This window comes from Lemur catta, chromosome 4 (genome assembly GCF_020740605.2).
Source record: "Lemur catta isolate mLemCat1 chromosome 4, mLemCat1.pri, whole genome shotgun sequence".
In the NCBI taxonomy this organism is placed as follows: Eukaryota; Metazoa; Chordata; class Mammalia; order Primates; family Lemuridae; genus Lemur; species Lemur catta.
In genome coordinates this window covers 106,819,135-106,940,568 of record NC_059131.1, presented here as the reverse complement: position 1 = coordinate 106,940,568, position 121,434 = coordinate 106,819,135, and the positions used below count along the sequence as shown (strand labels likewise).

The 121,434-nt window shown below is 40.2% G+C and overlaps 2 protein-coding genes across 3 annotated transcripts; both read left to right on the top strand.

Moving 5' to 3' along the window:
* Positions 1-15,069: 15,069 nt before the first annotated feature.
* Positions 15,070-29,944, top strand: LOC123637377 (acyl-protein thioesterase 2-like). 2 transcript variants are annotated; one of them, XM_045550549.1, is made up of 3 exons: positions 15,070-15,128; positions 19,404-19,533; positions 28,624-29,944. In XM_045550549.1, exons 2-3 carry the CDS (start codon positions 19,523-19,525, stop codon positions 29,123-29,125), a joined length of 513 nt encoding a protein of 170 aa, XP_045406505.1. In that variant the 5' UTR covers positions 15,070-15,128; positions 19,404-19,522; the 3' UTR covers positions 29,126-29,944. The 2 variants fall into 2 exon arrangements, with proteins under 2 accessions (XP_045406505.1, XP_045406507.1); XM_045550551.1 differs by lacking the exon at positions 15,070-15,128 and adding an exon at positions 18,674-18,700.
* A 3,667-nt stretch (positions 29,945-33,611) lies between these two features.
* SMIM14 (small integral membrane protein 14) lies at positions 33,612-100,573 on the top strand. Its single transcript, XM_045550548.1, has 5 exons — positions 33,612-33,885; positions 62,214-62,323; positions 78,978-79,026; positions 94,337-94,479; positions 97,439-100,573. Exons 2-5 carry the CDS (start codon positions 62,249-62,251, stop codon positions 97,469-97,471), a joined length of 300 nt encoding a protein of 99 aa, XP_045406504.1. The 5' UTR covers positions 33,612-33,885; positions 62,214-62,248; the 3' UTR covers positions 97,472-100,573.
* Positions 100,574-121,434: the final 20,861 nt, after the last annotated feature.

Here is a 121,434-nt window from a genome sequence, read left to right as displayed (position 1 = left end):
CTACAAAGGTGGAATTTTTGTTGCTGTTGTTGTTTTGTAATAAGACCATGTGTGAAACTGGTCTCAAGGACGGCCCTGGGTGAGGATAGTGGCAGCCCAAAGAAGCTCCATTACATTTGTGTTACATGAGGGGCTCAAAAATTGGTGCCCAAGTCTTGCTTTTGGTAAATGATGGGACTGGAATTGGAATTCATCTTCATCTGACTTCGAGGCCCAGGCTCTACCCTGCAGGAGTCCGATAGAGAGAGTAGGAACCCTATCAGTAAGGAAGAACACTTCATTTAGATCCACTTATTTTTTAGTGAATTCATGCTGTGCCTTGTTTTCACCACTTTTCTAAAGATTCACAAACCATTTGTCTAATTATCCATTCCAGAATTTTGCCAAGGAAAAATGTGCTTACAGGCTTATAGTTTCTTCTTTTAGAAAATGAGGACATTTGTCCATCTAGTTTTCTGGCACTTCTCCTGTTCCCAACAAAGTTACCACCACATTTCAGCAAACCAGAGAGTGGAAGTTGTGTGAAGGAGCTGGATGCTCTATTACTTGCTTACCTGCCTTTGCACTTAAATTCCCTCTTTACCATGTAGGTCCTACCCCTTCTAATTGAAGGATAATTTTCTGTGATGGAAAATGGAAGCAAAGTAGGAATTGATTAATTCTGCTTTTTCTTCTGTCATCTATTATCATTATACCTTCTGTTTCTTGTTATTATTGCTCGGAACATCAATTTGCCTGACATTGCCATTACATATTAGTGCTAGTAGACACTTCTATTACAAGTTAGTATTTTGGGACTAACCTATTAAAATATATCACAGAGAATTTCATACAAAATCTTGCTTTTAAAAACATTTTCACCTATTCCAAAGCATTTTTATAGCTGTTTTGTTAAGTAACAGATAATACCTACAATTCACAAAGTATCCTATGTACAATGTGTCACCTAAAATGTAGAGTTCCAGGCAGTAATTCATCCACTTTATTGTTAAAATAGAGGTTTTTTTTTGTTTTTTTTTTTTTTTTTTTTGAGACAGAAGCTCACTCTGTTGCCCAGGCTAGAGTGCTGTGGCATCAGCCTAGCTCACAGCAACCTCGAACTCCTGGGCTCAAGCAATCCTCCTGCCTCAGCCTCCCGAGTAGCTGGGACTACAAGCATGCGCCACCAGGCCCGGCTAATTTTTATATATATATATTTTTAGCTGTCCAGCTAATTTGTTTCTATTTTTTTTTTAGTAGAGACGGGGTCTCGCTCTTGCTCAGGCTGGTCTCAAACTCCTGACCTCAAGCTATCCTCCCGCCTTGGCCTCCCAGAGTGCTGGGACTACAGGCATGAGCCATGGCACCTGGCCAGTTTCATACATCTTTATTGTATTATTTATTGACATGGCTATTTTCCCAACTTGTCTATGAGTGCCTTAAAGGCAGGGACTGACTCACAGTAATAATCCAATGCAAAGGACAGAGCTGTTCTGGAACAGTTAATTGAACTGAACCAAAAATCCTGCCACATAAAGAAAACTTAGAAAGGGCAGAGAAGAGATGAAATGCTAAAAATGTCAAGCATAAACTTTGTAGTGGCTGAATTCTAAGATGCCCACCCAAAGAGTCAGCTCTGAGTCACCTCCTTTAAGGTTCAAAATCACATAAATGAAGCAACTGAACATAGAATTTAACTGCTTACTTTGAAGAGGGTTTCTTTCTAGCCATTCAGAAAAATACAAAATGATATAAATATCTTTTTTTAAAATAGAAGATATATGGAAATTCAAATCCAGCATTAAAATACAAGGCTACTTTACCTCCTGAGAGACAATGACTAACTTGGAAGTGGAAAAAATGGTCTAAACAAAATTATTATCAACATAATATTTCTTCTTTTTCCTGCATTATCATTTTATACTTTCTAAAAGATGGAACTCACTTTCTGTTCCTACCATTTAAAAAGGCATCCAGGCTGGGTGTGGTGGCTCACGCCTGTAATCCTAGCACTCTGGGAGGCTGAGGCAGGTGGATCGCTTGAGGTCAGGAGTTTGAGACCAGCCTGAGCAAGAGTGAGACCCCATCTCTACTAAAAATAGAAAGAAATTATCTGGACAACTAAAATGTATATAGAAAAAATTAGCCAGGCATGGTGGCACTTGCCTGTAGTCCCAGCTACTCGGGAGGCTGAAGCAGGAGGATCACTTAAGCACAGGAGTTTGAGGTTGCTGTGAGCTAGGCTGACGCCACGGCACTCACTCTAGCCTGGGCAACAAAGCGAGACTCTGTCTCAAAAAAATAAATAAATAAAAGATAAAAAAAAAAATAAAAAGACCTCTATTTTGGCAGGGCGCAGTGGCTCACGCCTATAATCCTAGCATTCTGGGAGGCCAAGGCGGATGGATCGTTGAGCTCAGGAGTTTGAGACCAGCCTGAGCAAGAGCGAGACCCTGTCTCTACTAAAAATAGAAAGAAATTAGCTGGACAACTAAAAATATATAGAAAAAAAAAATTAGCTGGGCATGGTGGCACATGCCTGTAGTCCCAGCTACTCAGGAGGCTGAGGCAGTAGGATCGCTTAAGCCCAGGAGTCTGAGGTTGCTGTGAGCTAGGCTGACTCCATGTCACTCTAGCCCGGGCAACAGAGTGAGACTCTGTCTCAAAAAAAAAAAAAAAAAAAAAAAGATGTATGAAACTGAAATATATGCAAGTGGTATGAAATAGTGCAGAGGAGGATATGGTCACTATGAGGTTCAGGAGAGTGTCACAGAGTGCCAGCAAGTGTTGCAGTCACCAGATTTTAAAGGATGAATAGGTACACAGCAAGAAGTCAAGGTGGAAAGGACCTTCTAGGCAGCAGAAACACCACGTGTAAAGAGCATAATGTGTGTAGGAAACAAAGAGGTGGCCAATGTTCTAGTGCAATGCGTAAAGTGGAGAGTGGGGTCCAAATGTAAAGGAATTTGAATTTTGTCCTGTACTGCAGAGGGTTTTGAATAGGAAAATGACATGGTCAGAGACAGATCTTAGAAACCTGGCAGCAACACAGAGGATATCGAGGGCTTGACTCTAGGCAGAGTGACCGGTTAAGAGATTATTGTATTAGTCTAGGCCTAATCTAAGCATTGGGACTGAAAAAAAGAGAATGCCAAAATTTAAGCTGACTAGGAGGTTACATTAACAGGACTTGGCAATAGTTTGGATATGGGAAAGGGAGCTGGTAAGATGGTGTGTGATACTTAATTTTATATCTCAACTTGACTGGGCTAAGGGATACCCAGTTAGCTGGTAAAACCATTATTTCTGGATGTGTCTGTGAGGGTGTTTCTGGAAAAGAAATATATATATTCCTTTTGGCATACCTATAATTGTCCTGCTGATATCCTGGAGTGGACACACTCTACTTCGAAGGTCAACATTAGATCCTGAGGACAAGCTGAAAAGATCATTAAGTAGGAGAACAGTAGAAGATAAATGTACCAAGGATTTAGGACAAGATGCTCCTCGTCTAGTATCGTGTCTGCATTCCAGGTAGGAATAAGGGTAAGGGTGAAAAGCAAATGGTAGGCCAGGCACGGTGGCTCACGCCTGTAATCCTAGCACTCTGGGAGGCTGAGGTGGGAGGATCGCTCGAGGTCAGGAGTTCGAGACTAGCCTGAGCAAGAGCAAGACCCCATCTCTACTAAAAAAATAGAAAGAAATTAACCGGACAACTAAAAATATATATAGAAAAAATTAGCTGGGCATGGTGGCACATGCCTCTAGTCCCAGCTACTCGGGAGGCTGAGGCAGGAGGATTGCTTGAGCCCAAGAGTTTGAGGTTGCTGCGAGCTAGGCTGACTCCATGGAGCTCTAGCCAGGGCAACAGAGATTCTGTCTCAAAAAAAAAAAAAAAAAAAGCAAATGGTAATATGCTAAATGGGTTTGTCTCCATCCTATTGATAAAGAAGAATAGGTTAATGAATATTGGGTAGACAACTTGGAATCTCTACCACCAGCCCTAACAATTGGGATTTAAGAAGTCATCTAGTTCATAGTCATTTTGAAAATGGGAATACTGAGACCTGGAGAGGTTAACTAGTTTGCCTCCAGTTATATAGCTTGTTAGTGATAGCAAAATGGAGTAGAAAGAGTATGACCTTTTAAGTCAAATCTTTCTAGAGTCATATCCTGTCTCCACTACTTCCTAATTATGCAACTTTGGGGCAAGTTATTTAACTTCTGTAAGTCTCAGTTTTTTTCATCTCTAAAATGATAGTAATCTTACTTCAATTGATTGTTGTGAGAATTAAATGTATAAACACATATCTGGTCCCTAAGAGATTGTTGATGCTCAATAAATATTATCTCTATATTTCAGTTATTTATTTTTTTTAAATTTCTTAGAGACAGGGTTTTGCTCTGTCACCCAGGCTGGAGTACAGTGGCAAGATCATAGCCTACACTACTCTTGAACTCCTGGGCTCGAGTAATCCTCCTACCTCTGCCTCCCACCATGCCCAGCTAATTTTTGTTTTTGGTTTTTGTAGAGATGGGGTCTCACTGTGTTGCCCAGGCTGGTCTTGAACTCCTAAGCTCAAGTGACCCTCCCACCATGGCCTCCCAAAGTGCCAGGATTACAGCCATGAGCCACCACATCCGGCTTGCTCACATTTTCATAATAGTGATAAGTCAGAATCCATTTCAAGGAATGCTTATACAAACCCACAGGAAGCTGGGAAATACGGAGCTACAGCTAAATTCTCACATCTGGTGAGTCTCTTAAGGAATATATATGTTTGTCTGAGAGAACTGTTCTCCAGAAAAACATGACATGTTCTAGAAGAAATAAAGGTGACTCAGGAGTAGCAAAACCAGAGAAGATATATCTCCAAATCACCTCTCAAAGGGTTACCTTGAGGGATGGAGAGTTTGAGCAACCTTCCATAATACCTCTTGTCCATGCTGTTGCCCTCCAACAACCAGCTTTTGCAGTTGTCTATCTGTGACACCATCTTGGTGGACTTGGCAATATTATGAATCATATTTTTGTGATCTGTCCTCTCACCAGTTGGTGACTGATGGCAGCTGAGTTGAATACATTTTTCTGACCCTTACATAAGTTTGCTCTAAGTGTTATCATCAACTCACCATTAAATATGTGTTTTATAATTCTGCCTTTTTATCTCTAAAATGGAGATAATAGTGGTATACATACATGCAATAAATGTGGCAGAAGAACTACAAAAAGTATAAAACGTGTTGATTTTTTTCTAAAAAATATTATTTTACTTTTCAGATGAATGAAAATGGTACAAATACAAAATGTTATTGCAAACACTAGAAGGCACTATTTCTCTGCAGAGTCAGAAAATAGATGTAACACAAATTTCTCATATGTTAAACTTCTCTTGCCCAATTTCTATTCAAGAAACAGAACAAAAACTGCAGTATGATAAATTTTAAAATATACATTTCTACAGTGTACTAAGCAGTGTAAAGAAAAAGGAAAAGGAGGATAGTGAGATAAAGGACATTAAAAAAAGGAAATCCAAAAAAAGAAGACAGAGACAAAAAAACTGCAAATAGTGAGAAAGGAGAAAAGGGATAATGAGAAGAAAATGAGGTCAAAGCCGATTTCTTCTATACAACATGATATGTGGGAACTGTTTTCCGTGTCATACCCCTTTGTCATGTTATATTGAAAATGCTAAGTTATAATTCATCAGTGGTTTTCTAGGTCTGCACTGCTGTCCCTTCCCAATCTTCTCACTCATCTTATTTCTCTCTACTGTACCTTATGGGGGGATACTGGAAATGCATCAGGATTCATAATGAACTAAGACAAGGATGAAAGATTTGGAGTTACCATGGAAATGCAAAACCTGTTTCGATAGTACTGGCTAGTAGGAAGGAAAGTAGACAAACGTCTTGCATATTCTCCCCTAAATGGTTGTGTCTGAACACTTACTTGGGTAAGACTTATGGGTGAGACTTGTAAAGGAATTGAAGAGATTCTGAATAATGGGGAACTAGGCTGCCCTGGGCTATCTGGTTAGAGACTTTTTTTTTTTAACTTTATGGAACTTTAGGTTTCACAATAGCTTGTAGTTTATTTCCTCTCTATTTCTCTCTCTCCTTCTCTCTCTGAAGGAATGCCTTCTGCACCTTTTTTTGAGACAGAGTCTCACTCTATTGTCCAGCCTGGAGTGCAGTGGCACTATCACAACTCACTGCAGTCTCAGACTCCTGGATTCAAGCTGTCCTCCCAACTCAGCCTCCCCAGTAGCTGGGACTACAGGTGTGCACCACCACGCCCGGCTAACTTTTTTTTATTTTTTGTAGTGATGAGGTCTTACTATGTTGCCCAGGGTGGTCTCGAACTCCTGGGCTCAAGCGATCCTCCTGCCTTGGCCTCCCAAAGTGCTGGGATTACAGGCATGAGCCACCTCGCCCTGCCCTTCTGCACCTTTTAATTCTTGAGAATTAAAGGAAACCAGAGGCAGGCAGCAGAAAACTGGCTGCTCAGGATTTGATGTAGGTTTAAAGAGGGATCCTGAGGTTAACTTCTATTAGTTGATCTGTGTTGGTCAACTTAGGAAAGAAAACAGGAGTTGAAAATCACAGACCTGTCCAAATCAACTATTATACATTTGGCTTGTAACTGTATTTCAGAATACTGAGAATTCTAAGAGCCCAGGCAATTACGGTTTGAGACTCTGAGGAAATTTTGCTAACTGTGCTTTGAAGGCAAGGAAGTCAAAGTGGCTGATGTCATGAATTGAGCATTAGATTGAAGGTTAAAGACCTGGCCAAAACAGTGTCTCAATAATTCATCTTCTGGCTCACGCCTGTAATCCTAGCACTCTGGGAGGCCAAGGCAGGAGGATCATTTGAGCTCAGGAGTTTGAGACCAGCCTGAACAAGAGTGAGATCCTGTATCTACTAAAAAAAATAGAAAGAAATTAGCTGGACAACTAAAAATATATATGAAAAATTAGCTGGGCATGGTGGAGCATGCCTGTAGTCCCAGCGACTCGGGAGGCTGAGGCAGGAGGATCGCTTGAGCCGAGGAGTTTGAGGTTGCTGTGAGCTAGGATGATGCCATGACACTCTAGCCCGGGCAACAAAGTGATACTCTGTCTCAAAAAATAAATTAAAAAAAAATAATCGATCTTCTATTTATCATACTATGAGCCCTAAATCATGTCTTACATTTCTTATATCTTATTCATCTTTGTACCCACAATGTATGGCATATAGCAGGCATTTAATAAATGGGAGTTGAATGAATGAACGTGAAAACATTCTCCTAGAATTATACATTCAGGCTATCAACATTTTTTTGTGATTTTTTTTTAGCCCTTGCTTTCATTGGACTGTATCTTATAATGGAAAGTATTCACAATCACTGTCTCACCTCTTATGAGGAATGTCTGAGTCTACAAAATAAAACTGAGGCTCCTGCCAATCTCTGAGTTAGAAGGGAAACTTTAATAGCCAGTTAGTAATTTTGTGATGCCCTTGAATAGTAGGAAGAAACCACTGGGAATTTGTGAACTCAGTGGGGACTCTTGATGACAGAGAACACATTCTTTCTTCAGTGTAAGTTTAGACTTTAATGTCATCAAGAAAAAACATTAATTAAAGACCTTGGCAAAGACTTACCTTATATATAACCAAGGAACTGGCAGCGTTGCTGCTCACCTGGTTGAAGTTCAGAATGTTACTTGAGACTAGAGCCATTGAGGGTGGGTATCCCATTGCTGAAAAATTTTTGACAGAGCCCCCCCACAGCAGCAGATTAGTATTGTTATGCATCATAGTCAGCTGTCTTATTCTTCTTCCTCCTTCTTTTTCTTCTTCTTCCTCCTTCTTCTCCTTCTTCTTCAAGATAGGGTCTTGGTATGTTGCTCAGGCTGGAGTGCAGTGGCTATTCACAGATGGGATCCCACCACTGATCAGCATGGAAGTTTTGACCTGCTCTGTTTCTGACGTGGGCCAGTTCACCCCTGCTTAGGCAACCTGGTGGTCCCCCGCTCCTGGGAGGTGATCATATTGATGCCGAGCTTAGTGCAGACACCCAATCAGCATAATGCACTACAGCCCAGAACTCCTGGCTCAAACGATCCTCCTGCCTCAGCTATCCCAGTAGCTGGGACTACAGCCACACACCATGATACCTGGCTTGTAGTGATTTCTAATTCTCTTGTAGTCCCTGTTTGAAACTACAGGGCCTAGACTGGGGCAGATCAGGGGAGAAGGACCCAGGGGAAGAAATCTCGTCTTATGGATGGAGCAAGAGTGGTTCCCCTGCCCCACCAAGAATAGGGTGAAGTTGTAGAACTGAGTATCTTGAAGAGGAAGTGCTTAGGGCAGGACAGGGGCTGGACAGAAGCCTAGAGTTTCCAGTTAGGAATGGAGAGGAGGTTCCAGAGAGGACTCCCTCCTAATGAAGTCTTCAGGTGCTTTCCCTTCTGGAATAGAAGGAAAAGTTCAATTTAGCTGGTATGTTAACTCTTTCCTCTTCTATTATAAAATTATAATATTTTCTTTTGTAATTATTTGGACATCTAAAAATATATGTAGAAAAATTAGCCTTTATAACCCAATATTAGTCATAAACCATCACTTCTGGCATATTATTTTTTTGTAAAAAGGTAATGATAATGTTATCTATAGCATTATTAAGATAATTACATACTATACCTAATATACAGCACAAGACCTGGCACATCAAAAATGCTCAACTATTGCTGGCCACTAATGACTATTAAGTTTCACTTTAGCCTGTCCTTGATGATCTATCTACTCTGCTTGCAAGTAATTGGCAGACAGAATCATCTGTAATTTAGTGGCAGTTGTTGCTTATGTGATTTCCAGTATTTGGGTGGAGAAATATTTATCAAAGCCAAGTACTGTGTGTTCTGTTTCTATGTCATGTTTATTCAATCACTAAATAACCACAGTGTCTGTCTTTGACCTTATATTACTCAATAGTTCTATGATTTAATCATTGAAAATGATATCTGGTCTTAAATTATGTTTCTAAGTAAGGTCAGTCTTCCAGCAGGAAAAGCAGGCCTACACCCATATATTAATAGATCATTCCATCCAGAAACATTTGTCCTAGATTTTATCCCCTGTTCTAATACAAATACCTTATTTTCTATAATTTTTTTTATTTATCTCCTATTTTCTATAATTTTAAGGTAAGACTGCTTTTACACAGTACTTTCAAAATATGTCCGAATATTGTTCCTTTTTCATTCTTATCTGCTGGATCCAACTGATCTTATGCTTTCTGAAAACTTTTGCCATAACCCTAATTTATACTCAAAAACTGAAAATTCTTCCATGGGAGTTTTCTGTTTTCAACTTCTTCCCATTTCAATTCATGTTAGATGCCATAAAATTCTTCACAAGACCTACCAGTTTATCCATGAACACCTCTCCTTAGATTTTCTCTGAGAGTCATTTTAGATGTGAACCATGATGATCTTAGCTTGGAGTCAGGGTGGACTCAAGATTATATATTTAAATATCATAACATTATTTGTTGGAATCTAACCATACTCTTGGCCAACCACACCCAGGTATCACAGCAACTAAAAGGTTAGCCAAGTATTTTGATTTCAAATAAACTGCTATGTGTTGAGGATGGTTGTAATTGGGATTGGAGCAGTCAGTTTTGACTCCTCTCTTAAATAGTGGGGTTCTGAAGTCAAAATATTCTGCTTATAATTACATCCTTTTGTCATCCTTTATTCCTTTTTTTAATTTACTTTCTTATCTTTTATTTTTTATTTATGTATTTATTTTTTGAGACAGAGTCTTGATCTGTTACCCTGGTCAGAGTACAGTGGTGTCATCATAGCTCATTGCAACCTCAAACTCCTGGGCTCAAATGATCCTACTGCCTCAGCATCCTGAGTGGCTGGCTGGGACTATAGGCACATGCCACCACACCTGGCTAATTTTTTTATATTTTTATAAAGACGAGGTCTTGATCTTGCTCAGGCTGGTCTTGAACCTCTGACCTCAAGCAGTCCTCCTGCCTGGCCTCCCAGAGTGCTAGGATTACAGGTGTGAGCCACTATACCTGGCCTCTTATCTTTTAAACAGAGCCCTTGATGATAGCTTAACTTACATGCCCTTCTTGTCTTAGAATATTTTTAGTTAACGTTAACATCTACACATGCACTAACAGTAGTAGTTAGACAGAGTTCCATTGCTAAAGAAGATTCACAGGACTCAAAACAAAAATGCTTACAAATCTACAGTTCATCACAGGGAAAGAATATATTAATGACATTAAGGTAAGGACGTGCATCACAGAAAAGGCTGCCTCACAGCAAGGGGTCCAGAGAGGCCAGGGAAGGCCCCTTTGTCTACTCTCTGTAAGGGCTGAGGCCAGATGCAGATACAGTTTCTTTCTTTCTTTCTTTTTATTTTTTTTTGAAACAGGGTCTTGCTCTGTTATCCGGGCTAGAGTGCAGTGGCATCATCATACCTCACTGCAACCGCAAGCTGCTGGGCTCAAGTGATCCTCCTGCCTCAGCCTTCCAGGTAGCTGGGACTACAGGTGCACGCCACCAAACTCAGTTAATTTTTCTATTTTTTGTAGAGATGAGATCTCACTCTTGCACAGGCTGGTCTCTGACTCGTGGCTTCAAGCAATACTTCCAGCCTTGCCCTCTCAAAGTGCTAGGATAACAGGTGTGAGCTACCACATCCAGCCCAGATGCAGTTTCTCTCTCAGATCAGGAACTACTGATGTATACACTTGGAAGCAGAGAGCCCAAAATCGAGTCTTGGCTGGAGTTTTTTATTTTGCTGGTCATGTAGGCATATTCCAACTAAATAACCAATTTCAACAGCAGAACTGAAATCAGGTAGAAAACATGAATTTCATGGATACTAATAATCAATGTTAACAAGGCAGAACAGGCCAGGCATGGTAGCTCATGCCTGTAAATCTCAGGACTTTGAGAGGCCAAGATGGGATGATTCCTTGAGGCCAGGAGTTCAAAACCAGACTGGGCAACATAGAAAGACCCTGTCTTTACAAAAAATACAAGATGTTTGCCAGGTGTGGTTATGCATGCCTGTAATCCCAGGTACTTGGGAAGCTGAGGTGGGAGGACTGCTTGAGCCCAGGAGTTTGAGGTTACAGTGAGCTATGATCATACCACTGCATTCCAGCCTGGGCAACAGAGTGAGACCCTGTCTCCAAAAAGAAAAAAGCCAAAGTGGAACAAACTATAACCACCCTGAAACTTCCTGGACCCATGGTTACAAAGCAACACTAGTAATCAATATGTTTCATGCTTTGACCAGGGGTCAGTGCCATGCAGGAACTTCAGCAAAACAGTTCCGGCTAATTCCCAACCTACTGGGACTGCCACAGTATATTCCACTGTCCAAGTTTGAGGTCAAGGCCTTTTTATGACAAACCAATTATCCTTAGTTTGACAGAAATTACTTGACTTACAATAGAAATGCACACACAGATGCTAAACATTTGCAATAACCAGTGAGGAGCTGGCATGGATTTAAGCAGAAACTGAATCATTGATTGATGCTAACAAAATTTTTCTTGTATTTTTACACTAATTTTATAATTATTTTTTCTATCTGATCTATAGATATCTGAACTCTGAGGTATACATCTGCTGAATGATTAAGAATCATAATCAACCTATCATTAACCAAGCATACATATTCCATATCCATAGGGATGATGTCCCATGATACAAAAACCAAAGGATGTATCCACATTAGCATTCTTCTATATAGTCATAATTAGAGCTTCCCTTTTGACATTCATCTTGAAAATGTAGACCACTCTTAGAAATTTTTTTGTTATTGCAATTGTTGTTTTCACTTTTTGGTTCTTCAAAAGAGGAAGTGAAGGACCTTGTGGTGCAACAGTCGCACATCTGACTCCAAAAGAGGAAGTGATTTTGCTAGAGTCCTTCTCCCTAGTAGACATCTGAGTTCAAGCTAAGACAGAATTTTACTCTCTTGTTCTAAGCCTCTCTCTAAGCTTCACCAAAATTGTTAGATTTTCCCTTTTATAAAATCTATTTTTTGACTCCTTTCAGTTTTTTCCTATCATTTTACCTTAGAATAAAAATTTACTTTCCTTTCCCCCTTATAACTTTGACCACATGTAAAAGAAAAATTACTCTCTCTTTTCAACTTTCTTTACATCTTACTTTCATTACATGCTCTGAATATAGAGGTGTTTCTCTTATAACTAGTAGTTTTAATTATAAATATTAATTATAATTTTAACTTTTAGTAACTCTAATTTCCAATGAAAAACCAAGGAAGTAAGTAATTTTGAACTATTTTTTTTTTCTTTTTGAGACAAGTTCTTGCTCTTTTTCCCCGGATACAGTGCAGTGATGTGATCATAGCTCACTGCAGCCTCCAACTCCTAGACTCAAGTGATCCTCCTGCCTCAGCCTCCTGAGTAGCTAGGACCACAGGCATGTGCTACCACACCCAGCTAATTTCTTTTTTTTTTTCTTTTGGTAGGGACAGGGTCTCTCTATGTTGCTCCAGCTTGTCGTGAACTCCTTACCTCAAGAGATCCTCCCACCTCGGCCTTTCAAAGTGCTGAGATGACAGGTGTGAGCCACTGTGCCTGGTTTTGAATTGTTTTATACTAATATTTGTAGATGAAAAACATTCCATAATTTTTTTAGAAAGATGTTTTTTCAATTTTTTGTTTATTAACAGATCTAAATATATTTAGCTTTTCTATACCATATAAAAATATGTTAAAGTAGAAAAAGTTAAGTTTATGTTTAACAATTAACATTTCAGTATTTTGAATTACTTAGAAACAACTCAGACATTTTATGATTATCTGTTACTTAATTTAACATAACATGACCTTAAGATTTTTAAATTACTGAAAAGAATTTTGAAACTATAACACAGATACCCTCCCTGATGTCTTCCCAGCTGCCCTGGGTCCTGAGTATCCATATGGCACACAAGGATGGCTATGAAGGTTAGAACCTGTCTGGTCCTGAATTTATATACCACATGTATAGCTCAGGACAGAGGACAGAACTGTGAAGAGGATTCCTGGAGGATCTGACTCCTCCCGGCATGGCTAGGAGGCAAACCTGGGCCAGGGGGTAAGAAGACATAATAAATAGGCTTGACTTTGCTTTTTAGCTGGTGGTCTAGGTGCTGAGGACCAGGCCTCACCATAGATACTTGTCCAGATCCCAGAATCTATAGGCTCAAATCCAAAGATATAAGCTCACAGACAAATTAAGTATTAAGTAAAAAAATATCATAAAGCAACAGTTTTATGACCCTAAAACATCTGTCATAGATAGGATAAATTTGTGTAATCAATAGACCCAGGCAAAAATGTCTAAATTAAATACTGAAGACATTTCTATTTTATTTTACCAACAATTTAAAAACTATAATATCTTTATTTACCAAAGATTACTAAAGTCATGTGAACCTGAAAAGCATTTGGGCTAATAATTTAATTTATGAGTATTCCTTTATTTATAAGCCAATTTGGTACCATAGACAGTATACAAACAGACATGTGTATACATGTCTAAACAAAAATACAGACAGACATAAATAAAAATTTTATAGCTTTAGTTTTTTTTTTTTGAGACAGAGTCTCACTTCGTTACCCTGGCTAGAGTGAGTGCCGTGGCGTCAGCCTAGCTCACAGCAACCCCAAACTCCTGGGCTTAAGCGATCCTACTGCCTCAGCCTCCCGAGTAGCTGGGACTACAGGCATGCACCACCATGCCCGGCTAATTTTTTCTATATATATTTTTAGTTGTCCAGATAATTTCTTTCTATTTTTAGTAGAGACAGGGTCTCGCTCAGGCTGGTCTTGAACTCCTGACCTCGAGCAATCCACCCACCTCGGCCTCCCAGAGGGCTAGGATTACAGGCGTGAGCTTCGCGCCTGGCCTAGCTTTAGTTTTAAAACTTTAGCCATGAGTCAGGTAGAACTCACTATTTTAAAAGGACAGTTGGATTCAAACTGTGTTTTTATAAATGGAAAACGTTAAAGTTTATCTTTTTCACTTGTCTGAAGCCCTTACTGTGTCTTAGAGAAACAGGGCAGCAAATTTATTTCTCAAAGCAAAGAGCAAGAGAGAGAACTTAAGCTTTTTCAAGGAGGAGTTTAGGGCCAGACAGGATGGCTCATGTCTGTAATCCTAGCACTTTGGAAGGCTTAAGCAGGAGGATTGCTTGAGCCCAGGAGTTCAAGACCAGCCTGAGCAACATACTAAGACCCTGTCTCTACAAAAAAAATGGAAAATTAGCTGGGTGTGGTGGCTTGCGCCTGTAGTCCCAGCTACACAAGAGGCTGAGGCAGGAGGATCACTTTAGCCCAGGAGTTCGAGGTTTCAGTGAGCTACACTGACGATGACGCCACTGCACTCTAGTCCAGGAAACAGAGTAAAATCCTGTCTCACAAAAAAAAAACGTGGTGGTGGGGGAGGAGGATTTGGGTGTGACAAAGGAACATTAAAAGTGACGTCAAAGTAACATAGGAATTTACCACAGGATTTTATTAGGAGACCAATTTCATTTAGATAGGTAGTATTTAATTTAGTCTGTTTTCCAACTGGACCATTAAGCCCATTAAGCAACAGGTTCAAAAACACATTTGCAGTTTTTAGGGCCTAATAGTTTAAATATATGAAAAGTAGGTACAACTGGAAGGCAGAACATTTATGTTTTTAAAAATCAAGGACTCTACTTTTACACTGACTCCCAGGCCCCGCCAAAGAGGGAAATGTCATGAGACCAGGCCCATGCAACACTTCCACAGTTCACTTTACTACAAAAGCAAGCATTTCTTTAAGTGTTTAAGATATGTCTTTCATATCTAAACACACAAAGAAATAGTACTAACCATTTACTTTAAACAACTGCCCTCAGCCACCTCCAAAACTGCAGCTCTTGTCAGTGACTCGCTAGTCATCACACACACCAAGGTCACGTTCTCTCTCACAGTACAAACTAATCTCTGGTACCCCTAAAAGCCAAAGAGATCAGGTGACACAGTACAGAAGAGAGCAAAGTTTTTTTATACCTGAGAGGAGTATGTCCATGCGTCTTTGGACTCGACAGGAAGACAAAAGACCCAAAAATGTGTGAGTGGCACCTTTTTCTGTGTTCCTACGGGGGCTGAGTCATTATACTTCTCCTCTAGATTCTTTCATGTGGGACGGAAGACAGCAAAGAGGAAGAAAGAGTAGGGAGGAGTAGAAGTAAATGGGAGAACAATTTTTAAGAAAGGAGGGGAGCAGAGAGACCAAGCACACAATTAAAAAAGGATGTCAGCTCACTGGGAAAAAAAAATTCCCAAAAACAGGATCCAAAGGAAAAAAACAGAAAGAACCTTTGAAAAAATATATGTATATATCAGCTTTTAATTAAGCTTACTTCTGACCATAGAGCTGTTTTTAAAAAATCCTTTCAAATCTCTTAATATCAGAGTTTAGCTGGGACAAACAGCTGATATTTCTGGCTTTTGAATTTTTTTTTTTAACCAAAAGTACCCTCCCAAGTGGCAAAGCCGTATCCCAAAAAGTCCAAAGTCACACAAATATCAAACCAAAAGGAACTGGTTTCCTGGCTGGGCGTGGTGGCTCACGCCTGTAATCCTAGCACTCTGGGAGGCCAAGGCGGGAGGATTGCTCGAGGTCAGGAGTTCAAGACCAGCCTGAGCAAGAGCGAGACCTCGTCTCTTCTAAAAAGTGAAAAGAAATTAAAAGTTAGCTGGGCATGGTGACGCATGCCTGTAGTCCCAGCTACTTGGGAGGCTGAGGCAAGAGGATCGCTTGAGCCCAGGAGTTTGAGGTTGGTGTGAGCTAGGCTGACGCCACTGGCAACAGAGTGTGACTCTGTCTCCAAAAAAAAGAAAAAAAAAAAAAAAAGGACCTGCTTTCCTGACCAGGAATTGAACCCAGGCCCTAGGCAGTGAAAGTACCAAATCCTAGGCACTAGACCACAGGGTGGAATGCCTTCTTGTTTCTTTTTCTTTTTGTAAAGCTTGCAAGGGATCCAAAGCAGGAAGTTTCAGTTTAAGCATTTAAAGGATTTTAGCTTGTTTCAGATCTGATCGCAACTGGAATGCACTGAGATCAGTGTGAATCCCCTGGATGTTAGCATTTCAACATTGGTGTCAGTCATTAGTCCTGGTTTAGAAAAATCTGTTGGATCTGCATTTTTTATAATGTCAGTAGTTTTACTTTCATTCATTTCTCCCTTTTAGACTATTAATCTTTAAATTGTCTGTTTTATTTGCCCTAAAACAGTTGTCAGTTGGCAACAAAGATGTATTTTGGATAACCATCTTATGCTTTGTGTGGTCTTTTTAATTGTGCAGAGAAAGGTTTAAGAATTGGGCAGCTCCCAGAACCAGAGGGGTACATAGCAACTCCAGGACTGCCGCAGTAGGAGTTTTGTGCGGGAGGGGAGTCAAAGACCTGGGGAATTTCCTCAGGTTGTGGTGATGAGTATCTTTAAAAAAAATTTTGTTTCCTTTGTAGTGACAGGGTCTCACTCTGTTGCCCAGGTTGGTCTCAAATTCCTGGCCTCAAGCAATCCTACCTCCTGGGCCTCTGAAAGTGCTGGCATTACAGACATGAGCCCTCACACCTGACAATGGATATTTTTTGTTTACCTACTGAATGGAAGCAATTTGCTCAGAATTTCTTTTAGAAGCTTTTTACGTGCCATTGGAAGTAAGGCTCCTATTTAATTTGATTCTGAAACCAGCTTTCTCCAATTGTGCCCGCCAATAAATTATTTTAGGTATTTCAAAAGTCCCCCCCCTTTTTTTGTTATTGTTATTTATGACCTCCTGGGTTAGTTGGATCCATTTTCCCAGATATCTATACCAGGGCACCCAGTAAGCATAATACATACAACTAGCTGGTGTTTGACTAATAAGGGTTAATGAAGAGTCAAGCTCAAATTTCAGAATAGCAAAGCAGCTGCAATTTTTAAAAGCTTGCTATATGAAACAAGACCACTGGCGTCCAGTTGCCAATCATTTGACCCAAACCACCACTTTGAGACAAGGCAGAAAAACCTTGACCTGAACCCCCATCCTGAGACAGAGCCAGAAAAAAGCCAGTTCTCTACAGAACTCTTTATCTGAATCTCTTTTTTATATTTTGTTTTTGAAAGGGGGGAAGTGAAGAGGGGAGTTCAATTTCTTTTTCTTTCTTTCTTTTTTTTTTTTTGAGACAAAGTCTCACTCTGTTGCCCTGGGTAGAGTGCAGTGGCATCAGCCTAGCTCACTGTAGCCTCAAACTCCTGGGTTCAAGCGATCCTCCTGCCTCAGCCTCCCAAGAAGCTGGGACTACAGGCATGTGCCACCACACCTGGCTACTTTTTCTATTTTTAGTAGAGACGAGGGTCTCACTCTTGCTTAGGCTGGTCTCAAACTCCTGACCTCAAGCAACCCATTGGCCTCCCAGAGTGCTAGGATTACAGGTGTGAGCCACCGCACCCGGCCTACCTGAATCTCTTGTTCAAAGACAGAGACTGAAGCCTTAAAGGAAAGAGAGGATTTGAAAACAGCCCAAATAAAGTCTAAACCTTCAACCAAAGAATGGAAGGTCTGAATTCAGGAGAACTCACTATAAACACCCAATGGGACTTCTGAAGATAGAATGTTTGTGCTGGTACCAAGCGCTACTTTCAAAGAGAACACCGAGTGGTTGGTGGGAAGTCTCTGAATCCTGCCAACTTACGCCAGACATGTCAACCTAAAAGGAAGAAGCTGAGGCAGAACTCATATAAGTAGAGAGTTTATTTGGGCTGAGCTTGAGGATTGCAACCTGGGAGCATAGATTCACGTTGCCCCAAATATACACTCCAATTAGCAGCAGTTACAAGTGGATTTTTAAGGCAAAAAAGGGGAACAGGGAGTGGGCTGATAGAAAGTTGTTTGCAATGTTGAATTCTCATTGATTTACAGAATAATATTGATTAGTGATTGGCTATGCATTGATAACCTACAGGGTGTGGGTTATAATGTCCAGTGTGGCATTATTAGGTTAATTTTTACCTGCTGTGGCAATAGCAAGCAGTTTCAATAGATGAATACATAGCTCAAAGTGGGGAGTAGGACATGATTGTGGTCTCATTTTAAGAGTGTCATGATCTACCGACTGAGCTAGCCGGGCGCCTTGTGGTCTCATTTTAATGTATCTCTGGGCCTGATAATTGAAAGGAATTGAATTCTTCAGACACAAGTTCTTTCCTTTTCTCAAACTGTTATCAGTGAACCAGGCCAATTGCTGACATCCTTGAACAGCTGGTTGAAATGAGGGGCCCAATTCAGCAGCAGCAGCAGGCAAGGCCTGACTTGGGTAACTCTAAAGCCTCTGTTTTTGCATTTGAACCTAGTAATGGTCAAAGAATGGATGAATATGTTATTCCTTTTTAAATTTACCTGGTAAAGGAATAAATTTCCATTTTAAAATTATGTCTATATCAATTATACATTCAGGTAAGGGAGATTCCTCCACAATATACATTTTTAAAATCATACATCCTTAATTTTTGTTGTTGTTTGTTTGCTTGTTTGTTTAGAGACAGGGTTTCACTGTGTTGCCCAGGCTGCAGTACAGTGGCTATTCACAGGTGTGATCATAGCCCACTGCAACCTTGAACTCCTGGCCTCAAGCAATCCTCCTGCCTCAACCTTGTGAGTAGCTGAAAGTACAGTTCCTGGCCTAAATTTTAACAATATTTTAATTTTTATTCTCTTTATGGTAGCATCTCATATTCCTTAAGTTAATTCTGTTATCCTAGGGCAGTCATTAGCAAGCCTAGCTATTATACATTGTGTTCCTGTATTCAATAGACCTAAAAGTTTCTTCTTTACCCTCAGGTCATTTTATCCAATCTTGATGTTCATCTGATATACCAAAGCTGAACATGGGGGAAGATATAAGTGATAATCTTAAGCAGAAACAAGAGCTCACAAAGAGATGATTGTATGAAATATCAAATATCCTCCAGACAGACATTTTTGAGTTGGGAGTAAATGTTGCATTGACTCTCCATTAATAATATCCTTGGATATGTTATTGATAGGAAGGGTTCTAAAGGATTATAAAGTGTGTAATGATGGATAGTCAGGGTTTGACCAAAGAAATAGTACCAGTGTTTAGAATACATATGATCTATTGTAGGCATTTGAACTTATACAGTTATTAGAGCTGGTTTATGTACAGTTACGTAGCTTTTGTGGCTGGTGCGAGGCCTGATGTCAGTGTGGCAGGCAGTTGGGAAGGAAAGATGGACGTGAAGTGGGGGAGAGCAAGGACAAACTAGAGTCCAGGAGGACAAGCTGGGTCCTGCCTCAGTCCCTCACCACCACCAATCCTCTAACTTCATTGATTCAGGTAACCTGCGTCCTTCATTATGATGAAGCTAACCATACACCTGGTCCAGGAGTCAGAGTTAAAGGAGTTCCAGCAGAGTTGTATGTGGACAGAGTTGCTATGGACCCAGCTGTTGCCTCATGCCTCTAAAGTGAGCCAGCAAATCAGGGACAACTCCTGTGAGCTGTAACAGTGCTTGGTGCCCTGTACTGTCCTTTCTAGTATTAAAACAAGATGACAGTGGGTGAGTGTTATGATATGTGAATTATATCTCAATAAAGCTGGGTTTTTTGAGAGTGGGTCTTACTGTGTTGCCCAGGCTGGTCTAGAACTTCTGTGCCCAAGCAATCCTCTTGCCTCAGCCTCCAGAGCAGCTGACAGTACAAGTGTGTGCCACCACACCAGGCTAAAGCTGGTTGTTTGTTTGTTTGAGACACGGTCTCACTCTGTTGCCTGGGCTAGAGTGCAGTGGCTTCATAGCTTATTGCAACCTCAAACTCCTGGGCTGAAGTGATCCTCCTGCCTTGGCCTCCCAAAGTGCTGGGATTATAGGCATAAGCCCCTGCATCTGGCCAAAAATAAATTTTAAAATACCATACATTTATATGAAAAATATCCAACAATAAACATGTTTTTGAAGAAATATGTTATGGATCAAATTTTATTATGGAAAATTATATGGAAATTTACAAATATACACAAAAAACATAGCAAATAATAATGACCCCAGTTTCAAAAATTTTCAATACATGGTCAGTCTGTATTGATAATGGTCAATCTTTTTTCATCTGTACACCACTTGTTTTCTTCACCCTGATTATTTTGAAGCAGACATCATATTTTATCTGTAATATTTTATTAATATCATAAAACTCTAAAAGAAAATGACTCTATTTTTAACATATCCACAATATCATTACCATACAGAAAAAATTAACAGAAATTCCTAATTTCATCAAATATCCGGTTAGTACTCACATTTTCCTGATTGTCTTATAGGAATTTTTGACAGTTTTTTCTAATAGGAATCCAATTGTGATTGGTTCAACTGATATTTTTTTTACAAAATATTTTTGTGCCCAAAGATTTTTTTTAACTTTTTTAGTATGAATATTTCAAATAATATACAAAAATAAATAGTGTAACAAAACAGTTTCAACAATGTAACACATAACCACATAGCCGGCTAATTTTTGTTGCTATTTTTAGTTGCCCAGCTAATTTTTTCTATTTTTAATAGAGACGGGGTCTCACTCTTGCTCAGGCTGGTATTGATCTCAAGTGATCCTCTTGCCTCGGCCTCCCAGAGTGCTAGGATTACAGGGGTGAGCCATCACACCCGGCCTCTCATTACATCTTACATGTTTCTTTTTGTGATGTTAAGATTAATCAGTGGGCTCAGCTTAATTAATCATGTTGTCAGCTTGATCTCTCCATTATAAAGTTCCCCACCAGCTTTTCACCTAAGGGTGCTAGCAGTCATTGATAACCATTGCATAGATCCATTATTTCATTAGGTGTTGCAAAATAGTGATATTCTAACTCTGTCATTTCTTCTTTATCTTTTAGCTGGAATTTTCCTATAAAGAGAAAATTTCCTTCACCGATTATTTATTCTGAGGTGTAGTTCATGCAGAAAATCAGGATAAATGCTTGATTCTTTAGATTTATTTAATAATTTCAGAATGGGTTGGTTCCATAGCATCTTCTAAAGGCAAATAAAAAAGTTTTTAAATTTTGTTTTTAGTATTATTAGGAGCATACATGTTTTAACATATAAGATATGTTGCAATCCAAATTTTATTTTCCTTTTTGATTCTCAAGTTGACAAATCTTTGGTCAGTGGGAGCCCCTTTAAGTTGGATCTTAAGTTCTTTTGACATGATTTGATAGCTTTGATAACTTCGTGGTATAATAAATTGTTTCAGGCCCATCTTGCACATTTCCTGCTCCAAACTTACAAGGAGTCCTGGTTTCTTTCAGTGGAAAATGGTTTTCAGAGACCATAATCTGGGTGTTTGGAGTGCTCATTGCCACTGAGTTCGTTATGGTCCATAAACCTTTCCAGTGATCCACAGATTTTTAATGTGGAGTAAAAGTCTGAATAGTAAGATTTAGTCTGAGATGGGCATCCCAGCTACTAGGGAGGCTGAGGTGGTGGGTGGACCCCTTAAGGCCAAGAGTTTGAGACTAGCCTGGGTGATATAGCAAGACCCTGGCCCTGAAAAAAAAAGAAAAGACTTAGTCTGAATAAAAGAAGTAGAAATTAGAGATCTGGCTATACGTCCCCCAAATTAAAGACTGTATTATCTTTCCACCATGTATAATCATTTTTTCCCTTTACAGATGAATTAAATCTTAAGAAAATAATAATTAACTTTAACTTCTCAGGTCTGAGGTTTTTATTTTATTTTATTTAAAAAAGTTACGGGGAAGGTGGCTCGGGGGTCCCCGTCCTCTGCACCGCCCTCCCTCGCCCTGAGAGGAGGGGCGGTGTGGGGGGGCGGGCCGAGCCCCTGAGTGAAAAAAAATTAAAAAATTAAAAAATTAAATAAAAAATAAAAAAATTTTTTTGTGGAATGCTTCACAAATTTTCAAGCTCTTGGCCTCAGGCAATCCTCCCACCTCAACCTCCCACAGTGTTAGGATTATAGGTATGAGCCACCGAGTCTGGTCAGCTGACCCTTTTTAAAATTAAAAAATTTTTTAATTTAATTAATTGTATGTTTAATTTCCTTTTAGAGTTGGGGTTTCACTATGTTGCCCAGGCTAGAATGCAGTAACTATTCACAGGTGGGATCACAGTGCACTGCAACCTTTAACTCCTGGCCTTGCAATCCTCTCTCACCTTAGCCTCCCATTTGTTTTTTTAGAGATGAAATACCACCATTTTTCCCAGAGTGTATTCAAACTCCTGGGCTCAAGCGATCCATCTGCCTTAGCCTGCTGAGTAGCTGGGACTACAAGTGTGTGCCACCATGCCCAGCTTAACTGATCCTTTCAATATTTTAAACCACTTATAATAAACTTCACAGTAGCAATTTTTCTATTAAAACATTCATTTTGATGTTGTTATGCAAATAAGTGGTCCTACTGTTAAGCCTCAAGCCACTTCTTAATCTCACTGATTATCTATATTCTGGTTTTCTTCCTTTTTACATTCCCCAGAGATTCATTCAGCTATAGTTTCTTTTTTAAAGGCATTCCTGCAGGTATTGAATAGAAAGGGGAATGAAAGAGTCTTCTGGAAATGTTTTATATCTTTATCTGGGTGATAGTTCCATGGGTGTAGACCATGTAAAAATTCAAATTGCATACTCACGATTTTTAATATGGATTCTCAGTTGTCCCAGCACCAGCACTCCACACAATGACTTTCTCATAGGAGGTACTCAGTTTAATTGAACTGAACCAGGATTACAGTAGCAGAAGGATTTGACCTTCTATAAGTGCTCTATAGGTGTTTTTGTTGCTGATGATTACTATTTGTATGCTATGAATCTTCTTCATGATCCAAAAAACATTTTGCCTGAAAGTTAGATATATAATGATTGAGTAAAACTATAGTAATTACAAGTGAGCACTTACTCTTCTTGTCTTTGAGGTTTTTACTATTTGAAGTAGAGGTTTCTAGGCTATTGAATCCTAGGCTTTATAACAAGCCTCAAATTGGAAGATTAGGGTAGGAAATAGAGCATTTCTTCTTTCTACAGTGGGTCTGGTTCACAATTTTGATCTTATCATCAAAATATTGGTTGGAGATAACTATGCTATGATGTATCTCGTTTCCTTTCATTCTACTGCTTTACGTGAGCTTCCATGTTCCTCCTTCTCTAAGGGTTTGCTCACACATGGTATTCCCCTTGAGCTCCCAGCCAGTTGGGCCAGGAGTGGACTAACCTGGGCCAATTGACTTCTCTCTCTCCATAGTTTGGAATTAGGGTTTAGAAACTCCAGAAATCTCTGTTGACTGTTTGAACTGGAGATCATATATAGCTGGTGTGGGTATACATTGCATGTACATGGGTATGTGCACATTTGTGTGTGTGTGTGTACATGTGCATGTGTGGTGATGGGGTGGTTGTCTAGGGCCCTGCGGTATCATGTAGTATATTCTTGATTCTTGGGAAACTTCCTATCATTCCAAACTGTGGAAATGTAGACTACTTATATATCACCCTTCTCTCAGCCTTACCCACCCTCTCATGCTCCTTTTTTGTTCCTTAGCAACATCATATCAATGGCTTGGCAAATTTAGACCAGAGACAACTGTCAATTTCCAACTTATTGGAGGGGGTAATAATTGAGAGGGCTCAAGCACCACTAGTTTATGAGTGATTCTTTTGGTGAATGCCTTCCCTGGTCTTGGGGAAGGAGAAAATTCCCTACCCTCCTTCAAAAAGGAAGGAGAGAGAATAGCCTCTCTTCAGAACACTGCACTTCCCCCCAAAGGCAACTTCCATCTGTTCCTATCCTCCCCTTAATGAAAGGGGATGATGATGGTGGTAGTGATGATTTTCTTAACTGGCACCTCTCACTAGGCTCAGTGGGAAAGGGACAGACTCCAAAAATGAATGTTTTTTAAACATAAAATGGGTGTGGTTTGGGGAGGCCCTTAGCACCCCCCGCCCCACAGTATTCTTAGCTGTGGGCTCAAAAACAGGATTCTATTTCACTTAAAATGAAACATCCCTAACGTAGACAATGATGGACTCCTTTCACATTGTTTCATATAATTAGAAGCATAAGTACCTGATTTGTGGTAGAGATTTGCAAATATGTTTATAAAACAAACCTTACAAATGGTTCAGAATTGATTGTGTTTTTAATAATCTAGTTCATTTTTCTATATATTGTGCCATTTAATTGAATGCCTGGGCTGTTGATGATCCACAATCCTATCCAGAGAGTACATTGAAACCTTCTAGAGCATCCCTTGTATTTTATCTTACTTTCCCATTAACTTTTCTCTTCAAGATGCAAAGCTTCCTTTTCAGAGCCTAAGGATCTCTATTTAGAGCTGATCCTAGGTTATAGCCCATCTCAGGAAAGGAATATCTCTTCATCTACTTTAATCTCCCATTAATTTGGTATTTAGATTCTTTTTAACAATTGCATTTGGGATCCATTTTGGGACTTTCATACTGTCTGTGTATCTACCTTTATTTATCATTGTTAAATGATTTTTTAAACGGTTGCATCTTAGAATTTTAAAAACTATACAGCTGGTTTCCACTATTAAGGGAAAAACAAATAGGCAGTCCAAAGAAGGCGCTCAGTGGAACTTCTGCATTTCTCAATCCCTCCCTATTTCCCTTTTTTAAGTTTAAGACAGAGTCTCACTTTGTTGCTGTGGCGTCAGCCTAGCTCACAGCAACCCCAAACTCCTGGCCTCAAGCAATCCTCCTGCCTCAGCCTCCTGAGTAGCTGGGACTACAGGCATGCGCCACCATGCCCAGCTAATTTTTTCTATATATTTTTAGTTGTTCAGCTAATTTCTTTCTATTTTTAGTAGAGACAGGCTCTCGCTCTTGCTCAGGCTGGTCTCGAACTCCTGAGCTCAAATGTTCCACCCACCTCGGCCTCCCAGAGTGCTAGGTAGGATTACAGGCGTGAGCCACCGCGCCCGTCCCCCCTCCCTTTTTTTTTAACTTTAAAACCTGTGCTAGTATGGCATTTTGGATTGTGGCTGAAGCTAAAGGTCTGTGGACTTACTCTGATAAAGACATAATATAATGGCTAGGAATAGGAAAAAGAAGCACTTAAAATCCTCTTGCAATGCTTAGAATCTCTTCAAGATGTACAACCTTAAATATAACAGGAGGAAGAATATCCCAATAACAGAAGTGATGTCTTTTAAACTCTAGAGAAAGAGACTGAAATATGTTCATGGGGTGTTAGGTGGAGATTGGGGAAAGAGATTTACCTTAATGAATGCCAGAACTCAATAATCTCAAATTGTGTGTGTGTGTGTGTGTGTGTGTGTGTGTGTGTGCGCGCGCGCGCACATACATGCATGTATGACATGCTCCAGAGGATAAAGTAAGTAATATCTCCTGAAAGGAGAAATGCTGAAGAGCAGATGGCAACTATACTAAAGCTATCATACCTGCTTCTCCACACTTACTTATTAAACATGATCTCCAAGGTCAAAGGACAAATAGTTTGCCTTTCATTTTCCTCATCGTAAATGTTTTCCTTTTTCAAATTTTTTTCCATAAAACTTCTGATGTCTTCCCTATTTCCCCTTACCAGGTCCTCTCTTCTTCAATTTCCATTACACAAAAGCTTTAAAAATTATTGTTACTATTTTAGCTTAATTCTAAAAAAAATTGGCAAACAGGATATTGTCTATTATTATATAACAAAAAAATGCATATATATAATCCTGTTTGGTTCCCTTTAAAGTTTTAAATTATGAAGATACAACTCATGTTCCCTATATTTCAGGAAATAGTAAGATTGTAATGAAACAGCAAACTCCTCAAAATGTAAGAATAACTTGATTTGTTCCTGATAACTATAAAAGTGAACGCACTTTCTCAAGGTCCATTTCTCTTGAATTAAGGTGTACAACTACTTTCAGCTGGATAACACTGAAACTTTTACAGCAAATAATAAAACAGCTATACTATGAATTTTAAGTGCTTCATTAAGTTTCATAAAACCATAAAAGCATTGTTGGCCAAAATTCATTTCAAATAAATTAAGAGTTTAAATATAAAAATAAATAATTGAGACATTAAAAGGAATTAGAACTAAGTATTTATGTATGTTTGAATCTATGTCCTTTGTAAGCTATATGATTTTCATATTCATAAATATGTTCCTTGTGCCCAAGACACAGCAAGTATTTAACAATTACCTGCTAAACTAAAGAAAACTTTCTAGGTTTAGAAGTTAAAAAAAGAGGCCGGGCGCGGTGGCTCACGCCTATAATCCTAGCCCTCTGGGAGGCCGAGGAGGGTGGATTGCTCGAGGTCAGGAGTTCGAGACCAGCCTGAGTGAGACCCCGTCTCTACTAAAAATAGAAAGAAATTATCTGGCCTACTAAAAATATATATAGAAAAAAATTAGCTGGGCATGGTGGCGCATGCCTGTAGTCCCAGCTACTCGGGAGGCTGGCGCATGCCTGTAGTCCCAGCTACTCGGGAGGCTGAGGCAGTAGGATCGTTTAAGCCTAGGAGTTTGAGGTTGCTGTGAGCTAGGCTGACGCCACGGCACTCACTCTAGCCCGGGCAACAAAGTGAGACTCTGTCTCAAAAAAAAAAAAAGAAGTTAAAAAAAGAGATCCTAAAAGGAAAACAGAATTTTGACTAAATTTTTAAAATTTAATTTTGGTACATTAAAAATTATAATAAAATAAAAAGGAAAACAACTGGAAAAGTATTTGAAGCAAATATGAGAGATGAAGAACAGAGATCTTCATTAAATATTTCATACAAATTGCTAAAACATGAACATCTTTGAACGTCAAAGTATCTCAGCCATTTTTTAATGTTAGAAATTTTTTTTATTATTACTTTTTCTTATTAAGCACCAGCTTAACACTGCAGAAAATTTCAATCACCATTGACAACCCACTCTCCCCTCCCCCACCCAAATTCTTGATCAAGAGCTTTTTAAGTACAGAAATGCTCTAGTCTGTTCCATATAAAACTTTATGAAATAAAGGCAAAGGATTGTATACATCTTGTTGGAAAATGCTGCCCAGGGCTCCCTTCACTGTCCAGGTCCTGAAAGATTCTTGTTCACAAACTGTCTATTCACAAAGCAAGTCCACCACTTGCTGGGTTTATCATTTTTAAGGTCAAAAGCTTTCTCACAAAGTCTCAGTCCAGTCTCTTGCCTTAGCTGTTGTAAGTAGGCTCTCATCACTTCATGTTCCTCTTTGTTTGCAGGTTTGGCATAAATCATATTAAGTGGAAAACCAGGCTCTCCAAGAGTGGGAAAATTAATGATTCCCAGTGTATACATTTCTTTCTCACCTTGGCTTTTGGAATTGCACTTTTAGAGTTTCTTTCGACACTCAGAAATGTAGAGAGTTCTATATATCAAGGTCCTATCAGCTTCATTCTTTTTTTTTTTTTTTTTGAAACAGAGTCTCACTCTGTTGCCTGGGCTAGAGTGCCATGGTGTCAGCCTAGCTCACAGCAACCTCAAACTCCTGGGCTCAAGCGATCCTCCTGCCTCGGCCTCCCAAGTAGCTGGGACTATAGGCATGCGCCACCATGCCTGGCTTATATATATATATATATATATATATATATATATATATATATATATATATATATATATATATATTTATTTATTTATTTATTTATTTATTTGAACATATAATTTCTTTCTATTTTTAGTAGAGACGGGGTCTCGCTCTTGCTCAGGCTGGTCTCGAACTCCTGAGCTCAAACGATCCACCCGTCTCGGCCTCCCAGAGTGCTAGGATTACAGGCGTGAGCCACCATACCCGGCCTGACTGGTGTCCTATGAGAGGAGGTGAAGAGGGAAAGACACCAAGAGTATGTGTGCATAGAGAAAAATCCATGTGAGGACACAGAAAAGGCAGGCCAGAGGCTGGGTATGGTGGCTCACGCCTGTAATCCTAGCACTCTGGGAGGCTAAGGTGAGAGGACTGCTTGAGCCCAGGAGTTCAAGACCAGCCTGAATAAGAGCAAGACCCCGTCTCTACCAAAAATAGGAAAAAAATTAGCCATGGTGACGTGTGTCTGTAGTCTCAGCTACTTGGGAGGCTGAGGCAGGAGGATCGTGTGAGCCCAAGAGTTTGAGGTTGCTGTGAGCTAGGCTGACACTATAGCACTCTAGCCCAGGCAACAGAGCAAGCCTCTGTCAAAAAAAAAAAAAAAAAGACAAAAAACTACCAACCCTGCAGGCATGTTTATCTTGGATTTCCAGTCTCCAGAAGTGTAAGAAAATAAATATATGGGTGGGGGCAGCCGAGGGGGAAGAGTGTGTGTCTGTGTGGGAGAAAGAGGAGAATCGCCCCAGCAGTCCCTAGCACCCCAGGGAGTGGAGGCCCCCCCACCGTGGAGCCCTGTCGGGGGGACACCATGCCTGTGCCCCTGCTCACTGGTGCTGCCACTGTGTCTGGAGCTGAGTGGGAATCGGCTATGGTTTTATTTTTATTAATACATGGGCTTGGAAACACAGGGCACAGCTGGGCTGATGCCCTTTCCACCATCCAGCTCCCTCACGTCAAGTACATCTGTCCCCATGCGCCTAGGATCCTTATGACACTCAACATGAAGATAGTGATGCCCTCCCGGTTTGAACTGATGGGGCTGAGTCCAGAGGATGAGGCTGGCATCAAGAAGGCAGCAGAGAACATGAAGGCCTTGATTGAGCACGAGATGAAGAATGGGATCCCTGCCAATCAGATTGTCCTGGGAGGCTTTTCACAGGATGGAGCGTTGTCTCTCTACACAGCCCTTACCTGCCCCCACCCTCTGGCTGGCATTGTGGCATTGAGCTGTTGGCTGCCTCTGCACTGGGCCTTCCTCCAGGCAGCCAATGGCAGTGCCAAGGACCTGGCCATCCATCAGTGCCGTGGGAACTGGGCCCATGATGCCTGTACGGTTTGGGGCCCTGACAGCCAAGAAGCTCTGGTCTGTTGTCACACCTGCCAGGGTCCAGTTCAAGACACATCCGGGTGTCATGCACAGCTCCTGTCCTCAGGTGATGCCAGGTGTGAAGGATTTCTTAAGAAGCTGCTGTGTCCTGTCTAACCAGAGTTGCTGGCCCCCAGTGCAGTCCCCCAGCTCATGGGGAACCCAACAAGCAAGTGTGGTACCATCTTGAACCGGTTGAACCCGTCTCCACCCTTCCTGACCTCGTCTTCTTCCCACAGGCCTCTGGGGCAGACGGCAAGACCTGGCCAGGCCTTCTTTCCTGGCCTCAGCCACCTGGCCCTGTCTGCAGCAGGGGTGGGCTGCTTTCTTATCCCATTTTCCTGGTGGCAGGGGCCCCTGGCAGCAGTATTGGAGGAGCTATAGGCAGCTGGAGAAAGGGGCCCAGCCACTGACCCACTCACTCGGGATCTCACTCATGAGTTCTGCTTAGGCCCCCTCCTGTGACCCCAGGGTTTGGCCCATGGGGCCCTCCCAGGCCTCCACCCCAATTGATTCTGCCCAGATAATCGTGTGTCTATCCTGCCTCCACTCCAACTGCTTCTTAATCATGAATTTGGCTATGGCCCTGGGGCCCCCTTGCTGCTGTGGGCTCCCTGCCCTGGGCAGGAGTGCTGATGAGGAAGTAGAGTCTGGAGGGAGACTTCCCTCAGCTGTTCTGTTCCCCCACTTGGGGGCTGGGCCCTGCCTCCCTGTTACCCTCCTCCCTGCAGGCCTGAAGCCTGAAGGGCTAGACTGAGGCTCAACGTCTCCCCCAGCTGTCTCACTCCCACTTTGTCCCCACTCTAGGGCAGGGAGGTGGTGGGGGAGGAGTTGTGTCTGGTCTTCTATCTCCAGTGGTTTTGGGTGTTTTTCTTGGTGTATCCTGGATTCTGATAAAAAAAATTGCTTCCTCAAAAAAAAAAAAGAAACATATGTTATTAAGCCACCTGGTCTGTGGTATTCATTTATGGCAGCCTGGGCAGACAAACACAACCACAATTTTTTTAAAGTGAAAAAAAAAATTAAATAATGATTTTTTGTTTGTTTGTTTTTTTGAAACAGAGTCTCACTCTGTTGCCTGGGCTAGAGTGCCGTGGTGTCAGCCTCGCTCACAGCAACCTCAAACTCCTGGGCTTAAGTGATCCTCCTGCCTCAGCCTCTCAAGTAGCTGGGACTACAGGCATGCACCACCATGCCTGGCTAATTTTTTCTATATATATTTTTAGTTGGCCAGATAATTTCTTTCTATTTTTTTTTTAGTAGAGACGGGGTCTTGCTCTTGCTCAGGCTGGTCTCGAACTCCTGACCTCGAGCGATCCACCTGCCTCGGCCTCCCAGAGTGCTAGGATTACAGGCGTGAGCCACCGTGCCCGGCCATGATTTTTTAATTATAAAAATAATGTATGGATATGAAAAAATTCAAATCATACAAATGGGCAAAAATTCTTAAGGTAGTCTTTCACTCTCCCCAGGAATAACCAACATCAATTCTTGCTTTAGAAGAAGAAAGTGTTTGTAAATATATATGCTTTATATATTCCTAAAAGCATTCTGGAAGATATTCCCAAAACTATGAGTATTTATCATCAAGTTTTTTATTAATTTATTTTTTTGGAGACAGGGTCTTGCTATGTTGCCTGGGCTAAAGTGCAGTGGCATTATCATAGCTCACTATAACCTCAAACTCCTGGACTCAGATAATCCTCTTGCCTCAGCTTCCCTAGTAGCTGGGACTACAGGCATGTGCCACCATGCCCAGCTAATTTTTATTTTTTGTAGAGATGGGGTCTTGCTATTGCCCAGAATGGTCTCGAACTCCTAGCCTCAAGCCATCCTCTTGTGTCAGCCTCCCAAAGTGCTAGGATTATAGGTGTGTACCACCATGCCTGGTCTCATCAAGTTTTTTAGATCCTAAGATAAAATGTAACATATTTATCCTTCCCCACCATTGTATAGGTAGGTTATTTCCATATTTTCTCTAATCATATAAATGTAATTAATATATTTATAATATTACTCTCTATTTTAAATTATTTCATCAGGATAAGTTCCTAATAGTGAAATTGGGTCAATGGACATACATATTTTTATGGAACTTGAAATATTGCCAAATTGATTTCCAAAAGGTACTTGCCAATTTATTAATACATTTCTACCAGCAGTGCTAATGGTACCAATATGAAATAATCCTATTTGAATATATTTCCTTAATGTAGTAGTCAAAAAAGGAAATCTTGCTTTAATTTGTATTTTTTGATTACTAATGAAATTGAAGATTTTCAAATATCAGACATTTTATTTTTTTTGTATGTGAACCATCAGTTCAAACCGTACACCTATACATGTATTGCAGGCATTAACATCTTCCTTATTGAGATGTATGAGTCCTTCATATATTATGTTACTCCTTTATCAGTATTTTTTCCAAATGTTTTCCAATTGTTGTTTCTCTTTTGACTCTGTATCCATTCAACAAATATTTATTCAATGTCTACTATGTTCCAGGTTATCTGGTAGGAATTCTATGTTCTTTAAATTACTTTATACATAAAATTAGACACACATACACATACTTTTTAGTTCTTGTTTAAAGTTCAGAAAGGTTATACTTAAATATCAGGACAAAAAAACCATTTAATATCCCATATCACAGTGTCTATGGGTTAGAGCTAGCCCTCTCTTGTCTCATGAGATTGCAATCAGATGTTGGGCAGGGATGTAGTCACCAGAATACTTGATTAGGGTAGTAGGATCCGTCAAATGTAGTTCTCTCACATGGCTGGCAAAGTTGGTACTGGCTGCTGGTAGAGGCTTTTGTTTCTCTCCACATAGGCCTCTTCAAAGGGTTGTTTGAGTGGAGTGGTGTGGAGACTGGCTTCCCCCAGAGCAATCCAAGCCAAGAGAATGAGGTGGAAAGCTGCAATCAGTGCCTTTATGACGTAGCCTCAGAAGTCACACACATTCAGCTGCATTCTACTGGTCAAACACAGTAGTCCTGATTCAAAGGGCTGGTGAAGACTAAGCCTCCAGAGGTGAGAATCACTGGGGGTCATCTTAAAGGTCAGCTACCAAGGATCCTAACATTTTTTGTTTTGTGAGACAGGATCTTGCTATGTTCCCTAGGCTGGAGTGCAGTGGCTATTCACAGGCAAGATCATAACTGCAGTATGGCCTCAAACTCCTGTGCTCAAGTGATTCTCAGGTCTCAGCTTTCCAAGTAGCTAAGACTATAGGCATACATCACTGTACCCAGCTAATCCTAACACTTTGATTTTCCTGTGATTTGTAAAGCACACACTGAGAATTTTGCAACAACCAATACAATTCTAGTTTTGTACCATACTGCTCTCAAACACAGCTGTGTTCTCAAACACTCATATGCACATGGGTGCAACCAAGCACAAAAGATTTTCTGTTGAGAGTTTCACAAATTAAAGACCCTCTGCTACAGGTTCATTCCATGAACTTCATTAGGGCACTAGATTTCACCTCCAACTCTCTGAATTTGAGTAAGGAGAGTTCAGGATTACAGATTAAGGGCCAAGAAGCTTGACTTCTTTGGACCTACTTGTAATCTTTTAATTAACTAGTAAACACTTCGAGTTTTACCGGAAACCTTTAATTTTCTAGAGACCTTTGCCTGTGTTCAACATCCACTTTAATTAAAAAGCTCTTGCAGATTATACTAATTTGCTGAAGGCGACTCAGCTTGTTGAGAGGTAATTAACCAAATAGCCTAGGTATAAGTCTGGGTAGGTAAAAAGGTCAAATCAGAATAAGGAAGACAGCTTCTTCCAGCTAACTTTCACTTCGCCTGCAGGACTGGTAGGGGTATTTTTGTGAAATCTTTGTTTGGGACTCACACTTTCATTTCTACCACTGGTCTCATTTTAATTAAAGGTTGTCCATTCACCTAAGAAAACAATATAGTTCTAAATTTTGCCAACTTAGGAAATTTCCTGGGCCCGAAAGGTTCAGCGGGGAGACTGAGAGGATAGAATGGGAGAGTAGTAAGCATCAACTTGATCTAAAAAGGAGTGAGGTTGTTCACCCACAACCGGCATCCTTATTCCACCGCCTAAGGCCAAAGCAACAAAGGCTTAGGCTGGCTGTCGACCAACAGTGCTTCCCTTCCCCTGACCAGCAAATCATCTTTGGTCACGTATTCCCTCCAGTACTCCTGCTGAACTTAATTTTAGACAGATTTCCGGTGCAAAAATGTTAGGGACGGCAAAGGGGATCAACAATGTCCGCACCTGACGTCCTTCTGCAATCCCCGATCTCCAATTTTCACCTGGGCCTGAGTGATCAGAAAACAACCTCTACGAGGGGAGCCTGTCTCGGCAGATACCAGTTTGCACCCACCCCCGTCTCTACCCGGGCATTCTAAAGCCTACGGCAAAGGGACACACGTTAGAGGACACTGCCCACCACCGACGAAACGGAGACTACGCGAGAGAGTCAGCCTCGCAGCCGCGAGCGCCCGGCCTGCCTCCCTCACAGTCCTCGGCCCCGCCCCCCCCAGCCGGAACTACGTCCCTGCGCCCCGCGCCCCCGCGCACAGCGTGACGTGGCGCTCGCGGACACAGGGCGGTGCGGGGCGCGCGCATGCTCGGCAGGCGGGGCGGCTGGGGTCTCGAGACGCTGCAATCTGTTGCGCCGCCGCCCTCAGGAGCCGGCAGATCCGGGTCTTGTGGCTCAGAGTGACGTGGGCAATCGCACCAAAACAGAGGAGGGGGAGGAAGCCGGCGGCCAGGAGCGGCAGCGGCGGCGGCGTCCGGAGCAGCCGCAGCGTTCCGGAAGCTCCAGGCGGTCTTTCTGCCGAGCCTCGGTCCCGGCCCCGAGCCTCCCCGCCCCCTCGGTTACTGTCTGGGCGGGTGAGTGTCTCCCCTCCCCGCCGATCTGCTAGCCCAGCTCCGCTCGCCCTGGTTCTGCCGGGGGCTCCCCAGACTCCCGGCACTGCGGCGGCCGCGGCGGCACGGGGCTGCTCCTCGGCATGGTCGGTGGTCCCCGGCCGGGCTGGCGATGCTGCCCCGGGAGGAGCCGCGTGCCCCGGCGAAGAGCGCGGCAGACAGCCTGCAATTTGGCTTTCTCTGCAGGAACTCAGTCGGGGCTCGGCAGGAAAGTGGACGGTAGCCACGGGTGGTTTTATTTTTAGGGCTAGATAGTCAACACGGGTGGAGGCGTGTAATGGAGTAAAAAGAAGAGAGTCGCAGCTGGAAGGAGGAACTCACAAACCCTGAACCACACTCTGTCGTTTACCCGTCTCCCTCAACCGTTTCTGGGTATGGTGAAGTCACTAGGATGCGTCCTTTGTTGTGACAGATGAGGCAGGAAAGCTGCCACTCTAAAGCGAGAGCTTTTAAGCTCCTGTGGTGTCGCGAATTTAAAGGATTCCCGTTTTCTATTTCTATTCCCGTTCAGTAAGTGGAACCAGGGCTGACAGTAGAGGTAGCACGCTTTATGGGAACAAATAGTGTGCGACAAGCGTGTGACCGGCAGTACCTGAGGTCCCCGTTGCTGTTTAAAGCCAAAGTTGTCCAGAGTGGCTGTTTTTATGCGTTATGATTTTAGCCAAGATGATGTTTGTTAGTTGTAGAGAGTCGGTAGGATGTTTTCAGTCGCCCTAGTTGGCAAAATCGAGGATGTGGCCTTAATAATAGAATGTCTTAGTTTTGCATGAAGAGAGTCGGATGAGCTTCACGCACATAGTACCTACATTTGTAGAAAAGACCTTCCAGTTTTTGTGTTTTATGGTCAGAAACGGTTGGCCGCTATACATTCAATAACTTGGAAAACGTAAGACCTTCCAGGTGTTTTCGTCTTGAGACTCTTCTTCGGAGACATTTTCGCTGCCCAGTGCTGTGGAGGTTGCAGAAAGCGTGTGTCCCTGCCACCTAAGGCGACTGGCGGCGTAGGTTCCTTTAGCCTGTTTCGAAGCTGCCGCCCTCCGCGCCCCTCCAGCGTCGAGGTCGGAAAACCAAACCTTTTTTGTCCTAACTTGGTTTTTGGAAAGAACATTTTCCCCCCAAGAGAACTCATTTATTTATTTATTTATTTTATTTATTTATTTATTTATTTTTTTTTTGAGGCAGAGTCTCGCTCTGTTGCCCGGGCTAGAATGAGTGCCGTGGCGTCAGCCTAGCTCACAGCAACCTCAAACTCCTGGCTTAAGTGATCCTACTGCCTCAGCCTCCCGAGTAGCTGGGACTACAGGCATGCGCCACCATGCCCGGCTAATTTTTTGTATATATATTTTTAGTTGTCCAGATAATTTTTATTTCTATTTTTAGTAGAGACGGGGTCTCGCTCAGGCTGGTCTCGAACTCTTGACCTCGAGCGATCCACCGGCCTCGGCCTCCCAGAGTGCTAGGATTACAGGCATGAGCCACCGCGCCCGGCCTAGAACTCATTTATTGAAGTGTTTCTGTGGTTAACAGAAACATGAAAGAGCAACAAAAGTATGTGATAATTAATTACTCATCAAATCCAGGAAGAGTTCTTAGATATTTAGATTATTTATTTGAAGGGAAATTGTCCTTGTTGTGGTATAACATGGACCTCTTAATGAATCTTTTTCTCCTGTTTGTGCCGTTGAGATCTTTTTTCTTACCACCACAGTTGGAATCCTGCTGATTTAGATGAAGGAAAGTTTTCTTGAAGTTCTTCTTTTTCAGCTTTTGACCTTTTTAGCTAACCTGTAACTAATAATTTTGCTGGCGTGAACTAATTTGTGAGAATTGGAGAAAATATTGATAAAAGCAGATAAGCAATAAAGAAAATAATTATCAGTAATCCTGCCACCCAAAGATTACCAAAATGTTAATGATAGTTTATTTCCTTCCAGACTTTTTTGCATTTATGTATTTTATATAACTATGTTGTCATATGCTTTTCTGTAACCTGCTTTTTCACATACTAGGTTTCAGCTTCTTGTGGTCAGCCTTAGTCCAAAAATACAATAAGATATTTGGAGAGAGAGAGAGAGAGACCCCACATTCACGTAACTTTCATAACAATATATTGTTATTATAATTGTTTTATTGTTAGTCTCTTACTGTGTTTAATTTATAAATTAAACTTTATCATAGGTATGCAAAGGAAAAAATATAGCACATATATAGGGTTCGACACTGTCCATGGTTTCATGTATCCACTAGGGGGTCTTGGAACATATCCCCCATGAGTAAGGGGGGACTATTGTATGTTTGGCAAATGGTAGTTATTAATGGTTTTAAACAGTTTCCTCACAAATCTCTATGATAATGTAAGGCTTAAATAAATATGCATTGTGTGGCAAAGTAAGGCTTGGGAAAGTAGTGCACAGCCTGAGTTGACAATATGGAAACTGAAATAGTTTTTGCCAATTTAGTGATTTGGTTCAGGTAAAGATTTAGTTCTAATCCATAGTTATTCTATGTTCCAAACGCTGAAGCTGTTCAGGCCCCCTGTGGCAAGGTCCTGGAAGACTTTTCGCATCACACTTAATATGCTTTATTGAGTCATGGGTGTGTGCCCGTTTAGTCCAGTGCTTTACAGTGGCACCAAAAAAGCCTGCTAGGGAAGAAAATGTCCTCTTCACCTCAGTTTCAAAGGAGAAATACATATCATGAAGTACCCTAAATCTGCTAATACCCATTTGGGTCCAGTTCTCATAACCTTACCTAAAACCTTTAAATCTCTATTTTCATTCTGTGCCTATTGGGTAATTAGTCCCAGAGCTTACTACTCATTATGTGACTTAGGTCTTTTTCTTTGATTTGGCTTAAATTATTGTATTTAATATGTGCTCTAGATTTGTCTGCTTCTTCCCATCCCTGCTGCCACCACCTTTGTCAGACTGTCGTCTCTCACCTGATCCACTGCAGTGACTTCCTGGTCTTCTTGCTTCCACTTTGACTTTTTATGGTGCATTCCTCTTAGCAGCCTCAGAGATCCTTTAAAATGTAAATCTTATTGGCACCCCCTTGTTGAAAGTCTCCCATCCACATTCAAAATAAAATCCAAACTCTTTACCAAGGCTTGCCAGGTGGTATACATGTTTTGGCACTGCCTTCTTAATCTTATCTGTATCCCTCTACCTAGTTCAGTGGCCTGGAGCCTGGCCACATGAGTTTCTTCCTGTATTCCAGCCCCACTAGCAGGTTCAAAAGATCCTGGAACTTGCCAAGCTAGCTCTTGCCACAGGCCCCTTGCACTTGCTATGCCCTATGGCTTCAGTACTCTTCTTCCAGTGGTTGATTATATCATGTCATTCAGGTCTCAGTTCAGATGTTGCTTCTTCAAGAAGATTGTCCCATCTCTCCATTCTATTTTCTTTACAGTATTTATCACTCTCTGGAATTCCTTTATTTTTTACTTTCTGTCTTCTACACTGGAAATAAAGCTCTATAAAAATGGGGACCTTGTCCATCCTTTTCACTGCATAGTAGGTACTCAGCATTGAAGGCATGAACTTAGTGAACATGTCTGTATTCCTTTGAACATACTATCTATTTTAGGCAAATTCTTTCTGGAAAAGCCCAAATTTTCAGCCTTTTTTTAAAATAGTTCAGTACCTTTATTCTCTTTGACTTTTGGGCCAGAAAACACCGACATTTTACTTTAGACCTATTGAATTAATCCCCTGGGAGAAATCATCCTTAGAAACTGCATTTTCAATAAACCCATCAGGTGATAGCGGTAATGATAGCTACCATTTTTTGGAACACTCTTTATATGTCAGATACTATGCTCAAAATTACTCTTCCATATTTTTCATTTAACTGCAGAACAACTCAGACGTAGATATTCCCACAAATGAAGACAACGAGACATAGTGGCAGAACTTGGATTTGAACCTAAATCTATCTTTTTAATCACTTTACTGCCCCTGAGCTACAGAGTTTAGAAATGTAATGATATTTCGATTAAGATAGGCCATGTTTTTATGAAGGACAAGGTAGTGTTTTCTGTCCCATTTCCAATCTTGTCCTCAATGAAGACCATTGTTTACTTGGCCTTTTTGTCTGAAGTTGCACGGCTTGGAGATTGCTTTGAGAAACATACTGCAAAGGAAGGCTCCTAGGTCTTTTTGTTTTCTTGTATTGAGTACTGAGAGCGTACCAGGTTTAAAGTAAAATTGGAGTATTTTCTCCTTCTTTGTGTGTTGCTTCTCATCCCCCAAACCAAAACCCCATCTAGCACTTTCTGTTGATAGTCATTTGAGTTCTTCCTACATTTTCTCCACTGATTTGGGTGTTTTATTATTTGAATTACCTTGGATCATCATAAACTGCAGAGATTTATGCAAGACCCCTTTCCAAAAGAGTAAAAAAAATGTTAAATTTGATTGTTGCATTGATTTTGGTGTGTGAAGGTATTTCTCTTCAATCCAGAGAAATACTGAGGTTTTTTTTTTTTTTTACCTTCCTAGTCTTTCAGTGGCTGTCTGGCCTATTTGATTGGGAGGCATATGAGGTCAGGGAGGACCAATTAGGCAATCAGCAGGCAATATAATTATTCTCCTCTCCCCATCAGAAAGGCAAAAGTAGGATTGTTTATGAAATAAATAAAGAAAAATGTCCACTTTAATTGATATCCTTAAAGAACAGTGTATTGCTAAAATAAATTATTTGTAATATTTTTCCATATAATTTAATAAGGTTAAGAACAAAAACCTAAATACCAGAAACGAAATTAAACTGTCTAAATTTAAATTGTCTAAATTTAAATTGTCTAAGAAACAGTAATGTGTTACTGTACGGGTTGTAAAGATTTTGCAGAAATCCCAACTGTTCTTTGTAACATTGTGACTTAAATTAGGATTTTTTTTAAGGTTATGAAACTTCTTAAGTACTAGTGTAGGCTTATAAATAAAGGGTTTTGTTTTGGGCAGGGGGTGCGTATGTGCATGTTCATGTTTTGGTCCACACAACAAGTACTAACCATATGAATAGTTGTTTCTGACTTTAGCTGGGCCAGAATCAGTGCTTTCTTTTTTTTTTTAAAGAGCCGGGGTATTTCTCTGTTGCCCTGGCTGGAGTGCAGTGCATATTTACAGGCATGGTCTTAGCATGCTACAGTCCTAGACTCCTGGACTCAAGCAATCCTTCTGCCTCAGCCTCCTGAGTAGCTGGGACTACAGGCGCAGCCAGTGCGCACTTAAAGCCATTTTGAAAGAGGGCTGAAAATTATTTGAGTCTGAAATTAGAAAACAATTACTGGCCAGGTGCAGTGGCTCACACCTACAATCCTAGCGCTCTAGGAGGGAGGACAAGGTGGGAAGGGAGGATCACTTGAGCCCAGGAGTTCGAGACCATGCCTGTAGTACCAGCTACTGGGGAGGCTGAGGCAGGAGGATTGCTTGAGCCCAGAAGTTGGAGGTTGCTATGAGCTAGGCTGATGCCAGGGCACTCTACTCTGGGCAACAGAGTGAGACTCTGTCTAAAAAAAAAAAAATTACCTGTGCTTTTTTCAGCAGCACATATTCTAAAATTGGAATGATACAGAGAAGATTAACATAAGATTAAAAAATTCCTTTCTGAATATTAATAATAGTAGTATTTACTATTTACAGAGTATATATGCCAGTCCCTTGACTTTCTTTGCATATGTTATGGTTTTTTATTTCTTATTTTTAGAGACAAGGTCTCACTTTGTCATCCAGGCTGGAGAGCTGTGGTGTAATCGTAGCTCACTGCAGACTTGAACTTCTGGGCCCAAGCAATCCTCCTGCCTCGGCCTCCCAAAACACTGGGATTACAGGCATGAACTGCCATCCAGACCCCCTTTTTATTTTTTTGAGACAGACTCTCACTCTGTTGCCCAGGCTAGAGTACAGTGGCGTCATCATAGCTCACTGCAACCTCAGACTCCTGGGATCAAGTGATTCTCCTGCCTCAGCCTCCCCAGTAGCTGGGACTACAGGTTTACACCACCATGCCTGGCTAATTTTTCTATTTTTTTAGAGATGGAGGTCTTATTGTGTTGCTCAGGATGGTCTTTAACTGCTGGCCTCAAGACATCCTTCCACCTTGGCTTCCCAAAGGGCTGGAATTACAGGCATGAGCCAACAGGCCCAGCTTTGGGTTAACTATTTAAAACTTTGGTTCACCATAATATGATTTTTATTGGTGAAAAACTGGAAACTACGTCCATGCCCAGCATTAAATGAAAACTCCAAGTCAGTTTATTTAAAATATCATATACTACATAGCCAGTTAAAAATCCTGTTCATAAGGTTTCTAAAGCCATGGTAAAAAAGATCATTATGCTAAACCTCTAAAAAAACCCAAGAAACAAAAAAAAAGGATATAAGAACACATAGGTACTACATGTCATTTACACCAAATATTAGTTTAAAAAAAAGACTAGAAGGAAATACATACAGAGATGACTTCTGAGAGGATTATAAATTTCATTGTTGGCTTTATGTATTATCCTTTGCAGCGTTTTAATAACAAGCATGTCTTATTTTTTAAAAAGAAAAAGAAGGGCTGTTAGCAAGACCCTGTCTCTACAAAAAATAAAAAAATTAGCCAGACATCCATTCCTGTAGCCCTAGCCACTCAGGAGGCTGAGGAAGGAGGATCAAGGTTATAGTGAACTATGGTCATGCCACTGCACTCCAGCTTGGGTGACAAAGATCTTGTCTCAATCAATCAATAACAGATAGCTTACCCAAACTCTGAATAATTACAGCAACCAGTCAATTATTAATATAAAAAGAAGCCATATTAAAGACTTTTTAATGGTTTGAAATGATTTTATCGTAATTCAACAAGTATATGCAGCATATATTACTTGCATGTGCTTAGAAAATTTACATGGAAGTTTTTAATAGAAGCTGCTTCTGAAGAGAATACCTTTTATTTTTCTGTTTTTTTTTTAAGTTTTGGTATTTGAAATTTTAAACTATAAATGTATTTTTTTAAAAAGAACTTTGGAAAAGTGTATATTTTTCTAAACTAAACTAATTTTTAGGTGTATAGTAGGGTTTATATATTTTTAATAACATTTTAAACTTTATTGGCTTGTTTTGGAGAAAGTTTCCTTCTTTTTGCTTATTTTCATATTGAATTTTCATTTCCTTTTTTTTTAAATTTAGGTCAAAGCACAGATGTGAGTTTCAGCTTTGTAAAAATACAGAATGAAGCTGGTTTATGCTTGACTGCTCTCATTCACAAGTATTACAAATGCAGAGCTTTCAAAATTTAACAGCTAATAAAAGTGTTTCAAATCCAGTTCGGGGTATAGTAAGCATCTTCATGGTGTATGCACCAGACTTAGAGGTCAGAGTTCTGGCTGCTATCATATTTTATCTTGCAACATAGTTTTTTAAAAACAAGTTCATTCGTTACATAATATGTATTTTGTTGTTTTGTTAGTTACTCTTAGCAAAAGTAATGTAGAAGAAACTGATTTGCTTGAAATTTTGAACAGACTTTTAAAATCTGTTTATTCATTTTATTTAGCAGTAGTTGCTTTGTCACAGTGGTTCTAAGCATTTTTCGTGACATGATCAATGACATTTTTGTGCACATGTGTTATCTGTCTGTCACATGGATGACAGAGGCTGTGAGTTACATGGGTTTGGAGAGCAGTATCCATAACTTTGCTACTTTCTGCTCAGAAAAATCATATAGGCCAGCAAGTAAATGAAGTGATACCAAGAAAAATGTCTTGATTCCACTCCAATTTATTTGGATGATGCAGATCATTCACAAAAACATTACTTGTTGGTATACCTCGCAATTTCAGAACTCACAAGTATTTTGGAATGCAGCTGTTGAAACCTGCTTTCTTAACATTTATAAGTAACTTATGTCTGCTATGATTTGAGATCACCTAGTGTGGCATTTTTATATCTTTTGTTGAGTTTTTCTGTTGCTGATCAGTGAGAAAGTTAACTTTTTCCCTGAGTTTAAAATGTGGAAAAAATGGAATATGACTAATAAATACTGTTGAGTAAAAATTTTAGAAAACATTTTCAAAATATACTTTTGGTTGTGATATTGAATATAAACAAAGATGATTTAATTGAAAAGTTTTCCTTTGGCCATTTATGATACATTTAACCAGGTATAGAGAGAATCTTTGCGATTGTATAAGAGTAAAGTATAGCCAGCAAAAGACAAGAAATCAGTGGGTAAGGAACCAAGATTTAGAATAGAAGACTTCTTTCTTCCGTTTCCCTTTTATGCAGATAAGTGATAGCTGTGGCCCCCAGAGGACACAAACACTCCAAAGCAGTACACAGAGAACTTGAGCTTAGGATTAAAGATAACTTAGACTTCAATTGACCCCAGCGTATTTTCCGTTTATAAAGCAGTCTTACCAATTCTCTCTTGATCTTTGCACAGCCCTTTAAAATGAATAGTTTCAGTTATCACTGCTATTTTATAGATAAACTGAAGTCACAGAAAGGCTAAGTAATTTATCCATTTCTCAGTAGTGCCTTAACCTGAATCATTTATCTTCGATATTCTTTCTGCTATCACATGATGTCTTAACAAGTGCTGTCTAAAGTGAGTCCTAGAATATGAATCAAATATAAAGAATAAAGGGTCACTGAGGAAAGAGAAGGTAATGTCTAAGACATAGTACGATGTTCTTTTTTTTTTTATTTCAGCATATGCCAGGGCTACAAATGTTTAGATTACATATATTGCCCTTGCCCCACCCAAGTCAGAGCTTCAAGCTGGCCATCCCCCAGATGGTGTGTACCACACCCATTAGGTGTGTGTATGCCCATCCTCTCCTCCCCCCTCCCATCTGCCCGACACCCGATGGATGTTATTACTATATGTGTATTTAAGTGTTGATCAGTTAATACCAATTTGATGGTGAGTACATGTGGTGCTTGTTTTTCCATTCTTAGGATACTTCATTTAGTAGAATGGGTTCCAGCTCTATCCAGGATAATATAAGAGGTGCTATATCACCATTGTTTTTTGTTTCTGAGTAGAACTCCATAGTATACATACATATCACATTTTATTAATCCACTCATGTATTGATGGGCATTTGGGTTGTTTCCACATCTTTGCAATTGTGAATTGTGCTGCTATAAACATTCAAGTGCAGATGTCTTTTTTATAGAATGTCTTTTGTTCTTTTGGGTGGATGCCCAGTAATGGGATTGCTGGATCAAATGGTAGGTCTACTTGTAGCTCTTTGAGGTATCTCCGCTTTGCTTTCCACAGAGGTTGCACTAGTTTGCAGTCCCACCAGCAGTGTATGAGTGTTCCTGTCTCTCCACATCCACACCAACATTTATTGTTTTGGGACTTTTTGATAAAGGCCATTCTCACTGAAGATAAGTGATATCTCATTGTGGTTTTGATTTGCATTTCCCTGATGATTAGAGATATTGAGCATTTTTTCATATGTTTGTTGGCCATTAGTCTGTCTTCTTTTGAAAAGTTTCTGTTCATGTCCTTTGCCCACTTTTTGATAGGGTTGTTTGATTTTTTTCTTTCTGATTTTCCTAAGTTCTAAATAGATTCTAGTTATTAGCCCCTTATTGGATGTGTAACATGCGAATATTTTCTCCGGTTCTGTAGGTTGTCTGTTTGTTCTCATGAGGTTTCCTTGGCTGTGCAGAAGCTTTTTAATTTGATTGGGTTCCATTTATTTATTTTTGTTGTTGCTGTGATGAGTGCTATGTTCTGAATGTGTTTCTCCAAATTCACATTTGAAATCCTAACTCCCAATGTGATGGTATTAGGAGGTGGGGGCCTTTGGGGGTGATTAGATCATGAGGGTGGAGCCCTCTGGGATTAGTGCCCTTATAAAAGAGGCCCCAGGGAATTGCTTGGCCCCTTCCTCACAAGTAGGACACAGTGAGAAGGCACTGTCTATGAACCAGAGAGCAAGTCTCCCCAGACACTGAATCTGCCAGCACCTTGATCTTGGACTTCCTAGCCTCCAGAAGTGTGAGAAGTAAATTTCTGTTGTTTATAAGCTATACAGTTTAATTTTGTTTTAGCAGCCCAATAAGATAGATACCTGTGAAGATAGAGTCACATTGAATGAGAATTTCTGGAAAAGTGGTGGCAGCCTGGGGGTAGATCTTTAACAGAATCTTGTGTTGCAGAGAAATGGAAGAATTTAGGAGACAAGGAAATTCTTGATGACCTTGAAGAGTTAAGCCTAGTAGCAATGGGATAGAAGGTTAAGGAAAGTAGTTCTCCTTTTCTTGAATTTTGAGCTTTCTGCAGAGTGGTGATCACAAGTAATTTGTGATATTTATTTTGGCTGTTAATTATATACTGGTATGTAATTATATTGTTATATTAAATAATTTAAATTAATAATTAACTTGATTGTAAGCTTTTGGAGGTAGAGGCTGCCTTTTGTTTCTTTTATATTCCCCTCTGAACTCTTCTGCTGGTTACTTAGTCCCCTGAGGATTTGTTAGATACATCCTTTTCAAGAAAGTGGAAGTGAGAGAAGACAAGCGAGAGAAGTCGAGAGTTTGAATCCCACCTCTGTGTGCTGTGTGGCTTTGGGCAAGTTACTGAAGCTCTCAGGGTCTCAGTTCTTTCCTCTTTAAATGAGTGGGTGAGTACTGCTGCATCTCTCCAAAGTTGTAATAGTACCACTTGTGAACTTGTGGTTTGTTGAATATGAATAAATGAGGAGTTGGTATCCTCTAATCTGTATCTGACCTATACAGTGATATTTTGTACAGGCCTCCTGGTCATGCTGACCCTGTTGCTTCTATAAATTCCCATTCCTCTCTGTTGAAAATAAACTTCTATTCTCCTTTCTAGCCTGCTCTAGTCTCTTCCATTTGAATAGTATGCCCTCTGGAAAGGTGTTTTTAAGCTTTTGTTCTCTTATAAGAATTTCAGAGGTAGATTTTTTTTGCAGGATGGGTATTTCACTGTTATAAATAGCTACTTGTAGATAGTTGAATCTACAAGTAGATTCATCACCTTATTGGGTCACCTTATTGGGTCAGTATTATGAAAAAGTTGTTTCTAAAGTGGTGGGACTTGGTAAAAAAAATTGGCAACTACAATGGCTTGACTATTTCGATTTTCAAAATTTGTTATGATAAGTTTCAGGGATTTTTAACTGTCAGGGAGTTTTAACTGTAGAGATTTGTGACATTTAGGGCATATAACAAGGTTTATTTTAAATATTTAAGTTTTTTAAATGGCTTTAACTTCTTCCAGGCATAGCTTTAGCACAATTTTTAACAAATAGTAATTCACCGATTTGAATTTAATTCTGCATTCTTCCCTTGCCTATTTCCAATCAGAGATGCAAATATAGTTTAAGAGAAAAGTATGTCATTATTAAGAAGTAATAGGAAGTCAATCAATAGTTATCTAATTTCTGTACAGCTCTAAAGTTGTCTTTGTAAGGGTGAAACAAATGTATCTAACATAATTGCTCATATCTGGCAGATGTGGAATTAGTCCTGGTCAGGAATTTACAAGGTGACTTCCTGTACAAGATCTGTCACATACTAGATGTGTAATCGTGGTCAAATTAGTAGCTTATCTGAACCTATTTTCCTCCTTTTTAAAACAAGGATAATTTTCCTGCTTTGATTTTGTCAGAAGGGAAAATTAACATCTTAACAGATGTGAAAGTAGTTAGAAAAGCTACATTTGAATATAAACTATTATTAAGTATGGCTATATTTCATTGAGACCCATTTCTTCTTCTTCTTTTTTTTTTTTTTTTTGAGACAGAGTCTCACTCCATTGCCCAGACTAGAGTGCTGTGGCATCAGCCTAGCTCACAGCAACCTCCAACTCCTGGGCTCAAGTGATCCTTCTGCCACAAGCTCCCGAGTAGCTGGGACTACAGGCATGCGCCACCATGCCCAGCTAATTTTTTCTATATATTTTTAGTTGTCCAGCTAATTTCTTTCTATTTTTAGTAGAGACGGGGATCTCACTCTTGCTCAGGCTGGTCTCGAACTCCTGAGCTCAAACGATCCACCTGCCTCGGCCTCCCAGAGTGCTAGGATGACAGGTGTGAGCCACCATGCCTGGCAAGGACTCTTTTTAGATGAGATAATTAACATTGTAGTTATGTTAAATTAATAATTTGTTAATGTCATTTAATCAGTGTTCAAAGTTCCTGCTTCTAAATGTCTTTTTACTAGGTTTGTTTGAATCAGGATTGATATATCTTAAATTTCTTTTAATCTATAACCATTCCCTTGCTGTCTCTTAAGTTTTATTTGTTTTTTTGCCATTTATTCGTTGAAGAAACTGATTCAATTTCCCTGGATTTAGCTACTGCATCTAACATTTTTTATTCCTGATTTTTAAATTTATTTTGATAGATGTAGGGGTACAAAGTGGTTTTTGGTTACATGGATGAGTTGTATAGTGGTGATGTCTGGGTTTTTAGTGTACCCAGCATCTGAATAGTGTACATTGCACCCAATAGGTAGTTTTTCTTCCCTCGCCTCCTCCCACTGTGCCCACTTCTGAGTCTCCAGTGTCTGTTGTACCACTCTGTATGCCCCTCCATACCCATAGTTTAGTTCCCGCTTATAAGTAAGAACATGTGGTATTTGGTTTTCCGTTCCTGAGTTACTTCACTTGTTTTTTTCCTGATTATACGAGTTAATATTCGATCATTATATGATATTTGAAAAATGTACAAAGTGAAAAGTAAAATCCTACCACCCAGACATAGCAGATATTAAAGTTTTATGTTTTCTTTTTTTCTTTTTTCTTTTATTTAGTTATTTAGCTTTTTTTGAGACAGAGTTTTGCTCTGTTGCCCAGGTTGAGTGCAGTGGTGTCATCATAGCTCACTGCAACTTCGGACTCCTGGGCTCAAGCAATCCTCCTCCTGCCTCAGCCTCTTAAGTGGCTGGGACTACAGGCCATGCTGTGATGCCCGGCTACTTTTTCTATTTTTAATAGAGATGGGGTCTCCCTCTTGCTCAGGCTGGTCTGGGACTCCAGAGCTTAAGCAGTCCTCCTAACTCAGCCTCCCATAGTGCTAGGAAAAGTTTTATGTTTTCTTTCAGCTTTTTCATTTGTGTGTGTTTTCCTGTGCCTTTTAAAACATGCACATGTGCTATGTTTATTTTTTATATCCTTTTAAATATCCTTTTAACATATTGTGATCTTTCTCTTTTTTTAATAAAAGCAAATGAAACATTTGGCTGCATAATGTGTCACAATGTGTATCATAATTTAAATATTCCCTTTTAGTCAGACTTTTAGGGTTCCAATTTTTCACTGTTTTAAAGCTATTGTAACCATGTCTGTATATAAATCTTTGTATTTCAGATTATTTTCCTTGATAGAGTCTTAGAAGTGGGATTAGTCAGAGGACATGAACATTTTTAAACATCTGGATTTGTATAGCCAGAAAAGTTATTATAGTTTATAATTTCAAATACAAAGAATTAATGGCTCTATCTTATTTAATAACCTGTATGCATATGCTCCATGTTATTACGATGTCTTTGCCAGCCGTATTAGTGAAATGTTTAGGTTTTTTTTTTTTTTTTTGGCTCCTTGATCTTGGAAGAATGTCTGTTTGTTTTTATTTTCCTAATTCTTTTGCTGTTTTAATTTTATTTGGGATTTTTTTATGCACAGTCTTATATTGTAAATTTGATTATTTTGCATTGTGCATATCTTTAGGAAGTCCTCCAAAGGTCAAATAAATACTTACCTTCTAGAATTACTGATTTTTTTCCCTCTTAACAGCTAATAGGCTTTTCTAGGACCATTTATTGAAATAGCAATCCTTTCCCCATTTATTTGTGATTTGTGATTTTGATATGTAAATATAAATATATTTTATGGTTGGTATGTTCAGAAAGTTCTAGAAAAAGGATTGATTGCTGGCTTGGAATATTCTCTCTCTCTTTTTTTTTTTTGTGCAACATTTTTTTTATTGTTTACTTCTCCCAGGACCAGATAAAAAAGATAGTTGGTCTTAAAAATGTAACACAGGGGCATCAGGACTCAATCTCTACTTCTTACATAAAAGTGGACTGTTGTAGAAATAGTAATAGTAAAGTATGATTATTCATTACATTTGCATAGTACATAGCAGTTTACAAGTCACTTTTATATTCAATATATGCCAAAGATAGGCTTGTGGAATATAAAAGATCTAGCAGCAAGGAAAGGTGAGTATGTGTTATATATGCATCCCTGCTGCCATTTCATACCCAAATCTGTGTTCCGTAATGTTGTTTCCCACTGAGTCTATTCACCACTCACATTTCTTCTCAGCAGGAGGCTCAGCAGCCCCACAGGATCTGACATGCATGTTGAAAAAAGCGTGTGATCCTTTCTGTAAATTAATTACAACACCTTAAAAACATGAAAGCTGCTATTCAATAGCACTTGCTGCTTGGGAAGTATAATCAAGTGAGAATGGGTAAAAGAGAATGAGGTTGAGTGAATTTTATTACTCTAGGGCTTTTAAGTGCAATTCCTAGAACCCCATATCTATTTGACTGAGGTTTTCTTGAGGGCAGTGACCCCATGTTGCTCATCACGGTTTTGTACCTGCACAGTATTCAGGATCAAGGTGTTCAAATGAGTTTGGCTTGATTGAATGAATTTTCCTTTCCTTAATGTGTATATACCCATCCCCTCCTCCCCTTTCCCATCTGCCCAACACCCGATGAATGCAATTCCTATATGTGCTCTTAGGTGTTGATCAGTTAAAACCAACTTGATGGTGAGTACATATGGTGCTTGTTTTTCCATTCTTGGGATACTTCAGTTAGTAGAATGGGCTCCAGCTCTATCCAGGATAATATAAGAGGTGCTAGATCACCATTGTTTTTTGTGGCTGAGTAGAACTCCATGGTATACATATACCACATTTTATTAATCCACTCATGTACTGATGGGCATTTGGGTTGTTTCCACATCTTTACAATTGTAACTTGTGCTGCTATGAACATTCGAGCTGCCTGGATGTCTTGAAGTCCTTTTGTGTGTTAGCCAAGGCTGAATCCTGTGGCTTGAATAGTCATGGATTTGATGTGACTGACTGATATTTTTAAGTTACTATGCTTGCTCCACTTATTTCTGAAGAAGTGGCCTTGCTTTGGCAGGAGTAATATTCTGTCTTATCCCTCCCCTCCCTCCACGTTTTTTGTTTGTTTGTTTCCTGACTTGCCATCCTGGCTATGGTAAGCATCCAGATGATGTCTTTGATTCTGGATGTACCTTGGGAAAAGATCTAAAACAAAACTAGCTTAGGCATTGTCATTCCCCCCCCCATTCTGTCTCATGTGTGTTTTTTAATGAATTCAAAAGTGAATTCCCATTTGCTTTTATTTTAAACATAATTTAACAGAATACTATCCCAATATTAATTAGTTTGTGGTATATACACTATTGTTTCAGTATTTTGATTCTCTTCATTGTTAAAGCTTCCAGATAAGAGAGAGTAGGGAAGAGAAAGGTAAACTTTGAAAACTGATTTTGTAAAGAATGATTGCCTCAGATTTAGGTCAAAGGCTGACTTTATTTTTTTATTTTTATATTTTTAGAGACAGGGTCTCACTCTTTCGCTCAGGCTGGAGGCAGTGGCGTGATCACAGCTCACTGCAGCCTCCAACTCCTGAGCTCGAGGATCCTCCCACCTCAGCCTCCTGAGTAACATGTACTACCCCACCCAGCTAAAAAGGCTGACTTTGGAAGTATCATTGTAGGGTGTGTTTATACAAATTACTTTGTATTTTCGTTGATGAGATTTGGTTCATTTTGTAATACATTTACTTAGAGTTATAATCTCTTTTGTTATGTATTAGCTCTAATCAACAAATTCAGTGATGATAGAGGGTCAGAGGGTTTAGACAACTTAGCTTATTTAGTTCAAGAGAAAATTGAGATGTAATTCTTTGTCCATAGAGCTAATGGTTCCGGTAGAGAGAACAAGAAACTTACTATAAGGTTATTCTTTTAAAAAGTTAAAGCCTGTGCTCACTTCAGCAGCACATATACTAAAATTGGGACAATACAGAGAAGATTAGCATTAAAAAAAAAAGTTAAAGCCTCAGTGTGGTGGTATGTTTACAATTCCAGCTACTCAGGAGGCTGAGGCAGGAGGATTGCTTGAGCCCAGGAGTTCAAGACCAGCTTAAGTAACAGTGAGACCCTGTTTCAAAAAAAAAAACAAAACTAATCCTTTTTGAATACTTAAAATATTCATATGGTATAAAGTCGGAAGATGCAAAACTATACACTGAAAAGTCTCACTACTTCTGTCTCCTTCACTACTTAGGTACCCTTTCCAGGGCAACCAATTATAGAATTATTTGCAAATACTAGATTCTTAAGGATTAGGACTATTTGCAAACATCTCACTATATATAAAAAACTTACCCTAAAGTTATTAATGTTATGGGAGTTTGGCATCAGCATTCAATTTTTGAGTAGTATCTTGTTTACATAGTCATGTAAATTTGTACATATATTTAAACATTTACATACTCATATGTAAATACATAATTTGGTTCAAAAAGTAATATTATAGAAAAGAAAAGTAGGAAAATAAGGAAAAAAAATCTGACCACCTTAACAGTAACCAAGTGTAATGATTTTAATGTATAATAATCCTTCCCCAAATTTAAATTCTGGCTATGTCGTAATTCTTTTAAAACCCTTAAAATTAAAAACCTTTAAAATTCTTTTAAAAACCTTAATCACAAGAATTTCACACAGAGCATACTGGAATTTCTGACTCATTTCTTGGGAGGGAAATGAATCTCTTAGTAATGTTGCTCTTGGAAGAAGGAACAGGGAACTAAACTTTATTGATGGAGAGAGGAAACTAGGGATTGGAAAAAAAATAGAGAGGTTAAATAAGAGTACACATTTTTATAGTACAGCATTGAGAAAAATAAAGGAAAAATCTAAGTTGTGGTAATTCTGCGTTCTTAGAACTGTTTTTCTTATTTTCTTTTTCTTTGTTTTTGTGTGTGTGTGTGTGTGTAAGGAATGGATCTAAGATGTGTAGAAGATAAACTGACAGTCAGATTACACTATGTTGTTATGTTTTGATGTGGGTACCAGGTAGAATTTATTTGGAAAGGAAAGGGAAAGAACTAAGTCATGTGTTCAGTTTATGTCTGGTACCACAGTGGAATCTGAGCAGCAGGAGTCAGAAACTTCAAGTTATAAAATATAAAAGAATTGAATGTTTGGATGGAAAAACAAAAATGCCTAATATACAGTACTCTACCTCAAATCAAAATTAATTTGTAATTGATTGGAGATAAAACATGAAAGAAAAAATTAACTGTAAGCCTCTTGGTAGAACTACAGGAAGGGTGATTCCAAAAAATTTCTAGAGAACAATGGATAATTGTATAATCACCTTACCCATTATTACTAATTTAAGATAAGTAAAATGGCTGGGCGCGGTGGCTCATGCCTGTAATCTGAGGCGGGTGGATTATTTGAGCTCAGGAGTTCGAGACCAGCCTGAGCAAGAGCGAGACCCCGTCTCTACTAAAAATAGAAAAGAAATTATACAGACAGCTAAAAACATATATATATATATATATATATATATATATATATATATATATATAGAAAAAATTAGCCGGGCATGGTGGTGCATGCCTGTAGTCCCAGCTACTCGGGAGGCTGAGGCAGGAGGATTGCTTAAGCCCAGGAGTTTGAGGTTGCTGTGAGCTAGGCTGACGCCACGGCACTCACTCCAACCCAGGCAACAGAGCGAGACTCTGTCTCAAAAAAAAAAAAAAAGATAAGTAAAATGTTGGTAATCATCTGTTTCTTTTTAACACTTATAAGGATTTTCCTAGGATCACCTGGAACTAGTGTTCTAATCCTACTTTCCTGTAAATTTTCCAGTTCCTCCACCCAGAGTTTCCTACCATGCTATTTTTCATGAGCATAATAAACTGTTAATAGTTCTTTGCAGCCTCTTTTTTTAATGCTGTGTTTTCAAATTTAATTATATATCATTTTGCAGTCTGCTTTAGTATGCTGTTTTCACTGAACACACAAGCCTTTTTTTCTGACTGCAATAAGTTTTTCATTCTAAAAGCAATATACTTCATTCAGAAAAGAAAATTAAGTAAAGACACGGGATGTATTATACAGCTAATGGTTTGGTTTTCATGGTCACAAAAACAATTCACTTTAAGATTCCCTTGTAATTATAGATAATTAACTGTTCGTCGCTTGGGACTGATGTTGGCTATGAGAAAATTAGTATATATTTCAATTTATATATAAAAGTTTTCATTCGGAGGTCTAGCCAGGAGCAGGACGTGTTTAGTCTGTGCTGGATTCTGCTTCACAGTCATCTGTTCATTATCTTTGCCTAGTTATTTGGTTTTCACAACTGCATAATTCAAAATTTGTGATTGTAGGGGTTGGAAAGGAAGCTACAATGAATACTATTTGGGTGATAAGGACCCTTACAGACATGACTCAAGCATTACAAAGGCGATCCATGCAACCAAAAACATTTGTACCCCCTTAATGCTTTGAAATAAAAAAAAAATTGTGATTGTAGACACCTAGAGGTGTGCAGAGACCCTGCCTGTTTCATTGCCATGCATAGACTCAACCTAGATCCTTCGTTTTTTTTTTTTTGAAACAGTCTTGCTCTGTCGCTCCAACTAGAGTGCAGTGGTGTGATCATAGGTCACTGCAACCTCAAACTTCTGGGCTCACGCGATCCTCCTGCCTCAGTCTCCCAAGTAGCTGGCTAACTTTTTTCTAATTTTAGTAGACACAGGGTTTCACTCTTGCTCAGAGCTGTTCTCGAACTCCTGACCTCAGGAGATTGCTCTGCCTCAGACTCCCAAAGTGCTAGGATTACAGGTGTGAGCCACCGACCCTTTCAGGGATTTCCCTTCCCTGTCTTCAGTGGGATATTATATCAGAATAAGCCAAATCTGTTCTAGAGATACTGTTAGCAAGAGACTGGTTTTGCTCGCTACACCGTGTTACTATATGATATAATGTGCCATTGGTTGAATGCACCATAGCTACTTATTTATTAACGTTTAGATTCTTTAACATTTAAATTCTTTATAATTTTTGAATTTTCAGTAGTCCACAATTCATATATTCCTTAGGACAGATTGATAGAGATGTAATTTTTAAGCATATATATTTTTTAAAAACACTTTTTATTATAGGATTTAAAAAGATACACAAAATAGACTTGTGTTATGATCTTCAGATACCCATGATCCAATTTCAACAATGTTTAACTCCTGCAAAGTCTTGTTTCATTTATACCCACATTAAGTTTTTTATTTTATTTTTTAAATAATAGACTTTATTTTTTAGAGCAGATTTAGGTTTACAGCAAAATTGAGCATACAGAGTTCTCATATATTCCTCACACCCCACTATGCATAACCTCCCCACTAATGACAGCAGGCATCAGAGTGTTAGTATGTGTTAGTCACTGAACCTAAGTTAGTGAACTAGGCAAAGTTATTATCACTGAAAGTCCATAGTTTACATTAGGGTTCACTCTTGGTGTTGTACATCCTATGGGTTTTGACAAATGTGTAGTGACATGTGTCCACCATTATAGTATTATACAGAATCACTGCCCTAAAAATCCCCCATCCATTTTTAAATTTTTAAGTAAGCATTTTTATTTTGGAATAAATTTAAATTTACAGAAAAGTTATGAAGATAATGCAAGGAATTCCTGTATGCTGCTCCTCCAGCTTTCCCTAATGTTAATATCTTACAATCACTATCAGGGTACATTTGTCAAAAGTTGGAAGCCAACATTGGTACCTTACCATTATATTAACACTAATTAAACTCAGACTTACTTTCACCATTTTCCCACTCATGTTCTTTTTCTGTTCCAGGATCCCATTTAGAACATCATGTTGCATTTAGTCTGCATGTTTCCTTAGCTTTCTCTGGTCTGGGACAGCTTTTTAGACTTTCCTTGTTTTTGATCTCTGACAGTTTTGAGGAGTACAGGTTAAGTATTAATATTTTATAGAATTCCCTGATGTTTGGGTTTGTCAGAAGAGTTTTCTCTTGATTATACTTGGGTTTTTGGGAAGAATGCCACAGAAGTGAAGTGCCCTTCTTATCATTATTGAAGAGTGCATTATATCAAAATGACTTACCACTAATAATATTTACCTTGATCATTTGGTTAAAGTACTGTTTGCTAGGTTTCTCCACTGTAAAGTTACCTTCCCTTTCTGTATTCTAGTCTTTGGAAGTGAGTTAATAAGTCCAGTCCACACTCAAGGTGAGGGAGGAAGGTTAAGCTTGACCTCCGGGATGGGGGGGAAGGCCTCCCCCCTTAGAGTATTTTAAAGCAAATCACAGGTAACATAGCATTGATATGAACTTTTTTTTAGTTCTTGATACTTATTGCCAAATTGCATTCCAGAGGATTGTAGCAGTTAACTGTAGGACTAGCAATGAATGAAAAAATTTTCATTGTACTTTTTTGTGTTTTGTTTTTAGGTGGAAGTTCATTTTAATTTGCATTTATTTGATGACTTAGTTGAGGTGACTCATTTCATGTTTTTAAATTAAATAGATAGTGCCTTGTTTGGGAATTGTCTTTTCCCTAGGGTTTCACCTATTTAAAAAAAATTTAAGAAAGTCCGATGGCTATTTTAACTCTTCTGTCTCTTAGAGACTTGCATGAGCTGTTGTGTTTAAGGTTCTAACAGCAATGATACATTGGTTAACAGCATTGGAAAATTCCCTCACCATATATAGAAACAATATGACTCGCCTGACTTATTACTGCCAAACTCTACCAGGAAACATTGTTAGCTGTAGTGAAGAGAGAAAATGACCTGGATCTGCAGAACAAGGGGAATTGCTTTTGCCTTCTCAACATACAGAGTACATTAATTCGCTGTCTTTTTGTGCTACGGCTTGTTTAGGAGTGGATAGGTTTGAGAGCTTCAGATGTATATACTTATTTTGTCCTTAATGTACCTTAAAAGCCACCTATAAACTGTATTGCTTAATATATACTTGGAGTCAGATTGCTGTCATAAATATTAATTATAATAGAAAAATGCTAACATATAAATTGTTTATTATAGAAAATTTCAAAAAATAAAAAGGTAGAGTAGTGGGAGGGAGGGCGTGAGGTATAAAAACTTACCTATCAGGTACAGTGAACACTATTCTGGTGATGGGTACACTAACAGCCCTGACTTAAATCTTATACAAGGTATCCATTTAACAACAACATTTGTACCTTCTTAATATTTTGAAATAAAACCAAAAGAAATATTGTTATAAACAGTAAAAAAAAAAGTGGTATAGGAACTCCCCAGTACTTATCACCCAACTTCAGTATTTATCAACTCATCTTATGTTCAGTTTTATTTCATCTATGCCTAAATCTACTTCCCTCACTCCCCCCTAGATTATTTTGAATTTTGAATTTTTTTTTAGCACACTGTTCATGTTTTCGTGACTTAGGCCTTTTGTGACAGGTTGCACATTTTAGAGAAGCAATTAATGAAGCTGGTTGTCCTCAAGGATCAAGCCCATGTCTTTGGTATTAACATTGTTCTCTAACATTAGGGATATATGTTAAGGAGGTAAACAACTCTATGATACATGAAAGGTGAAAGTATTGTTCTATATTGGTTTATATCAAAGGCATCTTCGTACCAGATTTACTAAAATTCTGATTCAATAACCCTCTTCTATCTTGCCCAGGATAGAACAGCTTCTTAATATCCCTGGAGACCAAGGGATTTACAGGTGGGGAGGGATTGGTTACGGTTTTTTGCTCCAGTGCTTAGCTGCTGGTTTGTATTGACATTTGTTCTTAGATCCTAACCAAAAGAGAACTGTGTCCATTCTATTTTCCAAAAAAACTCTGGTGATTTTTTTTTTTTTTTTTTGAGACAGAGTCTCACTCTGTTGCCTGGGCTAGAGTGAGTGCCGTGGCGTCAGCCTAGCTCACAGCAACCTCAAACTCCTGGGCTCAAGCCATCCTCCTGCCTCAGCCTCCCGAGTAGCTGGGACTACAGGCATGCGCCACCATGTCCGGCTAATTTTTTCTATATATTTTTAGTTGGCCAGATAATTTTTTTCTAGTTTTTTTAGTAGAGATGGGGTCTTGCTCTTGCTCAGGCTGGTCTCGAACTCCTGACTTTGAGTGATCCACCCACCTCGGCCTCCCAGAGTGCTAGGATTACAGGCGTGAGCCACCGCGCCCGGTCAACCCTGGTGATTTTAAAATGGAAACTATTAACTGAAAATTGAATAGTACTTAAAACGGCTCAAGTCTACATGGAGAAAGTTCCACAGAAGCATAGCACTATTAAGGAATGTCCCATTTATAAATATATTTTCTCATTTTACTGGAGGCTAATTAGGACTGAAGTATAATTTAAAATTCTCATTACTGGCATATATAGATACAGAGAAAATAAACATTGTCAGGAATTCAGTAAATATTTATTCAGTAAGTGCTATAGCTGAAGCAGTAAGGGGGAGGTGTTTGCAGACAGTGATGACTAGGATAGATTCCTGCCTTCAAGATGCTGTTTTTTGGAGGTGGGTGGTGGAGTCTAATTTTACTAAGTGGATTAAAAAGAGCCATGTTTTATAATTTTGATAGGTAATACAGTGATAAAAACAAGTCTCCCTTTCTTTGTAAAAGTCAGTGTGTTAATGCTTTCTTAAATTTCCATGTTCAGAAGCTACAGAACTGGATAGGTACTGGGCATTTTGGTATTTGAATTTCTTTTTTAAAAATCTTAGCAAAACATCTTTTCAGTTTAACCAACACATTGGCCTGGTGAGGTACAGATAGGGAGGAATGATGGATCAGTATTTGTATTAGACACTTGCTTATATCCACTCCAGCAGTCCGAGCCGTTTTTCCCCTTTCGGAGAATTTGAAAAGACAGTTGAGAAACAGGCTTTCAAGAGTGAACTTTATCTACATAAGTTATATTCATTAGGTCATTAAGTCATTAAGTATGAAATGTCTGATTTCCTTGAATACTAAGTTTGACAGTTGATATCTCTGACATTTCATTTTGACACTTAATTGGGTTTTTTCCTATTGTAAAGGTACATTCTCAGTCTTTCAAATGCACATTTTGGCTTGTGGTTATCTTTCATATTTTTTATAGAGCAATTTTTGTGAAACCATGAATAAGTCAAAAATTTATATTATTTTTAAAAGTGTTTCGGAAGGATGTGCCTAATGAATGCACAGTACGTTGATGGTTTGAGAAGTTCCATTCTGGTGATTTTAATTTTGAAAGTGAGCCATGTGGTAGTTGAGGCTGGTGCCATTAGAAACATGGCCCTTCAATTCCCCGTGGAAGCTTAAAAGTTCATGAGGCATGGGTTCCATATATGGTATGGCTTTAAAGTAATGAGATAGATATATCCCCAAGCTCTTCTAAGAATGGGGTTCCTCACTTTATAAACACACTGTACATTTTCTTACTAAGCATGGGAAGAAAGGGCTAGGTGTAGTGCTGGTGGAGGGCAGGAGTCAACATTCAGTCATTTTATCTTGTTATTTCAATGTGAGAATAATACTTGTGATTGGTTGGGCGCAGTGGCTCACACCTGGAATCCTAGCACTCTGGGAGGCCGAGGCAGGTGGACTGCTCTAGGTCAGGAGTTCGAGACCATCCTGAGCAAGAGCGAAACCCTGTCTCTACTAAAAATAGAAAGAAATTATCTGGACAACTAAAAATATATATAGAAAAACTTAGCCGGGCATGGTGGCGCGTGCCTGTAGTCCCAGCTACTCGGGAGGCTGAGGCAGTAGGATTGCTTAAGCCCAGGAGTTTGAGGTTGCTTTGAACTAGGCTGATGCCACGGCCCTCTAGCCCTGGCAACAGAGCGAGACTGTCTCAAAAAAAAAAAAAAAGCAAAAAAAACCTTGTGATTATTTCCCATATTGGAATAGCTAAGTTATTGAGTTAAATATTAAAAAAAACCCACAGTGTTTGTATTTACTGTTCACATTTTCTGCAAACCTTCTTTGAGAGTTGATGGCTTAGCCAGCCTGATTTCAAGAGTTAAGTCCATTTACTTAGTATCTGTGGCATTTAGAGCAGGTAGACTGGAGTGGGAAAAAATCTAAACTTGAACACTCTGGTTGCCGACAAGAGCAATTACAGGGCCAATTTTTTCCCTCTGTGCACAATGCTATAAGGTCTTTCTTTGGAAAGTTTGTGCAAAACATTTTTGACGTATGTGTACAGTTGGTTCTACATACACTTTCACCCAGCTCTCAGAGAAAAAGTGACAGAGAGGAATACATTGCAGTGATTAAACCCTGCACATGTGACCTATTGGATTAAAAATACAGTGCTCGCCATCATGAGGATACTAATGACCAGTATAAAATGACTTGCAGGCCGGGCGCGGTGGCTCACGCCTGTAATCCTAGCACTCTGGGAGGCCGAGGCGGGTGGATCGCTCGAGGTCAGGAGTTCGAGACCAGCCTGAGCAAGAGCGAGACTCCGTCTCTACTAAAAATAGAAAGAAATTATCTGGCCAACTAAAAATCTATATAGAAAAAATTAGCCGGGCATGGTGGCACGTGCCTGTAGTCCCAGCTACTAGGGAGGCTGAGGCAGTAGGATCGCTTAAGCCCAGGAGTTTGAGGTTGCTGTGAGCTAGGCTGACGCCACGGCACTCGCTCTAGCCCGGGCAACAGAGCAAGACTCTGTCTCAAAAAAATAAATAAATAAATAAAATGACTTGCTGTCTAGGACAAATGGGGATTCAGGGGAGGGTCACAGTGGCCTAAGTGCTGCTGCTGGTGGGAGCTCTCACCTATACCCGGGTGTTCACACTGACTCAAGCCTTGAAAGCATTAGGAAACTGTGTGTTGCAGGAGTGAATTGCTCTTCTGGAGGAATCCTTTTCACTTCCCTTTCTTTACAGCTGTTTCAAGCCTTCAAAATAATGGGGGGGGGGAGACTTCCATTCATAATTTTATGTTTCTACTTTAAACACTTCACTATTGCTTGAATTTTAAAATATTAGGATAATGCCCCCACCTTTGAAATCAAGTAAAATGCAAGTCCGGGAAAAATCAGTTGCTAAGATACCTAATGGCATCCACTCTTAACACGATGATAGAAAAGGGGGATCAATGATTACAGATGCCATCGTCCCACCCATTCCCTGGGCCATGTTGGGATTTGAAAGTGCTGCCCCGTTCGTCTATCCGGTAGCTGCTAGCTGCATCCCCCAGCGGCTCCCAGCCCTGCAGACTGGGAACACCGTAACCCGAGAGCTAACTTCTCTCCCCAGCCCCGTGGCTGAGTCAGACTGGCAACAGGAAAACATTGCCCCTGCATCTTATCTTCAGAATGTTCACTGTCTACCTGCGGTAGTTGGAAAGGGATTGAGGTTGTGGTCATAAGGTATTTGGATCAGTCATTGACATTTTACTTTGTCAAGAGCGTGAAACATAAAACAGCCTTTCCTTCCCTGCCCCTAATTTTTACTTATTAGCCACCTGGCCTTGAGTCCAGGTTGGTGGTAAAGGTGGTGCTCTGTGAGGTCTATGCGCCGCCATCCACTCACACCTTCTTCCAGCCCCCTCAGTCTGAGCCTCCACCCTTACTTCCCCCTTCTCCACAGCTGCCCTGCTTCCCTCACCTCTGCCCCCCTCACCTGGCTCCCACTCTTCCAGGGCCTCTACTCACATCTCTCAGTCCGGCCTGTCTCTATGAATTTGCCTATTCTAGAAATTTCATATAAATGGAATCAAACAATATTTGCCCTTTTTTATCTGGTTTATTTTGGATTAATGTTTTCAGGGTTCATCCACGTTGTAGCATATATCACAACTTCATTCCATTTTACAGCTAAATAATATTCCATTGTATGCATATACTACATTTTGTTTATCCACTTACAGTTGATAGACACTTGGGTTGTTTCCACCTTTTGGCTATTGCATATAATGCTGCTATGAATATTTGGCAGACAACTATCAGCGTCCCTGTTTTCAAATCTTTTGGTTATATACCTAGGAATGGAATTGTTGGATCATGTGATAATTCTGTTTAACTTTTTGAGAAATGTCAAACTGTTTTCCACAACAGCTGCGCCATTTTACATTCCCACCAGTGAGATCAGGGTTTCAATTTCTCCACATCACTTATTTTCTGTTGTTTTTTTTTTTATTGTAGCCATACTAGTAGGTGTATCTCATTGTGGTTTTGATTTGCATTTCCCTAATGATTACTGACATTGAGTATTTTTCATATACTTATTGATCATTTGTATATTTTCTTTGGAGAAAAGTCTATTCAAGTCCTTTGCCATTTTTAAATTGGGTTGTCTTTGTTATTGAGTTGTAAGACTTCTTTTGTGTATTCTAGATATTAAGCCCTTATCAGATAAATAATTTGCAAATATTTTCTGTCATTTTATGGATTGTCTTTTCACTCTTAGTCCATTTATCTTTTACAGTATTTATTAGTTTCTACTTATAATTTCAAAAATATTTAGATTACTGTCTCTCCCTACCATTAGAATATGAACACCATTAGGGTAAGGACCATATCAGTTTTTGCTCACTTTTATATTTCTAATAGAACTAGCACAAGTGCTAAATATTTTTGAATGAATGAATGAAGTTCCTTTAGCCTAATTTATGAATTGTTCTATTGATCTATTTCATTTTTTAACCAAAGTATTTTTTTACTCTTATTGCTATAATAAGCATTAATTTCACTCGTGATATAATTGATAAAGCAATAAACTATGCACATTTAAATGTACAATTTGATAAGTTTTGACAAAGGTATACACAATTCACATATATCAGCCCATTTGAAGTTGTCCCACAGCTCACTAATGCCCTATTCATGTTTTGTTTGTTTGTTTTTTAGAGACTGGATCTCACAATATTGCCTGGGCTGGTCTTGAACACCTGGGCTCAAGGGATCCTCCTGCTTCAGTCTTCTGAGTACCTGGGACTACTCATGTATTCACTCTTCTTTTCCTGTTATTTCATCTTTGATAGTTTTTATTATGTTTTCAAGTTCAGTAATATTTTCTTTTGTAATGTCTAATATGCTGTTAAACCTATCTAGTATATTTTTCATCTGAAGCATTATGGTTTTCCTCTCTACAAGCCCATTTGGGTGTTTTAAACATCTTTCATGTCTCTGCTTAATATAATCATTTTCTAACTCTTTCTCCCCAACTCAGGGATACCACTGGGCTATGGTCTGGGTTTCCCCTTCTTGTATTTGGGCCTAGAAATTCCTCCAGGAAGTAAACTGGGTCAGTGATAGGGTTTACATCATTTGTTTCCCCATCTCTCAGGGATCTCTATTCCTTGTTGCCTGATGTCCAATGTCTTGAAAATGATTGTTTCATGTATTTTGTCCAGTTTTTAAAAAATTGTTTTATAAATCTGATAGCCAGCACTCCATTTGGCCTCTCACTTGTTTTCTTTATTTTTTGAAATCTACCCAGCTATTTCCTAGCTATTGTCATTAATTTCCCCCTGTAAACCTTGGTATCATTTTAGATACCTCATTTTTTCTTTTCATATGGCTTTCTTGAGTGGGTTAAGCCTACTTTAAATGTTTGAGCACTTAAAGAATTAAGTAATTAAGAGCTGGGCAGGGTGGCTCACACCTGTAATCCTAGCACTCTGGGAGGCTGAGGTGGAAGGATCACTTGAGGTCAGGAGTTCAAGACCCACCTAAGCAAGAACAAGATCCCCATCTCTACTAAAAATAATAAAAAACGTTAGCTGGTATGGTGTCTTGGACTTGTAGTCCCAGCTACTTCGGGGACTGAGGCAGGAGGATCCCCTGAGCCCAGGAAATGGAGGTTGCAGTGAGCTGTGATGACACCACTGCTCTCTAGCCCGGGCAACAGAATGAAACTCTGTCTCAAAAAAAAGAAGGAAAGAATTGAGTAATTAAGCAGAGTAGGCTCTAGCATCTTCAGCATCATTCACAGGTAGGGGGGCTAGTTTAGAGCATCTGAAGATATCTGCATTTATAGGAAATTAGTCTGATGGCAGAAGGGGTAGCCAATTACTTGTATAGATTCAAAATTCATATGATAAATTTATAATTCATATAGGATTAGTAATACATAGATATGGGTCATTAATAAATATGAACTATACATAGTTTAAGAAAACTATTATGAATCTATATAACATTTGAATTTGTCATAGCTCAAGAGAAAGAGTAACTCTGAATAGTACTCTTATGATATTTTTTCTTTCCTCCTAGATTTAAACAGTCAAGTAAAATCAAGCTGGGTAATCATGGCAGAAGGTGGATTCGATCCTTGTGAATGTGTTTGCTCTCATGAACATGCAATGAGAAGGCTGATCAATCTGGTGAGATAAACAGGACAGTCCTATTCAGAACTGATCTGTACCCCTTCTATCTTGTTTTTGTGAGAATATTGGTTATTGTGGGATTTGTATCTGATTGTTACTAAAAAGTATTTCATAATTGAAATTCCACAGTGGTTTAAGTCATAATGATTAAAATATTTGCCAGCAATTCTTTTATTAAAGATGAAAACAGATTACTATCTTTATGGTAGATTTACGTTGGTGAAATTTGCCATCATGGGTAGATAACACATTCATATGCAGCCTTTTCAACTCTGTATCAATACAAATAAATTGTTTTTGGCTATGCAGAACTTGTTTGCCTGCTAAGGTACTGTTAAGTCATAGTTCCTGTTACGGTACAGAACAAATCCTACTCCAACATATTGGCATGACAGTAAAAAATCTCTATAATAAAACATTTCCAAATCCAAATCGATTATTTGGAAGAAGTAGATTTCTGGACAGCAGGGTTTGGATAGTCTCATTTAATCAACTGCAGTGAGATTTGAATTGGAGGTTTTTAAGACTGTCTTAGTCTATAGGCTTAGATACACAGCTATTTGTACTTTATACTTTTTATGTGCAAAATAAGAAATTTGACCATTATTAAATGTGAAGTATATTCTTATTATATCACACATTATACAGGTTGAGTGTCCTTTATCCAAAATGCTTGGGACCCAGAAATGTTTCAGATTTCAGCCTTTTTTCGAATTTTGGAATATTTGCATTATACTCAGTTTCATCATCCCTAATCTGAAAATCCAAAATCCGAAATGCTCCAAAGAGTATTTTCTTTGAGCATCATGCTGGAACTTAAAAAGTTTCAGATTTTGGAGCATTTCGAATTTTAGATTTTCAGATTAGAGGTACTCAACCTGTAACAACATTTTGTTGTTGTTTTAAAATACTATTTGTATGAGGGTATATTCTGGTGGGTGAGTTAATAAAGGCAGGTACACACATTTGCTCAAATATTTGAATTGTTGATAGTTAATAAGCAGGTTTTCTGCCAACTCAATGTCTTTACCAGTAATGAATGGAAGTATGTTTCTTGTGAATAATATACCTTTTTAGAGCCAGGATGCACTAGGATTTATGATCCTTATAAGGCTTCTTAAATCAGACTCTTGAGGGTATAGATATAATGGTATTGTCATATTTCTGATAACTTGACACAAAAATAGATGAGTGTGAGGACAGAATATTTTTTAAAATATTTACTCCTGTTTATTTATGAAGTGAATAGTTGATAGTTGATAGTTGAAATTAAGTCTAAATTTAATCAAACATAAGGCAAAAAAACAAAAAATAGCCTTCAAATTTAACTGTGGTAAATTTTCCCAGGGGATCACTTTTTAATAATGTCACTACCTCTTTTTATTTTTTAGTAGTATTTTTTATTTTTAATTTAGTATCATGCTTTTTTCTGTTAGCTCTGCTGCTTTTTAGAAATGGTTAAAACTAAGCCCTACTTTTTGTGATCCCCTGTACATTTCTAAGATTCTCTTTACTTTGGTAGTAGACTGTCAGGAAAGCCATGTTTAACTTTGTGTGTGTAGACACAGCAATTTAAATTAATCCATGCTTGATAAAGACATTGTTTATGGCAATCTTGCTTTGAAATACTTTGGCATTATGTGAAAATAGGTTTGAGTTTTTACAAATCACATGTTTTTCACATGTTTTTAGTCTATGCTGAATATTTTCACATAATATAATTAATATAAATTAATATATTATTAATTAATATATTAATAAATTAATATATTATTAATATAAATTTCACATAATATAAATTAATGATAGGTGATCCTCTCATGTATAACATGCTGATAGAAGTATTGAATATTGAGAAACTCATTTGATTCATTAAAGAAACTTGCTGATTAGGTTTGATAAACATTTCTTTGAATTGAATTGTGCTTATAATTTTTATTTCATGCATGTTTCTTCTTTTATTTAAATTCAGAATCAAGTGGCATTATTGAGTCATATCTACTTTGTTAGTATTTAAGTGCTTTCTAAACAAGGTCTCTAAGTTCAGGAATTCAAAGATTTATGTATACTACTGTTTATGTTAGAATTATTTATAGTAGTGAAAAGTTATAATGTACCAGTAGGCACATTTATATGATGGAATCTTTTTTATTTTTTTTGAGGCAGAGTCTTGCTCTGTCACCATGGCTAGAGTGCCGTGGCGTCAGCCTAGCTCACAGCAGCCTCAAACTCCTGGGCTCAAGCGATCCTCCTGCCTCAGCCTCCCAAGTAGCTGCGCCACCAAGCCCAGCTAATTTTTTCTATATATTTTTAGTTGTCCAGCTAATTTCTTTCTGTTTTTAGTAGAGATGGGGTCTCGCTCTTGCTCAGGCTGGTTTCAAACTCCGAGCTCAAATGATCCTCCTGCCTCGACCTCCCAGAGTGCTAGGATTACAGTCGTGAGCCACAGCACCCGGCCTATATGATGGAATCTTAAACAGATGTTTTTAAAAAATAATACCTTTGAAGAATATTTAATAGGGAAAAAATATATATATTTATCAAATGAAAATATATATTTTTATCAAATTAAAAAAGCAAGATATAAAAATGGCATTTAGTGTGGTCTTGCTTTTGTTTACACACACAGAATCATATATATATGTATATATAAAAACAGGTCACATACTAAGGATCAAGAAAATACACACACACACACACACACACACACACGGGGAAAAAAAGACTGGAAGTAAATATACCAAATGTTAATAGTGATCTCTGGGTGGTAGAATTTGGGGTGAGAATTCTTTTATAGTTTCCTATATTTTCTGTGATTGTATATCTTATAATCAGGAAAAGGTTATTTAACAAAAATTACCGATTTTTCATTTAACATCATCAGTATTCATTTATAATATATTAGGCTTTTCTACCTTTCATGTATACATTATCTTCTACTTTTTTAATTTTCAGGACCTTTTTTCTTAGTACCTGTTATCTTACAGCTTTATGGAACATTAAGCTAACTCACAGCCTAGATTTTAAAAGCAATATATCAGAGGGTATAATTTTTCTCTATTAGTTATAACTATGAGAATTTAAATCCCTCTGTGCTCAGGAAACTCATAGATGTAATAGTGATGTGTTCCAATATGGTGACAGAGCATAGATATAGTCTCACTTTTCTAACTTTTAATTCATTCTTATGATAGAGTAACATCTTGTTAATTTCAAGTACTAATTTGGAATTTTTGTTATTTTTGACCTCATGATAAAATTGAGTTTTCTTGGAAGTCAGAATGTCATCAATTTGTAAGGATTTAAAGTGCTCATAGAAAGTAGAAACCTGGGGAAACTTGAAAATTTTAATGATCATTTATGGGTTAGCTCAGTAGCTGTATACTGAGTTGTGGTTTGGTTTTGTATATTCTGTGGAAATAGATGGCTTTGCTAATACATACAACTTAGGAGCAATTAGGATTTTATCATAGTTCCTTTTCATAAATAATAAAGTATACTATATACTACTATAAATAATGCTAAACTAAAATGTACTATACATAAATCTTTTATGATTTTTTTTTTAAGAGATGGAGTCTTGCCATGTTGCCCAGGCTGGCCTCAAACTCCTGGCCTCAAGCTATCCTCCCATCTTACTTTTATGTATTATTTATGTTCCTTTCAATAAAGTTTTATTCATTCACAGTTTAAAACTTACTTCTGCCAGGCATGGTGGCTTATACCTATAATCCTAGTGACTCAGGAGGCTGGGGTGGAGGATTGCCTGAGGCCAGGAGTTTGATACAAGCTTGGGCAACATAGCAAGACCCCATCTCTTAAAAAAAAAAAAAAGGAAAAGAAATATTAGCTGGATGTGGTGGCACACACCTGTAGTCCTAGCTACTTGGGAGGCAGAGGCAGAAGGATTGCTTAAGGCCAGGATTTCAAGGCTACAGTGAGCTATGATCACTCCACTGCATTGCAGCCTGGGTGACAGTGAGATTCCATCTCTAAAAAAAAAACAGTCAATCAATCCAACTTCTTTTCCTGATTCAGTAATTATGTCAGTTAAGGTTCTTTATTATAAGTAATAGAAGTTCTGGCTGATTTAATGAGAAAAGGGCTTATTAAAAGGATATTATGTGGCTCACATTGGAGAACCTGGCGTGAAAAATGAGTAGGATGAAAGGGAGGGTAAATCGTCAAAATGAGAGCCAAAGTCATGCCCCAGTGCTAGTTGGACCAAGATACTGCTGCCTCTGGATTCCAGACTTTTGTATATCCAACTGTTGGTACATCATCTCTATTTGGGTAACTCATAGGCATTTTACATGTGTGTAACCAAACTTATCTTGCTTCCAAGCTCATACTTCTCTCAGTCTCCCTATTCATTTCATTATCTGATTGCTCAGGCAACAACTTTGGGTCATCTTTAACCCTGTTCTTTTAACCCCATATCTGATACAGAAACAAATCCTTTTGGCTCAACCTCAAAAATATATCCAGAATCCAGCCATTTCTCACACCTCCAATGCAACATCATGGTCTAATCTACCATTATCTCTTGCCTGGATTACTACTGCATTTTGCCTCTTTATAGATCTCCTTGCTTCTTCCTGCCTGTCAGGCCCCACCCCCTTCAAATTTAATCTTACCACAGCAGCTGAAGTGATCCATTTTAGATAAGTCAGCTAAATGTTCCTCCTTTGCTCAAAATCTTATATTAGCTCCTATGAGACTCAGAGTGGAAAAAAAAAAACAAAATTTACATGGCCCTGCATAATCTGTTGTCTTTGTTCTAACAATTCTGGATGCCTTGCTATTCCTGGAAAACAGGTCACATACTAAGGATTGAGAATCTGAATGACTTTAGACTCCTCAACAGGAAAATTATAAACTAGAAGGCATTGACACAATGACTTCAAAATTTTGAAGGGAAATTACCAATCCAGCATTCTGTATCCAACTGAACAAACTATCAGTCAAGGTGTGGGGACTCCTTCAAAAGTTTTACAAGTGCACTTTCATAGGAAGTTACTTTCATTTTCACCAAAATGAAGGCATATGCCAAGAAAGAAGACTAAAAAGTGAAGGGCAGAAAGCAAGAGACCCAGCACATATGAGAAGAAAAATACCTTCCAGGAAAATGGTGAAGGGACACCCAAGGGTGGCACCCGTGCACCAGGACTACAGGGCAGCTGGCTTAGTTGGGAGGGGCCCATGGCTCTGGGAAAGACTTTTTTAGAAAGATGAATTGATAGAATACCTCATGAGTTTAGACATCTTATGATCTAAATAACTGAAAACAAGTTGTGAAAAATCATGGAAAACCAAGTAAATGGGGAAAAAAAAAGAATATTATTGACTATAAAGAAACAGAAGAAAATAGAACAGAAAAGAAAAGGTAATTACAGTACAGTTTACCATGTGGCTCAACTGTGAAGAGCATTTACATAGTCATCGTAATATCATAATTTGAGTATTGAACTAAACAACTTTATGATATAACAATTATTAGGAGATGAGAAGAGTGTATTTAAAGTAGGGTCAGGGAAGGAGAACTAGCTCTTTAATCTGTACTGGTGCATCTGTAGGTATTGCATCATGAAGTACAATAATGCCTATTTATATATAAAGTACATGGAGGTAAATATTAAAAGAATCGGCTAAAAGTTAAAAATGGTTGTCTCTGGAGAAGGAAATGGGTAGGAAGGATGAGGAGCTGTTCTTTTTCAGAACAAACCTTGTAAATTGTATATGTGAATAATTAAGACAATTTAAAACTATCAAAATAAAAAGCAAAATGCTCCAAGTTCGGTGAGTACAAAGAGGAAATAATGGGCCTGTTGAATAGCTGTATCTGTTTGTCTCTTCCCTTCTATGGAATATAAAGTGACTGGCTTAGGCCTTTGATACCCGGCTAAAACCATGAGAATTGCTTTATTTAAAAAGTGGGAGATAATGCATGGGGAAGGCTCCTAGCTTGATGCTAAGGACCAAGAGGAAAGCAAAGGTAACCCCAGCCTGCCCCAGTGGTAGGAGAAAGAACGCTTGGTTCAGGAATGAAACGTACTATAAAGCTTTGAAATGAAGCCTTCCCTGCTTTGAGAGTTAAGAGGCTGTCTAGCCTGCCTGCATGCTTCCTTGGTTAGGGAAACTGTTTTTATACTCTAACTGTTCACTGAGCTAGTCCTTCATTAATGAATATGGGCAGAAAAACAAACAAAGCCATTGAAGAAATAAAAGAAGACCATGATGTACTCAGGCACAGCTACATGAGAAGGTAAGATGAGATAGTTAGATACTTTTAACATATAAAAAGTCATGAATGTTATGGCTATAAGTGCAGACTCATACATGTTTGTTGTGTTGGTCTTCAGTGACAAATGATTTTCTGAAATGATGGACAATTCTTAGTAAAGATTTAAATAAAACTAATTATAACCTTCCCTGATTTAAATGCTAAAGTCTAATGAAATTCCTTGAAAAATTAAGTATTGAGTAAAACCATCTAAAAATTACTTTGTGTTTTTCAGTGAAATGGGATTAGAGTATAGGCTCATTTTTTTCACTTTTGTGAATGTCTGGCAGGACATTTTTAAGTCATGTAACAACCAAAAATCTGCCTCTCAGATATCTAGAATGCCCTAGCAGGTATTACTGATGCATTTGAGAACCTTAGAATAGGAGGAGAATCAGGGTTAAAAAAAAAAAAAAAAAAGAAAGAAAACTCAAATAAGCTTATGAAAGCAGGCAAGAAAAATAAAGAGGGGAAACATAGTTAATACAAAACATACAGTAGAACGTTATGTGTGAGTGGAGTATATTTCCCTATTAAAAGAGATTGGAATTTTAAGATGCTATTTACAAGGAAGACAGCCACTGAAAACAAAATACTGTAGAAAAGTGAAAAAAGAATGGAAAAAACCATCCAAAGAATGTGATGCTCTTAATCTGAGACAAAATACAAATCAAAGCCAAACAATCAAGTGGAATACAGGAATAATATTAACAAAAGATAGGAGTTGGCTGGTACAGTGGCTCATGCCTATAATCCTAGCACTCTGGGAGGTCAAAGTGGAAGAATTGCAGAGCTCAGGAGTTAGAGACCAACCTGAGCAAGAGTGAGACCCCATCTCTACTAAAAATAGAAAAAATTAGCCAGGCAGGGTGGCAAGTGCCTGGAGTCCCAGCTGCTTGGGAGGTTGAGGCAAAAGGATCGCTTGAGCCCAGGGGGTTGAGGTTGCAGTGAGCTACCATAACACCACTGCGCTTTACTGCACTCTACTCAGGGTGACAGAGTCAGATTCTGTCTCAGGAAAAAAAAATCATCAAGAAGATATGAACCTTTATGTCTTGAACAACAGAGAATCCAGAAACTATTAGAAATACAAGGAGAAACTGGTATTTTAAAAGTATCAGAGAAATGCTAAGGAAAGCCAGAAATGCTTTTGCAAGGGTGTATAGTATGACTGAGTGACAGCATAATATGTTTGTAAATGCATAAAAGAGGTTCATAGTGATATAGCTCAGACAGGTTACAGTGGGGAAGATTTGAAGGGGGCCTAGCCCATTGAAAGCCTCTGATGTAAGTACTAGGATTTCCTTTTACAAATGAGCAGAGGCACATTCAACCCTTACAGGTCAGCTCCAGGCCCTGTGCTGTCTCTTTTTAGCATCATGTTCTGCTCCACTGCCTGTTGGTCTCCTTCAAGGACCTTAAAAAGCACTGTATGTGGGATTAAGGGTGGAGTAGGAGAAAGGAGCAGGAGGCAGATTCTTCGTTGTATTTTTACATTTTAAAACCATATGAATCCATTATGTATTCAAATAATTAACTGAAAAATATTATAAAACTTTCTAAGCATCTTCAAAGGCATTATAAGTAGTACGGTTATATATAAAAATTAGCAGTATAGAAGACTTTTTCACTAAAGAAAATTTTTAAATGCCACTATAGTTATACGATTTGAAAAAAATACGTATTCCACCTTGTTGGGTTTTCAGTAGTTCTAATAAGACTTTCTTCTCTTTTACCTTCTTTGATATATAAATTGGTGGGACTTAGTCTCATCAGAATGTAAAATAAAAAAATCTATAAAAATAGAAAAAACTTATGCTGTTCCTAAGGGTTTATGGACACAATCAGTTCAAACTCCTCTTTACTGCTGTGTCATCAGGACTTATGTAAGTTTTAGTACAAAGAATGTAAGTCTGATTTTCATTCATTTTATTGTCTATCTGCAATATGGAATGTAAAGCAAATGACTGCCTAACTATATTATTATAGGGCTATTTAAAATTATACATTGTAAACAAACAATGTTTAAATTCAAGGCTGATATGAGTGTAGTACAAAGAATGCCCATTTTGGGGTGCTCATGACAAAGCTTTACTTACTCTCTTGGCATGTGTCCTTCCTAGGATTCAATTACATGATTGACTTACAGGAGTGTTAGATTATTCTTAATGCAGTTGTATTTTGCCAAGTGAATGTATGCTTCTGTTTGTCTCAGGAATGTTCAGAAACATTAAAAAAAAAAAAAAAAATGGATGGCCGGGCGCAGTGGCTCACACCTGTAATCCTAGCACTTGGGAGGCCGAGGCGGGAGGATCATTTGAGCTCAGTCAGGAGTTCGAGACCAGTCTGAGTAAGAGCAAGACCCCTTCTCTACTAAAAAACTAGAAAGAAATTAGCTGGGTAACTAAAAGTATACAGAAAAAATTAGCTGGGCATGGTGGCGCATGCCTGTAGTCCCAGCTACCCGGGAGGCTGAGGCAGGAGGATCGCTTGAGCCCAGGAGTTTGAGGTTGCTGTGAGCTAGGCTGATGCCACGGCACTCTAGCCTGGCAACAGAGTGAGACTCTGTCTCAAAAAAAAAAAAAAAAAAAAGGAGGTATTATCTTATATTACTGACAGTTTTTCTTTTCTGATAATACATTTGGCCCTCTGTATCCTTGGGTTCTGCTTCCACGGATTCAGGCAACCATGAATTAAAAATATTAAAAAAGAAAAATAAGGGCCGGGCACGGTGGCTCACGCCTGTAATTCCTAGCCCTCTGGGAGGCCGAGGCGGGTGGATCGCTCGAGGTCAGGAGTTCGAGACCAGACTCAGTGAGACCCTGTCTCTACTAAAAATAGAAATAAATTATCTGGACAACTAAAAGTATATATAGAAAAAATTAGCCGGGCATGGTGGCGCATGCCTGTAGTCCCAGCTACTTGGGAGGCTGAGGCAGTAGGATCGCTTAAGCCCAGGAGTTTGAGGTTGCTGTGAGCTAGGCTGATGCCATGGCACTCACTCTAGCCAGGGCAACAAAGTGAGACTCTGTCTCAAAAAAAAAAGAAAAACAGGAAACATAAAAAATACCAATACAACAATAAAAATAATACAAATAATAAAACAATAACACCTATTTACAATAGCCTGTACGTTCTATTAAGTGTTATAAGTAATCTAGAGATGATTTGAAGTATACAGGAGTATGTGCATAGGTTATATGCAAATACTATACTATTTTATATAAGGGACTTGAGCATTTCGATTTTGGTACCAAGGGACAACTGTACTCTAATTAGAGTTTTATTTTGTTTTGTTTTGTTTTGAGACAGAGTCTCGCTCTGTTGCCCAGGCTAGAGTACCGTGGCGTCAGCCTCGCTCACAGCAACCTCAAACTCCTGGGCTCAAGAGATCCTCCTGCCTCAGCCTCCTGAGTAGCTGGAACTACAGGAGTGCACTACCACACCTGGAAAATTTTTCTATTTTTTGTAGAGCCAGGGTCTGACACTTGCTCAGACTAGTCTCAAACTCCTAACCTCAAGTGATCCTCCCGCCTCGGCCTCCCAGAGTGCTAGAACAGGCGTGAGCCACCACATGAGTCTTAAAATCAGATCTTTACCATGTCACATATAATTCTGTGTTTTATTCAATATGAGAACATGCCCAGTGAGTGATAAATACAGACTTTTAGTGATGCAGCAGTAGGATTCCACTACGTATGTAGAAGGATGCCAGCATAAAACCTCAGTCTCATCATAAATCATTTTTTTAAGTTGTCTAGAAAAATAAAAAGAAAAATCAGGTGTTTGCTTATAACTACTTTAATATTTTTTTTAAAACCACAACGCAAATGATAGCTTTAGTATTCTTTAAATTAAAAAATCACTCATTTCCTTACAACCATGAAAACAGCCTGGAAAGGGACTTTTTCTTCCATTGAAATCATTTGTAGAATTCTGGCCTCACCCTCTTCTCCCTTTCTACCTACTTTTTCCTCCTGCTGTTCTCTTTGACTGGCTGTCTCTTAGTATATTGTTCCTTTTGTTAATGATAGGAGTTCCAGAAAGAGAGAACAGATGGATTTAGAAATATGAACTTGGATTATGCTGTTGTATTTTTTCCTGTTCTCTGTGGTAACCTAAGATTTGGAATGCAGGTAATCCTCTTTTTTTTTAATTGTTGATCTTTATATATTTCAGCTCTTAATATGAACAGCGTAATTAAAACTTCTACATCTTTAATTTACTGAAATTTGTTTCTGTATTAAAGTACTATAGGCATGTGATCTGGCAGACCTTTACTTTGGTCAGGTTCCTGTGTGTAGGCCTGAAAGCCCTGTAAGTTGTGGGGTCTACTGCACCTAAATCAATCAGTTTAAGACCTGCCGGACCTTTCCTGGAAGAAAAATGTGTACCTGAAAGTTTCTTGAGAGACCTCTCTACCCAGCAAATGTATCTTTGCTGGGTATGTTCTCTAAACTTTGTAAAATATTTAATTATATAAATAATATATGAATATGTTCTTTAAAAAATTAATACAGTAAAAATAAGACTAAGCGCCTTTTCACTTCTCCACACCTGACTTATTCCCTGCTTCCCTAGATGAATTTGATGTGTATTTTGCCAGATCTTTTTTTTTTTTTTAAGACAGAGTCTCATTCTGTTGCCTGGGCTAGAGTGAGTGCCGTGGCGTCAGCCTAGCTCACAGCAACCTCAAACTCCTGGGCTCAAGTGATACTTCTGCCTCAGCCTCCCAGGTAGCTGGGACTACAGGTGCCCACTGCCATGCCCGGCTAATTTTTGTTTTTTCTACATTTAGCTGCCCAGCTAATTTTTTCTATTTTTAGTAAAGATGGGGTCTCGCTCTTGCTCAGGCTGGTCTCTAACTCCTGAGTTCAAACGATCCTCCCGCCTCGGCCTCCCAGAGTGCTAGGATTATAGGCATGAGCCACCACGCCCAGCCTGCCAGATCTTTCTAACAAATATGTGTAGATACTATGGTATATGTATATTTTTCCCCCCATTTAATAATATTTAGCATTTTCCATGTTGCTGTGAAGGCTTTTTAATCACATGACTAACTTTTGGGTTTTATTTTAGTAACAAAATTTTAGGGGGCTTCTTTCTTTCAAATTTTAATGCTTTTTATCAATATCTAGGCACTGGAAGACTAGATAGTCCTTCTATAGTTAGTGATACAATTGGTTTTACCAATTTTGAACTGTGTATTTAGGAAGTAAGGATATGATTTATTTAAAAAGTGAATAACTATTTCTTTTCTTTTTTTTTGAGACAGAGTCTCACTCTGTTGCCCGGGCTAGAGTGCCATGGCATCAGCCGAGCTCACAGCAACCTCAAACTCATGGGTTTAAGCAATTCTTCTGCCTCAGCTTCCTGAGTAGCTGGGACTACAGGCATGCACCACCATGCCCGACTAATTTTTCTACATATATTTTTAGCTGGGCCACTAATTTCTTTCTTTTTTTTAGTAGAGACGGGGTCTCGCTCTTGCTCAGGCTAGTATCGAACTCCTGACCTTGAGTGATCCATCCGCCTCAGCCTCCCAGAGTGCTAGGATTACAGGCATGAGCCACTGTGCCCAGCCTTTTTTTTTTTTGAGACAGAGTCTCTCTCTAATGCCCAGAGTGGAGTGCAGTGGCAGGATCATAGCTCATTGCAGCCTCGAACTCCAGGGCTCAAGTGATCCTCCTACCTCAGCCTCTTGAGTAGTTGGGACTACAGGCATGCGCCACCATGCCCAGCTAATTTTTCTTATTTTTTGTAGAAAAGGGGTCTCACTATATTGCCCAGGCTTGTCCCAAACTCTTGACCTCAAGCAGTCCTTTGGCCTTGCCTCCCAAGGTGTTAGGATTATAGGCATGAGCCACAGCACCCCACCAACTCACTAGAATATTTTGTAACCTCTAATTGTGGTTAGAGAATGTTTCATGCTAATCATACTCTAAAATTATGATATAAAACTTTGTTCATTGTAAAATAGAATGGAATTATGTTTAAGAATTTAGATTTTGGAATTAGTACTGGATTTCAGTTAGCTAACCTCCTCAAAATTCAGTTTCTTCATTGACAAAGTAGGAATAATAGTACCTCCCTCCTGCAATGGTTGTGAGGATTACGTAAGATAATGAGCTAAAGTTCTTAGGATGTAGCAAGTTCTTAATAAATATTTGTTACAATAATTGCAATTATGTGAAAGTGTGCATATTTTAAGACTAGAAAAGAATATGTAACAATGATAACTATATTAGGATAGTGAGTAAATCCAAATTAATTCCTAAGCATTCTGTAATGTCATTTTGTTATATAATTTATAACAAATTGTGAATTATTTGTTATAAAGTAAAAAGTAATATGTAAATTTTGACATTTGTGTTAAAATATATTTGTATTTAAATACATCTCAAATATTATATGATGAAAAAGTATTCCTATTCCACAGTGATAAAACATATAGGTATCTGTTATATATTGGTATGTCTTAGAGTGGGAGGTAGTCAGACAAATGACATTAACAGCAAACTGGGATGAATTTTGAGCATTTACAAAGAATTTATTTGGTTCTGAGGTTAACTAAGTACAGCAGCTAAGTGCCCCAGCCAGTGGCCTTTTGGTCCCTCAATGGTAGCTCAGGGGCACCTTTTCACCTAGGGGCCTTTCCTAGTTCTTTACTCTGCCTGGGATGCTCTGCTGTCATGTAAATAGCCCCTTAAGTGTCACTGCCTCTGATCGCCTAATTTAAAGCGGCTACTCAGCTGCCCTTCTGTCCTGCTATTGTATTTTGGTTCTTTGCATGTCTTTCTGACATTTTTATAATATATTTGTTAATTGTCTGATTTCTTCCACAAGACTGTGATCTATAAGAGTAAAACCTTTTTTTCACACCATATCCTCAGCACCTAGTGTTAGAGCCGGTTCCCCTCGGCCCCGGGAACAGAAAGACAGAGTCACTGAGGCTGCAAAGGCAAAGGAGTTTTATTTTGACTAGCTCGAGCTAGGGTCCAGGTCCCAGAGCACCAACGCAGTGGTCTCTTTACGAACCAGGACCCCGCCCTGGGGTAAAAACAAAGCTTTTATACTTTTCTTTTGCTGGAGTCTGTTGCTAGTTATTTCTGATAAGAGACTCTTTCCCAAGAGATTCCCTCCCAGGAGATTCTCTCCCCAAGGACACTCGCCCTGCACAGCCGCCTCCCTACCAGGAAGCCACCTGCGGTGCGGTTTTTTTCTTTTTTTTTTTTTAACTGCATTTGAGCATGGTTTTAGCTCTTTATCGTAATCAAGCAATAAGCAAGCAAGCTTTGTGTACAGAAGCGGAATTTGGCTGTTAGCTAAGAGCAAAAAACAAGTCACCATCAAACAAACTAAAATATTGTTTTAGTCCTACTCTACACTAGAACTATACATGGCACATAGTAGGCATTCAGTAAATGTTTTGAATGAGTAAGTGAATAAATGATTGTTACATAACTAAACATAATTAATAAGCATCTCACATTTCTAAATGAATACTTTTTTTATGCCTAGACAAAAATATTTTTGTCTTACCTCATGGGTAATTCCTCCATATCTTTAACCGGGCATTGTTATTAGCAACGTTCACTGATTTAAGGGCCAAATAGTAAATACTGTAGGCTCGGGATCTCCGTGGCAACTGCTCAGCTCTGCTGTGGTGGTGGAAGCCACAGACAATATGTAAACAAATGGGTGTGGCTGTGTTTCACTAAAACTTTATTTATGAAAACAAGCCTCTAGCCTATAGGTTGTGGTTTGGTGACCCCTGTTGTAGACCACAAACCCACTGACTACAAGGGTATGGGGTGAAACTCAGACCTGGATATTAACAAAGGAGAAAAAAGCGCAGGTGAGCATCTGGGAAGGAAGCATGGGCCTAGTGGAGGGTGAGGAAGGAGCCAGGGCTGGTGATGGGGCAGTACATGGAAGTGGATGTGTAAGGACATGGATATATAAAAACTGAGGGGCTTTTCACATGGAAATCGTGTTATTCATAAATATCATTGAGCTACAGCCAGGCAGCAAGTCAGACTCAAGACAAGGGCAGCACTTGGTACAAAGAGCTGATGATTTGTTGGTCATTTACATTTCATCTATAAATTTAGAAATCTGCTATATCGTTGCTAAAGATTAAACCCAGGATAATCAATTTAGTAGGAAAATTATTTTTACTCCATATTTAATATCTAAGTGATAGTTCTTATTTGTTCCCCAGATCTTTTAACCTAATGAATCTCTTTGTTTTACTTTCTCTACAATACTACTTGGAAGTGGGAGAGGAATGGGGAAAGAATATATACATGTTGTGAAAATGTAAGGACATCTCTGGAAAATCACAAAAAAAACTGAGTGCTGGGGAGGCTGAAAGAGAGAATGGGAGATTTACCTTGCACAGAATATCCTTTTGTACTTTTAGATTTTGTACTGTGTATACATATTACTTATTGGGAAAACATAAAACTTAAAATATATGCACATTAAGAGGTTTGTTGGGGTTTGTTGGGTCTGTTTTGTGACTTAAGGGCATAATAGTGTTTTTAAAAATTTCTTTAGAATGTACAATTTTAGTAAGAGTTTTTGGGTTGATTCCTTTCATATTTAGAAAGGGTTGAGATATACAACATACTTGTATATTAAGGTCTATTTTCTCATTCTAGTTCAAATAGAATTACTTTTAGTGGTATATACCAGAGCAAACCTGATCATCTTAGAGAATAATTTACAAAATGATTTGTATAGTTGTTAATTCCAGTAATTGTTTAGATGAGGCCATATGTGTGGCACAGTAATAAAAGCTAACATGTCTTGGGTTGTTAACTATATTTCACATGTATTATTTATTTTAATTCTCACTAGTTCTCTGAGATATAGGTAATATTATATCCCCATTTTACCAGATGAGGAAACTAAAGATTAGAGGTGTTGAAATTCTAGGAAGCCGCAGAACCAGACTTTAAATCTAGGCTTGTCTTTCTGGAGAGCCCATGCTGAACCAGCTAAGCACCCCTGCTCTACAGTTGCTTTCCCAAACAACTTCAAGTCACGGAAAGAAGATGTAATGAGTAATGAGACTGAATTGAAAAGGTGTATGCCTCTTATGTATTAGTTATCACTATTTTATGATTTATGAGATTTTCATTTCTAAACATCCTAAAAGGCCTCAGCATAGGTTGTACATTTCTAAAAGGATGACCCAGGCCAGACGTTGTGGCTCATGCCCGTAATCCCAACACTTTGGGAGGCTGAGGCAGGATGATTGCTTGAGGCCAGGAGTTTGAGACCAGCCTGGGTAACATATCAAGACCCTGTTCCTGTGAAGACATGTGTAAATGACCTATGTTATTGATAAGATGGGCTTTTTTTATTTTTTAATATTTTCTTAAAATTGATAATCACATGATTCAAAAATCAGATTATATGAAAATACAGACATTGAAAAATTTAGCTCTCATCTCTGTCAGAGTCTCTCTACTCTGCTGTCCCACTACCACCCCGTGTGCCGTGTGGTAACTCCTTTTATTTGTTTCGTTTTTTTTTTTTTTTTTTTTTAGACAGTCTCACTCTGTTGCCTGGGCTAGAGTGCTGTGGCATCAGCCTAGCTCACAGCAACCTCAAACTCCTGGGCTCAAGCGATCCTCCTGCCTCAGCCTCCCAAGTAGCTGGGATTATAGGCATGCGCCACCACGCCCGGCTAATTTCTTCTATATATATTTTTAGTTGTCCGGTTAATTTCTTTCTATTTTTTAGTAGAGACAGGGTCTCACTCTTGCTAAGGCTGATCTCGAACTCCTGACCTCAAGCGATCCTCCTGCCTCGGCCTCCCAGAATGCTAGGATTACAGGCGTGAGCCACCGCGCCTGGCCTATTTGTTTCTTATTTATCCAATTACTGTTTGCTTATGCAGATATAAGAAAAAATTATATTTCTTCCTTTCAAAGGTGCGTTTTCTTACAAATAGAACCTGTTTTTTTCTCTACCTGCTTTTGATTTTCAATAAGAAGAAAAAATCTCATTAACAAAGGTGTTTACTCTTTTTTCAGTTAGTGCTCTACAGTTTAGCACTTTTCCTTTGGGAAGCCTAATTACATATGGCAGCAGGAGTTTCTGTCATGGGTGATTTTTTTTTTATTCCTTAACTTAAATAGATGAATTACACCAGATCACATTGTATTTGAAAACTATTTTCAACAGGAAAAAAGTAGACAGTCCCTCAATGTACTCTGTGTTTGTATCAGATTTTGAAGGTACAATATGTAATGTGGTAGCATTTACTAAAAATAAAACATGACCTTTCTAATAATTATTGTCCACTTTTGGTTAACTCTAACAGCTAACTTTCTCTCTTCTCATTCTTTGCAGTTGCGGCAGTCCCAGTCCTACTGCACAGACACAGAATGTCTTCAGGAATGTAAGTGCCAATGGGCCAGGAGGATGGTTGGCACTGGGGGCAGATTTGAGGCCAGATGATTGTGAATATTTGTCATAAATTATTTTTACAGTTTGCTCTGTAAGGAAATGTTTCTCAGTAATGTATTTGCTACTTAAATATTTCGTTTTTTAACTTCAAAAATTGGGGTTTTTTTTCCTGCCTCAAAAACAAACTCTGTTCATTGAAGAAAATTATAAAATCACAGACAAGGAAAAAAGAAAAGAAAAAAGTCCAGAATACTTAAAGATAACCACTGTTGACAAATTTGTGTATATCCTCCCAGACCTTTTTCTTGGCAAATAGGTGTGTAACAGGGTACTTTGGGCTGGTGCGACTGGAAACCACTTCCCCTTTCCTTGGCGTCTGTCTGCGTGTGTTGACAGGCTTGGGAACTGCTGAGTGAGAGGAGGCCTTTCTTTCCCAGCTTCGGAAGCTTTAGGTGCCTGTGGAGTTCATTCCTTTGGCTCTGACATTAGCATGTCAACCAGGGATGGACAGGGAGGAAGTTTCTCCACATGACACTGTGGGCGGTGGTGAGGGTACAGTGAGGATCAAAGCAGAGAGATGGATCCTCCGTGATAAATGTAGTTGACAGACGTGGTGGCTATTATGTGACACATCTTTTTTCAGGACACTTAGAAATAACTTGAAGGGATACTTTGAAGGGAACCAATAAGCTAGCGTTTAAGCCGATCCAGTCTTGTGCCATAAAACGGTAAGAAGAAAAGTATGACATTCACAGGATGGTGAAGCCTGGCGCAGTTAGATTTCACATACTCTTACAGAAATGGGATCACTTTGTAGTGTTGTTTTTCACTATTGCATTATGAATATACCAGTATATATTTATCTTAAAATATTTATGGATTGAACAGTGATCCATTGTGGAAATGTACCAGTGTTTAAATGAGTTCCTTTTGTTGGACCCTTAGGTTGCTGATATATTTTTTGCTATTATAAACAACACTTAAACATTCTTTGTATGGAGTTGTTGAGGAGGAAAACTATTTTTTTCCTTAATCCCTCAGAGTTCTTATTTGGGATCCCTATAACAAAAGATAGATTAACAAGAGAAAAACAAACAAGTTTATTTATTTATTTTTGAAACAGAGTATCACTTTGTTGCCCTGGCTAGAGTGAGTGCCGTGGCGTCAGCCTAGCTCACAGCAACCTCAAACTCCTGGGTTTAAGCGATCCTCCTGCCTCAGCCTCCCGAGTAGCTGGGACTACAGGCATGCGCCACCATGCCTAGCTAATTTTTTCTATATATATTTTAGTTGTCCAGATAATTTCTTTCTATTTTTAGTAGAGACGGGGTCTTGCTCTTGCTCAGGCTGGTCTCGAACTCCTGACCTCGAGCGATCCACCCACCTCGGCCTCCCAGAGTACAAACAAGTTTATTAATGCATGCAGCACACATCAAGTGGAAGAAACCTGGATGAAAGTAATTCAAAGCAATGGCTTAGAACTCTGGCTTATATAGCGTCTTCAACAAAGAATGATACATTTGTGGAGAAAATGGCAAGACAAAGGAAAGAGTTTTAGGCTTCCAAGAATGGGAAACCGTGGCAAGGAGGAAACTAATGGAGTAAGGTTTGTTTACAGATTCCTGTGGGGCTGTCTCTAGGCTGATAAGAGTCTATAGAGTTGTCTCCAGTAAAGGAGAAGTTATTTCCTGGCTTTAGGCAGAAAAGAGGGGGAAAGAGAGCAAATTTCTTCTGTTTGCTACTTCTTAGTTGCCTTCAGCTCAACAATAATTTTTATTTCAAAGAGGCATATTTTAGAGTGACATATTCTGGTTTCCTTCACATATATTGAGGCTTTTCACATATTGCCAAATTGCATTTACTAGTAGGGTAGTTGCTTATTTTTGACATCTCTGAAGCAGAGCTCTACTTTATTATGTATATGAAACTTAAGCAAGACACAGTAAGGTAGCATTGTGAAGAGGCTTGTTATTACATTATTGTTTTTATGACTTTGTGAACTGAGCGGCCCATCAGATTCTGTAAATATATAGCACCTTAAGAGAAGTAGGAGCTACTACAGTGCCTAGTGTAAGCAAAGTAGAAATTCTGTCACAGTGTGTCCGTTTGTGAAACTAGGTAATATTACATATACCTTCAGGACAAGATGCATATGCGTCAGGACAATGGCTCGTGGTTCCCTCATTCCAGATTTCTTTATGTTACTTCTCCAGTAGCACTCGTTAATCTACACTGCTCAGTTCAAATATTTGTCCCTGCAGGTCAAGCTAAAACCTGCTTTTCTAGTTGAAAATAATTTTATTGAACCCCCCTGGGAAAATAAATGTTTATTACATGTGTGATATTTGTGACTCTTGAGCCAGCCCCACCTGTAAGGCAAATATACTTTTATTCCTGTGGATGAAATGTCACTTCCTAACTCTAAATAGAAAGGTAAAAGTTTAGAGCTTGACTATTCATTTAACCGGTTTGACAAGTTGGTTTTTTTCTTACCCCCAGTTCTTAGCATTTGGTGAAAATCCTTTCTGAAAGCCATGTTTTTAAATGGTTTAAGCAGTAGTTTCCTCCAGGTGATAGAATTACTTTTCTTATGTTCTAAATTTGCTCCAATAAGCTTATGCTTTTTTCTTTTTTTTTTTTGAGACAGAGTCTTGCTCTGTTGCCCGGGCTAGAGTGAGTGCCGTGGCGTCAGCCTAGCTCACAGCAACCTCAAACTCCTGGGTTTAAGCGATCCTCCTGCCTCAGCCTCCCGAGTAGCTGGGACTACAGGCATGCGCCACCATGCCCGGCTAATTTTTTCTGTATATATTTTTAGTTGTCCAGATAGTTTATTTCTATTTTTAGTAGAGACGGGGTCTCACTCAGGCTGGTCTCGAACTCCTGACCTCGAGCAATCCACCCGCGTCGGCCTCCCAGAGGGACTAGGATTACAGGCATGAGCCACCATGCCCGGCCGCTTTTTTCTTAATATAATAAAATATATTTTATAGCTCTATATTTAGATACATGTATTACTATATTACTATTCAAATAGGAAAAAAATAGGTTATTTTAAAAACTTAAGTATTTGTTTCAAGATTGTGAGAATTTGAGGCTTCATAATAATTGAAATAAGCCTTAAGAAATATGTGCTCTCTAGGGTCCTTTCGTGACGTTTGTTTGTTTGTTTGTTTTTGGTTTTTGAGATGGTGTCCACTGTGTTGCCCAGGCTGGTCTTGAACTCCTGGGCTCAAACGATCCTCCTACCTCAGCCTCCTGAGTAGCTGAATTTTTTTTAATTGCTTATTTGTGTTCTTTTCTGCCTTTTATAATTTCTGTAGTTCTATTTTTTTGTATGTTCCATTATTTTAGAGTAGTGTTTAATTGTGATGTGAGAAATGTCATTTATCTGTTTAGTCATAGAACCAGCATGCTAGGTAGATTAAAGTTGTTAAACACAGCAAAGAGTAAACAGTGGAGAAATATACATATTCTTGTTTCTTATTTATAGAATCTATTTGGGCTTTAGGAATTGGCACTGAAAATGGTTTGAGTTTTTATTTTTATTTTTTTAAATTTCAAAATATTAAGGGGGTACAAATGTTTCAGGTTACATGGATCATTTTTTGTAATGCTTGAGTCCTGGCTGTGGGTGTGCTTGTCACCCAAATAGTGTTCATGGTGCCCATTAGGTTAGTTTATTTGCCTCCCCTCCTCCCCTCTCCTCCCTGGTTCGAATTTTTAATGTTGTGGTTTGGTTGGGTGATGGCTAAAGGCACCCAGTGGTTATTCTCTTTGGTAATTCTCTGGTATTTTTATTTTGATTATTCCTCTCATAGAAACTCTATCCTTAAAAACAAACAGAAAAAAAGAAACTCTGTCCTTGACATTTTTTTTTTTTTTTTTTTTTTTGACAACAGAGTCTAGCTCAGTTGCCCTGGCTAGAGTGCAGTGGTGTCATCATAGGTCACAGCAACCTCAAACTCCTGGGCTCAAGCAATCCTCCTGCCTCAGCCTCCAAAGTAGCTGGGATTACAGGCATGCACCACCATACTCAGCTTAACTTTTTCGTTTTCTTTTTATTTTTTATTTCAGCTCTTCATGGGGGTACAAAAGTTCAGGTTATATACATTGTCCGTGTCCCGCCCATCCCCCTGAGTCAGAGCCTCAGGCATGTCCATTCTCCAGACAGTGCCCCTGGCATTCACCATGTAGTCATACCTCCATCCCCTCCCCCCGACCTCCCCGAGTCAGCACCTTCAAGCATGACCATTCCCCAGATGGTGCGCAACGCACTCATCATGTAGGCATACACCCATCCCCTCCCCCCAGCCCCCTAACTTTTTCTGTTTTTAGTAGAGATGGGGTCTGGTTCTTGCTCAGGCTGATCTGGAACTCCTGACCTCCAGCAATCCTCCCACCTCACCCTCCCAGAGTGCTAGCATTATAGGCATGAGCCACTGTGCCCTGCCTATCCTTGACATTTTTAATACTTAGCATACAATTTTTAACCTTCTCCTTTTTTCTGATAAAGTTTGCAATCTGAAGAATTATCTATTCTCAACTTTTAATAACTCAGTCTCGTTAACACTTCCCAAATCTATATCAATCCTTTATTTTTCCTTCTTTCCCAGTTCCAGCTTTCCATCTACTTTCTGTCTTCTTTGCAGTGCCTCTGTTCTCTGGCTTCTTACCTCCTAACCTTGGAATGCTCCCGGTTTCAGCCCTTGGACCTCTTCCCTTTCTACACTCACTCCCTCGGTGATCTCATCTGGTCTGATGGCTCATTGTGTGTATGCTGATGACTGTCTTCTGGACATTTCCGCTGGGATGTCTCACAGGCGTCTCAACCTGACATTTCAGAACTCCTTCTCCTCTTGCGGTCTTTCCCGCAACAGTTCTGGCAGCTCTGAGAGTCGTCCTTTACTTCTCTGTTTTTCAAACTCTGTAGCCATCTGTTGAGCAAGCACTACCTTCAGGATAGATCCAGAATTCTACCTCTTCTCACTACCCCACTGCCTCCTGGCTGTTCTAGGCCATCATCTCATGTAGATTATTGTAAAAGGTTCTTACATATCTCCTCATTTCTCCTCATTTCTCCTTTTTCAAAACACAACAGCCAGGCTGGGCGTGGTGGCTCACGCCTGTAATCCTAGCACTCTGAGAGGCTGAGGCGGGCGGATTGCTCGAGGTCAGGAGTTCGAGACCAGCCTGAGCGAGACCCCGTCTCTACTAAAAATAAAAATAAATTATCTGGACAACTAAAAATATATATATAGAAAAAACTAGCCGGGCATGGTGGCACATGCCTGTAGTCCCAGCTACTTGGGAGGCTGAGGCAGGAGGATCGCTTAAGCCCAGGAGTTTGAGGTTGCTGTGAGCTAGGCTGACGCCACGGCACTCACTCTAGCCCAGGCAACAAAGTGAGACTCTGTCTCAAAAAAAAAAAAAAAAATATTTAAAAATATTTAAAAATTAGCCAGGCATGGTGACACACACTTGTGTCTGCCTACTCTCAAGGCTGAAGTGGGAGGATTGCTAGAGCCCAGGAGTTCAAGGCTACAGTGAGCTATGGTTGCGCCATTGCACTCTAGCCTGGGTGACAGAGCGAGACCCTGTTTCTGAAAAAATTAAAACTGAAATTAAAAAATTTGTTTCTTGTGTCCATTTTATGCTATTACAACAGAATACCTGAGACTGGGTAATTTATAATAAACAGAAACTTATTTGTCTCTTAGTTCTGGAGGCTGGGAAGTCTGAGATCGCATGGCCACATCTGGTAAAGGCCTCCTTGCTGCGTCATCACATGGTGGGAGGCATCATATGGCAGGAGAGCAAGAGAGGGCTGCACTTGCTGCCGTACCAAACCCACTCTCACAGTAACAAATCCATTCCCACATGGGTGGGAGTGGCATTAATCCATTTATGAGAGCAGAGCCCTCCTGACCTAATTTCCTCCTAAAGGTCCCATCTCCCAACACTGGAGAGTAAGTTTCCAACACCTGAAATTTGGGGGACACGTTTAAACCATAGGATTTCTTATGTCCCATTCCTCTTCATTTTTTTCCCTTTAGCACTTATCTCTGTCAACTATATATTTTACTGATTTATCTTAAACCAACACCCACTGTAAGACCCTTAAAGGCAAAGGTATCTGGAGGGGAATGGATGTTCTTTTTAATCAGAGTCTTCTCTGTCCCCAGCACCAAGGCAGTCATTGCCCGATCTTCCTGTTTCTGTTAGCTGTTTCTGTTAGCGTTTCCAATTCTTTAGGTCCAAACCTTGCCATCTTCTCTTAATGTCTCCTTCCTTCATCTCCTCTATCCTTTAGTCACTGAATTTTGTTGTTACAATGTTTTCTCATTATAGAAAGCAGCCATCTGAAGAACATTTCTGTGACTTTCATAAGGAAGAACCACCTTTAAAGACAGTTCCTTTTGTCTCCCGAGTTTCACATTAATGCCACTGCAGCATTGTTTGTAATGAACAGAAAATTGGCTTAATAGCCTGTAACTAAAGCTCTTTATTTTATTTTATTTTATTTAAAAAAAATTTTTTTAGAGACCCAGTTTCTCTGTTTTCCAGGCTGGATTTGAACTCCTGGGATCAAGTGATGCTCCCACCTCAGCCTCTCAAGTAGCTGTGATTACAGGCACACGCCATCACACCTGGCTGTAATTAGAGTTCTTAAATAGAAGCTTAGAAATTCTACTAATATTTCCTATCTTTAAAAAATGTAATATTAAAACAAATAGATCAATACTAATTTAGAATATCTTATTTGATAAGCAGTACATAAACTTTATACAAATCTTTGCAGTGGTATATATATGATATCTTTAGCGTTTCATAGGATCTTAAAGTTGGAAGAGACTTTGGTGATACTTTGTTTGTTTCACTAGAAACCTCTAAATAAAGAAGAGAATGGTTTTCATGCAGCCTAGATTTCCCAAAAAAACACTAAACTGAAATTAAACTCTGGGGCACACTCACAGAACACAATTTGAAAGTACAGGTTGAATATTTCTTATTTGAAATGCTTAGAACCAGAAGTGTTTCAGATTTCAGAATTTTTCAGATTTACTTACCAGTCATTCCAGTCAGAGTTTCCTTTGAGCGTCATGTTGGTGCTCAAGGTATCAGGTTTTGGAGCATTTTGGATTTCACGTTTTTGGATTGGGGATACTCAACCTGTAACAGAATAGCAGATCTGTGTTACAGAACTCTGGAGATCGCCCTTGGCCACACAGTCATCAAACCATTTTGATTTTATGTTTTTAGCATCTAATATATTGTTCCCCTCATCTCTGTCCTTCTGCTGGCAATGCTTTATGTCTGCATCATCTGTTGTTTGAGCTATGCCTGTATGTTCTTACTTGGGCTCCTAGCTCCTAAATTCACTTTTCTACAATAGTGCCATAGTTACCTTTTTAAAATTCAGACCAGATTATGACATTTCCCACATGCTAAGCTTTCGTGTCACTTCTTCCTCATGACCTGTATAAACAGTTCTAACTTAACGTGATATTTAAGACCTTTTGCACTCCAGCTTCATCCCTGCCTCTGCTCACATCCACCCTGTGTGCCTGGGACTGACACTCCCAGGACACAACATGCTTCTGCACCTTTGCTCGTATTTTTCCACCACCTCCCCAACCTATCACCGCCAGTCTGTTTTGGCTAATGAGTGCCTAATCATCCTTCAAGGCCCACCTCAGATTGTTTTACAGTCCTTTGTGATTACTGCCTTCTAGACATTGAACTTGTTCAAGTCAAGGACTCACTTGAATTCATCTTTATAGCCTTTGTGCCTGCCATGGTGTGTTTGAGATGATTTGATTGAATATGGAGTTCATTATTTCATGCAGTAGCAATTCTACTGTTAGCAGATGTAGTTGTTGCATGATTCCTTTTTTTTCTTTTTTTTTTGAGACAGAGTCTCACTCTGTTGCCCTGTCGCGCCCGCCTCGCCAGCAAGGAAGACGCGGCAACAGGAGTTCTTCTACAGTGCTTTATTGGGGATCCCTCTAAGCTTCAAGATGCGGAAGACCCTGAGCACAAGCTCTCACACAGTAATATACCCTCAGGGAAACAGGAAGTAACAGAGATAGGTCAAAGTCAATCACAAGCGGTCACCAATAGGCCAAGCCAGAAAACCTCATATGCATACTTATATAACAGACCTACAGATGTACTACGCATGCGCCACACTTGTTTACCTCAGCCAAGCCACCGGAAATCGGCGCCATCTTGCAATGGCGTCCGCGCTCCCCACATTGCCCGGGCTAAAATGCCATGGTGTCAGCCTAGCTCACAGCAACCTCAAACTCCTGGGCTCAAGGGATCCTCCTGCCTCAGCCTCCTGAGTAGCTGGGACTATAGGCGTGCGCCACCATGCCTGGCTAATTTTTTTTCTGTATATATTTTTAGCTGTCCAGATCATTTCTTTCTATTTTTAGTAGAGATGGGGTCTCGCTCTTGCTCAGGCTGGTCTCAAACTCCTGACCTCAAGCAATCCTCCCACCTCGGCCTCCCAGAGTGCTAGGATTACAGCCATGAGCCACCACGCCTGGCCATGATTCTTTATATTGACCTAAATTCTACTTCATTGTAATGTCCACCCACAGTTTTGCTCTTTAGAGTGGTATAGAAAAAGTTTGCTCACTTTTCTGAAAGACTACATTTTGGATAAAGAGTCGTATGGAAACCAGTTCTATGGTTAATTTTAGAGTAAATCAGCTTGAAAACTGGTAGCTGTACAGAGGATAGTGTAATCACTATATGGGACCAAAAGTCACAGGTTAAAGCCTGCTGTCGCATTGCCCACTTTCACTGCTGTTCTGTTTCTGCTTTTCCCACTGGAAACCTACATAAGTTTATAGAAATAATTCCTCAGGATCTGCCATCTCTTAGAGCCTCTTTCCCTGCTGTTCCATATTCCTGTTGTCCTACCAAGTTAACAGCTTCATTGTGAATATTCCATTTGGCATTTTATTCGTAATATCTCTGACCATCGATTCTACTCATGTTTGCTTGTAACCTAAGACTTAATGCTTAAGCAAAGCAGGAAGTGCTGTATTTTGCTATACAAAGCCCCTCTGAATTTTTATGATTTGATATCTTTCTAGGCCATAGACTAAAGAATATTTAATTTCTTAAGGTAAATAATATACAGGGAGTTCCTAGGGAGGGGATAGGTTTTATTTCCCCCATGTGATTGTACTCTTTAATGTTTATAAGTGCTAAAAAGTTACCACACTAAAAACCACAGTGGCCAGATCATTTAAAGGCCCATTGCCCTTTTCATACTGACTTTAAAATAGTGGCTCCTGATGTTCATATTTATTAACTGCATGCAGTTCTAGGGAGTTGGAATAGCCCGGTCTAACTCTGGTTTTCTGCTGCTCTGAGACTTCATGAAGAAGTGGGTCTTGTCATAAGGGACTGTGAATAATCACAGAAAGCCTACAGCAACCCCATTCATGCCCTGCTCCTAAATATTTCAAGGAGTCTAAGTCAGTTCAGATATCCAGTGTCTTCAACCCCAACATTCTTTTCCTTTTTTTTTTTTGAGACAGAGTCTCACTTTGTTGCCCGGGCTAGAGTGAGTGCCGTGGCGTCAGCCTAGCTCACAGCAACCTCAAACTCCTGGGCTTAAGAGATCCTACTGCCTCAGCCTCCCGAGTAGCTGGGACTACAGGCATGCACCACCATGCCCGGCTAATTTTTTTTTTTTCTATATATATTTTTAGTTGTCCAGATAATTTCTTTCTATTTTTAGTAGAGACGGGGTCTCGCTCTTGCTCAGGCTGGTCTCAAACTCCTGACCTCAAGCAATCCGCCCGCCTCAGCCTCCCAGAGTGCTAGGATTACAGGCGTGAGCCACCACGCCCAGCCCCTGAAGATTCTTTAGGCTACATTTTTTTGTTTGTTTGATTCAGTTTACTTAATTTTTAACATATGGTTCAAAAATCAAAAAGTTAATTTCGTCCAGGCCTGGTGGCTCACGTCTGTAATCCTAGCACTCTGGGAGTCTGAGGTGGGTGGATCACTCGAGGTCAGGAGTTCGAGACCAGCCTGAGCAAGAATGAGACCCGTCTCTACTAAAAATAGAAAGAAATTATCTGGCCAACTGAAAAAATATATATAGAAAAAATTAGCTGGGCATGGTGGCACATGCCTGTAGTCCCAGCTACTCGGGAGGCTGAGGCAGGAGGATCGCTTAAGCCGAGGAGTCTGAGGTTGCTGTGAGCTAGGCTGACACCACGGCACTCACTCTAGCCCAGGCAACAAAGTGAGACTCTGTCTCAAAAAAAAAAAAAAGTTTATGACCTAATTAGGAGAGATAGGAAACCATTCCTTCAAACTAGAACTGCTACATGACTCCAGAGAAGGTGGAGGAAGTGAAGATTTTCATAGGAGAGAGAAGTATGTAGGATATAGATGAATAAATGGAGGTTAGTTGTAAGAACATGCCAGACGGGGAAATAATGAGTAACTCAGAAGGAATAAGTTTGCATAGTTGGCAGATGCTGTCAGCTGAACTAGCTTTGAACTATTGTATCGGATTCATTTGGAAAGCTTTTACAAAATATTGTTGGTTTCTGATCCCACCCCTAAGCTGCTCCTGAATCAGATGGTCAGAGGCAGAGCCTTAGTGGTATTGATACTGTCACGGGCTATTCTGAGGCATGGCCAAGCCAGGGAACCATTAGCTAAAGAAGGAAGAGGTATGGGGGTAACTAGATCAGAGGATACATTTTCTGAGCAGCGGTAAGTGGTAAGATTAGACGAAGAGGCTAAATCATATGAGGAGAGGCCAGGCCAAAGAGTTCAGGGTTGAAGCAGAAGGCAGTGGAGAGAGAGCCACTTAGTTTGATCTGCAGAGATGTGCTAAATGCAGTGTTTTAAGCAGAGTTTTCTGGCAGTAAAATGCAGGAAGGAACCAAGCTAGGAGATAGTTATGGGGAATTAAGAGTCATATTATCACTATGAGAGTCTTAAAAATGGAGTAGGTATTTTTTTTCAGGGATGCTTTGTTTAGAGATATGAATTAGTAAATTTGAAATCTAAGGTTTAACTCTTGGAAGCTTCAAAATCTTTCACTTGTAAAGAATAATAAAAAAACATGAACCAGGCACAGTGGCTCATACCTATAATCCCAATGCTTTGCGAGGCTGAGGGGGGAGGATTGTTTGAGGCCAGGAGTTCAAGACCAGGGGGCAACAAAGCAAGACCCCATCTCTACAAAAAATTTTTTAAAAAACATTAGCCAGATGTGGTGGTGTGCACCTGTAGTCCCAGCTACTTGGGAGACTGAGGTGGGAGGATCACCTGAGTCCAAGAGTTTGAGGTTACAGTGAGCTATGATCATGCCACTGCCCTCCAGCCTGGGTGACAAAGTGAGACCCTATCTCTGAAAAAACAACAACAACAAAAACAACAACAAAATCCTCAATCACCAAATCAAATAACATAAAAATTGGCACTGGAGTTAGACTCGGGGTCTGTACTACAGTGTAGCATTTTATTTCTGAGAGAGAGACACTATCAGAAGTGATAATATATGGAAAGTATAGTCATCTTTCCTTAATTAACTGTAAATAATCTAGTTTTACCTAGCAACCAGTTATAAGCTTTTTTATCAAAAATCCTTTTTGAATTTGTACTTTCTGATTTTACTACCCACAGGACTAATATTAATAATTTTTAGGAGTGTGTCTTACTGTGTGATGTTGTTAGAGATTATGACACAGCAAAGGGGTAAGAAGGCTCTGAAATGGACTCTCTAAAATTAAACCCCAGTTTTGCCACATACCAGCTGTGTGACACTGAGATTCAATCCCCCTCTTCCCAGTTTTCTCATCTAGAAAATAAGGACGTGATAGTATCTACCATAAAGTAAGATTATTAAAAGGATTAAGAGAGGCAATATCTGGTTCAAAGTAACCACTCAGATCTTAGCTATTAATTAATAATAAAAATAACAGTACAGGTTGAGTATCTCTAATCTGAAAATCCGAAGTGCTCAAAAATCTGAAACTTTTTGAGTGCCACCAAGATGCACAAAGGATTGGAGCATTTCCCCGTCTTGGATTTTCGCATTAGGGGTGCTGAACCAGTATGTATAATGCAAATGTTTCAAAATCTGAACAAAATCTGAAACACTTCTGGTCCCAAGCATTTCGGATAAGGGATATTCAACCTATATTTGCTGTTTAAAAAAAAGGTCGCTTTGACGCCAGTGTAGAGGACAGAGGCGGCAGGAGCAGATATGGGGAGATCAGTTAAGAGGCCATTGCCATAGACTGGACAAGAAGTGACGGTGGCTTGAGCGACTGGCAGGGGGAGGGCAGAGGTACAGGTAGACAGAGCTGAATGGTATTTAGGAGGAAAAATTGCCAGAAACCTCATGATAGATTAAATAGAGTCGTTGAAAGAGAACAAAAGATGTTCTCTTAGGTTCCTGCCGTGGGCAGCTGGTGTTTGGTGGGGGTGCAGAGGAGTAAGTAGCAGGGCATGGGAGACGCGCATGATTCTTGATTACTGAAGTATTGAGTATGGTGGGTGGGAGGTAGGATTTCTGCATTTTCAAGAAGCTGCCAAGGGACTGTAATGTACACCACAGTTTAAGAACCATCGATGTGAAGAAAAAAACAGAGAATTATTGACGTAGGCAGACTGTCAGATGTTTGGGTCTGAAGTTCAGAAAATTTGGATGTGGCTGAGTATAAGAGGGTGCTCTGCATGCAGAAGGTAAATGAATCCAGAGGTGAGGAGGAGAATATATAGAACAAGAAGAGATGGGAACTTTACACTGACTATGAGAAATTCCAAAATTTTAAAGCCAAGAAGAGGAAAATAAGCATGTAAAGGAGCAGCCAGGCAATGATAATGGCACAGAAGACCAAGGAAGAAAGTGTTTTAAAAAGGAAAAAATGGGCTGGGCATGGTGGCTAACACCTGTAATCCTAACACTCTGGGAGACTGAGGCAGGAGGATCACTTGAAGCCAGGAGTTTGAGACCAGCCTGAGCAAGAGCAAGATACTGTCTCTACAAAAAATAGAAAAATTACCCAGGTGCAGTGGCGCATGCCTGTAGTCCCAGCTACTCTGGAGGCTGAGGCAGGAGGATCAATCGAGCCCAGGAGTCTGAGGTTGCTGTGAGCTAGGCTGATGCCACAGCACTCTAGCCAGGGTGAGAGAGTGAGACCGTGTCTCAAAAAAAAAAAAAAAAAAAAAAGAAGAGAAAATGGTCACAGAAAATGAGGACTAAAAATTACCTGTTAAACTTAGCAGAATGAAGGTGTCACTGGTGACGTTTTCAAGAGCTATTTGAATGGTTATGGAGGTAGAAACCAACCTGAAGAGTGAATGGGAGGTAGTGAAATGTAGACAGCAAATGCAGACAGTGTGTAGTAACTCTGACAGTGTTAGCTTTGATGAGGAGACATGGTGATAGCAAGACAGGAAAAGGGATTGAGGAAGGGAGGGCATTTTTTGTGTTTTCAAAAATGGGAGAAACTTGATCCAGTTTAGATGTTGATGATATTACTCCAGTGGAGAAGGTGTAGAATACCTGTGCAAGAGCAAGGGGTTCAAAGTAGAAAAACTGGTCTTAGTTATGAAGGTGGGCAAATTTAGTGTAACAGGAGGGATCAAGGAAAGGAATGGCTCTGTGGATAGAGAAGAAATGGCTGCTGGTGCAGGATGGCACGTGCTGCAGTCTTGGTGACCCTGAGTGCTGAGTGAGATGTTTCTGGGCAGTGTGGCTGGGGTTGGAACAGAGGCTACATTCCTATCCAGTCTTCTCTTGGCCCAGCTCAGCTCTGAACTTCACTTTGTCCCCTTTGGTCACTAGCCCTTTGGCCTCAGCAGTGCTACCAATGCCCTGTCTTGGAACTGAGCCCTGGGCCCATGGACCCCAGTGAAGTGCATCAGCTTAATTTCAAGATCTTGTCTGGATTTCTTTTCCTTTTTCCTGAGGCAGAGAGACCAAAACCAAACAGTTGTAGTCTTGACAAGCTATTTTAGTAACCACTTAGGGTAACTATGTTTTCCTCTAGAAATCCAATCTGTAATTTTTATTTCTGAAAATTGAGTTTTCTAATACACTTCAGTAAAAAAAAAATCTACATTTTATTTATAAGAAGTATTTATGGCTACCTCAAGCAGTCAGGAAAGACTAAGATACCTACACACGGGTGCTCGCGAGAGCGCGCGCACACACACACACACACACACACACACACACACACACAGACACACGCAGCCTTGCCTGACTTTTCTTTTGATAAAGGCATAGACTTTTAAAATATCTAGATCTCAATTCACCTTCTTTTTGTGTAAAAGAAGGCCAAATTAATCCTTCTTTGGCTGAGAATATAATTAAAGGGGTCTTTTATTTTTTTATTATTATTTTTTTTTTTTTGGAGACAGAGTCTCACTCTGTTGCCTGGGCTAGAGTGTCATGGCATCAGCCTAGCTCACAGCAACCTCCAACTTCTGGGCTCAAGCAATCCTCCTGCCTCAGCCTCCCGAGCAGCTGGGACTGCAGGCACTGCACCACTATGCCCAGCTAATTTTTTTATATATATATTTTTAGTTGTCCAGCTAATTTCTTTCTATTTTTTTAGTAGAGACGGGGTCTCATTCTTGCTCAGGCTGGTCTCGAACTCCTGAGCTCAAACGATCCGCCCGCCTTGGCCTCCCAGAGTGCTAGGATTATAGGTGTGAGCCACCACACCTGGCCCTAAAGGGGTCTTTTAATTTATATGTTATTCAACCCAGATGTTCCTTTTTTCTTAAGGCCCTGTTTTTTCATGCTGCCTCTATAATTAAGATGTAGATATTTCTCTCCCCAAAGGAGAGTGTTTTTACTGTGTATCAGGTAGTCTTAACCTGGGTTCTGTAGATCCCAGCAGATATTGGTGGCTTTGGGGGTCCTTGAACCTTCCAGAATTATATGCAAAATTGTTGAATGCATATGTATGGATTCTTATACTAGAAAGCATTCTTAATTTTTATTAGATTCTCAAAGGATTCTGTTACTCCAAAATACTAAGAACTATTACACTATTAAAATCTTCATTTATTAGGCTTTGGCTTATGATTATTTAACATCATTTACCATTTAGATTTTCTCCCTGGAGGAAAGGGAAATTAAGGATGTACTACTTCACAGTTGTACTTCTCTAATTTACTAATTTTTATATTATAATGTTTGAAGCTGAAATTTAAACATTAGAATTTGTTTTTCTGTTTAACAGTATTATAGTCATGTTACAATTTTTGTTATAAATATATTTTTTGTTTGTCTGTAGTACCAGGACCCGCTGGTGATAATGGCATCAGTGTTACTATGATCTTGATGGCCTGGATGGTTATTGCAGTGATCTTATTCTTACTGAGACCTCCTAATCTAAGAGGATCCAACCTATCTGGAAAGCCAACCAGTGCTAATAACGTAAGTGTTGCAGATCATAAATCCTTCTTGGGCAGGAGCATGTATATGGCCTGGGGAGGGAGAGGACTTTGTTTTGACCGAAATAATCAAAATTGGCAAAAGGAACATTAAATTCATGGAGTAGGTTCTTCCTGTCCATGTAGGAAATCTTGCAACACCAAATGGCTTCATCTTTGTGAAGTTATATATAGAAAGAAGCACACACCAGTAGCCCAAAAATAATTTTAAAATGAATTCCAGTCCTTACTCCCATGAGGAATATCAGAAGTGATCTGCTCCACAGTCCGCAGCAATATTGCTCAGATGCCCTCCTGCCGCGCCCAGCTCTCTGCAGCCCACAGTGACGGAGCCCCTGCACTCTCACTGGCATTCACCCCCTTCTGCCCTAGCTGTTAGACACAGTTGAGACACTGAGCCTGTCTGGCCAAGTGCTTTTTTCTTCTTGTTTTCCCATCCTGTTTCTCTCAAACCCATTTTCCATTTCTGCATCATAATAAATCAACTGAGCTGGCAAAAGGAGAAGTAGGAATCATTTGTGTTTTGGGGATTTTGAGGAGGGTTTTCTTTTTTTTAGCTAGGGGCTCACTCTGTTGCCTGGGTTAGACTGCAGTGATGTCATCGTAGCTCACTGCAACCTTGAGCTCCTGGGCTCAAGCGATCCTCCTGCCTCAGCCTCCCAAGTAGCTGGGACTACAGGCATGCGCCACCACGCTCTATTTTTTGTGGAGGTGGCGTCTCTCTCTTGCTCAGGCTAGTCTCTCTTTGTTTTTTTCTTTTTTTCCTGGGACCCTTACTTTGTCTACATCAGGCTAGTCTCAAACTCCTGGCCTCAAGGGATTCTCCTACCTAGGCCTCCCAAAGTGCTAGGATTATAGGCGTGAGCCACCGTGCCCAGCCTATTCATGTTGATAACTCTTGATACTCATGATTACGTCCAAATGATAAATGTGATAAAGTGACCTAACAGGGAGTTTTCAATACTATCTTTAGTAGAACCTCCATTAAAGGATTTCTTTTAATTCTTTTTGGAACTAGTATTTATATATTTTTTTCAATTTGATTTGATACAACCTCTTTTAAAATGTCTCCATGCATATGTTAATTGGCTTGATTTAGCCATTCTGCAGTGTACACATATTTCTAAACAACATGTTGTACATGATAAATATATTTGCATAAAATTTTTGTCAACATAAATAAATAAAATGTTAAAAATAAAATAAAAACATCTATAAGATGATATAGCGTCAAAAAAAAAAGGAAAATTTCCATGATGGATTCATTTGTTGAACACCAAAGTACCCACTAATTCCCTTCTGCAACCTTCACCATGTGGAATTCCTAAAATAATTGCTTCTTTCCCCAATGTTGTGTTGTTAACATTAGAAAGAAGTTCAGTTAGACTAATTTCTTATATAGGAGAAAGCAAATGTGCAATGTTAATTGGTCAGTGCTTTGGTTATTCACAGAACTGCTTGCATGCTATCTTGATAAAGTATTTCCTCCTTAGCCTTTTTTCTTACTTTCTATGTACAGCTTTATTACTTTCATATCAAAGAACAACTTCCTTAATATTTAGAGCTAAAGAAATTCAGCTTTTAATAACCTGACTTAGCCAGGCATGGTGTTACATGCCTGTAATCCCTACTACTCGGGAGGCTGAAGAGGGAGGATCATTTGAGCCCAGGAATTGGAGGTTACAGTGAGCTATGATCACACCTCTGCACTCCAGCCTGGGTGAGATAACAGAGCAAGATGCTCATCTCTAAAAAAAAATAATAATAAGGCTAGGCGCAGTTGGCTCAGGCCTATAATCCTACCACTTTGGCAGGTTGAGGTGGGAGGATCACTTGAGGCCAAAAGGTCAAGACCAGTGTGAGCAACATACTGAGACCCCATCTCTACAAAAAATAGAAAAATTAGCCAGACATGTTGGTACACATCTGTAGCCCCAGATACTTGGGAGGCTGAGGCGGGAGGATCACCCGAGCCCAGGTGTTTGAGGCTACAGTGAGCTATGATGACACCACTGCAGTCTAACCCAGGCAATAGAGTGAGACCCTGTCTCAAAAAAAAAAAAAAAAAACCAACAAAAACCAAAAATAATAATAACCTGACTTAGAAGCCATTAAAAGTGACAGAAAGATTGTACTCCCCTGGACCTTAATTCATATTAGGCCAACAGTTCTAGGAATAGCAGTTCCACTGCCCTGGGAATAAGCAGGAAAACATAGTGACTCTAATGCCAATTAGAAATTTCGATCACCCTCAACTAGGGGCCTCATATGTCGTGTCAGGGTAAAGAAATAAAGTCTTCCTGAAGATTATTAAACATTCTGATTCTTCCTTTACAGTTCACGTGCTCTCTATTGCAAGTGACAAAAGCCAATTCAAACTGGTTTGAAACAAGTGGCTTTATTGGTTGATACAACAAAAAAATCCAAAGGTAGGGTCAGTGATTAGGAAGTTGAACAGTGTCATCAACGACCCAGTTTCTTTCCTCATACTATCAGCTCCATTCCAAGGTGGCTCCGCTTAGGGTCACAGGATAACTGCCAGAAGCAAGTGGAGCGACATGCTTCCTCATTGACATTCTTTAGTAAGAAACAAAAGTCCCTAGCTTCACTTCGAATGTACAGTACTTGCTCAACCAGGCGCTTTAAAGGGGGGATGAAAATACCTTTATTGATGTGAAGCTCACCCCTGGAGCTGGCAGGGAACATCACATCACTGTTACACAAATTCCCCCTCTTTCATACTATAGGAAAGAATGAGACAAATGAGAATCAAAGTGTTAATCTAGTGTCCCCTCGTGTAAAAAAGACATAAGAAGTCCAAGTCAGTATATAGGTGGGAAGGGAGGGTGGAGGGCATTACTGCTCAGTTCTTACTATATGTGTTAGATCGGTTGCGCTGGAATTTAAGAAGTCAATTCAATAATTTTTCTTTCCAATGCCAGGGGCAAGACCCACCAGCTCCTCCTGTGGACTAACTGTGATACTGGAAGTGAAAATAGTTAACACCTTGCACGACCACACGACCAAGCAAACGAAGATGACCAGAGTACTCTTAACCCCATTAGAACTGTTTTTCCTTTTGCATCTGCAATATGGGATGGTATTGTTTTCATGAGCTTTTAGAAATTTCATTTGCAAGCTTATTTTTGCTTCCTGTGTTATCACCATTCCTATTTACAGTGTATTTGAGTAAATGATTATATTAAAAAAAGTTACATGGGGCTTTTTTGGTTGTCCTAAACTTAAACATTCCACTCATTCTGTTTATAACTGTGATCATAATTTTTGTGGTGATTTCTGGCGTGATAGAAGGAAATTTGAGAGCTCTGCATTTAAATATTTTAAATAGTTTTGATAGGTTTTTAAATTGCTTTTTTTAATAAGGTATTTATAAAGCTATGTGGGGTTGTCTGAGATTGTGTGAAAGAAAATTAGAACCATACTGTATTTACATTTACCTTGGTAGTTTATTTGTGGATGGCAGTTTTCTCTATTTCTTGGGACTGTGGCAGCTCTTGGAATATTTTATAAATTACAACTGAAATCTGTATCATCTATTACAACTGGCCTATGTGACTAGAATAGGAGGAGAGAAGAAATGAAATGGTTTTTACTAATTTTTCTACTCCTATTAAAAATGCCTAATGTAATGAAAACTCTAAATAAACATGATTGATCAATACAGTGGATGATTTACAGTCCATTATGTGACATTTGTAAGCCACTGTACACTAGCCTTACAAGGTTTATGAGAGGAGGAAAAAGTTAATTCTTTCTGCCTTTGCCCAATATAATCTATACAGTAATAATTTAAGCTATAATTTATTTTTAAAATGAGTGCCTCTTGGGAAGCTTCTTTTCTGTTCTAACACTTCCTTGTTAAAATGAAACTGTCTTAAAGCTGTATTAGGGCCTGTAGGTTACTAACATTTACTTCATTTTTTTATTTGAAGAAAAATTTTTGAGGCTTTTGTTATCCTTCTGACTTATGAAAATTTTTAATGAATTCTTGGTTTATTCCAAGAGAAAAGGAAGAAAATGAGAAACAATCAAGGATCTTTTTCTCACCCCTTATATCATTCCTGTTTGGGTAATGGGATGGATTGGGGTGGGAAGGAGTAGTAATATAAGCAAAATTTTCAACTGTATAAAAAAGTAAAAGTTGCATTGTTTTGCCTAGTTTGAAAAAGAGTGAATACAAATAGGATTTTAAAAGTCTGCGTGACCTATGTGGTTATAGAATTTTTCCTAGCAAGTGATTGCAGATGATTTTTGGGAACTAAAAGATATTTTGCTACCAATGTAAGGATCATTTTTCCCTTAGGTCAGTCTAGCTCTTCACTGTGTAGATCTGATAAATTACTGTATGAATTAAATAAACTTCTTTGTATCATTGTACTATTTAATAGTCTTTGATACAGTTGTGTGATACTCATAGGCTATGTTTTCCCTTTACTGTGATTGCATTCTAGGCCACAAACATTGTTAAGAGCATCATTTCAGTATATAATCCAATATTGACTGCTTGAACTTCTCCTTGTGCATCTTGGCTTTGTGCTCAACTTCTTGAAATAATATTAATATAAACAACTCTTAATTACTTGTGCTAATAGAGGGGTAACATATCACAGGTAAGTTAAATCCTGGCTTAATGAATACCACATAGTAAAGGTTTTTCCTTTTGCTGTGGCCTGGAAGGCCTCCTAGCTCTATAGCTGGTAAAGTATTTAAAGCAGAAAGGGCCAGATTTAGATGGAGCTAAATCCCTATAGCATTCCAAGGGGCTCTTGCCCCTTGAACTTTGAAGGCTTACCCATATGTCCTAACAATCTGTTCTCTGCTAGAAAGCCAATCCCAGAGATACTGATGTAGTCATTGAATCTATGGCTCACAAATAATTGAGAATGGCTTTGGTTGAAGATGTGGCCAAAACATGGATATAGAATGTCTAGTATTAGATGCTTGAACATCAGGATTCTTAGTCCTAGTTCTTTCTGACATATACACTTAATTGACGTATATTAGCCTTTTCCTATATGGCCCATCTATTTAGTTAGTAACAAATGTTCTTAGTGAAGTATTTAGTCTTGGGTTTTTTTGCTTGTAAAATTTCTCTGCATTCCTGAGATAGTGCACTGCACATAAAGTATTCTTGTTAACCTAACTAGTAATTTATATTATTATATTTAATTCTTAATGTGTCTACATGTGGCTTTTTTATCGAGTACACTCTTAAATCATTACTTGGCTTGTAAATATTCACCCAAACCATGGCTACAAGTTTTAAAAAATAATCTGGAGAAAAGGAAGATAAAGCTTAAATTTTCAACATCTTTGGCTCTTAAGCATTCCACAAATGCCATTAAGAGTTTATTTTGTTTTAGAGTCATTTAATATTATTTTATGCAAAATAATGATGGGGTTTTTTTGGCTTGTTTTTTGATTTTGCTTTCCATATGGAAAAGGTTAACATTGGAAGTGTTTATAGTAAAAGATTTTATCATGTTATCTGTCCAAACACTATGTGATAGTCAGTGTAACTTGAAGAGATTTTCTGAAATAACTATTGAATACAGCTATTCCATGGTTACTTTCAGCGTCCTTGTGGTATGTGATGTGATAGTGTTCATGGAATTACTAATATCTTACATTTTCAAAGGAACCTGGGAAATCTGTCACTCTAAATGAAAGTCTGTCATTCAAAATGAATATGTGCTCAAATTTGACCAGCTCAGTTTAAGACACAAAACAGCAACTGGAAGAAAGAAAAATGAAGAGAGTTTACAGCTAATGGGATAAATTTTTGTTGTTGTAATAGTAAGCTTAGTCTTATAATATTTCAAAATGAAAAATCATATGTATTTGTTATCATGTCTGAAAATTACTTTGTTAAAAGCAAAAGTGGTCATGTGATATACTAATGTTAATTGCTGTTTTTATGTTTTAAATCATGCCAAACAAATCATGTCTGTGCCATCCAGGGTTTATTGTTAATCTTTTACTGAGTACTTGGATTGGGATAAAGGGCTTGTACTATGCACTTTTTATTAATGAATAAATAGAAAACATTAGTAACACTCTGTTTTATGTTTGGCTTTTGTGGGAAGAGAAGCAAGCATCTTTTTTGATCTTTTGCTTAGTAGATGTTAACATCCTATATTAAATGTTTCTTTGTAAGACTTCGAACCCCTAACTAAAGACATTCCTAAGAGAGAACTGAAGTTGTAAGAAAAATATATAATAGTATGGGGGTAGTATTCAGAAGTAGAGATTCTAAGACTCTCTAGAAAATTAGATTGCAATTATTAATACATTTCTTTGGTTCTTTTTTTTTTCTTCCTAGAATTCAGTCAAATAGACATTTATTTGACTTGAGGGAATAATATCCAAGAGTAGTAATTATTTGAGCAGATATATCTTACTGAAAAGGAGCTAGACGTGTAAATGTACGGAAAACACACAAAAGTGAAAATTTGCTTTTGTTCTGTGACCTGGAATCTGTCCAGACACTAAAGATCATTAATACCCATACACGTGTACAAATGTTAAAATTGCTCTGCCATGATTCTGATGTCAGTATCTGTGTGATGTTACTTAAAATAGCAAAATTTGTGAAATACATAATTCCCTGGAGACAATGATTTTTTTTTATGATTTCAATCTAAAGATTGTCATGTAAATATCAATGCATATCTGAATCCCCAGTAAAACTGTTAAATTTTTATTAAATGGCTCTGCAATACCAGTTTTCCTCCCAGGAAATGAAATTCAAATAAAATAAGTTATTTGTGTCCTGCCATTTCACCTGATGATTTTTTTCAATTCTGGATCTCAATTTGTTGAGTTGTTGGGGTTTTTTTTCCCCCAAAAGATGTTCCATAAACACCAACCATGATTATCTTTCACGCATAGATGTTTTAAAACTAGAGTTACCATCGTGATCTTTTCCCATTAGCTGCTTGTAGGGAATGTTAGTGTGCATATCTTTTGTCAAACAAATAAACTATGTTTGTTCAATAAACATTTCAACAAATGTTTATACTTCTTGTTTAACTGATTCTGCATGCTTTTAAATGGATGTTATTCAAAATTAAATTACAGAAACCATTTTAAATCATCAGATGCCAGATTAAGATTTCTGTTGAAGGTGGGGTGGGAGAAATTTTTGGGAGGCAAGAATTATATAGGGTTGGAAAACAGTATATATAATTTTAAGCATAAAGCAACTTTCATATTAATACATTTTTTACAAAAGCATTTATTCCCTTATACAAATCTCCATTTATTTCTAGGAAATTTAGGAATGAGAAAAATATTTGCATTCCCTGCAATGTCAGTCTTTACCTCTAAAGTATCTGGTCCTACACTGTTCGCAGCCTCAGACACTCAGTCTGTCTTGATGATTAATGGTTTTGAATTGCATTTTTTATTAGTTTTGAAAAGTTGAGCAGAATTAAAGAGCATATATATCACATAAGTTCAGTATTGTAGAAAAAGTCTCTTTTGTTGTTTTTAAAGCAATGAATCTGCTATGTAGACACTTGTTAATTCAGTAAGTGTCAAAGGGAGAGGCATTTTATATACAAAAGGCATTGCAGACCCTGGGTTGAGTGCAGCTTTCTATGACAACTAATTAGTATGTAAACAAACTGTGGAAGTCTGGATGTATTAAAGGAGATTCCTTACAATTATGAATAATTCAGCCAGGACAATTTTGTGGTTACAAGATACAGGACAGACATAAACAGAGCCTATACCCCCAACAAATGGGTTAAGATTTATATCCTTGCAAATATGGTTAGCCTTCATCTTTATCAGCTTTTTGTTAAAAACTACATTTTGTCGCGCCCGCCTCGCCAGCAAGGAAGACGCGGCAACAGGAGTTCTTCTACAGTGCTTTATTGGGGATCCCTCTAAGCTTCAAGATGCGGAAGACCCTGAGCACAAGCTTTCACACAGTAATATACCCTCAGGGAAACAGGAAGTAACAGAGATAGGTCAAAGTCAATCACAAGCGGTCACCAATAGGCCGAGTCAGAAAACCTCATATGCATACTTATGTAACAGACCTACAGATGTACTACGCATGCGCCACACTTGTTTACCTCAGCCAAGCCACCGGAAATCGGCGCCATCTTGTAATGGCGTCCGCGCTCCCCACATCTCCCCCTGCTTTATTAATTAAGAAGGCCTGCCAGACTTGAAACCGCCTCGTCTCGTGCAATGAGCGAACTCGGAGACGTGCAGAGGCCGGTTATAAAGGCGGCTGTGGGTAAGGCCTCTGTCTTAGGCTACGCGGGCTGCCTCCCGGCCTGGCACCAACTGGTGTGCCTCCAGGCGCGGGACCCACGCATTCCCGTCATGGAGGTACCTTACAGCCGAGAGAGGGGGGAGAGCAGGCAAGTCGCGGAACGCCTATAACCTGGCCATCCACACGTGGGGGTCCTGGCCGAGTTGCAGTGCAGCAAAGGCTTGTTGCAGCAACATTTGGTTGCGCCGATTGCGGCGCGCCATACGGGTAAGGGCTACAAATCCTATCAGGGCCATAGTCGCGAGCAAGGCTAACAAACAGCCCATTCCTGCCCACTCTTTCACATGGTTGGCCACTTGCCACACCCAATCCGACAGCCCCTGGGCAAAGTTCACGTCGACTCGCGTAGAGTTGATGTGAACTATACTAGCCTGCAGCTGTTCCAGCAGAGTCTCAAACTCACTGGACCATGTACCCAACAACTGCTGCGACAGGGTTCGTGATAGGTTAGCTGCCCGGGAAGCGTTCTGAAAAGGGATAGAGGTGACACACATGCCAGGCAGGCGCCACTCGCATCCGAGCTGCATGACCTGCATCAACAAGTCCACTTGTTCTTGAACCAAGTCCACTCTTTGATTGAGGATCATGATGCCCCCTTTCAGCTGAGCGTTGACGTTGGATTGGGTCGCCAGGGCGGTCGCCACCCCCGACGATAAGTTGTTCAAGGTGGTGGCCGTATGCACCGAAGTGGTGAGCGCAACTGCAGCCGTCGCCGCGGCAGCCACCGCGGCCGCTATGGCGGCAACTATGGCTGCGGTGACGCCAAAGTCGCGTCGCTGCCGATACAGCGCCGCGGCCGAGGGCGCCTCCACAGGGACTGGAACAAAGCGGGGTAAGCGGGTTACAATAGCAGTGGTATGCCGGCTAGCGTTCCAGCAGGTGGTGTACAGGCAAGAACTGGCCATTAGCACCACACAGAAGCCATAAGGCAAAGGGGTTGGCGGTGCCCTCTATGTAGGGGCTCTGCCCGGTGAAATTGACTGCTGGGTCAGTCTCATTACAAAAGACACTCATACGGGGAGAAAATGTAAAGAGGCCCTGCACTGCGTAACTGGCGTATCTGCTCTGGCAACCCGTCCAAGGGAGCAAGCCGTCACGCTTCCCTCGGCACCGAGGTGCCCACTGAGGTTGCGTGACAATACTCCTGTCCGCTGCAGCGGGCCAGAAGGCCACCACGCCAGTGCCATTGGAGGAGTTAGTAGATCCCTGGGGCTTATCTAGCCAAACCCCGGCATGCTTGCGCAGGCGGATGCATTCGGGCACCTGCGTCATGTTACAAGTCCGGTTAACCTCAGATACATGCAGAAGGGTGAAACACAAGGTACCCAAGACAGTGATATTGGCCACATGTGAAAAATTGGCCTCCTCACTATCAAACGGGAGGAAAGGTAAGTCTAGAGACGCATTGGTGGTGAAGAAGCGAGGGAAAACTGTAGCGTCATGCCGGACGGGCATCGGCAGAGGGAAGACATCCATCAGGGCCCAGCGCGCTTCCGGTACCGCCGTCGCCGTCGTCAGGGCTCCCGCCAGCATCAGCATTTGCAGTAGCGCCATCTCGGTCCGCAGGACGTTCGTCCTCAGCCGTGGGGTGCACCGAGCGGGTCAATCGCGCCGGAACCCAAATAGGGTCCTCACGATCCTGCGGGAAAACACAAACAGCTCCCCTGGATCTGGCTATAACCGGATCCGGGCCTCTCCACTGGCTCGTCAAGACGTCCTTCCATTTTACCGCCTCGCGGTGAGCCACCGGGGGGGACGTGTGTCTCTCTGCCGCAGAGCGGCCGGACACATCCAAAGTCAAAAAATTTAAGGTAAAAAGGGCAAGGGAAATGGTACCTTTAGGGGACCTCTGTATGGCCTCCAGGGCATCTCCCCCTTTCTGTTTTTGTAGATAAGCCTTGAGCGTGCCATGGGCACGCTCCACAATGCCTTGTGCCTGAGGATTGTAGGGGAGGCCAGTGAGATGTTTGACTCCGAGGCGGGCACAAAATTGTTGAAAAACTCTGGAGGTATAAGCGGGGCCATTGTCTGTTTTAATAGTACGTGGCTTGCCCCAGGCAGCCCAAGCCTCCAAGCAATGGATGATGACATGACTGGCCTTTTCCCCCGCCAGTGGCGTGGCATGGAGGATACCAGAACAGGTGTCTATGGACACATGAACAAACTGAGTTTTTCCCAGAGAGGGAATATGAGTGACGTCCATTTGCCACAATTGTAATGGTCGCAGACCCCTGGGATTTACTCCCGTATGCGCGACATTGCGAAAAGGAGCACAAGCGTGGCACTGCAAGACAATCTTACGCGCCTCGGCACGCGAGATGTGAAATCGGAGACGCAAGGTCTCAGCTGGCACATGGTAAAGTGTATGAAAATCTTTGGCGGCAGCAAGGTTATCAGCCACCCAAAGAGTGCGGGTGGCCTGGTCTGCCATTGCATTTCCCGCCGCCATGGGTCCAGGCAGGAGAGAGTGTGCTCTGATATGCTGAATAGAGAATGGGTTGGTCCTACTCAGGATGATGCTTCTGAGGTCCGTGAATAAGGAGAAAACTGTACTTTTAGGAAGGATATAAGGGGAAGTTTCCAAAACCTTCACTGCGTTAACCACGTAGCAAGAGTCTGAGATGATATTAATGGGATCGGTGATGGTGCTGAGAACCAGGCCAACTATTGCACACTCCACCAGCTGAGGGGAGGCGTAAGGGAATTGCTTAGTAAACACCTGGTCCCGGACAACATAACTCCCAATGCCTGTTTTAGAGCCATCAGTATAGACATCCAGGGCATTAGGCAGTGGGTGTGCCGAAGTCACCTTCGGGAAAATGAGGTCATTTCTCATAGCAAATTGTAATAGGGGATGTTTGGGGTAATGATTGTCAATGCCTCCTGGGAAAGCGCACCGCAGCACTGCCCATGCATCAAGAGTGGCACATAAGGTGTCTATCTGGTTAGAAGTGTATGGACAGATGAGGCTCTCTGGGTAGCGCCCGAAGTGGGAGAGAGCCATGTGAAGGCCCTTCAATGCGAGGTCAGCTACACAAGTCGGGTAGTGACCAATCACCTTTCCCAGAGAGGCTTGAGGATGTACCCAGAGAAGGGGACCATCCTGCCAGAGCACTGCTGTAGGAAGGGTAGGAGAGGGGAGCAGACATAGAAGAAAAGGGTCCTGGTGACGAATGCATACCAGATGCGCACTCTTAATGGCTTCCTCAACCCTATGCAAGACCTTTAGGGCTTCCGGAGTCAAGGTTCTAGGGGATGTGATATGAGGGTCTCCCTCAAGAATCTGAAATAAAGGCTTTAGTTCAGCGGTGGTAAGACCCAGAAAAGGCCGAAGCCAATTGATGTCTCCTAATAATCGCTGGAAATCATTTAAAGTTCTCAAAGCATCTCTTTGAATGGACAGCCTTTGAGGTACAATTTTATCGGGAAGGATGCTACTGCCAAGAAATGAGCCCACCGCCCCTTCCTGCACTTTATCGGGAGCTATGGACAGCCCCCTTTCCTTTAACTGAGCGTGAAGGAAGGCAAAGACCTGAAGCAACAACTGGGCATCCCGATGGCATAGTAGAATGTCATCCATGTAATGGATGATTCTTACCTTAGGGTACCTCTGTCGAACAGGCTGGAGAGCCGCGCTCACGTAAATCTGGCATAGAGTGGGACTGTTAGCCATGCCCTGAGGCAGGACCCGCCAGTGGTACCTTTCATCAGGCTGCTCATGGTTCATGGAAGGGAGTGTAAATGCAAATCTAATTTTGTCAGATGAGTGAAGGGGAATAGAGAAAAAACAGTCTTTGATATCCAAGATGATCAGATTCCAATGCTTGGGCAAGGCAGAAAGAAGGGGCAACCCTCGCTGGACAGGCCCCATTAGGCGCATCTGGGCGTTGACTGCCCTTAGGTCCTGCAGTAAGCGCCACTTTCCTGACCTTTTCTTAATCACAAAAATAGGGGTGTTCCAAGGCGAGTGAGAGGGTTCAAGGTGCCCAAGAGTGAGCTGTTCCTGTACCAACTCACGGGCTGCAAGCAGTTTGTCGGAGGGTAATGGCCACTGAGACACCCACACCGGGTCCTCCGAAACCCAGGGAATGGGCAAGGCAGTGTCAGCGGCCCCTAGGAAAAACCCAGCCCCTGTCTACCGGGATTGGGAGTAGGCATAAGTGGTGTTGACCTGCCTTGCAAATTCTTTCCTAAGCCCTTACCTGGGACCCATCCCATGGTACTCATCATGTCTTGGCTCTGAGCAGAATACTCATTTGTTAACTTAAGGTCTAACTGTCTCAGGACGTCTCTGCCCCAGAGATTCACTGGCAAGGGGAGAACAAAAAGCTTAAAACTACCCCTACCACCTTCAAGATCACTCCAAGACAGAGTTCGGGCACTCACGGCTGGGGCCGAAGCGTAACCCAAGCCCTGTAAAGTTGCCTCTGAGCGGGTGAGCGGCCAGCCTTTAGGCCACCACCGCTCAGATATGATACTAGTGTCTGCTCCCGTATCCAGCAAACCCTCAAATTTTATTCCCTGAACAGTCAATACAAGGGTCGGACGGGTGTTTAAATCCAAAGACAGAAAGGTACAAGTGCCTCCGGACGACCCGAACGCCTTACTACCACGTGGCTCCTGCTTGCTGGGGAACCAAGCGTGAAGGCTAGGGAGGAGCAGAAGCTGAGCAAATCGGTCTCCGGGGTGGATGGAGATAATTCCCCGAGGTGATGAGCACATGACCTTTATTGGCCCCTGGAAGTCTGAGTCTATAACCCCCGGGTGGACAATCAGCCCTTTTAAGGTAGCCGATGACCTCCCAAGCACTAATCCCACAGTATGATTGGGCAGAGGTCCTTTAAAGTCTGAAGGGATAGGTTGACATCCTAACCCAGGTGTCAAAACTGTGAGGGTGGTGGCACGGAGGTCCAATCCTGCGGAACCGGGGGTGGCCCTCCTAGGTTCCCCCCCGGTAGCGCCGGATTCAAGGAGGGACGAGTCCCCGGGGTCAGCAGAGACGGGCCCGGGGGCCCCTGGGGGCTGTCCTGCGCCAGCATCGCCCCATATGTTTGCGGGCCCTGGGGTCATGGGCCCCGCCTCCCGTTTTTTGGCAGTGCAACCATGCTGCCGCTAGGCCCTCGGGAGATGGGCCGGCCTTCCTTGTCTTTAACGGATCGGCACTCTGCGGCCCAGTGCCGACCTTTCTGGCACACGGGGCAAACCCCCGGCTGTGAAGATGATTGCTTCACCTTACTTGGCGCTCGGCACTGTCTTCTCAAGTGACCGGGCTTGCCGCAGTTGTAGCAACAGCGTTGTTGCTGGGCTTGTGCCGCTATGACCGCGGCCGCCAGGCCTTGGTTAGTCAGAGGACCCCCAATCTCCCTGCAAGCCCTCAGCCATGCATTTAATCCTTTACTTTTCCATGGCGTAATAGCATTCCGACATTCCGAAGTGGCCTGCTCAAAAACCAGTTGCTCAACCAACGGCAAGGCCGAGTCTAGGTCCTCAAAAATCTTTCCTGCGGCATCCATCATGCGAGCCACAAAATCCGAAAACGGCTCTGCCGGAGCCTGGACAATTTTTGTCAGATTGCCACGCACCTCCCCCCGTTTGGGCAAACACTTCCAAGCCTTAATGGCTATCTGATTTACCTGGACATACACCTCCTCCGGGTAGGCCGTTTGATTATTGGCCCACTGTCCCTGTCCGGTGAGCATGTCAAAAGTCCACGCCGCTCTGCCGCCTCCCTGGGCTGCATTCGCACGGGCCTGCGCGGCACACCCGTCATGATACATGGACTTCCAGTCTAGATATTGGCCCGTGGTTAGCGCCGCGCGCACCACCTGCTGCCAATCCGTGGGCGTTAGGGCACTAGCGGCAAGCCTCTCCAGCAGTACTAAAGTGTAGGCGGCGCTATGCCCCCAGTTGCGGACCGCCTCTGCAAATTCCTTTAATTGCTTATGGTCCACAGGTTGCCAATATCTCTGATTATTGTTGTCCACATACACAGGGAAAGCAAATCCTAGCTCTCTCCGCGCTTCTGGGGGGAGGAGAGACGCTTCACCCCCCGGTGCGGGCCCAACGAGGGGCGCTGTAGGTGGGGGCAGGGAATACGGGGGAGGCCAGGTCTCTATATCGAGCCTGGGTGGGGCCTGCCTTCTCGGCTGGACCACATCCTGTTTTTTAAGTCCCCGTATTTCCTTTCTCAACTGCTGAAAAGAGGGGGTAGCTTCTTCCCCCTCCGAGGCGGACGATTCACCTTCCGCCTCGGACAAATGCAAATCTGCAAATTCTGGCAACAGCGGGTCGTCACCCGTTCGCCGGTTCTCTACCTGACATGACTGATCGTCCTTAACCGTTGCAACTCCTTCCCCTCTCCCTCCTTCTGAGAGCTGAGACTGCACTTCCGCAAGCTGTTCTGCTGCACTCTGCGAACCCTGCGGATCGCACTTTAGGCAATCCATAACTAACCTATGAAGTATCAAGACGCCAGGCCTTAAATCTAACGCCTCGCGTAGATCATGGCCCACCTTCCTCCAAGATGGTATTGTGAGCGAGCCGGAGGCTAGGAACCAAGGGGATACCCGGTCCACCTCCCTCAACAATCTCTTTAGGTCATGATCGTCAACATGGATTTTATTTTCAGCAAGCAGAGTTTTCAGAGGCCACAGAAACCGGCGTAGTGGTATGTTGCCCATGTCTCTCTTGGGGGCGGGGAAATTGGCCGTCCCACACTGTAGTTCTGAACTCACCTCACAAGAGGTCGTCTCCGCTGGTGCCCTGGTGGTACAGTTCCCGGGTCTCGGCACCACTTGTCGCGCCCGCCTCGCCAGCAAGGATGACGCGGCAACAGGAGTTCTTCTACAGTGCTTTATTGGGGATCCCTCTAAGCTTCAAGATGCGGAAGACCCTGAGCACAAGCTCTCACACAGTAATATACCCTCAGGGAAACAGGAAGTAACAGAGATAGGTCAAAGTCAATCACAAGCGGTCACCAATAGGCCAAGCCAGAAAACCTCATATGCATACTTATATAACAGATCTACAGACGTACTACGCATGCGCCACACTTGTTTACCTCAGCCAGGCCACCGGAAATCGGCGCCATCTTGTAATGGCGTCCGCGCTCCCCACAACATTTTACTCTGTTTTGCCTCACATTACACTTACGTCAACATCCTCTCATCTTCTGAGAGAGTTTCACTAGCAACTGTCTGTTGAAAGCTGACAGTCTCAAGATCCAATCATCATTCTGCTAGCCAAAGCTAAATCAAAGTACAAGGCATAAGGAAACCTGGGGCAAATAAACTAATATTGTATAGTTTAGTTTCCCCATTAAAGAATGGATAGGACTGATAATTTTCTCCTTTCATAACATCTGAAGGATTTTCTTAATGTGTCACAGTATTTAAGAACTCAGAATGACATAGATAATTTGATAATGGCCAATTCCTTGTGCTCTCTTGTATTAATATTTTCTGATGCTAATCTCTGAAAGCATTAAAGGTATTCTAAGAATTTTTGGTTGAAGAAAGATAGCTGATAATTGTCATTCTTTATCACTTATGCTATAATTTTCATAATATAAATGCCCAGACAGAAGACTCATAGTCCCCCAAAACACTTCTAGTTCTCAAACTTCTATTAATATTTTCATTGTAGCAATTTTGTCATGTGCACTACATTTAGTATACAGTCAATTAAAAATAATATATTTAGTATTGTCAACAGCATTTAGCCTTGGGGAGGAGAATGCTAAATAAGATGGCTTTGTGTGAGGGAGGCTTAATTGTTAAGGTAAACAATTTATTCAGGTTATTAGCTTTTCTTATGACTAAAAAATATACTGGAGACTGTAGCACAGTCGTTCTCAAACTTCTTGGTTTTGGGATCCCGAAGAGCTTTTGTTTTTATGAGTTATATCTATCAATATCTACTATATCCAAAATTAAAACTAAGGACACTGAACTGTATTAAGTATGTTTAAATAATAAACAATACATGTTAATATAAATATTTTTATGAAAAATAACCAATTTCCAAGATAAATGGTACTATTTCATATTTTTGCAAATCTCAATGTCTGGCTTAATATAAGCAAGCTGGATTATCATTTCTACTTCTGCATTCAATCTGTTGCAGTATGTTCTCTTATGAAACTGCTTATATGTTACTTTTCAATAACTAAAAGGTTAACGTTATTTTGAGCAGCCTATGCCTTGGCTCATGAACACAAATTATGTGACCCTTGGGCAGCCCACTCTGGAGCATCAGTTTTCCTCTTTATTTATCAGCTATACTATTTTATAGCACAGCTGAAGTGAGGATCAAATGAAATGTTTGTAAAAATGCTTTGTAAAGCCGTACATAAATATTGTTATATAAAGGCCTTCATGGCCGGGCATGGTGGCTCACGCCTGTAATCCTAGCACTCTGGGAGGCCGAGGCAGGTGGATCATTTGAGCTCAGGAGTTCGAGACCAGCCTGAGCAAGAGCGAGACCCCGTCTCTACTAAAAATAGGAAGAAATTATATGGACAACTAAAAAAAAAAAAAATATATATATATATATATGTATATATATATATATATAAAGTTAGCCGGGCATGGTGGCACGTGCCTGTAATCCTAGCACTTGGGAGGCCGAGGTGGGTGGATTGTTTGAGCTCAGGAGTTCGAGACCAGCCTGAGCAAGAGCAAGACCTCGTCTCTACTAAAAATAGAAAGAAATTAGCCGGACAACTAAAAATATATAGAAAAAATTAGCCAGGCACGGTAGCACATGCCTGTAGTCCCAGCTACTCGGAGGCTGAGGCAGTAGCACTGCTTGAGCCCAGGAGTTTGAGGTTGCTGTGAGCTAGGCTGACACCATGGCACTCACTCTAGCCCAGGCAACAGAGTGAGACTCTGTCTCAAAAAAATAAATAAATAAGTAAAGGCCTTGAGCATTCCAACACACACACTCTGAAGATGTGGGGCCTTGAGGAATCCCAAAATTTAGACAATGCCCCAGTTGATTCTGAGATGTAGTTAGGTCAAGGAATCACCACTGAAGTGTAGAACATATATAGTCCAGAACAGAAACAAAGGCAAGTTCACAGAAACAAGTGAGAGTTTGGCAGAACTGAGATACAACTATTATAAGATACAAAGGGGACCTCAAAAGCACAGACAAAAACAAAAACAAATGAGATTACATCAAGGTAAAAAATCTTCTGCACAGCAAATGAAACAAAAAGACAACCTACAGAATAGGAGAAAATATTTTCAAACCATCCAAGGGATTAATAACCAGAACATATAAGGAACTCAACTCAGCAGCAAAAAACCAAATAATCTAATTTAAAAATGAGCAAAAGATCTGAATAGACATTTCTCAAAAGAAAGCATGCAAATGGCCAACAGGTATATGAAAAAATGCTGAACATCCACGAATCATAATGGAAATGCAAACCAAAACCACAATGAGATATCTTCTCACCATGGTTAAAATGGCTTTTATCAAAAAGAAAAAAAATAAATGCTGGTGAGGATGCAGAAAAAGGGGAACACTTGTACATTATTGGTGGGAATGAAAATTAGTACAGCAACTATGGCAAACAGTGCAGATATTTCTCAAGAAACTAAAAATAGGCCGGGCGCGGTGGCTCACGCCTGTAATCCTAGCTCTGGGAGGCCGAGGCGGGTGGATCGCTCGAGGTCAGGAGTTCGAGACCAGCCTGAGCAAGAGTGAGACCCCGTCTCTACCAAAAATAGAAAGAAATTATCTGGCCAACTAAAAATATATATACAAAAAAAAAATTAGCCGGGCATGGTGGCTCATGCCTGTAGTCCCAGCTACTCGGGAGGCTGAGGCAGTAGGATCGCTTAAGCCCAGGAGTCTGAGGTTGCTGTGAGCTAGGCTGATGCCACGGCACTCACTCTAGCCTGGGCAACAAAGTGAGACTCTGTCTCAAAAAAAAAAAAAAAAAAAAAAAAGAAACTAAAAATAGAACTACCATATGATCCAGGAATCCCACTGCTTGATATATATCCATAAGAAAGGAAATGAGTATATTGAAGAGATTATCTGCACTCCCATGTTTATTACAGCACCATTCACAGTAGCAAAGATATGGATCAACCTGTGTCCGTCAACGAATGACTGGATAAAGAAAATGTGGTACATATACACAATGGAATACTAGTCAGCCGTAAAAAATGAAATCCTGAAATTTGCAGCAACATGAATGGAAATGGAAGTCATTATGTTAAGTGAAATAAGCCAGGCACAGAAAGACGAATACCACAAGTTCTCATATGCCAAAACTAAAAAAGTGAATCTCATGAAAGTAAAGTTGGTTGGTGGTTACCAGAAGACAGGATGGGTATCAGGGAGGAGGGATGAAGAGAGATGGGTTAATAGGTACAAAAATACAGGTAGTCAGAAAGAATAAGATCTAAGAGGGAGGCAGTGCGGGAGCGAGGGAGAGGGAGGGCAGAACTCAGCCTTTTATGAGGAATCCACTCTCGTGCTAAAGGCATTGAGCCATTCATGAGGGTGGTGCCTCATCACCCAGACACCTCCCATTAGGCCCCGCCTCCCCACACTGCTGCATCGGGGAGCAACTCTCCAGCACCTGAGCTTTAGGGGACACATTCAAACCATAACAGCAAATACATTTTGATTAATAGGTGAATAAATACATGGCAAGAAAAGGCGAAGAACAAACTATTAGATCAGTAGCTCTCAACTCTGCTACACAGTACACTCACCCGGAGAGCTTTAAAAGCTATTGCTGCCTTGGCCCCCCGCACCTGAGAGATTCTGATTTCATTGGTATGGGATTGGGCCTAAGCATCTACAGGTGATTCTAACAGTAGTTAAGGGTGAGAACCACAGACCATAAAGAATGCTAAACCTTGTATTTATTTATTTTGAGACAGAGTCTCGCTCTTTTGCCCTGGCTAGAGTGCCGTGGCGTCAGCCTAGCTCACAGCAACCTCAAACTCCTGGGCTTAAGTGATCCTCCTGCCTCAGCCTCCCGAGTAGCTGGACTACAGACATGAGCCACCATGCCCAGCTAATTTTTTCTATATATTTTTAGTTGTCTATATAATCTCTTTCTATTTTTATTTATTTATTTATTTATTTATTTATTTTTTAGTAGAGACGGGGTCTCGCTCTTGCTCAGGCTGGCCTCGAACTCCTGACCTCGAGTGATCCTCCCGCCTCGGCCTCCCAGAGTGCTAGGATTACAGGCATGAGCCACCGTGCCCAGCCTAAACGTTGTATTTCATTCTAGAGATGAAAAATAAAAGTGACAAAAGCAAAACTCATTTCCTTCATACCAATTGATTTACATATATATATATATATATATATATACACACACAGAGAGAGAGAGAGAGAGGGGCAGGGGATTAACTGAAACCCTGAATTCTGCAGTAGGATTATTTTTAATACAGTGATGTTACACAGTTTTTTCTGATGCCTAAAAATAATGCTTTTTGTTTTGTCAAATTTTTTCTAGTGGGGGTGAGGAAGGCATATATCATCCTTCTTCCTGGATGGCCCTAACAGAAGCCTATTCCGTTAAGTGAAGGCTCCATGTTAAAACACACACACACACACACACACACACTCTACCTAACACACAAACATAAGCCAAGGAGACAAAACACCACTATCATGATAAGGAATAAGGATAGGATTGTTATTTTGCAATGAGTCCGATCAAAATCATGTTAATAGGATAAATGTTCATTTTTCACATATCAGACTTTGTGGTCTTCAAAAAAAATGAAGTTTTGTGGTGACACGGTCATTTGTTTTTAGTGCCTGTCCTCAAGAAGTTTGTATTATAGTAACAGGAAACATAAATAAATACAAAAGCTAACAAATAAGGTAAACTAATTTCAGGGATTGCTAATTGCTAAAGAAAAGTTAAAATATAACTTCATGATGAAAGACCTTTTCCTTTTTTTCTTTTTGTGAAAGTGTCCCGCTGTATCGCCAGGCTCATCTCAAACTCCGAGACTGTACCCGGCCACCACTGGATCTCTTTCTTCCAGCAAGTGAATCTGTATCCTAAGGAATATCTGCTCCCAATCTGCTCCTTCTCACCCCTCATTCCCTTACCATACTTTCCCATGTCAATCTGTGTCTCCAACAGCTCAGTTGCTTAGGCCTCAAAACTAGATGTCATTTTTGTTTTCTCTCTTCCCTCCCATACATAGTCAGGCCATCATTGTGGCCATCATTGTGGCAGGGGTGGGCCTCAGCCTCCCGAGTAGCTGAGACTACAGGCACGCACCACTGTGCCCAGCTCTGAAAGAACTTTCTAAAGAGATGATATTTGAGTTGAGACCTGAGTGATGCAGCTAAGCAAAGTGCTGGGCAAAGAGTTTTCCCAGAGAAAACTCTTTCCAATAGCAACAAGTACAAAGGCCCTGACATTGAAATAAACTTGGCATTTTCAAGGTAAGATCAAATGACTGTACAAGATGAAATTAGGAGTAAGGTCTGTATGTTGTTGGACTTTGGAAGCCAAATAAGGACTTTGGATTTTATTCTGAGTATAAAAGGAAGCCTTTAGTGCAGGGGGTGGAGATTATCTGTTCTGATTTGTGATTTTACAATCTCACTCTGGCTGCTATGTAGAACATGAATTGTACATATCAAGAAGGGAGGCAGGAAACTAGTAAGCCCTTGGAGCTCACATAAAAGTTGCTAGTGGCTTTGACTAAGGTTGTGGCAGTATGAATTATAAGAAATGATCAGGCTGGCACGGTGGCTCATGCCTGTAATCCTAGCACTCTGGGAGGCCGAGGCGGGAGGACTGCTTGAGGCCAGGAGTTCAAGACCAGCCTGAGCAACATAGTGAGACCCTCGTCTCTACCAAAAATAGAAAAAATTAGCCAGGCATAGTGGCGTATGCCTGTAGTCCCAGCTACTCAGGAGGCTGAGGCAGGAGAATCACTTAAGCCCAGGAATTTGAGGTTGCAGTGAGCTATAATGACACCATTGTACTCTACCTGGGGCAACAGAGCAAGACTCTGTCTCAAAAAAAAAAAAAAAAAGGTGATCAGATTTGGGATATATTTTGGTGGTAAAGCCTAATAAGTCACAATGATGGCCTGACTATCTATGGGAGGGAAGAGAGAAAACAAAAATGACATCTAGTTTTGAGGCCTAAGCAATTGAGCGGTTGGAGACACAGATTGACATGGGAAAGTATGGTAAGGGAATGAGGGGTGAGAAGGAGCAGATTGGGAGCAGATATTCCTTAGGATACAGATTCACTTGCTGGAATAAGAGATCCAGTGGTGGCCGGGTGCAGTAGCTCACTCCTATAATCCCAGCACTTTGGGAGGCCAAGGCAGGAGGATCACTTGAGGCCAAGAGTTCGCCACCAGCCTGGGAAACATAGTGAGATGCCATTCGCTACCAAAAATTAAAAATTAAAAAAAAAGAGATTCCAGTGGTTTAAACCAGATAGACTAAAGTTCTCTTTCATGTAACACTCCAAGAATACAAGCAGTCTGGGGCTGAAATGCTTACCTCAGGTATGCAGAACCTGGATGCTTTCTACTGTTGCTCCACTGACTCCTAGAGCAGTGTTTCTCAAACTGCTTGTGTGCGGTTCACCCAGTGTTGCCCCTCTCCGCATGGTCAAAGATAGTTCACCACAACATCCACTGGGTCAGTGTTCCAGCCATGGGGCAAAGGGGAGGAGGTATGGAGGGCCTGCCTCATTATTTTCAAGCTGTACTGTCCCTTCTGTTCACTTCCCCATAGCCAGAACTTAGTCACAGATCATACTCAAAGGAGGCTGCACAATACAGTCTTCATTCTGGGCAAAATCTGCCCACCCAAAATTTGGGAATTCTATTACTAAAGAAGGAAAGTGTGGCTAATGGGGCCAGCTGAAAGTCACTGCCACAGAGCGGAAACTCAGTATTTCAGTGTTGGCTATAATGATTTTGAGGTGCCTGCTAGACACCCAAGTGGAGACCTTTAGTAGGGTGTGGGATACAGAGGTGTGGAGCTAAGTATCCATCAGGAAAGGAGATAGAAGTTAAGAACCAACAGAATATAAATGGTATTTGAATTCTGGGAACTGGATAAAATCACTTAGGGAGACAGTAAAGACAGAGAAAGAAGAAATCCCAGGACTGGGAGCCGGGGGTGGGTGCTACAATATTTAGAGTTCTGGCAGAGAAAGAGGAGCCAACAAAGTAGACTGAGAAGAAGTAGGCAGTGAAAGGAGAAGAAAACTATGAGAGTGCAGTGTCTCGGAAACCTGGAAAAGAAAGCAAATCTCCGAGAGAGAGAGAGAGAGAGAGAGAGAGAGAGGGCTCTACAGTGTCAAATTCTGCTGAGAAGTCGAATCGAGGGGACAGAAAACTGAACATTTTGGCAGAAAGGATTTTACTGGTGAACTTAATAAAATGTATCTGAGTGATGGGCACAAAAACCCAGCCAGAAGAGTTAGGGAAAGAATTAAGGGCGAGCAAGAAGAGATAGTACAAGGAACTCTCTGTAGGAATTTTCCAATGAACAAGAGCAGAAAAATGGGGATAGTCGCTTGAGTGGGATCTGAGAGTGAGGGGAGACTTTTTGTTGTTATTGTTCTTGTTTTATTGAGATGGAAGATAAGAATATCTGCAAAGTTGTCAGGGGATACCCACAGAGCCCTCTTCACTTCTCTGCGGTGAGAGCACCTCTTTGCTGGCCTGAGCACCACCGTCGTTGCCTGAGCGGACAAGATGCTCTGAGCTCTGCATGTTCTTGCCGAGGCTCCCTCATGCCCACCTTCCTGCCCTTGCCCCTACACTTCTGTCTTCACTATGATAATCAGCCTCAGAACCTACTATCAGGATTACTCCTATTACAGCCTATCCCCCTGCTTATATTAGCATCTGCCAGAAGCCCAAGACTCCCAGGTCCTCTCTCAGCCTTTCCATAAGGTCCCGAACATCCCCTAAACCGATGCAATCTCACAGTCTTCCTCATGCATGCCCAATCTCCTAAACTCAAGGGCCATCATCAGCAAAAGTCCCGTGTCTTCAACTTTTTCTCTGAACATTCTCCTCACCAAAACCTGGCATCTTCTAAGGGCATTGACTCTCCCATTGTCCTTTCAAATGTGAGCTGGTTGTTTTGTTTTGTTTCTTCCCAGACCTTGTAACCGAAGAATGTAGAGGTGGTGTGAGCATCCTCCCAGCTGCTCATTTTGGTTGCCGGGTTGTTATTCCTTTCTCCTCCCTAAAACTCTCCAATCCATTTGGAGCTCATGCTGGCAGAGTATTTCACATGATACCCCATCTTTTGGCAGTCATCTATATATCTCTGCACTGCTCCTCCTCATTCCTTGGAGGTTTTGGCACCGGGACTTTCTGCCTGTCTTTCCAACACTCTTCCTGTTGTGATTCTTGGTGATATCAACATCCAAATACACAATCCTTCCAGTATTCCGCCTCCTGACCTATCCTCCAATAATCTTGTTTTCCATGCAGCTGCAGCCATTCACTCCCGTTGGCATACTCTAAGCCTATAATTTTTTGCTTGTATATGCCTGAAAGAATTTTGAAAAACTACATACTGCCTTGCATATTTTTTTCCTTTTTAAAGTGAAGTGCAAAGCAATCTTGATGCTCTCCCTCATCATAGCTCACTGTAACCTCCAACTCCTGGGCTCCAGCAATCCTCCCACCTCAGCCTCCCAAGTAGCTGGGACTACAGGTGCACGCCACCATGCCCAGCTAATTTTTCATTTTTTTTTTTTTTTTTTTTTTAGAGATGGAATCTTACTATGTTGCCCAAGCTGGTCTTGAACTCCTGGCCTCAAGCTATCCTCCCACCTCAGCTGCCGAAAGTGCTGGGATTATAGGTGTGACCAACTGTGCCCAACCTCTGTTTTAATATAATATTTGGGTAAAGCCACCAGTGACAGCAGTATCATAATGCAGAAACTGCAAGAGATTTTGCAAGACTTGCAGGCAAAACTGGATAGCTCAAAGCACAAAGATAACCATAATCCCAGCTGCTGTACAGAGTGTCAAAATCAGTGTGATTAAACTGCTTAAAATTTTGGAGAATGGCTCTGGCTTCTGCCAATGACTCACATTTTAAGTTGACATTTAATATGTATCTAGGGGAATGAGCAACATACTGAGACCTTGTCTCTAAAAAAAAATTTTTTTTTTTTGAGACAGAGTCTCTGTTGCCCAGGCTAGAGTGAGTGCTGTGGTGTCAGCCTAGCTCACAGCAACCTCACTCCTGGGCTCAAGCGATCCTTCTGCCTCAGCCTCCCAAGTAGCTGGGACTACAGGCATGCGCCACCATGCCCAGCTAGTTTTTTCTATATATATTTTTAGTTGTCCATATAATTTCTTTCTATTTTTAGTAGAGACAGGGTCTCGCTCAGGCTCTTCTCGAACTCCTGATCTGGAGCAATCCACCCGCCTCGGCCTCCCAGAGTGCTAGGATTACAGGCATGAGCCACCACTCCCGGCCAAGACCTCATTTCTTAAAATAATAATAATAATACCTTTCTAGGTATAAGTAAGCTTAATTTTGTTAATAAAAACCAGAAAATATTTAACGTGGCATAAGATGAAGATAAGTGGAAAAATAGTTCATTATAAGATTTGATATAACTAAGTTGAACTAGTTTACTAAATAAATTTTGTATATTTTATCCAATGTCTCTTGAAAAATTTAGTAGTCCTACAAGATATTCAAGTTGCTATTAAAAGAATCAAGGTCATTTATTTATATGGCATCTTCTGTTTGGAGTTCAGAATTGCTCAATATAGGCCAAAATGTCCTGTTTCTAACTTTGAACTTCAGCCTTCACAAAAAATATGTATCAAATGAGAGATAGACCGATTTGAGGATCCTTTATTAATCATTATAGAGGACTTCCCTCAAACCAGAATTCAGTTTATTTCTTTATTTGGCACCCAGGAGAATCGTATGTCTGGGTTATGGATCATAGTAAGGTTTTGTTTTGGTGAAGGTAAGCATTTCTTTTGTAAAATGGACTGTTCTCAGGCAGATCAGTTTTAGAAAATGGGATCTGTGGAATTTGAGAAGCTGGAAATTGATTCTCTTTAATATATTAATATCTTTGCAAAGCAAAACTAACTTTCACTGTCAAAAGTCAGGATAATGTCACCCTTGGTGTGGGGTGAAGTGAGGGGAGGGATATTACCAGTCTTATTGCTTTTATTCCACAAACATCTCTTGAATCTGTTCATTTCTCTGAATATCCATGGCTACCATATCCATGAAAATCCATGCTACTTTCAATTCTAGATAACTGCAATTAGCCTCTGAATTGATCTCCTCATATTCATTCCTTTTATTCCTCTCTCTACCCTATGCATTTCTCCTACTGTATTTCTTTTAGGAGCTTAAATATCACAACTTAAGGAAGCATCCCTGATCTACCATATTAGATACACCTATTGTATACTCTCATAACACTATATAGCATTCCTTAATAAAGTTGTAATTTTGCATTTATCTGTGTGATTGTTTGATGTTCACCCATAGAGAGAAAATTTATGAAGGCAGGGAATGTATCATTCTTTACTCACAATTATATTCCCAGTGACTAGCACAATCCTATCATGTAGTAAATACTGGGGGGAAATATTTGTTGAATGAATGAATCAATGGCTTTTAAGCTTTATTACAACAGGAACCCGTTTATAAATTGAAATTCTACATGGAAAATTGATATATAAAGCAGATAAACAGATAAAAGTCAAACTGCTCTGATTGGAGGGGGAGGGGTGATGTGGGAGACCCAGAGCTCTGACTTTAGCCTCCCCTTCCCACTCATTCTCTGACCTCAAAGATCTGACACACCACCAGAGAAATTTAGGGCTCCATGAAAAATAATTTCAAAATAATTGGCTTATCTCAGCAGTTCTTAAATATTTTGGTCTCAGGACCCCTTTGCACATTTAAAAATTGAAGACTCCAATGAGTTTTTTTTCATGTGGATTGTATCTATGGACGTTTACCATACCAGAAATGAAAACTGATAAATTATATAAAATATTAATTCCTAAAATTGACAGTAAGTCATCTATTATAACATAAATTTCATATTTTAATAAAAATTACTCTATTATCCAAATAAAAAATTAGTAAGAAGATTGGCATTGTTTTACATTTTTGTAAATCCCTAATATCTGACTTAAGAGACAGCTGGATTCTCAGATCTACTTTTGCATTCAATCTGTTACAATATCACATTATAGACTCCAGAAAATTCTACTGTACACTTATGAGAGAACAAGAGTGAAAAAAAGCAAATAACATGAACTGTATAGAATGTACAAAGCTTATATATCCTATCACACTTTCTGCAATCCAGAGCAAACTATGTTTAATCAACATCCAACTTTCTTCAAGTTGCCATCGAGAGCCTATCTAGAAAACGGCAATCTGTACGGTATTTTGATGTGTCTTTATAAATTCCTAATCACTTTCCTCATGACGTGGGTTAAAGTGCTTTTTGACTTAAAGTACATGGCGCCTGATGTAATTCTTAATGAGAGAAACCCCACGGCGCGACTGAGCGTGGCGGCTCACACGTGAGGCTTCCCACGACCTCGGGGCCGCAGGGGAGGGACACGGGGGCTC

Coding starts and splice junctions, on each gene's coding strand:
- SMIM14 (XM_045550548.1), top strand. CDS start 62,249: ATGGCAGAAGGTGGATTCGATCCTTGTGAATGTGTTTGCTCTCATGAA. Junction 62,324..78,977: donor TGAGAAGGCTGATCAATCTG/GTGAGATAAACA, acceptor CATTCTTTGCAG/TTGCGGCAGTCCCAGTCCTA. Junction 79,027..94,336: donor CACAGAATGTCTTCAGGAAT/GTAAGTGCCAAT, acceptor GTTTGTCTGTAG/TACCAGGACCCGCTGGTGAT.